This window comes from Stenella coeruleoalba, assembly GCF_951394435.1.
Source record: "Stenella coeruleoalba genome assembly, chromosome: 14".
NCBI lineage: Eukaryota > Metazoa > Chordata > Mammalia > Artiodactyla > Delphinidae > Stenella > Stenella coeruleoalba.
The window spans coordinates 65,692,611-65,814,506 of NC_137160.1; the positions used below are offsets into that span (position 1 = coordinate 65,692,611).

Consider the following 121,896-nt stretch of genomic DNA (forward strand, 5'->3'; position numbering starts at 1 on the left):
CACTCACTAGGTGATTCTTTATTACAAGTTGGGGTGTGTGGAGGAAGGCGAGAAGGGGTGACCCAGCCTGGCAGAACGGTCCAGGAGGAGAAATGCGGCTCCCTCACCCTCCCTCGAGCACCCTCCCCCACCCGCGGCTCCGAGCTGGGATGCCGCGACCCCCGCCCACCCCCGGGGTCCCCGCCGCGCCCCCTCCCTGGACACCCCCCAGGCCCGGCCGCAGGAAATGGCGGGGCGCGCGGCGGGCGCGGGAAAAGCAGGCTGAGAGCGGGCGGCCGCGCCCAGTGGGGCGGCGGGGTTGCCCCTGGCCCAGAGGGGGCCGCCGCCCGGCTGCCCACCCCTCCCCTGCGCCGGGCCCCCGGCCGGCCGCCCGGGCTCCCGGCGCGCTCACCGCCTTCATGGCGGAGGCCATGTCGTCGTAGCGCTCCGCCTGCTCGGCCAGCCGCGCCCGCTGAAGGAGCTGCTCGCGGTCCCCCATGTCGCTGAGCCCTGCCTCGCCTCGCGCCCCGCTCCGCTAGCTCGCCCGCTCGTCTTCTCCGGTCGCAGGGGAGGCCGCCGCCGCGCACGCGCACTGGCTCGCCGGCCGGCCCAGGCTGCAGGCAGCAGGTAGCGCCGCTCGCCCTCTCGCTGGCTCGCCCCGCGCGCTGTGGCTCGCGCCGCGGACGCCGCCTAGGGAGGACAGGCGGCCGCGCGGGGGGATGGGAGGACGAGAGGACGCCTGCGCAGTGGGAGCGGCCGGGCCGGGCGGCGCGGTGCTGCGCGAGTGGGGGGGGGGGAAGGGCGGGCCAGCCCTAACGGTCTATTTCAAGGTGACGTCACCTTCTATAAATAGCTGAGGCCACCGCCCCGCCCCAGAGCCGCGCAGGCGCCTAGCGAGTGCTGCATTTTACCGCCGCAGAGGTGGAGGTGGGAGAGGGGAGGGCTGGGGTTGGGACGGCGGAGCGGGGGTGGGGGTGGGGGTGGGGGCCTCGGTGATGGCAGCCGTGCAGTCTGCGCACTGTCACGACCCCACCCGGAAAGGCGTCTCTGAGTCCAGGTTAGAGGTCTGGCTTGAGAAGGGCCCCCAAAGCAAATAAACCTAGTGCTTGGGGAAGCCAGGAGGCCGCGTGCTGGAGGGACGGACGTGTCCCGGACCCGCCCCCGCCCAGCCTGGCCGATGGGTTTCTAGGGGCCACACCCTGAGCTTCGGTCAACACTGGCCGGGCAGGATCAGGTCCGGCCTTTGGGGACAGCCCCAGGTACTTTCACTCACTGCGTCCCCTTCCTGGGAAGTGGCCTTGTGCAGACTGTGCCCTCCACGGGAGGAGAGACTGAGTGGCCCCGCTGGGACGGGTAAGAGTCACCACACACTTGCTAGGAGATGGGCCGGTGCTAGGCCTTTCCAGGTATGATCCTATATAATGCTCACAGCCCTCCACCCCTGGTGGGCCCTGCTGGCCTCCCCGTCTGTCAAAACCAGACTAGTGACTTGCTCAACGTTACACAGCCTGTAAGTGGTGGCAGGTTCCTCCTGTGGCAAAGAGGAGAGTGGACTAGCTGGTCACTGAGCCCAGTCCTGGCGTTCCATGCTGAGGACCCCTGGTGCCAGGCGCTGGTCTGGGTCCCGGACAAGGGAGGAAAATCCCAATCACTAAAGCATGGCCAGACTTAGTACAACATGCCAAGGAGAGTGCAGGTGAAGGGGCCTTATGTTCTCTGAGCATTTTATTGAGCACCTACTGCATGCTCAGCACTAGGGGAAGGAGTAGCCACAGAATAACTAAGATACAGCCCCTGCCTCTGAGAAGTGGAGGTCTAAAAACCGAAGAGCAGGTAAGCTGGACCTTGAAGGAGGTGAGAGTCAGCGAAAAGGTATTAGGGAGGGGGTTCCAGCAAGGGTGAGGGCTTGGTAGTGAGGATAGAAACAAAATGGGGAGAAGAGAGGCCTGGCAGTGGGACATGAGGTGGGATAGAACAAGATCATGGAATGTTTTCAGTGCCAGGCTGAAGATTTAAGGCTTTATCCTTAAGTAATCAGGAGCCACCAGAGGCATGGAAGCCATATTTCAGGCCCAGAATCTTGCTCCACAGAGTTAGATGCATTAGAAGGGAGAGGGAGGGACTGGAGAATGGGCCTTTTCTGGACCTCAGTTTCACCGTCTGGAGCACTGGACTTGAAGGACTGTTTAAATCACTGTAGAATAGGAGAAATCCTGGAATGTCAGAGCTGGTAGGACCCTTAGACTCACCACGGTCCAACCCCTTATCCTACATAAGGGGAGAGTGAGGTATCAGGGGGAGGAGAGGCTGACCCCAGTTTGCACAGCCAGCAGAGCTGGGACCTTCATACTAGGTCTCCTGCTTCCTGGGCTGCCTTCTACCTGCTGTGATGCTACAGTGAGGACCTCAGTACCCATGACACAGCGTTTGGGAGGAAACCCCCACCCCAGGCTTCTCCATGCTTTGAGGATTCGCCTTTGCTAACTACAAATGCAATCGAGGTTAACAAACCAGGCTGATCTTTCCCCTAGTGAATATCGTTAAAGAGTGTGGTAGATAATAACTTATCATCCACCGTTGGCCTGATGAGGACAGATTCCCGTGAGAGGTGGAGGAGGGCCAGCACTGGGGGGACCTCCACAGTTCCTTCCAGCCCTTAGAGGGGTTAGAGCCCTTCTAACTTCTTATCATGTTGGACTGAGATTGATTTCAAAACAGTAAAAATCAGATAGACTGGAGCATTCTAAATAACTGATTTTGACATTCATAAATGTCAAATGGGGGACAACTTTGGTTCGCCCATAAAGCTTTGCTTTCTTTCTCACCAAACTTCACTGTCTCCACCTCCTCACCACCCACCCACCACCCCCACCTCAGCTCAGTGTACTCTGGCTCTACCCCCACTCCTCCATCTAGATGGCCCTTGCTGTGGCCACCAATCCAAGGTCACTGCACAGTCCTCACTTTCCTGGCCCTCTTGGCTGCACTTGGCACAACTGCTCGCCCCTCCTTGACAGGCTCTCCTCTTAGCTTTCATGACCTTGCACTCTCCTGGCTCCCCTCTGCTGCTCCAGCCACTCCTCTTCTGTCTCCTGTGTGAGCTTGTCTTCTCAGCCTACCCGGAAATTCGGGGGTTCCTCAGAGCTCTGCCCAGGCCCTCTGCCTTATCCTGAGCGACCTTATCCACACCCACTCTTGAACGGAAGGGGACATCTACCACGTTGCCAGCACTGGGCCAGGTGCTTTGCAGAGATGGGCATATTTTTTCCCTCAAGATACCCCTGTAAGGTAGGTAGGATTTCCATTCCCATCTTACAGATGAGGAAACTGGCTTGAAGATGTTCCATGTCTTGAGTAAAATCACACAGCTGGTAATCAGCAGAGCCAGGATTCAAGCTCAGTTCTGTCAGACTCCTAGGCCTGATGGCCCCACGATGTCGTGAGGTGTGAGCTGACAAGGGGTCAAGGTGTGACTCCCCTTTGGGGATCATTCAGATTGTAAAAAGCACACACAAGCCTCCCTCTTGTAGCTTATACACTTATCAGCATCCATCTCCTTCACCCTTGGGAGAGAGCTGCCCACTCCCCAAAGTCTTGTAAATAAAGCCAGGATGACCACCTTGGATAGGTCACCTACTCCCAGGGGTCTAAGTCCTATCAAGCAATGTAGCTTTTGAACAATTTCCAAGAGGGCCTCTGAACCAAGGCAAGGGGGCTGATGATCAAGGTCAGACACACTGTGTGGCCCCCAGAGCTCCGAGCAGGTACCCAGAGCAGGGGCCAAGTCCGCTGCATCTTTACCTGGCAGGGTCTCACTCAGGGAACAGAGCAACACTCTCCCCCCAGCTATCCAAGGACATGTGTGTGATGTGATGGGGAAGAGGATCTGAACTCAGGTCTAAATCCTGCTCTGCCGGTTACCAGCTGAGTACCCTTGGGGAAGCCCCTTTTATTTTTGAATTTAATTTATTTTTTTATACAGCAGGTTCTTCTTTTTTTTTTTTAATTTTATTTATTTATTTATTTTTGGCTGTGTTGGGTCTTTTTTGTGGTGCGCAGGCTGCTCATTGTGGTGGCTTCTCTTGTTGTGGAGCAGAGGCTCTAGGCACGCGGGCTCAGTAGTTGTGGCACACAGGCCTAGTTGCTCCGCAGCATGTGGGATCTTCCCTGACCAGGTCTCGAACCCGTGTCCCCTGCATTGGCAGGTGGATTCTTAACCACTGTGCCATCAGGGAAGTCCTTAGCAGGTTCTTATTAGTCATCAATTTTATACACATCAGTGTATACATGTCAGTCCCCATCGCCCAATTCATCGCACCCCACCCCCAGGAAACCCCTTTTAAATGGGACTGACCATCCTGTTTCTTAGGGTTGGGGTTCGGCAAGAGCACATTCACACCCTGCCTGCACCAGCCATCACAACTGTAGAAATTTCCTTGCTGCACCCCACCCTGAGCCAGTGGTAATGACTGCTTCTCACGCAGGACTGGATTTCCAAAGCATTGCCAGAGCCCTCTGCCAGAGCCCCGTGAATAGGTGACCCAGAAAAGGCACGTCCTGCTTTTTTCCTTGGGTGTCCTGGGACACTCTGAGCTCCCTGCGAAGTCTGGGTGCCAAGGGACGTGTTACAAAGAAGCCCTGGTATTGTTCTGGAGAGATGGCGTTCACACTGTCAGCATGGTTACCGGCTTGAGACGGAGGGGCCACCCACCCACAGGTTCGTGTCACCCAGATAGAATTTTCTTTCCCCTCCCCCCCCCCAAATGCAGACCTCCTGCTGCCCGGGTGAGCCAGCTGATCCCAAGCCAGTGATGATAGCACCACCACCAGGAGCAGCAGCTCTTGCTGTTAATTGCTGGCTGTCTGACTGGCTTGGGGGTAAACACTTGACCCGCCTGTACCAGCTCCCCAAATCCTCACAACTCTGGGAAAGAGGCTGTTAACCCCATCATATGGAAAGGGAGACCTAGAACAGTCAGGTGCTTACTCAGTGGTCAAGGCGGTCACCCGCGGCCTCCCACTCATGGCCACTCTCTGCCAACTGCCTGGGCCCCAGTGTCCTTTCACTGATACCAACTTCCACCCCCTGTGTCTAAGATCAGCCTGAGTGCACAGATTTTAGGATCAGCCAGAGCCTCCCGCCACTCTTTGAAAGCCCGCTTTGGGAGCAGATCGGCTTCCATGGCAGCTTTTGGCATTAAGAAGTGTGAAAATGTCCTGGCAGCTGCAATCTGTGAGCTGGCAGAGCTCAGAGCCCCGTTCTCAGCACCACCCCCCCACCACACACACACACAAGTTTGTTCAAAGGAGCTCAGCTCTGGGGGAGAAAGTGAAGCTGTTGCCTATGGAATCGCAGTTAAAATGAGGGTGAAAAAGGCTTTTGCTTCAGTTCGGTAGATGGTCAAGGAACTTGTGTTTCTTAGCCAGAATTTTCTAGATCCTTTGGCTGGAACCATCTGGATAATTGCCTCAAGCTTCTGTGTGGTTCTCACTAGGTCGCCCCAGGTGGGAGGGGCTGTGGTGGTCCAGGGAAAGCTGGAGGTCAGAGCCTGGAGTGCGGTGACTTCCAGTCTCTGAGCCTTGGATTTCCTGTCTGTGAAATGGGAGACTACACTGGCTTGGATGGCAGAGTTCTGTCTTTTTTCCAGCTCTGAAGTTCTAGGGTATGTCACCACTGGAAGTTCAGCAAATGACATGGCAGCTCAAGAGGGTGAAGCAGGGATGCCTCACAGGCCCAGTGTCTGGACCACATCCATACAAGGAGTGGAGGAAAGTAGCAGGACCTACTCCACAGCAGGCCACAGGCAGCGGGTGGCCAGCACACTCCCACTTGGTCAAGGAAATGTCGGTGTTATCGTTCCGACTTTACAGATGTGGAAGCTGAGGCCCAGGGAGGTTAAGTATCTTGCCCAACTGCAATGCAGAGAGCAGGGAGCAGGAACCCGGATCCAGACCCACTCCACCATCACCATTCTTTCCATGCCCACCCCGACCTTCTGAGCACCTGAAAACGTTCTTTCAGTCTTTGAGCTGCACACATCAACAGCTGTCATCAACTGCTGCTTAAATCATAACCTTGGAAGTGAGGGTGAGGTTTGCTGAGTTTCCACCAAGGTTCCCTGCCAGGCAACTATGCTACAAAACAGCTTTTCCTCCCCAGTATGTTAGTAGGAGGCAAGCAGATTTCTACAGCCTTCTGTCTTCTTCCAGACAACAGTGGTGGGCTGGCCCTGACTCAGGAGACAAAGGGATCTGGCAGCACCAAAGACAGAGGAGAAGGCTGACTCCAGGGGGCTGGTCTCTGCAGATAGCCCTGAGCTGCCGCTGGGGTCATAGGTAGGAAGGAAACGCTTTTCCCCTTAAAAGATACAAGCTCCTCCACCTGGCCCTTCATGGCCTGGCCCTGGCCCACCTTTCCAAGCTCAACACCTACTTGTTGGACATCCTAGGACCACCGGGCTCACAGAGCCTGCCCACAAGTTTCTACCAACCTTCCCATTCTTCTACCTCTTCCTCTAAGTCTTTAATACCCAGCTGAAATCTTACCTCCTCTAAGGAGCTTTCCCAGGTCTCCACCAAGAAGCACTCTCTCCTTCTGCTCACTCCCACTGTGACTCTGGAATCCACCACCTTCATGGACTTCTTTTGGTAGGATTGGTGTTTCCTGGCCAGCTACTAGGCATCAAGCCCTGTGCTATGCAATTTCATCTAATCCACGATCTCATTTAATCCTCATGACAATTGTGAGGTGGGGAATTCCTCTTGTACCCATTTAAGCAGATGGCGAAAAGGAAGCTCTCTTACCCAAGGTCTTGGAGCTAATAGGGGCAGAGTCACTCTTTGTCACTTATACCACCTGCTTCCCACTTCATAAGGAAGTTGGCATTTCCCTCGTAAAATGTAAACACTGGAGGACAGGGCCTGTGTTTCATTCATCATCTGAGGCCCTGGGGTGCCCCTCTTCATGAGTGCTGAATCGAATCTGATCACACCTTGTGCCTATTGCAGAAATGCCACCACAAGAGCCCTCTTTGTGAGTGGCCAAGGCCTTCCAGGAGGGAAACGCTTTAAATTGGCTGATAGCTAACTGACTGGCAGCCTCGTGGAAGATAAGACCGGGGAGAGAGCCAGGGGGAGGGAGGCAAGATTGCAGGGGCTAGGAGGGGGCTGAGAGGAGGAGGAGGAGGAAGTCTCCCGGATGAATTTGGCCACCTTGCAGTTACTTGGAGTATAAGATCTGGAGTTGCCAGACGCGGCCTCAAATCCCAGCTCTTCTGCAGTAGCTGGGATAGCCTGGGCAAGTCGCTGCACCTCTCTGAGCTTCAGTTTCCTCATCCGTAAAGTGGGCCTGTCGCTCACGTTGAACCTCCCACCCCTGGGGCTGATGCCAGGAGGAAAGAGGTTGTGGATGAGGGAGAGAGTGGGTGCTGCCTGCCAGAAGCCTGTGACAGTGCTGTTACTGCCTTTATTTAATTAATCAATTTATTCATTCATTCATTCATTCATTTTTGGCTGCGTTGGGTCTTCGTTGCTGCGCACGGGCTTTCTCTAGCTGCAGCGAGCGGGGGCTACTCTTCGTTGCGGTGTGCGGGCTTCTTATTGCAGTGGCTTGTCTTTGTTGTGGAGCACGAGCTCTAGGCGTGCAGGCTTCAGTAGTTGTGGCACGTGGGTTCAGTAGTTGTGGCTTGAGAGCGCAGGCTCAGTAGTTCTGGCGCACGGGCTTAGTTGCTCTGCGGCATGTGGGATCTTCCGGGACCAGGGCTCAAACCCATGTGTCCTGCATTGGCAGGCGGATTCTTAACCACTGCGCCACCAGGGAAGTCCCCTGTTACCTCCTTTATATGGGACAGTTGGAGAATCAGCCCAAGCTGAAATGCCCTCCCTGTGAAACCACTGGGCCCTGAAGGCCTGGGGGCAGCATGGAACTCACAGAATCACAGACTCACACTAAGGATCTTGGAGACAGCTCAGGCTGGCTTCCTTTCTCTGAGAGACAGCACTGCATGATGGGCCATTAGTCAGCTCTGCCAGCAGATGGGCCTGGCTTCAAATCCAGCCCCCACTTGTATGTGGCCTGGTTCCTCATCTTCAATATGGAATTAAAAATAATTCCTCTGCCACAGTTCTTTGGGAGGATCAGAGACCCAGGCAATGAGAGCTGGTTTTAGTGTTAACTATGGGGAACTGAGGCTCAGAGAAGGAAGAAAATTCACTCACAGTCACACAGTAGATTAGCAGCAGAACAAGGTCTATGCCCAGGCTCCACCCCAAAGCCAAGGCCTGGGCTTGTCCTTGGACAGCTGCAGCCTTACCTCAAAGAAGGCCGAGATGGGGAGTGTTGAAGGCCGAGGAATTCACACTGAGATCTCTTGTGATATTCTGTGTCTCGCTGAGCTGAGGCCACTGCTTGGGTTGCCTATGGCCAGAGAATGTCAAAAAGCCCGCGTCAGAGCCTGGGATTGTGTGTCCAGCCTGGGGTCTGATCCACAATATTACCCAGGGCTTTGTGATGTCACCCCTCTGAGCCTCAGTTTCTCATCTCGCCAAATCAGAGTAAGCCTCCATGGCACGGTGAGGAATTCTGTGAAGGCACAGAGCTATTTTCATAACAGCTACCGCTGAGCTCTTGTCCTGAATCAAGCCCTGTGCCATCACTCGCCATGGCTTCGTTTGGTCCTCATAACACCCCTGTACAGCGGAAACCCAGCTTGTAGATAAATGGCTGGGAAGGGGTAGAACCAGGGTCTGAGCTCCGATCCTGTTCCCTCTTCCTGAAACACTCACCCCTCCTCTTTCCAGACCTAACTCAGGCTCCTTCTTTGGGTTCAGCATAGTCGTAGCTTCCTCTGGAAGGATCCCTCGGCCACAAGCTGGGTCGGGCACCTGCTCTGGCGCACAGTGCTGGGTCTGCCCCTCTGCGTTGAGACTGTTTCTCCCTCTCCTCCACCAGACGGGGAATCCCATGATGCAGGGACCTTATCACGCTCATGACTGTATCCCCAGAGCCTAGAACTGTGCTTGGCATACAGCAGGTGCTCAATAAATATTTGCCGAATGACTAAAGGCATCGTGCCAGCATCGGGATGCCAGCCGGGCCCCGAGGGAGCAGGGGAGATGGAAGGAAAACTCCTGGACTCCTGCCACGCCTTACATTAGCGGCATCTTCTCTGAGTCCGGCAGCCAGCCCCCTGGGACGCCATTTGAGCCAGCTGAATTCCAGGCACTGCTTCACTTTGGAAAGGCAGCCACAGCCCTCATCAAGCAGCCCGGTAATTGACGTCACAGCGGTGCCAGGAGCTGCCCCGTTAATATTTAATGCAGACTCCACTGCGGCAGAGCGGCAGGCTAGAAGGGCTGAGGGGCCTGCAGAGTCCCCAAAGGGTCGTGAGGAGGGCACAGATGGGAAAGGGCTTCCTAAACCGGAAAGCCCCCAGCAGATGAGCATTACACCAATGCGTTTTAGCCCCTGGCTTAACTCAGAAAGAGCCAGGGCAGCACGTGCCTGCCATGGGACAAGGAGACTGCTGACTGAGCCCTGGTGATAACTATGTGGGGGATTAGGGACTCCCGGGGACGTTTCCTGGAGACAGTGGAGGACAGAGCCCTGGCGCCGGCCAGACCTGGACTCCACCCCAGGTTTGCACTACGCAGCTGTGTGACCTGGGCAGCAGCTGCACCACTGAGCTCTCAGTTCTCTGATCTGTGCAATGGGCATAATGATACCCTCCCTGAGACGCTTTTGTGAGAATTAACATGAACGAATGATGTAAAGGACCCAGCTCATCACACAGTAGAACCTCAGCAGATTCTGGAGTGCCTTCTCCCAAACCAGGTGTGTGGGTGTTTCTTGCATTCATCGGCTGAAGTGATGTTGGAAGGGAAGAAGGAGCAAGGTTTGGACTTGTCACCATGGTGGGGCACCACCCCAGAGAGGCATCAGACAGAGGATGGACAGAGAGCCCAAGATGGCAGGAACAGAAGGGCCCTTTTGGACCATCTCTTCTGATTGAACCCCTCATTTGACAGAGGAGGATGCTGAGGGCCCCAGAGGGAGCAGACCAGCCCAGAGGCTCATGCTGCAGAGCCGGGGTCTGACCTGGTCTGCAGTCACCGGCCTGAGACTGCATCCACTGAGGGATTTACCCAAGGCCGCCCTCTCAGTGGAGGAGGCAGGTGACATGATAAGATGCTCTGTTCCCTGGCCTCTGCTTCTCTGGCCTGGACAAGGCAGGAGCCTCATCCTCCCCACCCGCTTCCTGGTCTCCCTCCAGCGTGTTTCCCCACAAATCCCGGGAGCTTCACAAAATGTAAATCCGACCACGTCATTCCCTGCTTAAAACGCTTCTGTGGGCCCAAACTCAGGGTTGCCAGAGAAAATACAGGAGGCCCCATTAAAACTGAATTTCAGATAAACAATGGTTTTTTAGTATAAGAATGTTCCAAATACTGCATGCGCATAATTATACTTAAAAATTATTTGTTGTGGACTTCCCTGGTGGTGCAGTGGTTGAGAATCTGCCTGCAAATGCAGGGAACACGGGTTCGAGCCCTGGTCTTGGAAGATCCCACATGCCGCGGAGCAACTAGGCCCATAAGCCACAACTACTGAGCCTGCGCGTCTGGAGCCTGTGCTCTGCAACAAGAGAGGCCGCGACAGTGAGAGGCCCGCGCACTGCGATGAAGAGTGGCTCCCGCTTGCTGCAACTAGAGAAAGCCCTCGCACAGAAACGAAGACCCAAACGAAGCCAAAAATAAATAAATAAAATACTGAATACATAACTACTTTAAAAAAAAATACTTGTTGTTTATCTGAAATTCAGAGTTAACAGGACAACCTGTATTTTTATTTGCTAAACCTGGCAACCCTACGCAAACTGCATTCAGGAAAATGTTGGAGTGTTTAACTGGCCTCCGAGGCCCATTTGGGCCCCAAGCTCATCCTTTCCCTCTCTTCCACATGAACGCTCTGCTTCAGAAATGGCTCTTTGCCTTTATTTGAGAGTCCCGGGCTCTCCCTCTCCTCTGGTCTTTGCAGATGCTTCCTTCCGCTGGAACCATCTCAGTGCCTCCACGCCTCCTGCTGCCCCACCATGCTTGACCTGACATCCTTCAGGCCTCCGAAGGGTTGCTGCTTCCTCCTGGAAGCCTTCCTGGCTCTCCAGGCCTGGGCAGTACCTCTTCTGGGTTGCCACCGTGCCTTGGGCAGGTCCTCCGTCTGTTCTGGTCCCTTGATGGAGAGTAGGGATTCAGCAGACATTTGTTGCATTTGCTAAATTCCACAGCCCCTCGCACTTCCCCTAGCAAAAGTTTCCCCTCTTTCATCCAAGTCCTATGTGCTCAGATGTCACCTCTCCTCAGAGAGGCCTTTCCTGACCATCCTGGCTGAAACAGGACACACACACCTGCTGTCCCACCCCACCCTGCCCCGGCCCCACCAGTCACTCCCTGTCCCGTTACCCTGTCTCATCCTGTCCACGGCTTTTACTGCTCTCGGGAATCACGATTTATTCACTTATGGACCCACCGTCCCTCTCCTCCACTGGGCAGCAGCTTCCACAAGGGCAGGGGCCATAATGGCTCGTTCCTTGCTGTCTCCCTAGCATCTGTGGGGTGTCTAGCCCAGGCAAGATGCTGCAGACCATGGCTCGTGGTGAACTCGTGGGCCTGCCCCTTGCTGGTGTGGGCCTTAGGGGAGCAGAGTGGCGGGCATGAGCTCCCACCTTCCGTGTCCTCCAAAATCAGTACCCTTGGGAGGGCAGGAGGGCAGGCCAGGTGGCTGGCCTCTGTTTCAGGGGCAAGAGCTTCTGGGAGCACAAGCTGAGCAGGAAGGAAAGAAATCTGCCAAAACGTTCATTTTCGGCGGGGGCTCAAATTCAGAGCAAGGAAGTCATTGGGTTTTCTCTCCTCTGTGTTGATTGCCAAGTGCCAGCTGCCCAGCCACGTCCTCCTGAAGGGTCGCAAACCTGGGACACTAGGCAATGGGAGACAGTGTTGGGGGTACCGAGTCACTCCTTGGCAGCCAAGGATTTCTAAATCCCTAACACAAAGCAGATCCTCTGAGCTTGTCTTTTCCAGCAACAAAAAATAGGTCCAGCCACTGCCTCCACTGAGGGAAAAATGCACACCCAAGAGCAAAAGACTCTGCTCTGCAATGCCTCTTAGAGCTACTGTTCTGCATCAGAGAGCCCATCACACTGTTCAAGCCAGCCTGCTTTCGAGTCAGGGGGCCTCCTGTCTGAATTGTGGCCGCACTGTTGACTGTGTGACCTTGGCACGCAGCCTGACCTTCCTCAGCACCAACATCTGCATCTGTAAACAGTGGACAGTGACGACCCAAGGCTGCAATGAAGAGTCAGGCAGGCCCTCAGCACAGCTTCAAGCACAGAGCAATGTTGAACTGATTGTAGTTAACTTACTAGTGTTTCTTCTCCTGTCCATGTAGGGGAATGGACAGCGAGGTTTGCAATGAAACAAGGACCCTTCCTGGGGACTAGAGCCAAATTTAGGAGTTGCCTGGCAGGGACTGGGGTTATGATGTGAAACCCTTGGTCCATGTTGGAGACATTGGAATGCTTGATTCTATTCAGCCACTGTTCTCTAAACAGATGAGAGGACCCCTCAGAGCATCCCTCCAACCCTCCTGGAGGCCCCCTGGTATGGATAAGTCAATGGTTTGTGGGTAGAGCCCTGACAAGGATTCAGGAGGCCTGGGTTGGAGTCCCAGCTCTGGCACAAATATGCTGTGTGACATGCAACAAATCACTTGCCCTCTCTGGGCTCTGGTGTCCTCATCTATAAAATGGGTCATTCCTCCCTTACTTACCAAACTCACAGAATTGTTGGGAGGATCAGATAGGAGAGTGTTTTAGAAAGCATTAGCTGTTTGATGAATTAAAGGAAGATTGTTACTAAAACTGAAAGGACTACAGGAAATGTCTGTACCTTCAGCTCTGTGCCTTTGCTATGAACCTAAAAGTGCTCTAAAAAACAAAGTCCATTTAAAAAAAAAAAAGGAACCCTAGATTTTCCACCAAAGACCCTCTAAAGCCTTTAAGTCAGGCAACATAATGCGGGTTCAGGTTCTAGCTTGTAACTTGCGTGACTTTGGGCAAATGAGTTAACCGCTGGCACTGCCAGAGGTTTGGTTTTCCTTCTGCAGAGACAGTAGCCCTGGAGCAAGAGAAGGATTGGGAAGATGCTGCAAGATACAGGATAGATGAGATGAGGCAGAGAAGCCCAGCAGCCTCCCAACACCCTGGACAACCAGGGAGGAGGGTTCCCCACCTGAATTTGAGCTGAGGTGGGGGCTACCTGTTCCAGTTTGCATCCCCTGCAAGCAGCCCTCTGGATCTCAGCTCCACCCCAGGTAGATAGTGACTCAAGTTGTTCTGCAGAGACTGGTCCCTCTGCCCCTGTTGCTATGGCGCTGCAGCACAGCCTGGCCAATCAGGAAGGAGATGTGTATCTGAGCCTCTGTTGCTAAAGCCGGAGCAGGACGCCCAGCCAATGGGAAGGGCAGCAGAGTGGAGCCACCGTGGAAACCTCAGCCGCGAGATTCCAACTGGGTTTTTGTCTCCATGCCTTATTTGCAGGGGGTAGGCTGGGTTTTCTACATTCCTTTTTTGCAAAGAGCATCTTGCAGCCCTTGGAGGACACCCAGGGGTCACAGCAGGGGTGCATGACCAGAGGCATCTTCAATAAGTCAGAAAGGACCCCAGCTCAGCAGGACACAGCTTCAGATGTCCCTTCATCACTCTTCTCCCAGATGCTCAGCATCACCTGTGTCTATGATCTTAGCCCATCCCCACAGCTCTGCCTAGCCCCCATCTGTCCTAAGACATGGAGGTAGGCTGCAGAAAAATCCCCACCCCCAAAGTAAGCAGAGGACCATGGGGCTCACCCCAAAGGGTGCTCTTCTTCCCTGTAGCTTTGTGGCTCTACACAAACTGTTCCTTCTCTTCTGCTACGTGCAGGGTCGGGCAGGAAGAGAGAGAGGAGGATCAGACACAGGTGCTGCACCTCTGTAAAATCAGAGGATGGGGCAAGCGGGCTCTGTGAGTCCTTTCAGAGCTCACATTCTAGACTCAATGCTATTTTAACCTTCAGGCTCTGGATAAAGGGGATCTACAAGGAGTAACTTTCCAAGGGGAAGCCCTGTAAATAATGCCAGTGGACACGAATAAGACTCAGATTGCGTTATGCCCTTAAAATGCCTGACCAGCAGGGCTGTCAGTTGTAGAGCTGAAGCCCACAGGGGTGAAGCTGCCCCCTCAAGGTCACACAGCTACCTGGATGCAGAGCCAAGACTGGAAGGCTAGCTCCCCGGCCCAGCTCTTCAGCCTGCAACGTGCAGCCTCCTTAAACCAGCCTTCTCACCCCTGAGCAGGCGTTCAGGGAGCGGTGCACACCCACACTCCTGACACCGTTATTTTGCAAACACAGACTTAACAACAGCAAGGGAAAGTGTGTCCCACCCCTTCCCTGCACTCTCCTGGCTTTCACTCTGTTGCCTGGCAACAGTTCCATCCAGAAACCTGGGTATCATCCTAGGCAACTCCCTCACCCTCATTCTTCCCACCACACACATCTCCCCATCATGTCCATTTATCTATTAAATGGCCTCACGCACTCCTCCCCTCCCCAACCCCTTCCCAGTCCAAGGTTCCATCATGGATTTCCTGGACAACTACATTGGCTTCTCACAGGTCTCCTGTTTTACACCTGCCCGTCCCATCCCCCCACTTCCATTTTCTATAACCATAGCCAGACGGTCTTTAAAAAATACAAATCTGATCATGTCACCTGATGCTTGCTTAGAACCTCTAAGGATAAAAATCGAAATCCTGAACATGCCCAGGAGGTCCTGCATCATCGGGCTGACGCCCCCCAACTTCATCTTGCCATGGCATGTGCTCTGCCCTCTCTGCCTGAAACATTCCCCACCCCCAATACACTTCCAATTCTTCTAGTTACTCCAGCTTGCCCATGAGTTCTCAGTTCAGTGGTCACTTCCTTGGGGAGACTTTCCTGACCTCCCTGTATAGGTTGAATTGCTCTGTTTTGGACTCTCCTGGCACCATGAACCCCTTTGACCTGTAGCACTTACCACAGTTGCAGTTTTACACTTATTCATGTCATTATTTGATTCATATCTGTAAGCCCTGCCCCCCTTGATGTAAGCTTCAAGTGGCTTTGTCTTGTTCTCTGCCTGAAACATATGGATGGATGGATAGATGGGTGGATGGATGGATGTGTATGTATGTATGTGCGTGCTATTGGATGATGGACAGGTGTATGGCTATATGGAAGGATGCTCTTATTTTCCCCAGGTCACTTAGAATCTAATCATATCTCCCTCTATTCTGTGGCAGCCAGTCCTGCGCATACAACATGCACCAAGCATCTCTCATGAGCCAGGAATGTGCCCACAGAGCCATGGGAGCCCAAGGAAAGAGATTGCCATGCCCTTGAAATTTAGGTAATAATAATAGCTACTGAACTTCCCTGGAGGTGCAGTGGTTAAGAATCCGCCTGCCAATGCAGGGGACACGGGTTCAAGCCCTGGTCCGGGAAGGTCCCACATACCACGGAGGAACTAAGCCCGTTGAGCCACAACTACTGAAGGCCACGTGCCTAGAGCCCGTGCTCCGCAGCAAGAGAAGCCACCACAGTGAGAAGCCCGTGCACCACAACGAAGAGTAGCCCCCGCTCGCCGCAACTAGAGAAAGCCCGCACGCAGCAGCGAAGACCCAACGCAGCCAAAATTAAAAATAAATAAATTTATATTTTAATAAAATAGCTACTTACTAGACCCATACTTAATAGATCACTATATGCTCTCCTCCCTGGAAGCTCCCCACTCCTTCCTCTCTACTTATCCAGACCCAGGCAGCGTCTCAAGGTTCAGTTTAAGTGTTACCTACTTCCCTGATCGCCCATACTCAGAAACGCCCCAGCACAGCCGTCGGGGCCACTCTTGCCGGTCCTTTCTCGTAAGTTGCTTCACATTATCCTTTCTCTGTGATTCTGCTGCTCTCTACCAGACTCTAAGTAAGCTCCCTGGGGGCAGGATTCACAGCTCCTAAAGGCCTCACTCCCTTTTTTAATCCTCACAGGACCCTGAGGGTGGTAATACTTACCTCCATTTTAAATAAGAGGAAACAGAATTGCCCAAGGTCACACGGATAGTAAGTGGTGAAACCGGTGCTGAAAGCAGGTTGAATCTAAGACCAAGACCCTTAATTGGTACCCCCCCAGGCCCGAATATTTTCTCCACCAGGCCCCAATGGAGCTGCCCCACCTGTGCCTGAACACTGCCGGGTGGGGCAGCCTTATCTGTTGTTGAATACTTGCCTGTCAGAAACTATTCTAAGCCATGAACGTGCCCACCTGAAACTGCTCCCCAGAGACCCCAGGGGTGCAGGCAGAACAAGCGTGTCCCCTCTTCCACATGGCAGCCCTTTGGTAGTTTACAGCCAGCTCTCATGTCTCTCCTGCATCTTATCTTCTCCAGGGAGGGGCTGCAGAGTGGAGAGACAGTTAAACTGGAACCAGCAAACCTGGGTTCTCATCTCTGCTCAGCTGCTGTCCACGGACCAGGAAATTTCAAAAGAAATTAAGTAGGTGATTTGACAAGCCAGGACATTAAGAAGGAAGAAAGAGAGAGAGAAAGAAAGGAAGGAAGGGAGGGAGGGAGGGAGGAAGAAGGACGGAGGGAAGGAAGGAAGGAAGGAAGGGAAAGAAAAGAAAGAAAGAAAGAAAGAAAAAAGAAAAGCAGGGAGGGAGGAAGGGAGGAAGGAAAACCTATCACTGGGACTTCCCTGGTGGTCCAGTGGTTAGGACTCCATGCTTCCACTGCAGGGGGCACAGGTTTGATCCCTGGTCTGGGAACTAAGATCCCACATGCCGTGCAGGAAAAAAAAAAAGAGAGAGAGAGAGAGAATCTTATCACTACCTCCATCAACCTTATTTCATAAACGAAAGGGCATCCTGACACACAAAAAAGGAGGACAATCTGAGAATTAATTTAGCCTTATGAGAACACCCTATAGTGTCCCTATTTTTCTCATTTTGCCATGTCCTGTCTCAGACTCGAGGCAGGGGGATTGGCCCAGGACTGAAGCCTGCGGGGACCTCTGTTCCAAGCAATCAAAGGAAATACCGTCAGCCAGAAAAACCAGAGCAGAGCACTCGGCCTTCAGGACCCCAGAGTTACCCTGTTTTGAGAGGGAAGGAAGAGCTGGATGTCTGGCCATGAGCCAGCAGAGCTCAGGAAGCCAGACAGACTTCCCCATCGCGTCGCTGCTTCACATCCAGTTTCTATCTTGGCTTCACCGAGCAAAGGCTCTCCCAACTTCTGTAACTCTGTGGGCACTGTGTGAAAGAAGGCAGCACGCAAGCAGCGGCTGCCCCAGGCCACGTTGCAAGCAAGTGGACCCTACTGGAAGTCAGGAGGGCTGTTCCAGCTCTGTGGCCAGAGGCCGGTGAGAAAGGCTGGTTGGTTCTGCAAAGGCGGCAGATTTTCTCTTGGGGCGTTGTGTGCCCAGCCCAAAGGCTTTCTCCCCACTCCTTCACTTAATATTTACTGAACACTTACCATGTGCAAACACCGTGAGTAGAAAGGTGGGCAAAGGATGACTGGGTCTTTGCTCTCGTGGAGCTTAGGGTCTCGTAGGAAAGGCACGGATCGATCCAGGGAAGGAATGAGTGCCCGCTCACAGCTATGAAAAGGGCTGCAGCGCAGGTTCACAGTGCCTGGGGGCGTGCAGGGAGGCTGAGAGGCAATGGCCACACTGAGGAGGCATCAACCAGGGGCAAGAGGAGGGAAAGGTCATGCCAGGCAGAGTGCCTGGCATGGGACGAGCATAAATCACGCGAAGAACTGACATGAGGCCCATGTGACTGCAGGGAATGGAGCAAGGGGGAAAGTCATGCAAGGTGAGGCTGGAGAGGGAGGTGGGGCTGCCAGGCTGCTTCCAGGGGCTTGGTCTCTTCCCAAGTGGATTAGGAAGCCCCTGAAGGGTGCTGAGCAGGCAAAGTGGCCCGGTAAGTGTTATTACTTGAAGGCAGAGAGGAAACACCAGCCAAACTGGTGATGACGGTGGTGATCATGGCAGTAGAGCTAATGGTACTGAACGCTGGGTCCCATGCACTGCAATTAAGCCTCTTTCTGCATTAATGTAATTCTCACATTCGCCCTATGAGGCGGGCACTGTTACTATCCCCACTTTACAGCCGACAAAACCGAGGCACAGAGAGAATAAGTAATTTGCCCAAGGTCACGTAGTTTGTAGGGTAGAGCGGGCAGGTAAATGAGCAACCTCTGAGCACTTAAAGAAATTACTGTCTTCAAGAAGTCAAAGGACAGGGAACTGCTGTCCTACAAGAGAGTCCGGGGACAGCAACCCGGGATGCACCTGATTTGTAGCTTAGGCCCTTGTGGTTGGTTCTGTGAACAATCACTCACTGAGCGCCTACTGCATGCCAGGCACACTGTAGTAAGTACTGAGGACGTGGAGGGGATGAAAAACAGTCCTGGAACCTGCATTCCAGTGAGGAAAGAAGACAGTGCACAAGTGTGCCAGTGATGCAGGTGGTTTTGGGTGATGACAAGGGCTGTGCGGGGGAGATAACAAGGCAGTGTGATGGGCAGTGGCGGGCAGAGGGGTGGTGCTTCTCTAGACATGGGAGTCAGGCAGGGCGACAAGCAACACCAACAATGAGGAAGCAACAGAGCCATGATCTTGGGAGGAGGATTCCAAGAAGAGGGGAGAGTTATGCAAAGCCCCCGAGGCGGGGGCAACCTTGGGACTTCCACGGAACAGAAAGAGGAGACACTGCATGGTTCAGAATGAACAAGAGGAGGTGAAAACGGAGATGGAGGCTTCCAGAAGCCCAGGCCCCATAGGGCAAGGAGTTGGGGTTTCATCCCAAATTGTTGGGAAGTCACTGGAGAGTTTTCAAGCAGGGGAGGGATGCAACCTGTTATGTGTTTGAAAGACAGTATGTTGGTTGCTGTGAGGAGAATAAATTCTTCAAGGCAAAGGAGGATGCAGGAGGACCAGTTTGGTGGCTGCTGCATCAGATAAAGGTGGAGATGGGAAGAAGGGTCAGATTACAATATATTTTTGCTGATGGATTAGATCTGGGGGTTGAGAGAAGGAAATACAGAATAACTCCAAGGCTTTCAGCCTGAAAAACTGGGTAGATGATGGTACAGTGACTAAAACTGGGAAGACTGTAGGTAGAGCAGGTTTGGCTGGGAGCTGGGAGGACGCAGCTAAATCAAGAGCTGTGTCTGATTTTTTTTGCTGTTGTTCTTGCTTTTTTTTTTTTGGCCCTGTGGCACGGCTTGTGGGATCTTAGTTCCCTGATCAGGAATTGAACCCCGGGCCCTCGGCAGTGAAAGCATGGAGTCCTAACCACTAGACTGCCAGGGAATTCCCAAGAGCTGTGTTTTAGACACAACCAGTTTTTTATGCTCTCAGGTCTCTAGAGACCAGCCAAGAAGGCAGCTGGACAAATGGGTTGGAGTTCAGAGTTCAAGGCTAGAGGTCTACATGGAGACCCACAGGCATGTAGATGGTAATTAGAATTACAGGACCAGGTTGCCCAGGGAATGAGATGCAGAAAGGAGGTCCAGGGTCTCCGGGCTGGGATCCTCCAACGTGCGGAGACTGGACAGGGGCCCAGAGGCCAGCAAGGGAGGTCACGAAGGAGGCACAAGGAAAGCCCACCGGCTCTGCACCAACCAACCCTGTAACCTCAGGCAAGCTGCTCTCCCCCTCCAGACCTCAGCTTCCTCTCTGTAAACCAGAAGGGTGGCCCCACCCATCACTGAGGTGCCTCTAGCTTGTGTGACATTCCCGCAGCCCCTTGCCGGATGAAGAAACCAAAGCTCAGCCTTGCCCACCTCGTTTCCAGGCCTCCTACGATACCCTCACACCAGATGAAATACAAAAATACAGCAAAACCCAGCCCAAAGGGCCACTACCAAGGGGCAGGGGGCAGGGCAAGGTCACGGCGACCTGGAGTAGAATTCAGACTCTGCCACTTGTCAGCTGGGTGACCCCAATCCTCAGTTCCTTATCTGTAAAAGTGGCCAGTAATACCCAGCATGAGGGGTTGTTGCTAGAACAAAGCCAGGTAGCAAGCAGAGCACCTGCATGGCTCCAGGCACGTGTGCCCCGGGTCAGGTCCTTTCCCCTCTAGGGAGATTCCTTCCCTGAATGAGAAGAGAGGGATTCCAGGGTGGCTCTACTGTTGCAGAATAATGCAGTCCTGCTGCCGGTCAACCCCGGGGCTGCCAGCTCTGCGTCACCCCCGCCCCTCGCCTGCAGGCACGTGGCTGCCATCACAGAGACTAGCTGATCAGTCATCTGCCGGAACCTGGGGCGCCGCGGGGGCTGGGAGGTGGGAGAGGACATCGGCTCCTAGGCTGGCCATGGCTGTGGACCAGAGCCTCTTCCCAGGCTGCATTAGCGTGGCTGGCAAAGGGCAGTGAAATGACAGCAGGGAAATGCTTTATCAGAGAGCTAGTTGGAACTCGGGCCAATGTGTTCAGCCCTGATGACGGCTCCTGGCTCCGTGTCTCTTAGAAGCAGCCCTGGACGGGGGGTGGGGGTGGGGAGGCAGGAACTGCAGGCACAGCCATTGGAGGGGGAGTCGGGCTGGAGCCTGGATTCCTGGCCTGCCTCGGTCACAATTAGACTAATGGCTGCACTTACAGGGCACCTCCACCGTGCCAGACGCCGCGCCAGTGCTTTCCATAAAGGCTCATCAACACCCCTGCAAGGACTGCAAACATGTTCCTACTGAAAAGATGAGGAAACTGAGGCAGAGGGAGGAGGAGAAAGGCTTGCCCAAGGTCCCCCAGCCTTCAACACTCCTCTTGAGGATGCATCCAACAGGCGGAAACCCTTACATAGCTTGCAAGATCTTGCGTGATCCGGTCTCTGCAGTGACACCAGTCCCCCTGTCCCTCTCCCTCCTGCCCCCCAAGCTTCTTTCCATCACAGGGTCTCAGCCTCTTCCAGCCAGCTCTTCCCCCTCTCTGTCGTCTCTGCCGTTTGCAAGCCCTGCCATCCAACAGGCCTCCACAGAAATGCCCCAGAGCCTCCCCTGAGCCCCATATGTGGTCGGGGGCCCGTCAGACCTCCCACAGTGGCCTCTCCGTGGTCTTTGGAGCACTTTTCACAACTATTCTTGTTCCACAGCCATAACCATAGTTATTTGTGTGGTTTTTGTTCATGCCCTTCTCCCTCCTGTATCCACACAATGCCTGGCACACAGATGGTTCTTAATATATTGGTTGATGGGAGAGTGGAGGTTGAGTGTGTGAACAATGAATGAGTGAACAAACCACAAATGAACCTCCCTCGTGCAGCGATGGGCTGGCTGTGGCTCTGCCGGGAGACCGTCTCCCTTAGAGCCTAAATCATAAAAACTGGAAACAGTATCTTGCAATCACAGGGATGCTGCCCAGGGAGGCGTGCACGGTGGGAAGTAGACCCCAGCTCCCTGTGTGGTTCCCCAGACCAGGCCGGCTTCTCTTTGTCGTCCCCCAGTCTCAGATCCCAGCGGTGGCAGCCAGGCTCCTGCAGGAGGTGGTGGTGAGGGGGTGGTTGGACTTGCCTCCTCTCTTGCAAGGGGAAGTGTGCCCCATTTCACTTCTGCTTTGAGGTGAGACACATCCCGTGTGTCAGACCACCCTGGAGTGCTCCCATCCTCCGAGCGCCAACAACCAACGGTGGCTAGTGCGGTGGTCAGGCCCTGGGGAGGCCAGACACGGCCCTCATCACTGTGCAGGGAGTCTAGGCCACAAGCCCTGTCCTCCCTACTTCCAGGACGTGGCTGCCCCACCCTGAAAGCCACTGTTGGTAGGCTGCTTCCTCCCACATCCCCCCCTTCTCTCTCTAAGGGAAGAGCTGTGAGGTGGAGAATCCCTGAGCCCAATCCTTCCTCTGCCATGTGTGTGCTCAGTAACCCAGGGTAAGTCCCTCCACTTCCCTGAGAAGCGGGGGAACTGCCCTCAGGCTCCAGCACTAGGACAATGGATGCACACTAGCTTGGGATCCAATGTTACTTTTCTTCTGTTTTCTTTCCCTCCCTTCTCAAGCTTCCAACCAGCTGGTGGTGTACCAGGCTCTCAGTGGACCTCCAGACACATTCAAATCAGAACGTTTGGACGGCCTCAATGCCCCTTTCTCTAGTCTTCCCCAGCCCCCCTGTGCAGAATTAAGTCCCCTCCTCTATTTCTGTAGTGCTTTACATGTCTGCTGCCCTCCACCAAGAAAGCAGGGCCACCTTGGTTCGGCTTTGCATAAACGTTGGGCTGAAAAAATGAATTCAACCGATTCTAAATGAGCACCTTTGTGGGATGGAGACCCGCAGTGGAGGATACAAGATGAGCAAGATGTGCTCTCTGCTCTTGGGGAGCTTAGATACAGCTGGAGAGGCAAGCCACATGTACAAGGGAAGGGAAACACAAGAGCCGCATCATAGCACGTGGGCGCTAAATACAACCAGGATTCTGACCCTGGTTCTGTCGATAACCTGCTATGTGCCTCTAAGCAGGTCTCTTAGCCACTCTGGTCTTGGAACCCAGCAAGAGAAATTGCTACAGGACATTGGGGATGGGGATGCCATCAAGAAAGGATTCAGATCTCCACCATCAGGGGCAAGTGGCAGGCCCTCTTCCTCCAAAGTCACAGGAGGGAGGGGCCCCCCATCTGGACCGCTTTCCCCATCAGAATCTAGTTCAGGGCTTCTCAACATCAACACTACTGACATTTGGGACTGAATAATTCTTTGTGGCAGGAGCTGTCCCGTGCACCATACGGTGTCCAGAAGCAGCCACTGGATGCAGGTAGCACCTCCCGCAGTGTGACAACCAACTGTCCCCACATGCCCCTTGGGGGTCAAAATTGCCGCCAGCTGAGAGGCCATGGCTCTCCTGATTCTCCTCCAGCGCTGTAGCCAGGGGCTGGACAAATGTTTCTCGGGCTTGCCTCTGGCAGAGCCCTGCTCGCCCCCTTGAGCTTGTGTCAGCTCAGGTTCTGAGGACACAGGGCTTGAGGAAAGGCAGGACATGACACCTTGAAAAGGGGCCCCTTCCCCAAGACAGCAGCTGATCACGCCTCCCAGAGCTCTCATCCTGGGTAGGAGGAGGACCCAGGATGTGAACCACTAGGGTTGGATGAACATCAAAGGCACTAGGGAAACATTTCTCTCCTGGGATGCCACGGGCTTAAAAATAAAATTTTCTGCTGCTTAAGAGACATTTGAGGATGAACAGGGGTGGGGGCAGGGGGACGGGAATGGAACCTGGATAAACAACCTGGTACGTGAGACTCCATTCCAGTCACAGCCGCCACAAGCTGCTGAGGGATCGACAGGGACGCCAGCCCTCTGGGAACTCAGCTTCCCGTCAGTTGAGAAGGGGAGGTCTGGAATCTTGTGGGCCCCCAGGTTTCACCCAGACTCGCTGCCAAGGGAGACAGCACTCAGAGAGCAAGGGGCCTCCCCTCACCTTCGTGGGGGAAGAGGGCACCTTCTTGGAAGGACAGTGTCGTGATTCCCTGAGAAACAGATGGATCTTGCTGCAGCCAGAGAAGCAGGTGGAGGTCAAATTTAAAGGCTGGTGTGACTGAGTTCATGGTACCCACACATTCCAGGCCAGGCTTGGGGCCAGTGTGAAGGCCAGGAGCTGCCTGAAGCACTTGCAGGCTGAAGTCAGGGGCCAGAGGGGAGGAGCCTGGGGGGAGAGGAAAGACCCCGCCCCCTTCCTACCAGAGCCTTGAGGCCATGTCCACACCTGCACCCCAGCAGGGCCGCACCACACACGGAGCATAGTCAGCCAAAAGGGAGAGAGGGGCCCCCAGGACGGAGCAGAGGGCAACACCTCACTGTCCCAGCTGCAGCCGGAGGGGAGGGGGACAGCACAGCGGGCAGGGCTGGGTTCTGGGGCCCCACAGACCTGATTCCAGCCGCTGTCGGCTCTGTAGCCTGAGGCTCCGCCACCTGGGGCTCCTACCCCACATCTGGTGTGACTCCGCCAAAGATTACAAGATGGAAAGGCATGTAAAGTATGCTACACTGCCCAGAACGCAGGGAACCCTCGAGAAATGGGGCAACCATTTTTATTTCATGCATCTGAAACTATTCAGTCTTCTCTCCCACTCTTTCCACTTTAGCAAAACCTCGTGGTGTCTCAGGTGTGTATTGTGTACTTGTTCCTCGTAATACCTGAAGTTTCCATTTTGTTTTGATGGGTCTCTTCCTACAAATGGGAGACGGGCTTCCGTGCCTCTCCAACATAGAATTTGGCAGTGTTGGCCCATCGTTTGGGGGTCCCGTGCCTGTAGGGGTCCCGTGCCCTGGGAGGTTCTCTGTCCACCCCTGCTGCCATCGTGCTGTCACTTGTCGTTTCACCCTGCTCTTGAGTTCTCTGCCTTCCGGTGTGTGGCGACCTCTGTTCTGCTTTGGTCTGAGAACCAGATTTCCAGGCTGGTTAGGCCTGCGTGTAAAGTAAGAGGGAAGAATCCCAGAGAAGGGGTCTGCAGCAGGGTTTCTCAAATGGACCACCAAGACCGGAGTCACTCGAGCATCCGTTTACAGCGCAGAGTCCAGACCCCTTGAATCAGAATCTCTGGGGTAGGCTGTGCAATCTGTGATTTAAGCAGCTCTTAGGCACAGGAGCCTTGAGGAATCATGTGTGGGACTAACGCAGCTCCTTCTGCTTTGAAGCCCCTTTGGCTGATTTCTCGTTCCTTCGGTAAAGTGATGTGTTTCTTTCCCCATCATGTTTTCTGCAACCCACACCTGTGTGGTTCCTCACCCCAGACTCACTACTACGTCCAGGAGGCTGACTGGCACCGCCCCAGGTGTACAGGGGCCCATGTGCATCCACCTGCCCCCAGCACAACCACAGAACTGAGAAATGTCTCCAGAGCTGCCAGCCTCGGGCCACAACCCTGTTCCCAGTGGGCAGGAGCCAGGAGGCCCTTCTTCCTGCTCTTAGCAACGTGGCACCTCTGCCAACAGAGGAAACTTCCCAGCAGAAGTTCCTGGGACCCAGATAAGGCAGAACAGCCACAGCTGTTAGAGGAGTGCAGCCTCTTGACCACACCGACTCCTACACATCCTACAAGGCCCAAGGCTCCTTCCTCTTTAAAGACTGCCTCGTCCATTCCTGCCCTCTGTGGTCATTCCCATCTCTAATCCCCTGGGGTTCACAGAGTCCCAGGCAGTCATCATCATCGTCATAACAGCTCATGTTTAGGAAGGGCTCACAACCTTCCAGGCACCGTCTTAGCTCTTTATGCGAATTCTCTCGGGCAATTTTCACAACCCCATGAGGGTATTATTGTCTCATTTTTCAGATGAGAAAACCAGGGCTCTGAGAGGCACAGTAACTCACTCAGGATCACATGCTGGCAGGTGGCCCTGCTGGAATCTGGATCTGGTGCCTAGAAAGGTACTAGGCCAGGAGCCGGAGGTCCTGGTTCCTCCTGCTGGTCCCACCCTGAGCCTGGGGCAGGTCACTGTCTTATCTGGGAGAAAATGAAGAGGTTGGACCAGATGTCCAAGAACCTCCTGCTCTGGGGCTCTTGCCTTATGGGACCAGCCTCATCTCCACCCGCAGTGGGGTGACCCAAGGCATGTCACGCATGTGTTGGGGACTCAATGGCGTCAATTCTCAACACGAATGAGTGCCTTCCAGGAGTCAATTTAGGAAGCCAGACCGGGGATCCTTTCAAGGTGTTTCTCACAGTTCTTGTGTCCCTCCTACATGCTGGACCCCGTGAGGGGCCCTGCAGCATGCACCAGCTCCCTTGATCTCACCAACTCATTCTTCTCTCATTAGCTGAAGAATGTGCCAGAAGAAAGTCCCAGCAAGTGAGCTGAAACGGGTCAGCAAATAATGACAGTGTCGCAAGCACAGAAAAAGAGAAACACTCAGAGGCGTGCTCGCAGGTTTGTGTGTCTGGGTGGGGGCTGGGGAAGAAGCTGAGGCCACACCATTCCTATTTAATAGGGGAGGAAACAGGCTCAAGGGACAGAACCATCCCTGGTTCTCACAGCTAAGAGATGGCAGGGCTGGAATTTAAAGCCAGGTCCTTTGGGGCCCAAGCCCACTGCTTTTCTCTTTCCACCAACTAATGGCTATCACATCCTTACACCCGGTGGTGGCCTTGCGATCCGCACCTGTCCTCCGAGTCTAATCAAACCTTGCCCTCCGCAAAGGCCGGGCTCCGCACCTGGGCAGCAGGGAGGGAGGGAGGTGGTGGGCGGGCCTGAGGGACAGGTGGGAGTCTGATGGAGGAGGACTGAGTTTGACTCCCAGGTTCGGTCTTGGACAAGTGGGTGGAAGGAGGTGTGGAGCAGCGGGAGGAGGGATGTGGGGGGAGCAGTTCGAGGGCACGTGTTTCACGCCCAGCTCCCAAAGATGGGTGACTCGGGATTCTAACTTGTCAGCTGCCCCTTCTCCCACCAAATCATTCTCTGAGCCTTCTCCCGGGTCATCTTTGGAAGAGGGAAGAGGGCAGAAAGCAGGGGCGATTGCTGGCCTTACACGCAGGACACCAAGGATCACAGGTATGGCGGTGGGTGACCTGATCTGAATGGGCCAGCGGCTGCCATGTCCACACAATGACTCAGGAAGCTGGCTCGGAAGCACATGAAGACTCCCGGCCTGGGGACATGAGGGTGGGCAGCCTGCATTTGTGTACTGCCTGCTGGTAAGTCAGCTCTTTCATATACATCTGTCTTTAGATCCTCCAACCACCCTGGGAGACACCCTCCCATTTTATAAGTGAAGGACACTGATGCTTAGAAAGGAGCAAAGATTCAGCAGAGGGAAGGGAAGGCGAAAAAGGAAAAGAAAATGGGTTTTTATGGAGGACCTGCTACATGCCAGGAATCAGCAAGTGCGGTCTCACATATGTTAACAGACCTATTCTTTCAAAATCTCTACAGGCAGCATCAACACCTGCATTTGCAGAGGAGAAAACAGGCTCCATTAAATAAGCTGGAAGCCCAGGGAGTGAGGGAGAAATTCAGATGGGACACCCAGTGCCTGGCCCTCGAGCCCAGAGCTCATTCATTCACCCCATGCGCTGGGCCAACAACCACTTCTCCAGCATCTTCCATTAGGCCAAACATTTAGGAAAAAAGGATGAACAAAATAGTCAAGCCCCCTGCCACGTGCCGCGTGTGGTGGGAGGAGGGCAAGATGCCGTGGGAAGACATGACGGGGTCCCACGGAGCTTCTCTGGAGAAGGGACCTTTGAGCTGAGGGCGGATGGATGACGGCCAGGATGAGTGAGGAGTGTTCCAGGCAGATGAAACAGCGTGTGCCAAGGGTCTGAGCCCATAAAGAGTTTCTGACGTTCCTGGTGGCTGGAGAGGAAGCCTGGGACCAGATTGTGCAGCTATGTCTAAGAGCTTTGAAGTTCAAGTCACCAAAGAGGTCTAAATAGGTGGGAGGAACAATCAGAGTGGTGACTGCCGAGTGGAGAAGGGCCTGGAGGGAAAGCAGAGACCAGGTGGGAGGTGCTCCTAGCCATGCAGGAGGAGGAAGAGGTGAGGGCCAGGCTGAGAGCGGCTGCAGGGCTCCTGGGAGAGTGGTACGGACTTGCAGGCCATTGAGGTGGTAGATCAATAGGGCTTGTGATTAACTCGGGGTGGAGGGGAAGTGGCGGGAGGGGAAGTGGTGGGAGCTGTCAGGTCCCCCACCCTCTACCCCCTGGCCAGTGAGGGCGGGGCTGCGGTTGAGGACCATGCGGAGTCTTATCCCACGGAGCAGTGGGTCCTAACCTCAGCCAGAGTCAACAGAGGCTTCCTTGGATTTTTTTCAGAATGCCACATTTGTGCGTCATGCCAGGCTCACCTACTTAGCAAGACTCGCCTCCCACAACCAGGCCCGCGGGATCCCAGCACCTCGTCCTGTCTGCTCATGAGGCCTGCCCGGAACTCTCTTCTCCTGCCCGAGGGCCCGTGAAGAGAAACCTTTCAGTAAACTCACAGCCAGACCCCCAAGTGAATTCTGGAGTCCTCCCCAGCGTCTGTGGCCGCCTCATCGGCCTCCAGGGCCCCAGCGGCAGGGCACGACTGCCCAGCCGAAGACAGGATTGCTGCTGCCCGGTACCAGGCTGGGGACAGGGATGCCACACGGGCCAGTTTATTCCTGTTACTGCTCTGTACAGGTATATACAGTTGGTGTGAGCCTATGGTACATTATTTCACAAAGTTATCTTACATCCTGTGCACACTCCTCCTGGGCGAGAAGTACCTGCGGGCGGTGGAGGAAAGGACGCTCACGGGAGCCACTCTGTTGCTGAGGACGTGCACGGGGGCGCCCTCCCACCTGCTCCCGGGTGCCGGAGGCTTCCGCAGTCTTTCTCCTGGAGCGGATAGAGGCTGGCGGGGGCCAAGCAGCACCCACAGCCCCCACCACCCCAGCCTGCCTGACCCCACCGAGTACCATCAGCAGCAGGACAGTATCCCCCGGCCCCTCGCCCCCCACCCATCACGGGGCGCTGGCGTGCATCTTCTCCAGGCAGCTCGTCCAGAAGGTCACCAGCCGGTTGTCACGGTTGACGCAGAAGTCCGTGAAGTCCTTCAGCAGCCGGTCAGCAAACCTCTCGTCGCCGGTGGCGCTGGAGCGCCAGGTCTTGGTCAGCATGGTGTTGTAGGCCCAGCTGTAGCCCACCCTCTCCTCGCAGAACAGGCTCTGGCTGGCGGAGCTGGTGGAGTTGCGGCGCCGCCGTGGCTGCCCCGAGAACTTGCGCTTGGAGTAGGGCAGCTGCAGGAACACCGTGCCTGTGGGGACAGGGGCCAGGTCACAGCTCCGGGAAGGAGGGAGGGAGGGTGCCCGGGCCAGGCCCCCGCCCCCACTCTGGGGCTCCCGGTCCTACCTCGGCCGCCCCAGACCCCGCCCCGTCCACACTGCGCCTGGAGCGCCTCACCTGTGACGTGGATGTACTGAGGCTTGGTCTCAGCAGGGAAGTTGAAAGCAGAGGCAGAATATTTATCTTGAACAAACCCAAACCTAAGGGAAGGACAGGGAGACAGGCCGATGAGGGCCCCCTGGGCTACAGGGACATGGCGGGGGGGGGGGGCGGGGGGGCGTGCTGGGGGGAGCGAGAGTGTGGCGAACACGACTCTCCGACGGCCATGTGATCTGGAAAGTCTCTTTCAGGTGGAACATTCAGGCTGCTCCTCACTGTCCTCACCACTTCCCACCATCCCGGCCCCCTTTCCTCTCTGGTGCTGAGAGCCTCTCACCTGCCCAGCTCTCCCTCCTCCAGCCTTCATCTCCACCCAGCCACCCCCCACTCCATCGCATCAGCCCTCCCCCCTGCGCCCACCCCCAAGACTGTCAGCTCCCCCGGGGAAGGCCCTTATCTTAACTCTGCTGAGCCGGGCCCCTCTCCCCTTCCTCTCAGTTCTCCCACACTAAGCACACAGTAGTTCTCAATAAAGGTTTTGCATTGAGAAATATCATAACTGGAGTCCTTTCCTTAAGGCGAGGAAAGCTAGGGCCCTGCCTCGCCGTGTTCTGGAAACAGGCATCCATGGCTTGTTCTATTCCTGGTTTTTTAATTTCCACAAAGTGCATGTATTACACTTTACCTGCTAAGTGCTGTAAAGGATGCATTGGCAGATATGGCCCCTGCCCTGAGTCTGAGGGGTTTATGTAATGAAGCCTGTGATGAGGCAGAACTATAGCAGGGAAAACCCTGTCTCCCTTCCTGGACTGAGCTCCAGGGAGGTGCTGTGTTGCATCCTCTACAGAAGCTGCTGGCTTTACACGGGCACTTGATAATTATTTACTGAAGAACATGTGCAGTCAGACGCATAAACAGATCGGCTGATGGGCACTGCCAGCTCATCACTGTCAGCTGGTTCTAGCACATGCAGGAATGGCTCTGGAGTCTGCCCTTCTTCCTCTATACTTTCCGATCAAGGCTCTCTATTTACTCAGGACCTGCTGACAAACTCGTCTTCCTCATAATAACTACCATCTCCTGGGGCCCTACTAGGTGCTGGGAACGTCAGGGAACCCTCCCAACAAACCCGGTGAAGGGGGAGAACTCGAAGGCAAAGCACCTCACGGTTCCTCAGCCAGATGCCGGTGGAGGCCGAGGTGAACCAGGCCTGTCCGCTTCCCACATCAAAGTCCTTTCCCACCTACCTCTTCATTGACCGCCCCAAATCGCACCCCCTCCTACTGGACGGAGGAAGTCAGGTGCCCTGGCATTCATTTCACAGCCTTTACCAAGCATTGAAGAAAAGGGCTGAGTAAGGTCTAAGGCAGGCCTGGGCCGGCTTGGGTGGGGGAGGCTGAAGAGTCCGGACTTTATCCTGCGGTTGGTGGGGGGCTGTGCACGGAGAGGGGTGTGCCAGGTGGGGCGGGGACAGCTGAAGGTGCCTGAACAAGATGATATGACACTGAAGCAGGCACAGGAGGCTCTGATTTTCTATGAATAACACAAGGCAGCAACCGGACACTGAGTTAGTGATGTTCTAGAGACCCAGCTGGACCGGCCTGGGGGATACAGCTAAGCCTAGGAAAGGCTCTCCCTGGTATACATATTAGGTACCAGTAAATATCTACTGAACGTATCTATTGCTTTTTAACCATTCATTGTCTTCTCAACATGTGTCAAGAGGCTCCTGACAGATTCTACAGTTTTTCACCTCCTGGAGAGTTTGGCTCCAGGTCCTGTAGGAGGCTGAGGAGAGAGCTCTCTGCTCTCCTACAAACTGGAAGAAGAGGGAAGCAAGTCTGAAAAACTACAGCTCCAGGAACCGGACAGGTGGTGCTCATCTCTGAAACCAAGGCAGAGGGACTAGTCGGAGATAAGCAGTGAATCTGTCACTGGTGGACTGGGTCCATCTCCCCAGAAAGGGAATGAACTGGGCTTCGCTGTGGTAACTGCTATTTGAGACAAACACTGATGCCTCCCTATGCTTCCCTCTTGCTAAGGGACAAACCTGTGTGCAATGGCTTCCTGGAAAAGGTGCATTCGGTCCCAGTATGTTTCTGGTTCAAAGCCTAAAAGGAAAAAAGAGTAAATGCCGAGTTGTGATTCCAAGATTTGCAAATCTCCCTGGGTCCAGCCTTGGGTATCCTTCACTACTCTTGGCAATGCTCCCCCCTTGAGCCTGAGCTCTGCTTTTTCACACCACCTGCTTTCAGAAAGACCAGCCTCCACCCCAAGGAGGGATATCCTAAAGACAGTGACAGCCCTCAAGCTTCATCAGGGTCTAGAAAGGAGAGGAATATGAGTCCTCAGCGACCCGTGTGAGCTACTAGAACTTGGTATAAGACTCATTCTAATGACCGTCTGTGCCAAAAGCGGAAAGGAGTAGGATATTAAAATACAACCAAGAGATAAGCTTGAAATGAATGTCATTTGCTTCTAAGGAGAAAAAAAAAAATCCCAATCTTCCATTTTAGGGGTGGGGAAATTGAAGCAAATCAATATAAAATGATTTTTGGAAATGTGATCAGCTGGGGAGGGGAGGGGAGGGGAGGGGGCAGGGCAGGTGAGTGCCCGCCCCCACCGCCCACTTCGTGCTCCAGCCTGGCTGGTGTGAGGACAGGAGCAGGGTGAGGAGGTGGCAGGGCTGAGGCAGCTGTCACACAGCAGAGGCAACAGGCCGGGGCTGCTCTCGGGATCAAGGTGTGGAGGGCTGGGGCAGCAACCACATGAGACCTCGTCCCAGAGGCCAGGGGTGCCTGCAGGGGCTTTGTTGCTCTTTCTGTATTTGGAATTTTATATCTAGGTTAGATTTGAGGATTCTGGGTAACCAAAGAGCAGAAAAGAGAAAAGACTTTGGCTTTAACAGATAAAAACAGACAGTGTATTCTTGTCAGATTTTTAAGATTTTGAATTCCCTGTTATCAGAACGGGAGATAACAGGAAGAGAGGTGGCACAGAAGCAAGAAAATTGATTTTTAGATTCAAGTCCTTATTCCTTTCAACTAGGACTCCTTTCGTTCAGCTGTAACCATGGCAACCAACAGAGGATGCTGGTCTTGAAGACTGGGTTACGACTGGCAGGGAAAACCATCGGTTCACACAGAAATGTCCTCCAGTGCCAGCCCTGCGAGCACCCCTGCGCTGTTACAGCGAAGGTGGAAAACCCCAGAAGAGTCTTTGGGTGGTATGGGGGGAGATCTCATACCCCTCAACATGTTAAAAACAGCAGTAGGAGGCGGTGCCTGGCTTAAAGTCATCAGATGCAGACATAATCACCTGCCATTTCAGGACGGCAAAAAACAGTCCCCCCTCGGCCACACCGTGAGGGTAAATGAGAATGTGGGGGGGGGGTGGGGGGTGCTTTGTAAACCCTAAAGATCCCAGGATCTTCAGCCTCCAGGGGCCGGGGGGCTCACCTGGAACCCCAACTATCACTTAAAACACTGTGTCTATACACAAATGTCTTCCAAGATGTAAAGAATGTACAGGTGGGCCTTTGGAACAAAAGCTCTTTGCACCCCGGGGGTGGGGGGGCCGTTTCTCTGCCACCAAACACAGCACAGACTCATAAGAACTCAGGAAAAAGCATCTCCTTCACCTCAAAAGTTTTTTTCTCCACACTGATAATTTCTACGCCTGAGAGTCTACAGGGCTCTGACACACCAGCAGCAACTCTAGCTTTTCGTTATAAAAAGATCATCCATGAGCTCATGGGGTGCTTTGTAGGAGCTAATTACATGCTCACTGAAATGAGTGCTTGGTGATGAAAAGTCCATGCTGTGTGAAGTCAGCTCATCCCTCCATCTGTCTACACCTGCCCTCAGAGTCTGGTAGACGAGGGTGGAGCAGCGGGTGGGGTTGGCCCCATGGTCTCCATTCCGGGGAAGCACTCTGAGGGGGTCCCGCGTCCTCCAGGTGCTGACGCATCTCAGCTTTGCACAACAGCACACTGTGTCCTGTTTTTGCTTTCAGTGCCTCCCATTTCTGGCCTTTATTCGTGGAGCAGCAGATCCAAGCCTCCAGTGAGGATCAGATTCCTGCCGCCCAAACCAGTAAGGCTGGAGCAGAGAGAGGAGGGTGTAGGGAGAAGCCTGGTGCTGCTCGAGATTTACAGAGCACAGCGCCCTCTCCCACCCACCGTCCCCTCCAGGCCTTACGAGGGTCTTCTTGAGCTAGTGAGGCAGCTCTGGTCACCCCCATTTCAGGAATAAGGCATTTGAGGCTCAGAGACATTAAGTGACTTGCCCAGGGTTGCTCAGCCACTAAGTGAAGAATCAGGATTGAAACTCTGGCCCCAGCACTTCCCTGGTGGCGCAGTGGTTGGGAATCTGCCTTCCAGTGCATGGGACACGGGTTCGAGCCCTGGTCCAGGAGGATCCCACATGCCATGGAGAAACTAGGCCCGTGTGCCACAAATACTAAGCCCGTACTCTGGAGCCCACGAGCAACAACTACTGAGCCTGAGTGACACAACTACTGCAGCCTGCGTGCCTAGAGCCTGTGCTCCGCAACAAGGAGGGACCACCGCAATGAGAAGCCCGCACACTGCAACGAAGAGCAGCCCCCGCTCGCCACAACTGGAGAAAGCCCGCGCGCGGCAACGAAGACCCAACGTGGCCAATAAATAAATAAATTTATAAAAAACAAACAAACAAAACCCTCTAGCCCCCTGACTACAAGGCTCCTTCTTTTCACTGGCCCGTGAAAAGCTGGCCTCCATTTCACCAAATTGAAAAAAAAAAAAAAAAAAAAGCTGGCCTCCAGGCGCCTCGAGAGGCGACCCTGGGGGAAGGGTCTACGTGGGTAACAGGCCCTCAGGAGAGGGGTGTCTCTTACTGTCAAACAGGTGCTCGCTGCCCTCCTTGAGCAGGCAGCTGATGTTGAGTGGGATGAAGAGCTGGGCCCGGAGCGGGTCGCCGTACAGGTAACTGGGCAGCGCAAAGGGACCCTCCAAAACCGGCACCAACAGAAAGCCACAGGAGGTGGCCTTGCGATGCCAACCTTGGACCTGGTGGGAAGCACAGAAACACACAGCGTCACCTCCAAGTTCATTCTGACAAGAGAAGTAACTTCCTGAGGAGTGAAGCCACCCGAGTGATGGCCTGCGTATTGATCCACAGGTTCACTGATTAATGTCCACCGGCTCCAGACCCGCCCTGGGAGGAGGAGACACAGTTGAACCTCCTGTGAATCCTTGGAAGACCGGGAGGTAAGCGCATGGCTCCTCACAGCCTGAGTTTCTGCAACTTCAGGGGCTCTTTCGGGAGGAACAGGCTAGAGAGAGCTATGTCCTGCCTCTTCTTGCTCCATAGGATGTTGGAGGAAAGTCACAGGATATAGGTTAAGTCCTTCTAATTTTGTCCTTTATCAAAAATTTACTAAGTCCAAAGTATCAAATAGGAAAACAATCCACTCAGGCTGGCTGAGAGAGATAAGACGCCGGCTGCAAGATGATCATGGTGGCCTCTGGCCAAAAGTGACAAGCGCTGACCTCGCAGAATGAGAGCTGCTCTCTGCAAGCTCCCAAACGCCATCTGTCTGAAGACTGACCGAGAATAAAAGTTACTGGGGCTTAACGACAAACCTCCCCACTCTTAGCTTTTCTCCCAGGAACACCCCTAACCATGACCAAAACACCAAGGTCTCTGTTTGACCAAGTAATTTCTAAGGCTTATGTAATATTTATCTAAATAAAATGTGGTTTATAACAAATGTGGACATGGCCTTAAAATAATAATTAACCTACACTCGAGATTCTTAAAAACTTAATAAAATCATGATAAAAATGAGCAGCTTTCAGTGGGTTTTACATGAATTGATGTGCAAAGTGTACTTTTTAAAAGATAGATGCTAAACTCCTCTGAGGAAATAAATACTCTTCTTCCCGCCAAATTATAACTGTATCTCTGTGTGTGTGTGTGTGTGCGCGTGTGTGAGTGAGAGAGAACACTGCGGCTGTGTGGTTCTGAGACAGTGTCACCTGGTGGGGCTTCTGAGGAGGACGCTATCGCACTGGGCCAGAGGGTTAGTTCTGGCTGGAGGGAGTGGTCATCCCGGCGCTGACCCGCCGGGGAAGAGCTGGTGTCCCCTGCAAGCTGAGCGGAATGGGCAGCTGGGCGTCTTTTTTGATTTGGACCTTAACAATGTTCCCTGGATGGGAGTGTCTCCATGGGAGGGGTCCTCAAAGACAGTAATGCCATTTGGAGGCAGACAGGGGTTGGGCAGACAGAGACGTAGACCAATCTCTTCCACGTCTTATAGGGATAAAACTAGGCTTTTGAGCCCCGGACAAAAAAACCTGTACGTTGCCAGCCGACGCTGTGCTCCTTTCCCTTTGGTCATCTCCTAGGCTCTTCCAAACTCTTTTTAAACTTTCCAGCTGCTTTCAGCTGTGCAATGAGATGTTTGGACCAGTGTTGGAGGGGCGTGGGATTCAGTTGAAGCCACAGAGAAATACTCTTTGGGGCTGAAGGAGAGAGCATATAAAAAAGGGTAGGAGACCGTAAAGATGGCTCACGAAGGCTCCTGGAAGACACTGACAGCTCGGCTAAGGAGCATTTATTTTAGACACACAGCCTGGGATGGGGGGTGGCCAGGAGCAATGAGTGACCTGATGAGGCAGCTGGACCACGGTGGACGAGAAGCAGAAACAGTCAGGAGACCAACTGAAACAGGGCTTCTCAGCTTTGGCACTTGAGACACCGGGGCTGGGGGATTCTTTGCCGTAGAGGCTGTGTTGTGCTCTGTGCTATAGGATGATGGGCTACATCCCTGGTCTCCCCATCACCCGCTAGACCCCAGGGGCACCCCCACCATTTGGGGCAAGTAAAAATGTCTCCAGATATGCCAAATGCTCCTAACAGGTCACAACCACACACCTCCCCCACCCCTGTAGAGAACCAGTTAATAGCAGTGATATTCACGAACAGCGGATTGTGTAGATAAACTATGATACAAACAAGCAACAGAGTATTCTGCAGCCCTTAAAAATAATGAGGCAATGTCTTCCAAATTGAGCTGATGTAGTGTGTTCTTGGTTACCAAAATACTCAGGTAGCTTTGGAAATTTGAAATGGTAAATATTCATGATGTATAAAAAAAACATGATACAGGGACTTCCCTGGTGGTCCAGTGGTTAAGAGTCTGTGCTTCCACTGCAGGGGGCGCTGGTTCGATCCCTGGTTGGAGAAGTAAGATCTCGCATGACACACGGTGCAGCCCAACAAAAACAAAACACATGATACATAACTACAGAATCTTAATTACATAAAAATGGATGCTTAGTTGCATAGATACATAAACGGGACCTAGAAGGACGTGTCAGACTCTAAAATACTTGTGATTACGGATGACTTTGATTTTTTACTTCTTGTGTTTTTTAGTTTCCTATTACGCACATGTTAACTTTTAAGAAACAAATGTTATTTTAAAAACTTTCCCCCCAAATGAGGCAAAACAAATTAAAAAACAACTACAGCGAAGCCGACTTATTTATATTGATACAGAAGATATATAGGTGATAGGAAAAGCACAACATGAATAGTAAATATTCTGAGCTACTATGTCTGTTAAAAAAAAAAAAAAAAAGTAAAAGTAACAGGGCCTCTATATGCACAGAATCTCTCTCCAAGTACCAGCAAAGTGGCAGGGCAGTAGATGGAAGTCCCAGGGAACAGGGTGAGGGTGGGAGAGAGGGTTACATTCTGCTCTGCACCAGTGATTCTCAGCTGGGGGCAATGCCTTCCCTCCCTGGGGACATCAGCAATATCTGGAGACATTTTTGGTTGTCACAGGAGGGTATGCTACTGGTATTTGGTGGGTAGAGGCCAGGGATGTTGTTCAACATCCTACAATGCACAGGCCAGGCCCCCCCATGACAGGACCATCGGCCCTACGTGTCAGTAGCACACCAAGGGTCAGAAACCCTGATCTACACACCCTTTTCGACTGTTTGAATTTTTCACTATGCTTAATTTTTTGAAAGAGGCTAATCCAACGGTCCACGTGAAGGTAATAGGAGCCTGAAGTGAAAACCATTTTTTGAGTGACGTGAATCTCTACCGAGCACCCGCGCGCCCGTCTGCCAGGTGAGCCCAGGCCTGACCGCACATAAGGGGGTCTCACCATCTCAAAGAGCACAGCGGCGGTCACCGCCATCCAGTGCAGCTTGATCTCGAAGGCCGCGTTCAGTGAGAAGTTGCCGTGGTAGTAACAGCTGCACCACTCCAGTCGGTCTGTGCGGTTGTTCACATCCACGTCCAGGGTCACGGTCCTCTGCTCTGGGACAGTGGCAGCTACATGGCAGGGGGGGAGGTTGGTGGCCGGGGGGAGGGAAAGGAAGGCAGGGGGTGAGGAGGAAGAGAAAACAACTGAGCATCCAGATGTGAAACTGCAGATTCCAGATGCTTCCTGGAAATCAGCTAGTCCAGGGCTCGGCAAATGCTTTCCATAAATGTCCACGTAGTAAATATTTTAGGTTTTGCAGGCTACAAGGTCTCTGTTTCAACTATTCAATGCTGCCGTTACAGTGCAAAAGCAGCCTCAGGTATTACCTAAACGAGTGGGCGCAGCTGTGTTCCAGTAAAACTTTACAAAAACAAATGGATTTTTAGGGCAGTCAGGCTACTCTGTGTGATACAATAATGGTGAATACATGTCATTATACATTTGTCAAAACCCATAAAATGCACAGCACCCAGAGTGAACCCTAAGGGAAACCATGGGCTCTGGGTGATAATGATGTGTCAGTGTAGGGTTGTCGATTGTAACAAATATCCCACTCCAGTGGTGACGCTGATAGCAGGGGAGGCTGTGCATGTGTGCAGGTTGTGCGGGGCGGGGCAGGGAGTATATGGAAACTGTACTTTCTGCTCAGTTTTGCTGTGAACCTGAAAGTGCTCTAAAAATAAAGTTTATTATAAAACAAACAAATGAACAAACAGGTGACAGGCCAGATGTGGCTGGTTAAACCATAGTTCGCTTCCCCTAATCTAATCCAATTCCTGATTTACAGATGAGGAAACAGCAACCCATGGAGGAAAAACGTCTTGGCCAAGATCAGAGTCAGAACCTCAGCCAGGCTGAGCCCCAGATCTTCCAATTCCAGTGACCACGAAGGGACATGATGGGACACACAGCCCGGACCACAGTGAGGAGAAGGTCTTGCTTTTCTGGTTTCAACCCAGGAAGGCAATAGTTCTATAATCGTTTCTCAAGAAATGAAACCTCTTAATGAAGGCTAACGCTCTGTCCCAACAACCGTGTGCTGCCCAAGGATGTCAGGTCAGTGCCAAAGTGGCTCATGCAATCTGGGCTCCTGCTCAGAAATCCTTCTCAACCAAGACAGGGGTGTTTTAGAGACGGGTCAGACTGTCAAGTTCCTGACCAGACTAAAGGCCCAAAGCTGGCTCAGAAGTAAGATCAGGGCTCTGCTCCGCCTGGCTGGGCACTGCCACACGTGGGGCTTCCGCAGACTACGATCGGACCCTCTTTCTCCCCTGCCCCCTTGAACCCAGTGACATTTCTCTGCGGCAGTCAGCTTAGTTCTGGGTTCTGCAGGTAGAAGCCCCGAGTGGCTTTTATCACACACAAGTAACGGCTCTTGAGTCAGCAATTTGAATGAACTTGTGCTGGGGGGGTAGTGGAGCTGCCGCTCGGACGCTGAACGGGACCTGGGCAGACCAACACTCAGCTGCGAGGTACACAGCTTGTCATTCTCTCAAAACCAGAACGTGCAAAAAAAAAAAAAAAAAAAAAAAAACCAGAACGTGCAAAGTGGGAGACACTGTCGACTTGGACTGGGAAGACCTAAGCCCTGCCGTCCAAGCCCTGCACCCCTGAGAACATTGCTCCACCCCTCCTGGTTTGGCTCCTCGTCTGCAAACTGAGAGGGCGCCCGTCCAGCTGCTCTGCAGAGAAGAGGGGAGGGTCAAGTGAAACATGGATGAGAAGGGCTCTCGGACCCCCCTCCTGCCTTCTCCTCTGGCCACCCTCCCTTGTGACTCTCCTCCTTTCCTCCTCCTCCTGTTATTCCTTCCTCCCAGTTTAAGCCACGGGCTTATCACCACTGCTCCATCAGAGGTCTGCCTAAGACTCCCATGGACGCTGCTTAAGCCTAAAGAACTAGGTGGCTCTGGTGCTAATAGTCTCATCAAAACGAGTTTCTGTCTCTGCCTCGTGTTCCTGACTCCTGACACCACCAGAGGAACCCTTTACTGAACAGCCCAAACTCAAGGAAGGAAGTTTGCTCTCTGGGCTTGGACAGTGTGTTCTCTGTAGGTGAAAAGCCCCAGTCACAAAAGAAAGGGCACTCAGAAAACACCAGCAGTGACCTTGCACATGTCTCCTCTCCCATGTGGCACGTCAAGTTCAGAACAGGCTGGTCTGAGGAAGCCAGAGGAAGCGCACTGTTCAGCCTAGTGGTTACGGGCTCAAGATACCACTGGCTTCACCCCTCAGTAGGGGAGGTGACAGTGCAGACGCTGCGGGCTGAGGATGCTGACAGTGGTGTGAGCCCAGCTGAGGTGCAGCCCCTGGCCAATTCTCTGCATCTCTTCTCGACTTCCATGAGGACCGGCTTGTTCCCCTTGGGATAGGGAGATATAGCGAGGCCAGTGAATAAGGACAAACCAGGCTGAGCATCCTTCACCCGTGTGACAGAGACGGGTTGTCAAAGACCTGAGGAGGGGATCGGTGTCACAGGAGGAGAAAGAACAGCATCTCAGGGAGGGGAGTGAAGGTAAAGGTAACAACCAGCTCTGCCCATCGACAGAACGAGCGATCTCGGGAGTGAGTGCCACGTGGGTGGGAGTTTTCAAAGAGCAGCTGGCTCCCCACTCCTCAGGGCTGCTGTGGAAGACATTCAAACATCAGGGTTTGGACCGAGGTGCCCTACAGCCCCTTCTGAGCCTGAGATCCAGTGGGCTACAAGAGAAGGCTGAGAAGTAAAAGGCATGGGACTGGCTCAAGGGATGCAGCGCTGCCTCTTCCGGGGTCTCGGATCCCCTGAGCTTCACGGCTCAGCGACACAAGATGACAGGGGTGGGGAAGTGGAGCTACCACAGACCAAGCCAGACAGGACCATGTGCCACCGTCAGGCATTTCAAAACAGTTTTCTGCTGCTAACTTCCAACTGAGAATTAGGAATGTCTAAAAAGGAACACATCAAACTGAATGAACGAAAAAGGGAGCAGGTCATAAATGATACAAAGGCCTTCTTCCCCTTCTATGTCATTTTGATTTTTTTCTGAGAAAAAGACTCAACACTATAGATAGACCAATTTCACTTAAGTAAACAATACAGTAAAAGTCTATATTCTAACCTGAAAAAATGCTGGGAAGAAGGATCTCATGTCCTAACACAGAGGTGGGAGGGGTGTTACTGGAGAGAAGTAGCTGTAATAATGCCGTGTTGGGTTTAAAAGGAAAAGAAACCCACTTCCTGTGGGAGGGGTGGTGGGAAAGGAAGCTGATGGAGTAAAATTCCACTATAACAATCATGGGAGCCATTGAAAACCTAGTAAGTGGATGTTTTCCCAGAAAACATGCACATATGAAAGATTCTGCCTTGTTTCAGAACCACCGACCCTCCTGACACCCCGGCACAGGGTGAAGAATACCCCAGGTTGATAAACTACCTGCTGTAGACATAAGTCTCTTTGCCCCTACTCTTCCTCTTTTTTGGACATATTTTCCCATATGCTTTTCCTTTTTGACCACACTTTTTGAAGTAACTAAGAACCAAAGCTAAACCAAATGACACAAATCTCATCCTGAGCTTCAGATGATGGCAGTCACGAGAGGGTTGTACCAGCGGCAGCGGGAGAAGACTTTGGAAATGAGGATGTCCCTAGAGAGACTGTCAAGATAGCCTCCAGAACCAAAATGATGACGCATTTCCCAGAAGCAGTAACCCTAACCAAGGGGTAAGTGCAGCACACGGGCTGGGACCCTGCACACACCCCCGTGGAGAACTTGGTGAGAAGCGGTGGTCTGTCCCCTGCCTCTCGCACAAAGCACTGGCCACACTGGCCCTGAGCAACTCTGAGAATCTGGAAACTGTGACGACTTGTAACGTTTCCATTCCACCAGCTAGGCAAGCATTCCAATTAGCCGGGCACTTCTGGGCTAACCAAGTAGAATGGGGAATTTCCCTGGAGTTCGGCCTACGTTACGTTTGCTTCCCTCCATCCAGAGGGTTTTGAGGGTCTCTCCAACCTGCCTTTGAGGGAAATCTCACGACGCCCTGCCTAGAGCACGCATTTTCTAAAGACGCTCACATCTCGACCCATCAGTCCGGTCCTTGAGAGCAGAGGTCACCACTGTTCAATAAGCAGGTGCTCACCCCATCTTAGGGCTGCAGGAACCGAGGAAGGGAAAGAAGAATCCCGGTGTGCATCCCTTGATGGGGTAAGCACATTTGGGGAGGGAGGGCAGAGAGGAGGGTCACGCACAGGGTGAGTGCCTGGAGTGGACCACCTCTGAGGTCCCTTCTTCTTCTGAGGTCCTAGGATGTTGTAGTCATGGGACAGCCTCTGGCAAGAGCTAAACCAGCAGTGAGCACCAGCTCACGTCCCCTGTGTCCTGAGCATCTTGGGAAAAGTGGCCACACCGTCTGTCCCCTCCTATCCATGGAAGATTAGTGTCCTGCCCTGATCTGACAACTGCTGAGCCCTGTTGGTTGGTTGGGACAATGATGAGCTCGACCCACTAGGCTGGTGAAAGCCACACAGGAGCCGCGGTGCTAACAGTCACAGTGTGACAGCCACAGGGGCCCTAACCCTGGTTCCCGTGGCACCGCCCCTTTGGCTGCCCCTCTGCTCAGCCACCCGCCAGTGTGTCCCCGGGCTCCATCTGCTTGGGCACCTACCTAAAAGTGCAGCCGCCTGGCTCCGGCCCCCGAAGCTGCGGCTGAAGGAGCTGTGCCTGCTGGCGTAGGAGGCTGGCCGGCTGGGCAGCCAGGGCAACAGGAAGGCAGGGATCTCCGAGTGCAAGAGCTCCTCGGCCACGAAGGCCACCTCAAACCACTTGCGCTGGAAGCTGGCGAAGTCGTCCACCGCCGTCGTGTGCCAGGCAGTGGGCTGCTGCACGGCCACTGGGAAGGGCAGAGGGGAGGGGGAGCCCTCAGCACAAGCTCTCGTGTTCTCACCGGTTCACGCCCAACACGGGTGAACCTGAAAACACAACGCTAACGAGCCAGACACAAAAGACCACAGAGTGTGTGAGCCCGCTTGGGTGAAATGTCCAGAACAGGCCCGTCTTCAGAGACAGAAAGCTGACTGGTGGTGGCCAGGGCCTGGGGGAAGAGGAGTTTTGGAGGGAGCCCTAATGAGGACGGGGTTTCCTTTCAGGGCGATGGAAGAGGTCTGGAACCAGATAGAGGTGGTGGTTGCATGACACTTAGAATACTCCATGCCACTGCCTTTTAAAATGGTTAGTTTTGGGAACTCCTTGGTGGTCCAGTGGTTAGGACTCAGTGCTTTCACTGCAGTGGCCCAGCCAGATTCAACCAAGATCCCGCAAGCCGTGCCCCACGGCCAAAAACAAAAAAAAAAGGCAAATAAATAAATAACTAAAATGGTTAGTTTTATGTTATGCAACCTCTTCTTCAATTAAAAAAATATTTTATCCCCAGTTTCAGACCTCTAATTTCAGAGCATGTGACAGTAACTGGGGGTTTTTCACCTTGAAGGTAAGGTGGGTGTCTACTGGTCAAACTCAGAATTTAAGGGAAGAGGGGTGATGGACACACTTGGTGTCTACGAGGAAAAAACCTAGACGGATCCACTTCTAATACATGCTTGGATAAGAGCGCCAGTGAGTGGCACCAGCCGCTTCATCTGATGGAGTATTCCCGAAGCCCAGAGGCCGAGAAGCTGTCTGTCTGAAGGGTGGGAGTCACTCCCCTCCAAGGTCCCTGTGTGCTCGGGAGGGACTGGAGATGCTGGTCGGAACCCTGGGTGCCTGCAGCTCTGACCAGGCTGGAAATTGCTCCCCTTCCGGGAATTCCTTTTATTCATTAAAAAACAAAATACTTGAAATTTATCTTGGAAAGCTTGCTAGTCTTCCTGGAGGAAGAGATGGAGTCTGAAGGCCCAGCAAGTAAAAAGTGCTCTCAGATGAGAGCTGTCATGTTATACTCAGACCCACCTGCACTGGGTAGGGGTCGGGGGCGCCGTGAGTAAAAACAGTGACCAGCAAATGAGCCGCGGGCATTTCCTCATCATTTCCCTCGGCCTCTTTTAGGCTTATCTTCCATCCACACTGTGCTCACCAAGAATGTACTGTGGCTTTAAGAAACCCTTCGTCACTCTGGTGATGCTCAAAGTAAGTACAGATGCTCAAGGAGGCTGACGGATCCGTCAACTTAGGGGACAGCATCACACGAGGAGCTCGAGAAGCACCGTCATTTAACGGAGCATGTCACCAGGAAACACCTGCCCCACGGGCAACAGTTCGCCTCACCTCGCTCAGGCTCTCTGTCCATCACTATCTTGTAGAAATAGAAGCCATATATGAAGGTCCGCCAGACTTCACCAGAGGCGTGTGTGATGAGCTGCTCTTCCAGCATTTTCTAGAAGGAGAGACAACGAAGCTCTGAAATTCCTGCAGAGGAACATCTCAGAGGTGCAGCCCTCAAACCCCACTCCCCACCCCCATCAGTGGTGACGACTGCGCTGTGTTAAATGCTGTGCCTGGTGTAAATTATATTATAAAATGCAAATGCGTAATACAGTATCATCAGATATTTCAAACATACAGAAAAGTATAAAGAAAATCCAGGTCATGCCATCAGCTAAATTCAACTAATTTAACTTTTTGCTATACAGACTTCAGAGATTTTTGTTTAAAAAAAAAAAAATCTCGGGAATTCCCTGGCAGTCCAGTGGTTAGGACTTTCACTGCCGAGGGTGTGGGTTCGATCCCTGGTCGGGGAACTAAGATCCCGCAAGCTGTGCAGCGTGGCCAAATAAAATAAAATAAAAATTTAAAAATCTCTATGGAGTCTCCCATGTCTCACTCCCCTTCCTCTCTCTCCAGAAATAAATGGTTAGCGAAATGTAATTCTCATGCATGTTTTTAATAATTTTATTATATAGACAAGTATTGATCAAACAGCACTGATTCCCCATGGGGGCCTCTATGTGGACAGTACGGTGTGAACCGACCTCTCCCTTTCCCCTTCTCTCGAGTTTAATTCCAGTTCAGAACAGTGTCATTAAATTCAGCGAGTGCTTGCTCAGTGCCTACCATGTGCCAAGCAACACGGCGGGCACTGGTGATGTGGAAACGCACAGTAAGGGATGGCCTGCGCCCGGGGGGCCTGGTCAGGGCGGAGGACGAATGAGATGTGGACCCCACTCTGCTGTGCCCAGTGCTCGACAGAGAACGCGCGGGGTGCCAGGAAGATGCTGAGGCAGAGGGAGGGCACTGCCTGGGGATCCTTCACAGAGACTCCCCCAAGGTTCAAAAGCACAGATTCTGCCCAAAACATTTCAATTCCGGTGGCAGATTATGCCCGATGTTTAAGTCAAGGTAAAGTAGTGCCTTTCGAACCAAGACCTGCTCTATGATTTGTTGATCCCAGACAGGCCTCACATTGACTAAAAACAGACTCTTACTCCACCTGGTGACCTCGTTACTGGCGAGGGCCCCCGCTCTGTGGTCTTACCTGCATGATGTCAATGGCCATGGCCTGCGTCTGCACCCCATCCACGTTGTTCACCAGCCAGTGTACCACTTCCGCACTGATGAAGCAGCACGGTGAGAGGCCCTTCTGCTCAGGGAGCAGCTGGACTCCTGTCCTGAGTTCCAAGGCGGCAACAAGCAGAAAGAGAAGGTTAAAAAAGAAGGGACCCCTACTAAAACATTTGATATCTGAAGTGAGGATCCCCACAGCTCAATTTCTCCACATTAATCCTAGACTCAGAGAAATCCCTGTGACAGGACAAAAGAAGGTGTTACAGGGGAAAAGGAGAAGGGGAAGGAGAGAACCTGGCCTTCAGAGAACACCTATGCTTGTCGGGCGTTACACTGGGTAATTTACATGATTATTTCATTCAATCCTCACATCGATCCTGTGAATCAACCATTATAATCCCACTTTACAAACAAGGTAACAGAGGCTCAGAGAGGTCAAGTGACTCACCCAAGGTCTCACAGTTGCTGAGCAGTAGTCAGGTATAAATCCACCAAACCACGCTGCCTGAGCACCACCCCAGCTTGGGCCACGGGATCCTCCCACCCCTGCACTCATTCATGAGAGAAGCCACTTACGAGGGGTGCTTCATGGCCTCCAGGATCTCCACCAGGGTGGAGGAGGACGTCAAGGAGCTGGCCGCCAACTGCTGAGAGCTGTAACAGAGAAGCAGAGTGAAATTCCCGAGTCTTGACCCTCTTGCTTTGCTTCTTACAGAGCTGGAAACCAGGCTGATATGGACACTGAAGGCATTCAAGCAAATTCTGGACAGTTACATCCTGGAGATATCTCACAGGGGGGTTCCTGCTTCCAAAATGTATACATTTAAAAAAAAAAAGGATTCAAAGTGGTTTTCTGTCCAAACTTGCTTCCTTTAATAAGCATCTCCCCTCTGAATAATACGTCAGGCTTGACCCCTTCCAAGAAATCTCTCTAGAAGAATGCTCTGGGCCTTTCACACATCACATCATTTAATCTCACCAAAGAACGCTAGGTAACATGGTCAGAGCACAGGGGGCAGAATCCCAGGATCATCACCATCAGCTGGAGGGCCTCTGGTTTTTCTTGGCCTAAGTTTCCCCATCTGAAAACTGGGAATGATACTGTTCCTGTCTTCCAGGGTTGCTGTGGGGTTAGTGTGTGTAAAATACTGTGCATGGGACTGACACCCACAAAGTCCAAAATGGTAGACCATACTAAACACAGTAACAGTACCATCCACCCTTTGGAACTTGGAGATGTAAAAGGAGCTGGTGAAGGTCAGAGCTGGGAAGCGTCAGGGTCATCATTTGAATCCCATCTGTCTGCTCCAGCGCCCAGATCTTTCCGTCACCTGCTGCCCGAGTTCTTCCTCGATGGTACTATGGTCCCTTAAACATGCTTAATACTCAGCGACCGAGCCCAGATTACTGGGCATGGGACACACAGGGCCACCCATCACACCAAACCTGGGGCTTATCCGGAAGCTCCTTAAACCCCTCCCATTCCTCAGTCCCAGCCTCCTCTTCCTACTAGGCAGGTCCAGGACCCACTGGAGCATTTCAGAATCTCAGGGTTAAAGAAGACTTTAAAGACCCTGGAAGTGAACTAATGCCTGAGTCCTCGCGACAAGAGTCTGGACAGAGGCCGCTCCACTGTGTGAACATCTTCAGTGGCAGAACCAGCTGCTTGGGAGCTCTTTATCGTGAGATGGAGTGTGTTCTCTGTAATTCAGTCATTGGTCCTGATTCGTGTTGTTTTTGGCCTTCTCATCTCCAGCCTAAACATTCCCAGTTCCTCTTCCAAAAGCAGAAGAGAACCTGCCACGTGAGCAACAAGGAAGCAGAGAAGTGCACGCCTTTCCTGTGCCCTGGGCTGCCGGAGCCGAAGCGTCTGCCAGACTTGGCAGGGACGTGGGCCTGGGGAGACGACAGAGGCCAGACAAGGTCAGGCCTGCGGCCGCCTCCAAACTGACCACCTCTACCAGCCAGTATAGACGAGATGCAGGTAAATCCAGCACAGGATGTGTGACGTGCAAAGGAAACTGCGTGGCCGCTGACGGGGACCAGCCAGGTGAGCTGCCTCAGATGACCTTCTGCGCTCAGGTGAAAGGTCCAAAGTCATGTCTCTTAGACCATTTAGCTGAGGACCACTCAGTCAGTGCAGTGAGGGAACAAGAGCAGACTGGACAGAATTACGATAAACCAAACGCAGCTGGGAAGGATATAAAAAAGAAGTTTCTCAGATTTGACAACAGCATTAAAAGCTGGGCACTTCCTCCAGCAAATGAGCTCCAAGCAGCTTCTTTTCCCCCTGGTTATTCAGGAACAAGAAAAGAGTCACGGAGGGACTTCTCTGGCAGTCGAGTGGTTAGGACTCTGCGCTTCCACTGCAGGGAGCACGGTTTCCATACCTGGTTAGGGAACTAAAATCCCACATCCCACACAGCGCGGCCAAAATAAAAAAAAAAAGAAAGAAAAGAAAAGAGCCACATTGGGGCACGATAATCGACCCATTCACTGTTCGTCCATTTCCTCAGGTGGCGTGGACTGACTGCACCTGACGTAGGCAAGGCATTGGGCCATGGGCGCCCCGTGCAGCAGGACGGGTTCGCTCTGGGCCCCCTTCCCGAAGCCCACTCCTGCACAGTGCCTGCTGCTTCTCTGTGTCTCTGCGGCAACCTCTTAGCTGTCCTGTGAGGAAGGCAGGGCACTGACCACTAGCCCTGTCGAAAGGTGCTGGTGAGGACCGACTGTCTGGGCTCCCAGATATAACTTGTGGCCGAGTCAGACCTCGGGCCTGGGATCTGGACCCCTGGTCTCTGCAGCCTTTGAGGTCAGACCAGCCTCACTGCCCAGGAGCATGAGTTTGGCCTTTCTGGGTCTCACCTGCTGTCACTGGAGTTTGCAGAGGGGAAGCCCTGTTCCCCTGAGCTCTGCGAGTTCCCAAAGGTCTGGCTGTTGCCTCTGTCCACGGACTGGCCTGTGCTCACCCCCAGACTGGTGCTGTCCGACATCGGGGTGGCCGTCTGGTCCACAGACACCTGTAGGAGATTTAAAAGTTAACACCAAAGGGAAAAAAAAAAATCTTTCAGGCTATTCACACGCACGGTCCTACCCATTCCTCTCATTCCCAGTCCCCACTAGTCCCTGGTTGAGGAGCTAAAGGAGTCCAGGGACCACCCTGCTGGCGTGTGCCCCCTTCTATCGGAGCCAGTGGCGGGGGGGATTCCTGTGCCGCAAACTGAGGCCACGGGAGGCCAAGGTGCACAGTGAACCCCTGGGACCAGGACCTGACTCAAACCACAAGATTTACACTAAAGAAAACCCCCACCAAGGGAGTAAAGAAGTCAACATCATTCCTCAGGGCTGGGAGAAGGGAGAGAGCACAGTTAGAGACAAGCAGCTCTCCTGGCCCCCAGTCTTCCTCACTCGCGCCTGTCGCAGGTGCAATCAGTCTTCCCATTTGCCCAGGTTCACAGCTCAGGTGCATCTGAAGCTCCCTTCTCCAGCTTCACCTCTAGAGGCCTCGTCCTGTGGCCTCCCGTCTGCCGACTCCCACGACCCCTCAGGCGTGCCTGCCCCACCGCCTGGCTCCCACTGACCCCCCCACCTCACACACACCCTACCTGTGAGCACTCCAGCTTCATCTTCCTAAAGGATAGCTCCAATCTCATCACTCCGTTACTCTGAAATCTTTCAAGCCTCCCCACAAGCTACCGAACTGAGAACCGACTTGCGGCACCGGAGCTCTGGCTCAAACTGCCCCATCCACGCTCACCCACGGCTCTGTTTCCAGCCGAGTCAACCCTGTGTGTTTAAAACTGTCTGTGTGCCCCACCAACCTGGGACGCCCTTCCCCACCACCACAGGCTACAAACGCTGTGTTTCAAATGCTGCTCCCTTAGTGAAACATTCCCTGACTCACTCTGCCCCCATCCCCAAACAGAAACTGTCTCTCTACTTTGGGTCTCTGACCCCTGCCTGGGAGCTGCCAGGTTTTGCTTCATGTCATGGTTTTCTATCTGTCTCATTCCCTTTAAACGGCCTGGAGGGCAGGACTATGACCTGCCCACCTAGAGAGGCTGCACCCCACAGCAAACATCTGGAGAGAACAGCAACCCTTCCAGAGCACTTCTGGAAAAATCTAAGGCTCCTAGTCCCTCTTACATGGGGTTCTAGAGTACTTCCAGAATGGAACCTTATATTATCAGATACTCTATCGGATGATGGAAAAATCACTCCTTCTAAAACAGGGTATCTCGGGACTTCTCTGGTGGCGCAGTGGTTAAGACTCCACACTCCCAATGCAGCGGCCCCGGGTTTGATCCCTAGCCAGGGAACTAGATCCCACATGCATGCTGCAACTAAGAGTTCACATGCCACAACTAAGGACCTGGAGAACCACAAGTAAGGAACCCACCTACCTGCTGCAACTACGACACAGCTCAACCAAATAAATAAACAGTAAAAAATAATAATAATAAAATAAATAAAACAGGGCATCTCAACCACGGCATTATCGCCGTTAGGGGCCAGATAAGCCTTTGTTGTGGGGACCGTCCTGTGCATCCTCGGGTGCTGAGCAGCTCCCTGGCTCCTACTCACCAGATGCTAGTAATGACCCCCTTATCATCGCCCTCTGCTCCAGCTGTGACAAATAACAATGTTTCCAGGTATTATCAATCGTCCCCTAGGAGACAAAATCACCCCTGGTTCTAAAAGAACCAACTGGCTCTCCTACATCAGGTTCAATGAACTGCCAAAAAAAAAGGACCACTAAGTCTTTGCCAGCACCATAAATACTGAGAAATGCAGCAAGAAGCAGTTTGCAATTACCAGCCACCACCTGCCCCCAACCAGTAAGACTTAGGAATAGATGCTACACCGAAAAATTAAGTTAGAAGCTAAAGGAGGGGACTAGATTCAGTTCTCAGGCACAGAAGCCTCTAGGTGCTGCCTCTCTGGTGGGGTCATCTCTCGTCTACTGCCCCTGAGAATTGCCCCACCAGCCTGAGCCAGGAAGTGGTTAAGAATTATCCTCTAAATCAGAAATTGGCAAATATTTTCTGTCAAGGACCAGATGGTAATTATTTTAGGCTTTGTGGGCTATAAAGCCTGTTGAAACTTATACAGTTTCTGTATAAGTGAAAAAGCACAAAAGCAGCCATCAATGATGTAAATGAAGGGGGTGTGGCTTTGTCCTGATAAAACTTTATTGACAAAAGCAGATGGTGGGCCAGATTTGCCCCACCCCTGCTCCATATCACACAACATCCATGTTTCAAGAGGCTGCTCAGGTGGGACTCCTCTGGTGGTCCAGTGGGTAAGACTCTGCACTCCCAATGCAGGGGGCCCAGGTTCAATCCCTGGTCGGGGAACTAGATCCCACATGCATACCACAACTAAGACCCTGCATGCTGCAACTAAACATGCCTCAATGAAGATCCTGTGTGCCACAACTAAGACCCAGTGCAGCCTATATAAACAAATATTTAAAAAATAAAAAAGAGGCCACAGAGAAAGGCATTTTGCTCAGATCTTAATACCAGGAAAAGTTATGCTTCTCCCCAACAACTGGTTTGTCTTTATCTCATGACCACTCTGAATCCTGGAACAGATGTTTCCCACTTTTCTTTGGCTACCAGGAAGTGCAGAGCTGAATTTAGCAGGAAACTCTAAGTACGTTATAAGACCTCGTAGGATGTCCTGTCTTATTTTTTCTTTTCCTGAATTTCCCCATCTAGTCACATTTTTATTCTGGAGGTTGCATTTATTTCCATAATCCACCCGAAGAAACTTTTTAGAATAAGACCAGTGGGAAAAGACAGACAAAGAGATGGACAGAACCGCCGTTGTCTCACACGGAGAGCTGAAAAGAGCCAATCAGAGGGAGGTGCTTGGTCTGGGATGGGTTTTGTATTAGGAACCTCATTCAAAACCTTCCTTACAGAAGGACCCCATTAAACCTGTGCAGATGGGACCTTCCAGAGGTGAGTTTAATCTCCTGTCTCCTCTTTGGAGTGGGCTAGATTTAGTGACCTGCTTCCAGAGTATAGAAAGGGGAAACAGCAGCTTCACAGTGGAGACAGCTGGCAAGTACCACATCACCAAGCGATGACGGTTCACGTCACCAATGATGTTGTGTGGACCTTGTGGGCCTCGATGGGATGTGATGAGATGGGTACTTCACCTCTGAGGATTCTTTTCAAAAACCTATAACTCCCGTCTCGCCATGAGAAAAACATCAAACCAACCCAGATTTGGAGACTTTCTACAGGATATCTGGCCAGGACTCATCCAGACCATCAAGGTCATTTAAAAAAAAAAAAAAAAAAAAAAAAAACCAACCCAAATAACAAGAAAAGACTGACAAAATGTCACAGACCAGAGGAGACTGGGGAGACATGGCAGCTAAATGCAACATGGTGCCCCGGATTGGACCCTGGAACAGAGAGGACGTTCACAGAAAAACCAGTGAAATCCAAATAAAGTTTGGCATTTAGTTAATTAAACAAACCAACAACCCTCAGCAGCAACACCAACCCCTTCTCCTCCCACCTTCCCACACACCCAAAGCTGTGGGAGAAGCTGAGGGAGGGGGCTTTCCCAAGGACGCCTCTGAGATGAGCATCAACCACAACACGTGCCCGCATGGCCCCCAACCCCATGCCTGTCAGAGCCCTGCTTGCTCCTGCTGGAGGACAACCAGCCACCAGGACACAGCAGGACCCGCCAGCCCAGCCCTCAACTGTGCATTGAGGCCAGTGTCCCACCTGGAGACGAGGTGGGTTAAGCAGGGCTCCTGGCCTCCAGCCACCCAGCACCATCCGGGCACAGAGAGGCCTCGTAAAAGCACTCATGACGGAATCCCATATACCTTGCAGAGCTGGAGAATAACCCCAGCCCCACAGCCAGGATGTTTTCCAAGGTTTATATCATCAGAGAAGGAAGGAATATCACCCCTCATCAAAACCCTCCCCTGCAGTTTGCGATTGACATGTACACACTGTTATATTTAAAATAGATAACCAACAAGGACCTATTGTATAGCACAGGGAACTCTGCTCAATATTATGTAACAACCTAAATGGGAAAAGAATTTGAAAAAGAATAGATGCATGTATATGTATAACTGAATCACTTTGCTGTTCACCTGAAAGCAACACAACATTGTTAATCGGCTATACTTCAATATAAAATAAAATGTTAAATAAACAAACAAAAAAAAACCCCCAAAAAACAAACTTCCCCTGCCCTCACGGTGCTCACCCTCTGGGGGTGAGGAGGGGGGAACAGACATCAAACAAGCAACAACCACAGGGTGTCGTGTTCATCCCTGTATCTCCCACGGCACTCAGCACAGCTCAATTTAATTTCATATCAGTACAGAGCGCTCCCTTACTACATCTTACACGGGATCATTTTTTTTTTTAATGGTGGGTAACATAAACTCCTCATCTCTGTTTGCTGTTTCCAATTCCAGGAACTTATCCACTTCTGTTCTTCCGGTGAATTCCACCACGTGAACCTGTGTGGAGTATTATAGGATGTATAAAACAATTCTCTCCCGCTCTGTTGATTTATCTTAGGTTAAGTTCTAATCTAAGTCTGAAGCTTTTCACAAGAGGGTCTATTGTTAGAAAGTAAAAGGTTAAAAACTCCAACCGGAGTCTGTTTTAAACCACAAGGGCAGGTTGCCTCCTACGGATGGTGATTGCTGGATTAGGACTCAGAGGCCCCAACGGGGACCTGCCCAGGGTCGTGCTTTCACTGGGAAGAGCCCAGCACAGACCCAAGATGCCCTCTGGCCTCCCAAGAAAGGGAAGACACCAGTGTGAACTACAGAACAGTGGAGAGGCTCTGCCACTTGCTAGTTCCAGGCCCTTTGACCAGGCAACATACTTAAGCCTCAGTTTCTTCATCTGGAAAATGGGGTGATAGTATATGTACCTCATGGACTCACAGGCTGTTTGCAAAGCTCTTTGCACAGTAGCTGGCGGAGCAGGTCCTCAATCCATGTTGGTTTTCTCACTTCCATCAAATAAGGGTTCCTAAACCTTTGCCCCGAACCTCCCACGTCCGTCCTCCTGAGCCTGCCCTGCTCTGCACAAACCCTCTCCTCCCTTTCAAATCTCTGTGACCAGGTCAATCACATATACTCAGGGGCCTCAATAAAGGGCAGGGAGCCCAGGTTCTCTTCACCAAGATCTGTCAGCACAGCAATGACCGATGCTAATTATGGGGTGGGGGTAGTGAATCAAGCATCTTGGTCTTGATTTAAATCCCAGCTCAACCCTGTACTGTGTGAAGCACAGTTCTTTGGCCCTCAATTTCTCCATCTGTAGAACTGGGATAAAACTTCTGCTTAACTCATAGGCTACGCTGTGAGGATGAGATGAAATAATACTATGAGCCTGGCACATAGTAAGTGAAGAGTTTTAAGGCTTGGAAGCCCCTTGAGGTGGGTCCAAACCCTTTATGTGACACGTGAGTTCAGGACAGTCCAGAGGCAAGCTGCCCAGGGACGCACACCCTCAGTCTATGACAAAGCACATGCCTGGTAGTAATTGCTTGCTCTGTTCTTCCCCACTTCCTGCCGCACTGCTATAAATTTATCTGCTTGTACTAGGAAGAAAAAAATAAGAGTTCTGTCCTTAAGTCAGCATGTATCATGTTGCTTATGTCATATGGCCAAAAACACCTAAATAGGAAGATGCTGCCCCGTGGCCAAGAGTCAGTGGCAGCACATGACAAAGACGGGAACACATTAAGCCACACGTGCCAGCATGTTTTCTGACGTTAATCTCCTCATCCCCCTGTGTCACCACAAACACCAAGAAAGGAAATGCACCTCTGAGACTGAATTCAGTTTCAACTGCCCCTCAAACTCGGCTTCGGCCCAATTCCACGCGTTCAGAGCCGAGCTGAAGGCCAGGTCGCGGCTTCTGCGACGGACAGGCATGCACGGGCCTCGGGGCCCTGGGGTTGGACTGACCTGCGGGTAGAAGGTGGACGATGCTGTGCGTGGGCTGCGAACAAACTCCATAAAGAAGGCCCCGTCCTGAGGTCAGAGCGGCAGGAAGCGGCAGCAGGTGCGAGGGGGCGGAGGGACGGAACGTGGCCCAGCAGCGAACCATCGGGGAAGGAGGGGGGGACGAGAGCAAAAAACAAAAACAAGGAGGGAAGGAGAGAAAGAAGGGCACATGAGGGGAAAGGGAAAAAAAAAAGAGAGGGAGAGAGAGAGAGAAAGAGAGAGAGAGATCCACCCAGGAGGAAAATATCCAAATGCGAAGCATTAGCAGAAACTCACACCTTCCTGGGCAGAATATCCCAGTGGTGTGGGAGCCAGCACCTGGGGGAGAAGGTGTGTCCAAGCGCCTCAGATCTCATCAGAGCCTGGCTTGGCTGCTTGCGTCCTTCCACATAGCTCTGAACATCCTCAGACCTATGCCGAAGGGAGGAGAAGGCCGCAGGGCAGCTTGCAGAGGGGGGCATGGGGCAGGATTGGGGGCAGCGTCCTGGCCTCCCGCCTGGCTGGGTGACCAGCAGGCCTCTGGGAGACGCACGGAGGCCTGACGTTTGCGTTTCCGCCTGTAACATGGCAGCCAGATGGGTGAAGAGGATTCACTGCAGGAAAAGTTTTTTTTTTTTTTTTTAATTTTCTATATAGATCATATATTGAAAGTGATGATATTTTGGATACATTATGCAGGAAAAGTTCTTGTTTAATTTTCTGAGCAACCTGGGAACACAGGAGCAGCAATACCTTCTCCCCCACTGGTTGTGTAACAAAATCATATGCAGTCCCCGGGAGGGGCTCCTGAAGCAGCTTTCCCCTCCCCACCCTATTCTTGTGGGGTTCAAGCTGCCGTGTACTTGAAACATAAATGACAGAGAGAACTTTTCCAAAGACCCACTCCCTCCCTCTTTCTTAACGTCAAGAAGTGTCCTCTTGTCCCTTCAAAATCTTTTTACTTTTTATGCTTTATTATCACTGAAATTCGGAAATGCCACTTGATACACCTGAAGGTCCCTGCTTTCCTAAAACTTTTTAAATTCTAAAAGTAGAATCACTGAAGTATCTCGGTGTCCATTTTACCAGGACTGCTGCCACGCCCATCAGCCACTACGAGCTCAAGTAACAAGCTGAGGAAACACATGTCTGCGGAGATGCACACTCGGGTACCCTCTACACATCCTGACACAGCTGCTGCCTGGAGAGTGCTGGGCCATCTCCTAACACCTCTGCTTCTCCTGGACCACTTGGGAATCTACACCCAGCAGACCGATGGCTATCCACATGGATTTCAGTGTCCAGCTGGAAGATGAAGGGAGTGTTCTAGACCACGATCTCCTATTTGGCTGTTGGTGTATTTTAACCATAATGCTTGTGGTTCTGTAATTTCTGTACTTCTCAGTACTGTCCCCCGCACTGTTTCTAATCCTCAAAGACGGCAGTGGGTGGACGTAACAGCTAGTGAACAGCACACAGGCACTTGTGTGTTCTCACGTTCTATTTGCGTCCCTTCTCTGCCAGAACATACAGAAGCAGAGGTGCTCACGCTGCTGAGATGATGTACCCGTGAGTGAGGACAGGTGAAAAGACTTTCTTCACCAACAGGTCATTCTTGACGCACAGACTATCCTTGGGACTGTACCTAGAGTCACTGCCTTAGAGCTGGGTTTGCGGAAACGACAGCCTACAGCCTAATCCAGTCACCTGGTTATTCCAGCCTGTGAGCTGAGAACCATTAAGACTTTAAATGGTTACAGAAGAGCCCACACAATAGCCTTGATCTTCCCTCTCAGCCCACAAAGCCTAAAATATTTATTGAGGTTTGCTGTCTCTGGCCTATGGATGCTACACACTGCCTGCAGCCTCAGTGGCTACTTTTTCTCAGATTTTAATCCCTCCATCCTAGAAGTCTAATTCTAGGAACTTACCCTGTAGAAACAATCAGAGATGTGATCAAATAATTATGTGCAAGGATGTTTGCAGTATTACTTGTAATTGTGATACACTGCAGAATAATTATACAAACTTATGGAATAATTGCCAAAAACTATTTTTAAAAATCTGAAACCACCATTTTTTCAACAAAAAATGAAGTTATAAACAAAGGTCTAATCATACGATGAAATATTATATAGTTATTTTTTAAAATCAAACTTTGGAGAAATAATGACATGGGGAAATTTTCACGACGTGAAAGTAAAATAAATAAATATGCAGATGGATATACAAGCTGACCACAACGTTGAAAAATAAAATACATCTATTGAATCTCCTTCATTTCCGAGTGAGAGAGACCAGGTAAGAGAATGTGTGGCCAGCTCACTCTGCCACATCAGAACGATATCAGATTCTGAATTTCCAAGGAGAAGGAGTTGGCAGAGACACATCTATTGGTCTTAAAAGCTACAACAAGCCTGACCTGTGGAGCTTTCAGCTCCTCTACTGTACTTGCTATTCCGTATAGAGGCCAAAGCCTCAGGTTTTGGTTTCCGTCTCCCAGGATGCTCCCGTCTGACTACTTCTTAGGAGTCTAAGCAAACTTATGGGAATTTCATTCACCAAAGAGTGAGCTCTCCCAGAAGCTGCTTCAGTCATTTTCTACCTCCCTCCCGGCACCAGGAGGGCTGAAGATGGGGCTGAAGGAAAACCAGAGGCCAGTGTCACAGCTTGAGCCAGATCTCGGATAGATAGAGTTTAGCTTGACTGATTTACATCTGCTTTCATCTAGCAGTTAGCGTCCTTACAACCGTGAGCAGGCAAGTCCCTGCATCAAAATAGCAGTGCTGCAAAGGGTTCCTCCAAATCCTCAGCACACTTAGTCCTGGACTCATGGGCTGCGTGTTACCCTCCATACCGGGTCCCTGAGCGCACACGCCAGCCCCCCCACCGGAGGGGCTCCTTTACCTTTCGCGGGCTGTCCACGTAGGTGGGAGTCATGGCTACGCCGCTGCTCTCGGCTGGGGGGGCGGAGCTCTTGCCCCCATGCACCGCCACCTGCTGTTCTCCCAGGCACCTGAAAGGGGGGAAAACACAGGGCGGTCCTTGCTCAGAGCCCCCTGGGGAAGGACCCATGTTAACCACAACGAAGCGAAGGCAGCTCTGTTGCCAGCACCTTCGAAACACGCTCTTCCGCTTTGTTAATCCTCAGGCCCTACGTGGTGCCCTTAATTTCATTCATTGTCCTGAACAATCACCAGCTGCCACGGAAAATCAGAAAACAGCTCAATTTTAAAAGCCTCTTGGCAGCACCTGGGCTTATGTATTACTTTGAAAAGGCAAGTGACATGGTTTGAGTGACTCTGTCCATGAACATTTTTTTTAACTCTCTGGGAGAAACTTTATCTCAGTTTTTATTAAATATACCAGCAGAAGCACATTCTGAACGTTAGGGCTGGGTTACCATTCCGCATTAACTAAACAGGGTGAAATGTGTCGACTCTTTATACATTTTGAAGATCCGTTAATCTTGCAAATGCACACACTTGAGCCCTCCCCACCCCCCAAAAAAATGCCACACACTAATCTAACAGGCATTTATCTCAGACACAAGACAACTATGGTTTTCTTATGACATCTCCTCCCATCTCAGTTCTGGTATCCATAAATGCCTACTTTCACATATATTTTCCTAATTTTTTTTTCCGTACTAAGATAAGCCATGAACTATGGTAACTTAAATGCTACCCCCAAATTAGACTGTTTTAATATACCATTGAATTTTTATTTGGTAAGTTCCAGGAGGCTCACATTACAGTCTAAAGTGCTTCATTGTTACCATAACACACACTTCTCGTGGTGGGAACTTCGAGGCGCCACCCAGACCCTCTGCTGTGGCCCTGCTGACACGGGAACTGGGCATGTTGTCCCCCTCCAGAGACGGCCCAGCTGCAGAGCCCGAGCCCCTCCCTGGGCTGCCTGTGGACAGTGAACCATCACCAAGGGGTGTAAAGGCCTGGCCCTGTTGGTCCAACCCGGCTCATCTCCTAACGTGGCTCTAGCTCCAGGGCTTGAGGGAGTTGCCTGAGGCCGTCACTGGGCTTTCCTGCATCTCAGCGTCTCCCTCTGTCCCCTCCGCCTTCCGCCCCCTCCCTCCCACGGGGGCTGAGCCCACGACTAAATTCTGTCTCCATCCGTTTCCCCAGGAAGCCAATTTGTGACATTTCCCTCATCTTAAAGCCTGACACATCTCTTACTGATGGTGAAGTAACCTCATATCGGAGATTAAAAATCAGTTTCCATAGTAACCTGTTACACTCTCTCTTTTTGGTTTTTGTCATGGAAAATTTTCAAACCCATATGAAAATAAGGAGGATAATGTAATCGAACTCTTATCTACCTGGACCCCAGAATTATTTATTGATAGAGCCAATCTTGTTTCATCTATCCCTATCCACCCGATTATTTGGAAGCAAAACTCACACATGCTATTACTTCATCCACAAACACTTTAGTATATATTGTATCTTTAAAAGATTTTAGGACTTCCCTGGGGGCGCAGTGGTTAAGAATCCACCTGCCAATGCAGGGGACACGGGTTCAATCCCTGGTCCAGGAAGATCCCACATGCCAGAGAGCAACTAAGCCCGTGCGCCACAACTACAGAGCCTGCATTCTAGAGCCCGCGAGCCACAACTACTGAAGCCGGTGCACCTAGATCCCGTGCTCTACAACAAGAGAAGCCACCGCAATGAGAAGCCCACGCACTGCAACTAGAGAAAGCCCGCATGCAGCAACGAAGACCCAACGCAGCCAAATATAATAAATAAATTTTTTTAAAAAAAGATTTTACTGTGTGTTTATTCAAAACAGGATTCAGTTAAAATCCCTACATGCAGTCAGTTATGTCTCTCAAGTATTCTTTAAGCTAAAAGCTCCACTCATCCCTCCATCTCCCTGCAATTTATTTGTGGAAGAAAGTAGCTCACTCGTCCTGTAAATTTACAGTCTGGATATGCTGATCATATCCCTTTATTGTTTATCGTGTTCCTCTGCGCCCCATACTTCCTGAGCACTAGAAATTATATTTAGAGGTTTGAGCACATTTAGGTTTGATGGGGCAGTAATTCTTCCCCAGTGTGTTGTGTGCTTCTACATGGAGGCCCACAGCATCTGGCGATGTGAGCGGTCACTGGTGATCTCTGCTAGGTCCGTGAGCGCATCAGAGCCCACATGTGGTAATGTTCCAGCGCTCCTTCTGGACCCATTAGCTGGAATATTGGAGAGAGACACCTCCTGCACCAATCACTTGGGGACTCAGAGGTGTAATTCATATAAGAAAAGCAGACTAAAAGCCTGACTCTGCCTGGTCCACGTACAGTGCACTGTCTCTGCACCACATCGTGGTGTGCTCCTCTGGGCCTCATCCGCAAACACACACTGGGACGCTCTCCTGCGCCTCCTGGGGGCTGTGGCCTAGCCCGTGGCTGGGACAGTGGTGGCAGGAAGCCTCGGTTGCCCCCCAGGGTCCCCTCGTCTGATGCACATGACAACCCCCAGGTACTGAGCTGCCATCTACGTGCTGACCCGTGGACTAGGAGTCGGGGATTCAGAGACAAGTAGGACCCATCCTTGCCCTTGGAGGTTCCTTGTCTCACGGCTCAGGAGAGGGGATGTCACAAAAGGACTAGCTGTACTGTGCAAGTCCACACGTGAGAATACGCATGGGGCACGCTGCCTTCTTCCCAGAGGCCGCGACAATTGCCACATGGGCTCTCTCCCTGCTCTGACTCCCTGACATCAGTTTATCCCCATCTAACAGGAGCCGCAGAGCTGCGGACTGGCACCTGCAGCCCAGACTGCCCACAGCCACGCTCCTGGGGCCTCTGCCTCCCACGAGAGCCTGACAACAGGTGCACGCCTCCAGGTAAAGACCCAGGAGAAATGGAGGAAACAGACACGCGTGGTAAGATGACAGGACTACGGGTGAAACTTCTGAAACTCTTCTTCGTATGGCTATAACAGTTTTCCATAATAAAATTGGATCTGCTTGGTGTAGCAAAACAATAAAGAAAAACACAAAGTAAAAAATACCGTGTGAGCAAACGTCACGTAAAGGTCTCGCTCCCTCTGCTCGGCCTCCAGCTCTGAGAAATCACACCACATCACCCAGGAGCGGTCATCTGTCCTGCCTCCTGCTGTGGGGTCAGCTGAGCTCCCCACACACACCCAGGGACACTGCCACCCCAAAGTACCCGTGCTCTTCAAGTCTGAGCAGAAAGAGGCTCCTTGGGGTGCACTGAACGATGACTCACTGACACATTAAAATAAGATTCCCCTGCCCCCAAATTCGCACCCCTCCCAGCAACATATGTTCCTTGTTCTTTTTTCCAGCAGGAAAGGTCTGTGATTAGCTACAGGGACAACCTGCCAGGTGGAGTTCTGGGGTCTTTCCTTGGTCAGATAAAGGTATTTTCTGGAGGCCCCAGTGCCCTCAGTAATGAGCCCGACCTACCCCAGCTCTCCTCCTCTCATCTGCTCCCCTGTCACCATGGCCACGCTCTTCCCTTCTCTCCCCGCATCCCTTCCTCTCCATCCCATCCTCACCCTCTAGCCTCTTCTGCCTCTCGCCTGGACTAGTGAGGCCTCTGCCTCCTGGGCCCACCCACCAGGCCTTCCTGTACACAGGACCCATCTCTGCAAACACCACTTCTGCCAAAGATGCTGAATGAATATTACATGATATTAAGGAACTGCTGTGACTTTTTAGGTAAATTATGGTATTACAGTTTTGCTTTAGGAGTACTTATCTTTCAGAGATGCACACTGAAATATTATAGACAAAGGGGTGTGATGTCTGGGATTTCATAAGAAATAAAAAGGAAGATATGAGCAAGCAGGATATAAATGAAACAAGATTGGCCGTGAGTTGATAATCATTGAAGCTGGGTGATGGGTAAACAGGGATTTAATACACGAGTCTACTTTTTTTTAATCTGTTTGAAATTTTCCATTAAAATAAACTTTCAAAGGGTCGCTCTTGCTATGAGAATGTGTAAGAAGAGCCTGGAATCCGATTTCCCATGCTGTCTTTGCAACTGCATCTCCCACTGGGCCTCGGGCTCACTCATGTTACCTTCTGAAAGCTTAACATATTTGGGCTCCTGTGGGCATGGCACGGACCCCCTCACCAGACACACACCAGGAAGTACAGCAGGGATCTGATCTGGCTGGAAGGCTGGAGGGGGCAGGGAAGACCTCCCAGAGTAGGTCCCACCTGCTCGTGGCAATGTTTTCTCCTTTTCCCCAAGTCCTCCCCCTACCCCCCATATAAATGCATCCCTTTCTACAAGGACATCTTAAATCCTACCTCCTGTGACGCCGTCCCTGCCCTCCCAAAGCAAGATGTGGTCCCACGGGGGTCCTAAGAGCTGCAGCACCTACTGTTTACAAAGGGACCACACACTCAAATGCCTAGAGAAGCTGGTCAGGTGGCCCTTGTCTGAGGGGCCAAGACAAGTCCAAGAGCAGACGGCGTGCTGGTTCTACAGTAAACCAGGGGCACTAGTCCACCTAAAGTGCCAGCCCATCGTGGCTGGGCTTGAACGTGGACCCAGTGGTAACTGAGCCTCCACCACTTAGAGCAAAGTTGGATGTTACATATTACCCATAATATAATTTCGTATTACATTATCTATATTTTTTATACAATATAACCATGTTATATATTTTTTCATGTAAGAATTCATTAAGAAATCAAGATTTTTATATGAAATCTTCAAACGAAAAAATTTGGCTCAAATACTTAAAAAGTATTTTGTGTTTTTAGGGCAATGTTAACTACTCTATAACGGTGGCTACATGTCATTATAAGTTTGTCTAAACCCATAGAATGTGAAACACCAAGAGTGAACCCTGATGTAAATAAACTGTGCTCTTTGGGTGACTACGATGTGTTAATGCAGGTCCATCGATTGCAACAAATGTACCGTTCAGTGAGGGATGTGGATAATGTGCAGGGACAGGGTGTAGATGGGAACTCTCTGTACCTTCCATTCAGTTTTGCCTTGAACCTAAAACTGCCCTAAAAAAGAAAGTCTATTAAAAATACAAAACAAACAAAAGCCCAACCAACCAACAAAAAAACACCTTGTGGACCAAACCAACTGTATCTGTAGTTCAAATCAAGTCCCAGACTGCAAGTTTTTAACTTCTGACCTACTTCATGACATTCGACACTTACCAGGTATTAACCTAGCTTTCTTTTCACATATGTGTCTTTTTGTCAGTTACTGGCTCCTTGGTAGACAGAAGTCACATTTCACCGCACTGGGGCCTGGGGGATGGGAACGAGTCTCTGTCCACCAGGTACTTACTTCTGAGTGGCTTCCATTTCCAGCAGGGCAGACAGAGCTGAGGTTCCCTTCTTCCCAACCGGGGGGCCGGTCGACTCGAGGGAGTGGGTAGGGATGGGCCCAGCCATCTGCAAGCCTTTCATGGCGGCGCCTTTCTAAAGCATAGAGGAGGAGACAGGCCATCAGATGCTGCTGCGTCTGCTGTGCCTCAGGCTCTGGGAGCCCATCAGTGCAGTTGGGGAAGATGGGGTCTCAGGATCAGGAAATGCCAGGAAACGGCTTTTTGCTTGAACTGAAGGTCCCAAATAGCTGTGGACTCAAAACACACTGCCTCCTTGAGGCGGTTTACGTATAGCATCTCATTTTATTCTCAATCAACGGCTCAAGGATTTCCTTGTAAATAACATCACATCTAATTTATGGAAAAAGAAGCGAAGTCTCAGAGAAGTGAAGTAACTTATCCCAAATCGCACGGCAGCTGGAATTCAAACTCCAGTTAACTGACTTCAAAACCAAGGTCTGGGCTTCCTTGGTGGCGCAGGGGTTGAGAGTCCACCTGCCGATGCAGGGGACACGGGTTCGTGCCCCGGTCCGGGAGGATCCCACATGCCGCAGAGCGGCTGGGCCCGTGAGCCATGGCCACTGAGCCTGCGCGTCCGGAGCCTGTGCTCCGCAACGGGAGAGGTGACAACAGTGAGAGGCCCGCGTACCGCAAAAAAAAAAAAAAAACTAAGGTTCTTTCCACTACATAAGCTCTCCCAGAAATGATGCTGTGTACGAGAGGCAGCTGGCCTGGGTTAAAGAACACTGAACTTGAGGTTAAAAACAAAAAATAAAAACACGGCTGATGATGGAACACTACTCAGCAATGGAAAGGAATGAACCGTGGATTTCAGCGACAAGTTGGATGAACCCGAAAGGCATTATGCTGAGTGAAAGAAAGCAGCCTCGAAAGGTTACGTATCGTATGATTTCACTTATAGGACATTTGGAAAAGACAACAGTATAGTGATGGAGGACAGACCAGTGGCTGCCAGGGGTTAGAGATGGGGGACAGTGTGACTCTGAAGGGTAGTGTGAGAGTTTTTTTGCACTGATGGAACTATTCCATGTCCTGATTGTGGTGGTGGGGGTGGTTATGTGAATCTATACATTTGTAAAATTCACAGAGCGGTATGTGTACACACACACACACACACACTCTCTGAATCATCCCAGATCAGCCCTTTCTTAGCTCGGTGTCCTCAGACACATCCCATCACCCCCACGAGCCTCAGCGTCCTCACTGGGGAGTGAGTGGTTGAATGAAGGCCCAAGGGTGCAGGAAACACTACAAGTGACATTGCCGCTGTCACCCTCTTGAGCGAGTTTCTATCCAGCAATCCAGCACCAGCAATCCAGTCACATAAGCAGCTGTGCCTGACGCCGGGTCCCCAGTGGGGAGCTCACAAAGGGCTGTATCCTCGGGTCAGATGCGTGGCCCCAGCCCGGTGGCTGGCTGTGTACCCTGCTTCACCCTGCTCTGGAGGAGAACCCACTTCTTTGGACTGAAGATAAACGCTGGGCAGCTGTGGAGTAAAGAAACTGGCCGGCGAGAGGCCTCAGACACAGGAGGAGACGGTCCCTGCATCCCAGACCGGGCCCAGCCCCCAAGGGGTCCGTGGTGCCTCACCCGCATCATGCGATCGGAGCGGTGCCGCCGGCGGATCCGGTTTAGGCCCTCCACGAATCGGATGAAGCCATCCAGGAGCTGCCACTCCTCCTCGTCTGCCCGAGGCCTGTCCCCGTAGATGTCACAGTGGGCCTCCCCCTCTGTGATGCGCTTGGTGGCGGTGACACAGGCTGGCAGCAGCAGGAAGCGGGTCCTCCAGAACTTCAGAGACTCAATTAAGCTACAGAGGGCCAGAGGGGAAAAGGGGTGGTGGTGAGAAAAAGTAGATGATAAAAGCACCCCAGTAAGCATCCCATCTCAACACCCACGCCCCCGGGAGTGAGGGTGCAAGCGTCCATCTGCCCAGGAGCACGTGCTCATCTGATGCTGCATTTCACGCAGGCTGAGAGGTAAGAACTCCAAGGCTGCTTTTACTTTCTATCCCAGAGACGTCAGAATGCTTCTGTGCACCCAGGCCCAGTGCCGCTGTGGCCTTTTATCATCACAACCATAAATCATGCGTAAAAATGAAAAATTAAAAACAAGATGTCACAGGGAATTCCCTGGTGGTCCACTGGTTAGGATTCGGCACTTCCACTGCTGTGCGCCCAGGTTCAATCCCCGGTCAAGGAACTAAGATCCTGCATGCCTCGTAGCATGGCCAAAAAAATAAAATAAAATAAAATAAAAACAAGAGGTCACAAAGCTTTTATATATAGAATGGATAAACAACAAGGTCCTACTGTATAGCACAGAGAACTATATTCAATATCCTATAATAATAAAAAAACAGTGAAATAATGCTATTTGCAGGGATATGGATGGCCCTAGAGATAGTCATACTGAATGAAGTAAGTCAGAGAAAGACAAATATCATATGATATCACTTATATGTGGAATCTAAAAAAAAACATGGTACAAATGGACCTATTTATAAAATAGAAATTGAGTCACAGATGTAGAAAACAAACTTATGGTTACCAAGGGGGAAAGGGGCGGGGAGGGACAAATTGGGAGACTGGGATTGACATATACACACTACTATATATAAAACAGATAACTAATAAGAACCTATTATATAGCACAGGGAACTCTATTCAGTACTCTGTAATGACCTACATGGTAACAGAATCTAAAAAAGAGTGGGTATATGTATATGTATAACTGATTCACTTTGCTGTACAGAAGAAGCTAACACAACATTGTAAATCAACTATGCTCCAATAAAAAGAAAGAAAAAATCTATATTTATATGAAACCATCACATTGTACACCTTAAATATGTACAATTTTTGTCAGTTATACCTCAATAAAGCTGAAAAACGATTTTTAAAAAATCCTATGATAAACCATAATGGAAAAGAATACAAAAAAAAAAAGAATGTATATATGTGTATAACGGAACCACTTTGCTCGACAGCAGAAATTAACATAACATTGTAAATCAACTAGACTTCAATTAAAAAAAAAAAAGATGTCACAAGCAGTCAGGAAAATGTGAAGAGCACTGACATTCCACCAAAGAGCACATCTTGGGACTTCCCTTGTGGCACAGTGGTTAAAACTCCGCACTCCCATTGCAGGGGCCCAGGTTCGATCCCCGGTCAGGGAACTAGATCCCACATGCATGCCGCAACTAAGAGTTCACATGCCACAACTAAGGAGACTGTGTGTGGCAACTATGGACCCAGAGAGCCACAACTAAGGAGCTCATGTGCTTCAACTAAAGAAGCCCGTCTGCTGCAACTAAGGAGCCCATGAACCACAACTAAGGAGCCCACCTGCTGCAACTAAGAGCCGGTGCAACCAAATAAATAAATAAATATTTTTTAAAGAAAGAGCACATCTTCACCAGGTTTTTTGCTGTTGTTTGTTGTTTCACGCGGTAAAATATACATAACAAATTTACCACTTTAATGATCTCTAAGTGCACAATGCAGCAGCATTCAGTACATTCACACTGTTGCACAACCAGCCACGTCCATCTCAGCACTGAGTTTTTAACCCAATGCAGATGTGCTATTTCCCTCCATTTTCTTTTTCTTTTTTTTCTTCTAAAACAGGCATCATTTTGCAATCAGGAGAAAGGACAGAGACATTAAAATACGGACACACACAAGGCGGCGAGGATGGAAAGTGAAATCGGGGTCTCTGACCTGAAGTCCTCGGAGCCGGCAGAGCAGATGTACTGGTCTAAGTAATTCCACTTGTACTCCTCCAGCCGCTCGTGCGAGAATTCCACCCAACAGGAGACAAACTCCGAGTCTGAGTGGGAGGGGCAGAGGCTGTAGGTGTAGTGGATCTGGGCAGATTCGTAAGGGTACCTGGAAAACAAAGGGTGTGGCCTGAGGTCCAAACAAGGATCCCCCCCTCCCCCCAAGTCTCCTGTACCTTTTCTGTCTCAAGACACTTAGCAGTATCCTTGGCACTCAACCCTCGACCACAGTAACCAAAACTCATCCCAGGGAACTGGTAATGGAGATGTCTCAGTTCTTCTTAAACTTTCTCATTCTTCTAGCCTCATACTCTTTATTTTTAATTGGCATGTTAAGACTCATGCTAAACATTATAAGCTGGATCAAATCCCTTTTGGAAGTAGGTGAGCTACAACCATAAAATACAACCCTAGAGAGCAAAACAGTAACTCTGAAAGAAAAACCAATGACTCAACCTCCTTGGTTTGAATTACATGTTATACACATAATTCAGTACGTGGACAGTATGTGTTAGAAACATAACTTAGTAGTTTGACATAATTTAGGACAGAGCTGGAAACTTTAAATACCCAAGGACTCACTTGGGAAGGTATCGTGTCACTGTGATCATCTTATCCTTCAGTGTGACTTTGTGGAAAGTTCTGCCCATGCTCAGCCAGTACTGGTCTTCCTCCTCAGGGCGGTTTCGGGACACAAGGCCTAATAGGGAAAAAAATAAATAATTTCCTCCATCTGGTTGAGGGTCATTCCTTTAACAGGCAATTGCTTCTCTTCCATATAGATTTAGAAAAGGAGAAACAAAAGAGGCAACACTTTCTTTCCAGGGGCAGTTTCATGGAAAAGAAATATTCTTGGTTTAAAAAAAAAAAAAAAAAGTCCTGAAGTGGGCAGATTTTTCCGTTACTGAACCAGCCAGCAGGAGGTTAGAGCCTGGGGGTGCCTACAACAGCTGGCCGAACAGCCCAATGCCTCGTCCTCTGTGAAGGAAAGTTCCGGAGTAGATGTTAATTGGCTAAAATGGAACTCCACTCCCCTCAGGCACAAGCTGCCACCCGGCATCTGAGGCCCTCAACCGCGGGGGTGGCCAACCTAGCTTTCGGCCCTCAGCCCCCATGACGCCCACACTGCTGCACCACGTTTCAGACTTATTTGCTCGAATTTCCTTCTCCAAGCATTTCCTCCTGTTGCTTCTTCTGCCTTCTCTTCCTGGGCGACTGTCGAAATCCTAGGGATCATTTAAGGTCACCATCAAATGCCACTTCCTCCAGAAAGCTATCAGACCCTATCAGCGGTGAATTCTACCCTGGATGTAGCTCCTTGTGTGCCTCTGTCTCACACCCTGACAAACCAAAAGTTCCAGGAGGCCAGGACCCAAATCTTGTTCGTCTTTGTATTTTCAGTAGCACCTGATAAAGTGCTATTTCACAGAAAAGGAAGTAGGCAACCTGGATGGAGCCACTGACACGAAAAGCAGATTCATCCCACTGCTCTTGGGATAAGAACAAAATCCTTCACGTGGGCCTGTGCAGACTGGTTCTCCTGACATCTCCGGCCACATTGCTGGCTTATTCCCAGTGCTCTCCACGCCAGTCTTCTTTCGGGTGCCTAGAAAGTCTCATGAGGTCTTCCAGCCAACAGGGCCTTTGCACATACTAACCCTGCTGCCTGGCATGCTTGGCCCACCTGTTCCTGCCCTCCACTCCTCTCTCACTAAAAACTCCTGCATGTGTTTCAGGTACAGCAGCAGCTCAAACATCAACTCCTCAAAGAAGCCGCCCCTGACTCTCCAGACCAGATCAGGTCCTGTATTAAATATTCTCACAGCCCTCTGATTTTCCCCTCACAGTCTTTATTGCAACGTGGAATTGTATATCATAGTTTGACTAATGTTATTTTCCCCCACAGAGCAGGAGCTTCAAAAATATTAATGAGGGGCTTCCCTGGTGGCGCAGTGGTTGAGAGTCCACCTGCCAACGCAGGGGACACGGGTTCGTGCCCCGGTCCGGGAAGATCCCACATGCCACGGAGCGGCTGGGTCCATGAGCCATGGCCGCTGAGCCTGCGCGTCCGGAGCCTATGCTCCGCAACGGGAGAGGCCACAACAGTGAGAGGCCCGCGTACCGCAAAAAAAAAAACTAATGAGGACTTCCCTGGTGGCGCAGTGGTTAAGAATCTGCCTGCCAGTGCAGGGGACACGGGTTCGATCCCTGGACCAGGAAGATCCCACATGTGGCGGAGCAACTAAGCCCGTGTGCCACAACTACTGAGCCTGCGCTCTAGAGCTCACGTGCCACAACTACTGAAGCCCACTCACCCTAGGGCCCGTGCTCCACAACAAGAGAAGCCACCGCAATGAGAAGCCGGTGCACCGCAACAAAGAGTAGCCCCTGCTCGCCACAACTAGAGAAAGCCCGCACGCAGCAATGAAGACCCAACAGAGCCAAAAGAAAAAATACTAATGAACGAATGAATGAACACAGTCATATATTCATCAAGGCACACTGTCGTACACCAGGCACAGTGGTTTTCGTGGTGGAGGACAACAAGATGCAGCTGAAATCATCCTGGCACTCAGAAAGGTTACTATTCAGTACAGTCTATAATGTGTGAAAAAGGCATCACGTGATACATATCACAAGGGGCTTTTAGAGAAAATCCAGAGGGAATCCAAAGCTTTGTCGTGAACAACAGGACCTGGACCGGAGGACTGCTAAGCTCCCATTAACAGGTCCACGCTTCTTTGATCCTCTAACCAGAGGAGATTTTTTTTAAATTTTTGGTTGCTTTGGGTCTTCATTGCTGTGCACGGGCTTTTCTCTAGTTGCGGTGTGCGGGCTTCTCATTGCAGTGGCTTCTCTTGTTGCGGAGCACAGGCTCTAGGCAAGTGGGCTTCAGTAGTTTCATCACGCAGGCTCAGTAGTTGTGGCTCCGGGCTCTAGAGCGCAGGCTCAGTAGCTGTGGCACATAGGCCTAGCTGCTCCGTGGCATGTGGGATCTTCTCGGACCAGGCTCGAACACGTGTCCCCTGCATTGGCAGGCAGATTCCTAACTACTGCGCCACCAGGGGAGTCCCCAGAGGAACTTTAATGAAGCCAAAGATGGCCTGAGGTTTGGTGCTGGCTGGTTAGGGAGGAGGGGAGCTCATTATCTACAAGGAGGAAGCAGGGGACTATCAGATGCTCAGTGATGGTTCCAGGAAGTGACCGCCGCTGTGTGGTTCCAGGCCCCTGCATGTAATTCTCGCTGCCTGACTTGTTTCAGAGGAGCCCTCCAGAGCCCAGCTCTGACTCAGCCGGTGCCACTGAGTCTCCGCCACTCACTAGCCTCTGCCACTCAGGGACAAACCATCTCGGCTTCAAGTCACTGAGCTGCAGTGACAAACAAGAGAACATGAATCCAGAATAGGAAAAAAACCCAAAAAACAACAAGTATAAACTTGAGATTCAGGTGACATGAGAAGACCTACTGTGTCAGGCCCTGTGTGAGACATAAACCCAGGCTCCTGGGTCTGGAATATTCACCCTGTAGTTTGACAGCTCAGCCCCTGCTTGGCTGCCTGGGACCCCGAGGTACTGCTCAAGCCAGGCTGGAACTTCCTGAACTTGGTCATACCCTCTACCTTAAAAGGAGAGTTTTAACATAACTCCGAACCCAGTGGAGAGTTTAATTCTCATGTAAAGTTACATTTAGAGGGAAAAAAAGTGTGTGTTGAAAAACAATGACTCCTAAATGTATGTATTCCCTACTATCTTGAGAACCTGCTTGCACAAACTTAGTAGAGAAGAGAAACTACAATCCAAAGAGGACAGCTCACCACGGCCATAGAGCGGGCTGCTGCTGAGCGGGGGCGGGCCAGCGGGGCTGGGCTGCTGTGCCCTGGGCTGCACGATGATCTGGTAGCCCTGCATGAGCCGCTGGCAGACAAACTCCTCAAACACCTGCTGAGCCGTCATCTGCACACCTTCCTCGTCCCTCCTGAAAAGACAGACGGCTGTTCACAGGACGTGCCTGGCCCAGGGCCGTGTGACACTCATAGAGTCCCCCGGTCCTTGGCTTCATCCCCATGAGCCAGCCCTGATGACCCTTCTGTGGTGGTAAGTGAAACTAACGATTTGTAAACCAGTCTTGGGAGAAACAAAAGCTGCGCGCCTTTCCTCTGCCACCAACCTGTCGATGTCGGCCTCTGGGAGGAGATCGTAGCAGCCCTCTGTGTAGTCATTCTGCAGGCCCTGGCGGTCGGGGAAGTAGTCCGTGGTGAGGGGAAGGCACGCCGGAGTAGTGAGAGACTTCCAGTCCACGCCAACTGTGCAACAGAAGCCTGGCACTACAGGGGGAGCAGACAGCGTCAGAACTGCCTCGTGTGAACAGGGAGGAAGGTACGTGTAGTCACCAGGCAGGTGTAGGATGGCGGGGTGGGGGGTGGGGGACAGGGGGAGGGACGAAGGGAGGGGGAAGGAGAAAGTAGGTGGTGACAGGTGATAAAATTGCCAGGAAAGGGGTGGGGGGGGGAGAAAGAGAGAGAAACAGAGGCTGTTAGACAACGCAGTGCTTATCCAATCCCATCATGCAAATGGGATGCACAGCCGATACTTTTCATTTTCTGCTGATCATGAGCTACAGCCGCGATGCCAGTGAGGTTACCGCAGGGCAGGCCAGGCCAGGCAGTTACACATCGAAGCAAATCAACATTCCGAGACCGGAAGAGAGGCTCGAGCTGGAAGCCTCCCCTGGGCTGATGGAGAGGCTGGGTGGGGAGAGGAGGAGAGCGCAGCCGGATTTTGGAGCTGGATTTTGGAGCGAATAGCACACGGGAGCAGAATTCAGGAACGCTTTCAGGATGGCAAAAATAAGTCACAGATCCAAAAGGGTAGGAAGAGGAATCAAGGAAGGATGTCTGGGAGTTACAAGGCCGGAACTTTAGGAGACAGAGTTTAACAATCTAGAAATGAAAGCTGCCATCAGCAGAGTGGGCCCGACCACAGGGGTCTGTCCAAAACCTCCTGCTCTTTGGGTAAAGCAGGGTTTCTCTACCTCGGGGCATGAAGGCTATTCTAGACCAGATAACTCTTTGTTGTGGGGGCTGTCCTGGGCATTGTAGGATGTGAGCAGCATCCCTGGTCCCTACTCACTAGATGCCAGTGACATCTTCCGGTTGTGAAAACCAAAAATGTCTGTAGACATGACCAAATGTGCCCTGAAGTGCAAAATATTCCCCGGTTGACAATCAGAGTTAAAGTAATGGGGCGGTATTCTCTCTTAAGTCATTTAAGTGAAAATTATTTGTCAAATCTCCATGCGAGGGAGCAACGAGCAACAGAAACACTCCGCGCCTCTGCCTCTGCATTCCCAGTGAGACCCTCACGCACCTCACTTCTCGTGGTGCCCTGTGACTTACCGTGTGCTGTACCCCCTCACATCACCTCCTCCGAGCAGGTGTGGAGGCATCATCGGCCCCTTTAAACACCTGGCCGAGCCGAACCCACCACAGGTCACAGGGCCAGAAGTCACTCTGCTCAGGGATCTTTCCTCCATTCAGTGACCGACACACACCACCCAGGGCAACAGAGCCTCCCTGAGCCCGGAGTTAGGGACAAGAAGGGGATTGCACCCTGAGTCCCAGCAGGAAACATGCCCTGTGTGGCAGCCCTGCTTTGGGGAAGATGACTTGACCTGCAACAGGCCTAACTCCACCGTCTCCACTCCAGGTCCTGGGCTGACTTTTGGTTGGTTGGTTTGAATTTTATTTTATTGTGGTAAGAACACTTAGCGTGAGATCTACCATCTTAGCAAATTTTTAAGTGTAGTGGAGGGTAGGGTGAGGCAGGGTGGGATGAATTGGGAGAATGGGATTGACATATATACACTAATATGTATAAAATAGATAACTAATAAGAACCTGCTGTATAATAAATAAAAATAAATAAAATTTAAAAAAACAAACAACAACAACAAAATTTGTAAGTGTCCAATTCAGTATTGTTAACTGAGGACGGTGCCGAGCAGCAGGTCTCCAGAACTTACTCATCTCCCAGGACTGAAGCTTTACGCCCACCAATCAGCAACACCCCCCCTACTGCCCGCCTCCCCACAGGCCCCAGGCAATCACCACTCCACTCTCTGAGTCTATGCGTTTGACTCTATACAGGTCTTGTTAACTCCTTAATACTTCAAGAACTCAAAACACAGCCAAGGGGGAAGGGGGGAGGGAGAGGGATGGACTGGGAGTTTGGGGTTGGTAGATGCAAACTATTACATTTAGGACGGATAAACGACAAGGTCCTAATGTATAGCACAGGGAACTATACTCAGTCTCCTGTGATAAACCATAATGCAAAAGAATACGGAAAAAAAAAAGTCTATATGTGTATAACCGAGTCACTTTGCTGTACAGCAGAGATTGGCACAATGTTGTAAATCAACTAGACTTCAATTAAAAAATAAATAAATGGGGCTTCCCTGGTGGCGCAGTGGTTGGGAGTCCGCCTGCCGATGCAGGGGACACGGGTTCGTGCCCCGGTCCGGGAAGATCCCACATGCCGCGGAGCGGCTGGGCCCGTGAGCCATGGCCGCTGAGCCTGCGCATCCGGAGCCTGTGCTCCGCAACGGGAGAGGCCACAACAGTGAGAGGCCCATGTACCACAAAAAAAAAAAAAAAAAAAATTAAAAAAAATAAATTTTTTTAAAAAACGACACAGCCCACGATAACCTAGTTAACACCCCAATTCCCCATAGGGCAGACGAGGGATGAATTTGTTCACATTTCTTGGTTAGAACCAGCAGCAGAAGGTGGGCACACAATGCAGCCCCCGTGGGGAGGCCAGAAACAGAAGACACTCTATCACTGTGCCTTCTTACATCGTTCTGGCCGTCACCAGCTTCCTGACCCTCAAGATCATAAAAACCTTTTAGAAATGGTGTCTGCGGGCACACACTGAGATACGGAGAATTCAAACCCCGTGGTGAGAAAAGCTCCCGATTCTTAGCTTGATGATGTTCTTTTCATGGGTAAAAGGTCTGTGTGGCCTCTTTTCTACCTCCAGTATCTTCAGGCCCTGCAGAGGCCTCTGAGGAGGTCCCACCTCAGAATCATTCAGTTAACAGTAATAAACACAGATGACAAAATCCAGTGCTGGGGTTGTAGAGAAGAAACAGGCTCATCTATTCAGGGCTGGCAGCTTTCTAGAAAACAATCAATCTGCCAACTATTCTTTGGAATACATTCCGAGGATCTGAACCAAGAGAAAAAAACACACCCACTGCACCATGCATTATATGCTAAAAAACTAGAAATCACCCAAATGGCCACCATTAAGACACGATTATCCAAAGCACGATTTAATAATGTGTTTGATATTGCCATGAAAAATGACCCGTATGCCGGACCTGGAGAAGTAGTGAAATGATTGTTAAGTTCCTTAAAAGTGGGGATAAAAAGACTTGGTGATGTACATATATCCACTGGTCACAGTGAAGTAAAGCAAAATCGACCAAGCAGTAGAATTTTTTTTTTCTGCTCTTTTGCTGTTGTTGATATTTAGATGTTCAGCTATTTCAATAGACGAGGATGATCAAAGCAAATGCAACCCAGACAAACACTTCCAACTACAGGGATGTAAACAGTTTCAGGTCTTATTCCTTCCGACTTCTCCCCAGAGCCATCATTAAGCATTTGAGAGCCAAGGCCAGCTCTGGGAATTCCGCTACCCTTCCTGTGTGGCCCCGAATCACATTCCAGAACAGGTCATTTGGCCTCCCTGCCACTCATGTTCCATCGGAGAGGCTGCAGAGTCTCCCCTCTCCCCTCACCACCCAGAGACATGTGAACTTCCAGACCATTCTCTTCCCAAAGGGCTCCCTCTTGCTCCCCCAGTGCCTTGACCATCCACCCCCACGCCCCCACCTCCCTGCCACCTTCCCCCGTCAGCAGGCCCCTCTTACTTGGGTCTGGAGAGGTAGAAACACTGTCCTCTAAAGAATCCTTATTCTGGGTCCTAGGATTCATACCTGTGGAAAGATGAAAAGAATCTGTGTCAGTGAGACTCATTCTGCAATAAAAGTTCTGACCAGTTATGGTTTTTAAAAAAAGCCCCAAACTGTAGCTAAAAATAAAAAACCAAGTACAAATTCTGTGCTGAGTATCTCCAACAGCACAAAAGAATCCATCAAAGAAAAACGAGCAATCTAAAGTTCGGGAAGGAGCCAGAACTTTACTCTGAGGTTATCAATACCGTTCGCCTAATGGGACCTTTAGGGCACATGCACAAAAGCAAACAGCAACCCACCACTTAGAATAAGAAACGGGACGGGGCTTCCCTGGTGGTGCAGTGGTTGAGAGTCTGCCTGCCGACACGGGACACGGGTTCGTGCCCCGGTCCGGGAAGATCCCACATGCCGCGGAGCGGCTGGGCCTGTGAGCCATGGCCGCTGAGCCTGCGCGTCTGGAGCCTGTGCTCCTCAACGGGAGAGGCCACAACAGTGAGAGGCCCGTGTACCGCAAAAAAAAAAAAAAAAAAGAAAAAAAAACAGAAACAGGATGAATTTCAAAGTAATTTCAACTAATTAGAGCAACCTTTAGCAAACACAGGATGACCTATTTAAATTTAGTCCACTTAACAGTCATCCTCTGAAATTTTCTTTCCTGAATCATGGCTTCCTGGAATATGACTTATGCATTGAAATGCAATGCATTTCAATGCAACTTATTGACTGAAAAGTAATAGAACTAATTTCAAAACACACATTTCAATATTTAAATGTTCCTTTCAGGGCTTCCCTGGTAGCGCAGCCGTTAAGAATCCGCCTGCCAGTGCAGGGGACACAGGTTCGAGCCCTGGTCCGGGAAGGTCCCACATGCCACGGAGCAACTAAGCCCGTGCGCCACAACTACTGAGCCTGCGCTCTGGAGCCCGTGCTCCGCAACAAGAGAAGCCACCGCAATGAAGAGTAGCCCCCTCTCGCCGCAACTAGAGAAAGCCCGCCTGCAGCAACAAAGACCCAACGCAGCCAAAAATAAATAAAAATTAAAAAATTAAATGTCCCTTTCAAAACACATTTACTAGGGAATTCCCTGTCAGTCCAGTGGTGAGGACACCGCGTTTTCACTGCCAAGGGCAGGGGTTCAATCCCTGGTTGGGGAACTAAGATCCCGAAAGCCGCGCGTTTACATTTACTAGAAAATTAGGATAGGACTGGAAAGATCCTCACAAAACTGTCAACAGTGGCTATCTCCTGGAAGAAAGCTGGAGGAAGTGGTGGGAGGGAAGGGAGATCTTTGGCTTTTTACTGTAAATACTTTCGTGTCAGCTGAATCTTTTCTAACAAGAACAAATACTTACAAATCCCTTGTGAAATTTTTGAAAGGACAAGCTACGACCTGTGAGAAAGTATTTGCAAATCGCACCTCTGGCAGAGGACATGTATCCAGAACACATAAAGAACTCTAAAAACTCCAGAGCAGGAGAACAACCTGATGAGGAAATGGGCAAAAGATATGGACACACATACAGAAGGCACGTGAAAAGATGCTCAATGTCATTAGTCATTAGAGAAATGGCAAATCAGAAGTTCGGTGGGATACCGCTGCACCCGGGTCTCTGGGGATGGCTAGAAGGACTGCTCAAGCCAAGTGCTGACCAGGATGTGCAGCAACAGAAACCCTTATCCACTGACTGTAGGAATACAAAATGGCACACCACTTTGGAAAACGGTTTTGCACTTTCTTTAAAGGTTAAACATATATTGACCATTTGACCCAGCAATCCCACTCCTAGAAATTCACCTAAGAGAAATGAAGATTGATGCTTACACAAAAACCTGTTATGTAAGTTATGTAAGTGTGGCTTTATTCACAACCCAAATGTCTTCCACCTGGTGAAGGGATAAACTAATACATCTATACAATGGAATAAGATACGGCAATAAAAAGTACTGAACACAACTGGGGATGCCGGCAACAACTTGGATGAATCTCGAATTATGCTCAGTGAAAGAAGCCAGACTCAGAAGGCTTCAAGTTGTATGATTCCATGTGCAAGACTTGCTGGGAGAGACTAAAGGGACAGAGAACAGATCGGTGGTTGCCAGGGGAGGAGGGAGGGATTGAGTACAAAGAAGCAGCACAAAGAATCTGAGGGGTAATGGAAATGTTCTGTATCTTGATGTTTTTGTTGGTGCTTATGACTCTATGCATTTGTCAAAACTCATAGAACTGTACACTAAACAGAGTGAATTTTACTGTATGTAAATTTAAAAGTAAATATATATTTTTTTAATTCAGAAAGATGATGTCACTTGGCCAAAACAATTTTAGAACTTCTTTTTTGGAGCTGCCTTCAGTAGATTTTTAAAAATTACTAGCCATCATAATAAGAAGATACAATCTATTAAGTCAGAAAAATAACAGTGCTTCATTTTATTCAAACCCACACTGAGGCAAATGTGAGGTAGGTGTTATCCCTTTTCCACAGATAAAGAAACTGAGGCACAGAGAAGTTAAGTAAGTAACTGAAGATCACACAGTAAGGAAGTGACACCTGCATTTAGACTCTTTCTGTGCAACTCCACAGATGCTTTATTTCCTGACTATCCAAATGGGTCACCAGTTTTCATCTACTGAAAACGTTATCTGTTCTCTGCCAACAGCCAAAAGCCATTTGTAGCTAAATTTTCTGAAAAAGCTAGCCTGACTGACAGCATCCATTTTCACACAAACACAAAGCATAACAAGGAAGCAATGGGGTGGTTTTTCTTGTCTGGCCTGAGAACTGGTATGAAGGCAATTATAAAACCGGCATTCTCCGAGCGATGCGAGCAATAGGAGAATTACTAATACATCGCCTCATGGGTTTGGATTCTAAATTTCATCATCAGAGCACCTTTTTTTTTTTTTTTTAACCCAATCCAGACTTCGTCTACAAGAACTGAAATTCTTACCCTCATAAAGAAACAGTTCAACTTAAGAATTGTGTGAGCAATTGTTTGAGTTCAAAGAGGCAACCCATCAAAGGGTTCTCGGAGCACCTCTGGCTTCTAGGCCCAGAGCAGACCTGCCCATCTCTAAGGGATAAAGCATGTTCAGCCTTTTGTGCCTCCCCTGTCTTCCATCCCCAAACACATTTTATTTGAAAGAAATGAAAAGAATTTAATGAAAAGAATTAGAAGAAATAAATATTTTAAAGGCTTCTTCGAAGCTACTTTCACAGTTTCCTTGCAGCTCAAGCCCAGCACACAGCCTCTCCCTGCAGCTCTGCCTCTGAGGCTCAGCTTTAGGCCCGCAGACTCACCACTGGCATGTGAAGAACCCAACGACCTGGGAGGGCTGCGGGGGGGAGACCTCCTGGGCGGGCGGCTCTGCTCCAACCCAACATTTGGGAATGAACCTCACTCTCAAAGTTGAAAGCCAGACGCACCGCTCGGGGAGCCAATGCTCAGAAGAGCCAACTCAGCTCTGTCTCTTTTCACAGCTGTTCGGAGTCAAGCAGTGTGAATGTGTTCTCTGGTTGCTAACGTTTGGCCAAAAAAGGTAATCCGTGTGGGGCCTTTGGGGCTGCTTCCAGGGGACACCTGTGCCTGGGGCGAGTCACTTCTTCTCTCTGGGCTACAGAGATGGTACTTCCCCACAAACACCCAGCCTGGCCTGGGTGAGTAACTGTGCGCTCTGATTTACTTTGCCTGGTAGCTCTCGGTCCAAATCTGCTGCACGTATCTAAAACTCAACACAAACACCAAGTTGCAGATTCAGAGTCCCGGCAGTAAAGAGAAAGAAAACTTGGCGTCCACTGATTTTCTTTATCAAAATTCTCTAGCACAGTTACCCCCATCAGGGGGATGACACTGACAAGTCTTATAAACGGGTGCCCAGTTAAAGAAACAGAGGGATAAACGCTGCCTGCCCAGACCAACCAACAACCTGGTTCCTGCTGGGCAGCACAGGGCCAGGAGGGAAACCCGCAGAGATGCCAGCCCTGTGAATCACAACTCACCTATGAGTCAGGTCCAAATGCAGGCGAAATCGGAGTCACGCCTGCATGCCTGCTCATGGTGCAAACCGCCAAGGCCAGAAGGCAGAGGTGGGTCACAGATGAGGTTTTCCCGTTTCTCTTCCATTTTTTAATGAGGGAAATGTTCACTAGTTTTGTTTCGGCCCCCACTTTGTCCCCAGACAAGGACCCAGTGTGATAATTTTGCCCTGAAGGAACCCGATCTACTTCTGGTCCTTCAACAACTCTGTGAGGCAGGCAGGCAGGTGAAGATCTTTATGTCCATTTCATGATCTAACTTCTATTTTCCAAGGGTCACTCTGAACCACTGTGCTGAAAATAAACTCTACGGCAGGGCAAAGGGAGGGGGCTGAGAGACCAGTTAGCAGGCCACTGCAACAATCCAGGTGAAAGATGAAGGCCTCTTGGGTTGGGCTATGACTGGTGGAGTGATGAGACATGCTAAGATTCCGGATATACCTGAAGGTAGATCTGACAGTAACTGGTCATTGCACACGGTAATACAAATCAGAATGATTTTCCCTAATTTCTCTCTGTGGCTAGCTGACATAATTGATCAAGAAGTGCAAGAGCAGGCTTCCCTGGTGGCGCAGTGGTTGAGATTCTGCCTGCCGATACAGGGGACACAGGTTCGTGCCCCGGTCCGGGAAGATCCCACATGCCGCAGAGCGGCTGGGCCCGTGAGCCATGGCCGCTAAGCCTGTGCGTCCAGAGCCTGTGCTCCGCAACGGGAGAGGACACAACAGTGGGAGGCCCGCATACCGCAAAAAAAAAAAAAAAAAAAAAAAGTACAGGAGCAAAGACTAGAGTCAGTTCCCACGCGAGGCCAGTGCTAGACCACCTCCTCACGAGCCCCAGCCCCTTAATTTTTTAAATTAATTATTAATTTATTTTTCTTTGGCTGCGTTGGGTCTTCGTTGCTGCACACGGGCTTTCTCCAGTTGTGGCGAGTGGGGGCTACTCTTTGTTGCGGTGTGCAGGCTTCTCGTTGCGGTGTGCAGGCTTCTCATTGCGGTGGATTCTCTTGCTGAGGAGCATGGGCTCTAGAGCACAGGCTCAGTAGTTGTGGCGCACGGGCTTAGTTGCTCCGTGGCATGTGGGATCTTCCCAGACCAGGGCTCGAACCCGTGTCCCCTGCATTGGCAGGTGGATTCTTAACCACTGTGCCACCAGGGAAGTCCCAACCCTGGCCCCTTAGAAAACACATGCTCCTGGTCACAAAGGGACTGGGCAAGGGTAAGGATGACCCTATTTAACTATATCACCCTGACTGGAGAAAGAACCCAAGGAGCCGACACCTGCTCTAAGAAGCTAAACACTGTAGGACATATTTACGAATTGATAGCTCGTATACCAATTAAACAGAATAATTATGTGGGTTGTTCAAATGCTGTCATTCTGGCAGCTTGGTTTTAGAAGTATAAATGTCTTTGTCAATAAACACACTAAACACTGTGAGGAGAAGATAAATAAAGATAAGCTCTTTCAGTCTAGTGGAGAAGCAGACGCAGAAACAAACAGTGGGCCCAGGATATGCCAAGTGTACAACTGCGTCTGGAGTTACGTGGAAATGTGCCTCACACCTCCTGGGAGGAAGCAAAACCACCAGGGAGGGCTCCAAGGAGGAGGTGTTGTTGGAGCTGATCCATAAAGACCAAGTGGATGTTTACAAGGCAGAATCAGGGGTTGAAGATAAAGGAAAAAGCATATTCTGTAGACGGACTAGTCTATGCACAGAAACATCAGGACAAAGATCTTCTGAGAAGGCACAACAGCTGGAATATAAACTGTGTTCATCTAATAAGAGTAATGACAACAACAGCTCTCGTTTGCTGAGTGCTCACCATGCGTGCCAGGCACTGTCCTTAGCGCTTTGCGTGGATTATTATCACACTTAATACTCAACCCTCCTCACAGATGAAGAAACCGAGGTACAGAGCAGTTAAGTACCTGGCCCAAGGGCCTCGCCGCTCTTTAGAGGTGGAGTCAGGACTCATGTCCTAAGATTCCAGAGCCTGTGATCTTCCCACATGCAGGGCTACGTGGGAGTAGAGGGAGGTGAAGGTGTAAAGGCAGGTGGGGCCCAGGTGACGACAGGCGTTACAAGCTGTGAAGAACCAATAAACGGTTCATATGTGGGACAGAGAGGGTGATCAGACCAGACCCGCATTTGGAAATGGCCCATTGGTGACAGTACAGGAGATGGATCGGAGGGGACACGAACAGAGCAGGAGGATGATTTGAAGGCTACGGTGACAATCGTGGCCAGAAATGACACGGGTCTGAAACAAAGCAACGGTGGTGAGAATGGAGAATGTGGCCCAGAGTCAGAAAAGGAGGGGCAGGTGGGCAGGCGGGGGGGACAGCAAGACGTGAGCTCAGCTGCCGGTAATTAAGGATGAGGTAGCCGGGGGTCATCCAGGTGGGGAGGCCCGTCAGGTAGATGGATCTATGACTCAGGAGCCCAACAGGGAGAAGGTGAGCCCGAGGTGCAGGGGGCAGCAACCGCTTTCCCAATGCATGTGCACCAGGGAACTCTTAGCTCAGAGGCCTCTAGGATGGTGTCATTTGAGGATCTTCCACACCAATCGCTGAATAAGGATTCTTTGCAACTTCCTGCTTTTCCCCAGACTAGATTGTAAAGTTCCAAGACTCGTCTTCTGAGGAATCATCTGGTCTACGTGAGCTACCCACCCCAGGCCCGGAAGCACTCCACGACCACTGTGGGCAAATCCTGGTGCTGTTACCACCTGAGCCCATGGTTCCCCAGCTTCAGGTCACCAGGAAACTCGCTCAAAGTGTGGTCCCATGAGCCCCAGAGCAGCCCTCCTTGGTACAACCTGACCCCAAACAGCCAGGAAGGTCAAACTCTGGGTTCCTATAAAATGGTTCCTTCTTTTAGCAAAACAATAGAAACGTTGCCTTTAGCGTATTCTGAAGGTACTTTAAAAGAGTCTGGTAGACAAGTAACATTTTTAGTCCCCTGAGTACAGGGATAAAAAGTATCTTACTCACCCCCAAATTTTTATTCAATTTGTTTTCTCATTCAAAATAATGACAGAAAAGATGCACTAGAAATAGGAAGGAAATAAGTATAATCCTTTAGTAATTCTCTCACTGCCAGTCCAGTTTCCGAGCCTTAGCTATAGGCCTCTAGAAACGTCGCTGGCTGAATCCACCCGTGAATGGAGGAAAACTTCATTCACCAACTTAACACAACTTCACTTTCATTACGCCTTCCTTAAGCCAAGTTCCACAAATGCAGGTTAAGTGATAGAAAACTAAGACACAAAGTAGCAGCACCATTTTTTCTTTCAGTTTTAATGTTTTTCATATTCATTTTGTATAATTATCTGCCCTTTGAGGCTTTCCAAAATCTGCCCCCCACCCATCCAAATTCATGTTCCCCTACCCCTGTAAAGGCTCTCTGAACACTGCTGCTGAAATCACAAACAGCAGGACACCTGGCTACTGGCTTGAGCGATTAGTATAACATCTCCACACCTCTGGGTGCTATGCTGCCGTACATGTAAAATATACTTAATAACCTACTCCCTACTGGGATGATCGCGTAAGATAACAGATATACAAGTGCTTCCAAAAAGCATAAACCCTGTATTAATACAAGTTCCTACTCTCCCTCCACTTAGAATCCCTTACCTTCTCACTCTCCTCCTGACCAAATTCTACCCCTTCGCGTCTGAGATGCGTGCCCACTTCTGTAGGCAACAACGTCACCCTTCTCTTCTCTGAACTCGTAGGTGGAACCACACTGCTCCCTCTGGGTCTCTCCTGATTGTTTTTATGGGGGTGGGTTTGCCCACACACACACACATGTAATTTAAAGCTCTCAGGCCTGGTGTTGCCCACTACAGTGATCTCATAAGCAGCCCTCAATCATGACTCACTGACAGTCCAATGATAAATGTGTTCTTGACCAACACGTTCTCGGCTAAAAACGTAAAGTGCAGCCCATTTATAATTCCATGCATTATACAGCACTGCTTCTAAATAGGTCACCCGAAATTGTGGCTGAAATGATCCGGAAATAGACATGGCCCTGCTTTTCTGGTTCCCACCTCGCTTCTAGGTGTGGGCCTGCTCTGAGCATCCCCACTCTGTTACCTCTTGGGTTGCTTACCTGCACCACTGCTGCTGAGCAGGCTGACAGGAAGCTCTTCTGTTCCAGTGAAGTTCAAGAAGGATGTGCCATCGCCAGGCTGGTGGGAAGCGCTGTGCCTGCAGAGAACAGAGCCCAGCCGCCTGGCTTAATGTGGATCATCACCTCTTTTATCCTGCTCACCCTGTCTCCAGGGGGTTTTCATCAAAACCAGGTCTGAACATTTGGCCACACAGGCTGGCAAACACTAAGACCCATACCATGGCCGCCAGGCTGCGGGGCTTGGAGTGTGTGCCAGCTCTGGTCTCCTGCCCTGGCACCCCAGCTGCTTCCCCACTGCCACGTCAGATGCCTGCCCCCTCCGTCCTAAGCCTCCCCTTGCTGATACCCACAGGACAACGTGAGGTGCTTGAATAGAGGTACCAAGTTAACCTGGGAAAGAGGTTATGCCCTGCCTGTATCCCTCATCCATCCCATGGGATGTTGGGATGACTGAAAAGGGATCAAAGATGGCTCTTTGCAAAGGTAACAGATCACAGCAACAGCGGGTAGTGTAGCATGGACTCGAGCATGTCAAGGCTTAAATGACTTTCTTCCTAGGCTGACTCTCCTCGGATGCCTTGTAACACATTCAGGATCCTGGTTTGAAAAGACTTGTTTTTATAAACACAGGCCTTGGTTTCCATTGCTTTTAGCATCAACTTCCTCTAAACCCAACAGTGGAATTCCTCAATGACCAAAATGACAAAAGTCATAGACTGACTGCCCAAAACACACAGCGGGAACCACCTGCCTTGGAACTCGTTTTCTCCCATGACTGAGGATTAGGAGAAACTCATGTCTGAGGTTGACAAAGCGTGTTTTGACTTAAAGCAGAAGCTAAAGCAGGGCCTGGGGAACATCTCTGGCAAAAGCATCTCAGGCTATTTGCTGTGCACTGGCCTGGTGGCAGGGACGACGCTGACAAAGGAAAGGCCCGCACGCGTGCACACGGTGTCTCCAAGTCTCACGAACGTGACGTTTCGCGAGCAGTCTATTCTGCTGTTGCCCTGGGTGCCCGAGCGCGTTCTCGCAGTACCTCCCACCCAGTACCCCGTGCCCGGCCTCACCTTCCAGTGGCTTCATGGTATGCCAACTCCAGCAGCTCTGCAGAGGAGTGGGTCGGGTCCCTCTGCCCGCTGCCCTGCAGCTCTGCCATGTTCTGTCGGGTCTGGTGATGGATCTGGATGGCCTCTCCTGATGGTCCTGCCCAGACAAAGATCCACTGAGCATCATTCCCCCGACAGCCAGTGCTGTGTACTTCACCTCAACCTTCCTTCCTTCCCGCTGCTGGGACGCGGGTGATTGAAAGGCGACCACACCACAGAGGCATGTCCTGTCTGTGACCCTCTGGCTCCCAGATGGGACATCGCCTCTTCCAAGCAAGGCTCATCCTCCTGTGAGGCTTCAGTCTAAAAATATTTTGGGGTCCTCTGTCTCGCACATGTCAACTGAGACACAGTAAAGAAAGATAACAGTATGGGAGACAAGGGTCCCTCCCAGGAGGGTCAACATGGGCGAAACGAGAAGGGACACACGAGAGAAACACCGATGACTCTGTTAGTACCTGAGATGATAACAGCTCCTACTTCAAGAGCAGAGGACGCACAAGGGCAAAACGGACATCGAGCAGGAGCTAAGTGAGAATTAGTTGCGTCTACGGAAACATGCTTCCTGGAGAATGATAGGTTTCAGAGCTGACTGTCCAACCAGGTTAGCGGGGATTGAAGAAGAGGGTATTTGGGCAAACCCCAAACGTGGAAGAGGCAAAACACAAGCTGGAGGCCACAAACTCGCTTAGGAAAGAGAAAAACCTCTGAGGATGGGGGTGAGGAGGCGGGAGGTGGGGAGCCTGGCAGAGGAGGGCCTCGGCTCTTAGAGGGCCAGGTGGGCAGAGTATTTAGTAAACACATTTAGCTTTAGCAAAGCATGGGTGATGGGGGTGGGGGGAAGCACAGAAGCAGGAAGAGCTGACGGTCATGGAAGAAACATCAATAGTTCTCGTAAGAGAACTTGAAGGGAGCCGGTGGGGATGATGATGGGGAGGAAGGGACACCAGAAAGAAACAGGTAAGGTGACAGATTAGGATAGAGATAAGAGGGGCAAAAAGGGGGTTGGGAATGACCCCCAATTACAGCCAAAAGAACCAGATTCATTGCTCACTTATTTAACTTGTAACTCCGAAAGCAAATACCAAAGAAAATAACTAGACACTTGCAAGCATTCAGCAGGATGGCTTCATGAAAACACCCAGGAGGTTAATGTACCTGTTCCTCCCCAGCCCAGTAACAGCCCATCAAGCTGAAGTTTAATTTTAGCCACAGCTTTATAAAACCTTACTGTCATCTTCTTTAGGACAGAACACAGATCAAAAAGGATGAGCTCGGAGAAACAGTGAATTTGAAAAAAAAAATTTATTTTTTAGTTTTGATTGGTTTTGAACTTTATTTAAATGGTATCATACAGAAAGTACACTTTTATGGCAGGCTTCTTTCATTATGTTTGTAAATTTAAACATGGTTTGGAATATGGCTGTAGTTTGTTTTTATTTCAGCTTCCCATTATAAAAAATAGAACTCGTTTATTTTAAGCTTTTTTTCCCCCAATTTATTTAAACTAAAAAAGAGAAAAAGAAAAAAAAGAAATTGTTCACCCATTTCTCAAAAAAAAAAAAATTTTTTTTTTCTGCTGTCAGAGACCCTGAGAGGAAACAAAGTAACATAACTCCGTGTAACCAAGACTGTAACACTGACATCCAGAGAGTAAGGAAAGGAAGGAGTGAACAAGAAGAGGGACATTCGTCTCAGGAAAGAAAGCAGGTGGCAAAGCACAGTCCCTGTCAAACAGAAAAAGGAGCCCTTGGGTCTACACAGCTGGCTAGCTACAAAGTCCTCAAGGATCCTCACAAGAGCCCTGGGACAGACAAAGTGGGCGTGGCCACCCCATCTTCCAGGTGGGGCACCACAGGTGCAGAGAAGATGACACCCTTGACCAAGGCCACTCAGGGGACGCCAGGACTAGGAGTTCCCAGTCAGGGCTCTTTCCCGAGCGCCCAACTTACCCACAGGAAAAGTGTGCATCCAGCGCCTCCTGTTGGACGTAAGCTTCATGGGCATCCGCGAGGGTGCAAAGGGGTTGATCAGTGCCCGCTGGGGCATGTATCCCCCAGGTCGAAAGTGCAGCATGGACTCTGCGCTGCCCACGTGGAACCTCCCCGGCGCACTGGAGTCCCGCTGTGGTGGCTCCATCATGTTCTCCAGGACATCTGCCAGTTACCGTGGGGTGGGGGAGGCACAGAGAGAAAGCACAGGGTCACGGTGAAAGCAGAACTAGGAGGACAATCTGCGGAGGCTGACAAGGACCTTGGAGAGCGTACATGTTAGGGAACGAGGGAAATGAGTGAAATCGCCAAACTATAAAGGAATGAAATAATGGGTTTACTTTTTAAATACCTGGGAGAAGGGGGTTCTGGTTCCTAAATTACTGGCCCAGTGAAGCCACACCCAAACCTGATGGGGAGGACCACACATTGCCTGGAGACCTTAGATGTTGAGCTGGATGCAATGACTCAATAGTGGGTCTTGAGTTGTCTCCCTTTGGGGATGGGGCGGGTGCATTCTGCATGTGGGAGGAACAATACATGTAGATATTTGGTGACCAGAAGGGCAGACCCTAGCAGAGATAGCCAATGTGTTCACTAGACCTGTTTGATTTTCCTCTGAGACACACAAGGAGACTGTAGTTTCCAGTCCCTTTGCACTGGGGCCAAATAACTGAGTTCCAGCCAAGAGAACACAGGCAGAAGTGACATGCTCCACCCGAAGGCCTGGACCACAAACCTCTCCACGCATGATCTCCATTCTCCTCTGCCCTGCTGTGGAAACTTTGGAGACCAGTGTTGATGACCATGGCATCCCGGGATGGAAGGACCATGGGGCCCTGAGTGACTGGGTGGATCAGAACCCCCTCCCATTAATGCAGTGGCCTGGAACATGAGTAAGCAATCAAACATTACTGTGTTAAAAAAACTAAATTCTTGGGAGAAAAGAATGAAGAAATGGATGCATCCAGCCTTGACCAGGTAAGGAGATGGCATGATATTTAGACTCAACCTGTCCCATTCAATGGCAGACAGGTCCCTAACCTGAGTGGATCAAAGAGCTGAAACCTACAACCAACTCTGTTGGTGAGCATCCCATGTTTACTAAGCAAACACCCAGGTTAGAAAGTGGGTCCAGCAGATACAAATTCCATGGCATCAAGGAATGTCTTGTCCACCATTATCTACCCAATTCCTACCAAAGAACATGGTACATAGTAATATTTAATTCCTCAAGCCATTGTGCATGCAAGAAGAGAACATTCAGTTCTCCATGAAAACTGTATTTTTCACTGTAAATTAATGAAATTGATGGTCCAATTTATCAAATAAGAAAGAATACAGTCTAGTTAGTTATCATGGAAATAAAAGGAGAGAACTCAACTTTAAAAAATGTGAGTACACACTTTGAAAAGGATAAGAAATAGGACTAAGGGCTAAAATGGGTCAAAAATATGGGTAGAGGAAAGGGGAAATGTTTCCTATGCTACACTGGGTAGGTGGATGGGTGAGAAGCCCTAAATATAACAGAGAAACTGGAAACAAAGGCCATGTGGATGGCATTGCCTGACACCGTTCCAGTGAATTGCTTTTTGGCTTTTCCAATAAACTCTCACATATCATTAAGGATGTTGAAATCAATTCTACCATTCAGATAACTTTTAAGAAAACTTGTTTTCAGGGGCTTCCCTGGTGGCGCAGTGGTTGAGAGTCCGCCTGCCGATGCAAGGGACATGGGTTCGTGCCCCGGTCCGGGAAGATGCCACATGCCACGGAGCGGCTGGGCCAGTAAGCCATGGCCACTGAGCCTGCACATCCGGAGCCTGTGCTCCGCAGCGGGAGAGGCCACAGCAGTGAGGGGCCCTTGCACCGCAAAAAAAGAAATACTTGTTTTCAAAGCTACTTGGATTGGGACTTCCCTGGTGGCGCAGTGGTTAAGAATCCGCCTGCCAATGCAGAGGACACGGGTTTGAACCCTGGTCCGGGAAGATCCCACATGCCGCCAAGCAACTAAGCCTGTGCGCCACAACTACTGAGCCTGCACTCTAGAGCCCATGAGCCACAACTACTGAAGCCCACGTGCCACAACTACTGAAGCTCGCACACCTAGAGACCATGCTCCACAACAAGAGAAGCCAACGCAATAAGAAGCCCGCGCATCACAACGAAGAGTAGCCCCCGCTCACCGCAACTAGAGAAAGCACACATGCAGCAACGAAGACCCAATGCAGCCATAAATAAATAAATATATATATATATAATTTAAAAAAATAAAAAGCTACTTGGATTAAGAGCAAATTTATCTCCTCAGAGGAGAACTGGCTTTTAGAATAACAAAGGTTTTTAAAGGATTAATGTGTAGTTTAACTTTTACTACAGACCCTTCTAAGAATATGTTTAACAGAATGGGAATATAACTGTCATGCAAACTCAGAAATTTCCAGAAGGTGGGAAAAAGCTAACCTAGAATTTTTTTTTTTTTTGGCCGCAGAGTTTGTGGGATCTTAGTTCACCAACCAGGGTTTGAACACGAGCCCTTAGCAGTGAAAGCGTGGAGTCGGGGAATTCCTAGAAATCTTCAAATGTATTAAAATTCTTTTGAATACTAACCCTAATTAATGTAGGTGACATAGGTTATATTCTATAGTTGTGTAATTAAATATCTCCTTTCTCTTTCAGAATTTCCTTTTTATACTTTGAACCAGTTTAAAAAAAAAAACCTTTTTTCAGCAGTCAAAAGATTTCTGGCTGTTGGCTCAGTGTCTATGGTGCCTAATGAATGAAAGATGAAAGCGCCCTGCTCCTCGGTCCTCAGGCCCCAGGAGTCACCAGCTTCCCCTTCAAAGTGCTGGGAAACACCCCTCACCCTTTGGGAATCCTTCCAGGGCAACAGGAGGCAGCTGTGTGCACACAACAGTCCTAAATCAGTGATTAAAAGTCAGGAGGGCTACTCCTCCATTTAGAAAACATTCTTGAAATATCAAAATTATGGAGGAGAATGATTAGTGGGAGGGTATGGCTCTAGAGGGGTAGCAGAAGAGAGGCCGTGAGGATGGAATATCTTAATTGTGGTGTGGTTACATATGTCTACACATGTGCTAAAACTTCACAGACACACACACACCCACAAATGCATGTACGACCAGTGAGCTCCGAATAAGCTCTGTGGATTGTACAAAGGTCATGTTCCTGGTTTTAATACTGTACTAGTTATGCGAGATGTTATCACTGGGGAAAATGAGTGAAAGCTACACAAGACCTCCCTGGATTTTTTTTTTTGGGCATTTCCTATAAATCCATAATTATTTCACAACAGAAAGTTTTCCAAACAGGCAGGAGGGGGCTGTATACTTGAGTTGCAGATGCCACTGGATGGGTAAGATAAGATATAGGAAAAGCAGCACCTGTGCTCCCTGGGCCATGCCAAGTTAACAGGTCACTTGAAGTGGAATAGAGGAAAGAGGCTGTTTTAAGTGTGGCTCGAATGGAAATGCTAAGGAAATAAGTAAACACTTTAACCTTAGGCCTAAGAAAAGCTCTACCTTAACATATGGAAAGGTAGACATTTATAGGGAAGAGAGAAGAAAGGGCAAAGATGAAAATAGTATAACACACACACACACACAAACAGCTAAGGCCATTCGTACTCACTGCACCTGCATGGAAATAATTAACACATGGGACTTACAGCCCACACCTATCCATAGTCCCGCCCATCCCCGCTACAGGAAGGCGGCTATCCCCACCCTGCCCAGCCCTGCCCTCTGACCTCGAGTGCTGGTGTAGCCCAAGGAGCTGCTGACTTCATACTGGTGCAGGTGGGGGTGAGGGATCATCAGGATGTTGGCGCTCCTGCCCAGGGAACTGTCGTCAGAAGCCTGGCTCCTCACCTCCTCTGTGGGCAGCGGCTGGCCAGGCAGGGAAGGGCTGGATGAGACATCACAGGAGCTGGCGCTCTTCCGACTGTGACTCTCCCGCTCTCGCACGGACCTGGTGGGTAGAGACCAAGTCACACCAAGCGGCGGGTGCTGTCCGACCTAGAGTTACAACTCCCAAATGGATCCCCAGCCTGGGCTACATGGGAGGCCAATAACGAAAACCCCCAATGGGATCTCCGAGGAGGTAATGTAGGAGGGACTCTGCCCTGAGCAGCTGGAGACGTCGTGGAAGAAACAGGGGAGATGACTGACAGTCATCCAATGGCCGGAGTCCCAGGATCAGAGTTGTAAAGAAGCAATTGCTCAGCCTGACCCCACCTCATCCCACCATCAAGCTCGTGTCACTGAGAATGGGGTTGTGAACCGATGTCACCCAAGAGGAAACACACAGCACAGCCTGAGATGTCTTCCGGCATCAAAAATTGAATCTAAATCTAACCAAGCCTCTAGAGATAATTGCCAGTTTACAGCAGATTCAGAGACAACAGGAAAAGTTAAATGTCATATGGAAATAAACAAAGGAAGAAAGCAAGACACTCTGCAGTCACAGAAAATGACATAAGAGAAAATGCAACATGTGCATCTTCTTCAGATCCCAACTCAAACTAAGTAACTGTAAAAATCACAGTTTTGAGACCATTGGGAAATCTACAGAGGGACTGGCTATCAGGGATATTACGGAATTAGTGTGAATTTTGTTACCAGTGACAAGGGTACTATGATCAGATTTTTTTTGTTTTATTTCTTATTTGTTAGAGAGACACATGCTGAAATACTTACAGGTTTAAAAAAAAAGAAAAGGGGGCTTCCCTGGTGGCGCAGTGGTTGAGAGTCCGCCTGCCGATGCAAGGGACACGGGTTCGTGCCCCGGTCCGGGAAGATCCCACATGCTGCGGAGCGGCTGGGCCCGTGAGCCATGGCCGCTGAGCCCGCGCATCTGGAGCCTGTGCTCCGCAACGGGAGAGGCCACAACAGTGAGAGGCCCGTGTACCGCAAAAAAAAGAAAAGGATACCTGATATCTGTTTTAGAATACTCAAGCGAAATTTCAAATGTGGGAGAAGTGATAAAACAAGATTGACAACACACTGATAACTGTTCATTTCACTGGTCTGTTTGAACGTTTCCTTAATAAAAATTTTAAAAAACGTATGCCCTTATTAAAACATGAAACTCCCTGAGGGGAAAACCTCTGGAAACAGCAGGAAGAAGGATCAGCAGGAGAGGAGCCCAATGGGGTACAAAATTTCAGAATGGAAGAGTCAGCAACCGCCGATAGGGCCACCGCTCTGGCATCAGAGCTGTTCTCTTTCCACCTGGAAGGATTTTAAGGGAGAGCTTAAATGGAACATGAAAATAGATCCCATGGGCTGACTACACTTTTCATTATTTCAACAGTAAATATTTAAGCGCCAGCATATGCTCAGCCCAGCGTGGGGATACAGCACAGATTAGGGCACAGTCTGTGCCCTCAAGGAACACAGCCTGAGTCTCTGAGACACCAGGTCTTGCCGTCTTTGATCAGAAGAAAGAAAACCAAGGATCTTGGACCATGAAAGGGTTCTTAGACACTCAGAAGAAAAGCACCGCCGAGGCCCTAGGCAGCATCTATGTGCAGGGGAGCTGCTGTTAACAGCACTCACTGTGAGCTCTAAGCATTCTCGGGACCAGACATCAGGATGGGATGAGGGGAAAGGACAGAAGAAGAGCACGTGGCCACTCTAAGCCCATTTGTCACAATGTGAAGAGACGGAATATTCCTCCAATCAGTGATTCTTCCAATCAAAGCACACTTTCCATGTCTAAGAAATGTGGAAAATGGACTCGCGGTACTTGGTCAACTAGGGAAAAAAATAAGCTAGAGCTCTGTTTCACATTTCATTAAAAAAAAAAAATTCTATATAAAGAACTAAGTATAAAAACCAAGACCGAAAAAGTATTGGAAGAAAATACAAAAGACACGTTTCTAACCTTGGAGTGGGGATGGCTTTCTTACACAAGACCCAGAAATGAGTATGTTGGTAAATCTGACTATATCACAATGAAAAACTACTACATGACCAAAATACCATGGAGCAAATTTTAAAAACAGGAATAAAGAAAGAAAAGTCTCTCGCCCTCTGGGAATAATAAACCTAAAAGAAACTCTGGGCCTTGGGATCGATCGGTTGATCAATCTATCTATTTACCTATCTATCTATTATTTATTAGTGGCTGCCTATCTATCTATCTATCTATCTATCATTAGTGACCTCCCAGTGAAATGAAAATTCCAGAATTCACGAATTGCTTCTCTTGGCTAGAAAAAGCAGAATGCTCTCCTTATGAGGGGACAATACTTCATAGCAAACATAGCTAACAAAATGGCTGGGCCAGAGAACCAGAAAACAGACTCCCTAATGATCCACATACTATGGCTTCCACTTGGCTAATTTTAATTTAAGATGTTTTCAAGGTTGCTCTCATGCAGGTCCCTACTGGGCCTCAGGTTTTCCTAATCAGCTTCTACATCCACCCCAAAGTGCATCTGGCAGAAAACCTGCAGGTGGCGAGGCGCTGAGCCCGGGATGGGCCTGGCAGCCTGAAGACTTGCGCGTCATAAGCATCGTAATCCACTTGGATGGGAAGGGTGTTCTCAGATTCTTTGGGAGTCCCCAGAGCTGAAACACACAAATAATACAAACTGTCCTCAAAACACATTTCAACAAGAGGCCTTCGGATGGTCTTCATGAAAATCTGCAAGATATAGGTCATCATCACCATCTCCCCCTGAAAAAAATGGGATAATAACCCATTCGTCAGGTTACTAAGATTAAATGATTTATATGTCAAAGCGATATAGAGATTACTATTTACTAGCATTAAGTAAAGGCAAGATGATGGCAGCATTTCCTTCTGTGATCCCACTTTAAAAATATCATCTTGGGCTTCCCTGGTGGCGCAGTGGTTAAGAACCCACCTGCCAATGCAGGGGACACGGGTTTGAGCCCTGGTCCGGGAAGATCCCACATGCCACGGAGCAACGAAGCCCGTGCGCCACAACTACTGAGCCTGCGCTCTACAGCCTGTGAGCCACAACTGCTGAAGCCTGCACACCTTGAGCCCGTGCTCCGCAACAAGAGAAACCACCGCGTTAAGAAGCTCGCGCACCACAACAGAGTAGCCCCCGCTCACTGCAACTAGAGAAAGCCCGCGAACAGCAACAAAGACCCAACGCAGCCAAAAATAAATTAATTAATTTAAAAAAAATAAAAATATCATCTTAATGTGTATATTTAGTCCTTTAAAACTTTCCACCCGATCCCTACAATTGACCTATGGAAAAGAAAAATAAGGTTTTGTTATCACCCATTTTGCAGCTGACAGGACAAAAATATACAGGATCACTAAGGGACCTTCCAAAGATCACACAAGGGGAACTCTGGTCTCCCAAACTTGGCTGTGAATTTTTTAGGCAACCTCACAAAATCTTGTTGCCATGGGTTAGGTGACTCTTTCTAAAAGTGATGAAAGGAGAAAAAAATACTCACACGTATCACGGCCATTTTTTGCTTTCTCAGAGGCAGGCTGCAAAATTAAATAGAGTTTATCACTCCTGGGATTTGCTTTGTTGTTTATTTATTTAATGCAGAAAACTATAAAGTACTAAGACAAATTTCTCAAATGCTATTCATGACCACTGGAGGATAGGAGGTTTCTTAGGCCCAAAATAACAACATCAGTGACAGTCCCTAAAGGCTCTGCTGGTGGGTGAAACCTACCTTCTTTCCGGCCAGTTTTATTCGTGGGGTGAAACTATTACAAAAGAGCTGGCTTTTGGATGTGTAGAAACTGCAAAAGAAACAGACAGGGTCATTCATCTAAACCCCTTTCTTTCTTTTTTTTTTTAATTAATTTTTTTTTTTGGTCATGCCACACGGCATGCGGGATCTTAGTTCCCCGACCAGGGATCGAACCTGTGTCCCCTGCAGCGGAAGCGTGCAGTCTTAACCACTGGACCGCTGAGGAAGTCCCTAAACCCCTTTCATTTTAAACCTCAAGACACAGCTGGAATCCCAGCCATGGATCAGCCCTCCCAGGAACACCTTTGTCTCAGGCCTCACTGATCTTCCCAATTCTTTCTTTTGTAATTACTACAAAACATTAATTATGTTTTAAAATATTGTTCTATTCCTTTTTTTCCTATAAATTGTCTCATGTGTGCTAGTCCTGATTCCTAACTGGATTAGAACCTCCTCCTTGAGCTGAAATTAGCAGGAACACTGAGGCCTGGTCTCATGCGAAGAGGAGGCATGGGGATTTTTCTACAAATGGAGAGGCCCAGGCCCTGTGCTGGTCCACTATGGTCTGCGTGAGTTGGGAACAGGGGGAATTGGGAATAGTTGTGGAAATAAGTCCTTCAAACTTGTTTTTATGTTTTTCGCCATAGACTGTTCTTATGTCACAGCCATGGCTTTGCATATAGAGATGCTTTAAACAAATGTTAGAACTTTGGTTTCCACATTCTCGTCACAAAAGATTTTGTAGTAAGAACTTAACAGGTTTGAACAAAAAAATGGCAAGGAAGCTAATGGAATCCCTGATCCTCTACGGCGAATCCAGATCTCACCCACCTGTGGTTTATCCAGTGAGGGATATTGTAGTCGTCACCCAGGCGAGAGTCGCGAGGGCCGCTCCGATTGTGCAGCTGAAAGGGAACAAGGCAGGGCCCAGGTCAGCTGGAAAGCAGGTAGGGCCCGGAACTGTTCCAGCTTCTCTGATTCTAACTATTCTCAAGATCACCCTGCACTGGAACCTGGCTTTTAGTGAGCACTGCAAAATCAATCACCTTGAACAACGGGACAGCATGCAGTGGCTGCTCCCCCATGCACACCAAGTCCACACCGATTCCTAAAAAAGGAAAGACAGAAAGAGTTGGTGGGGCGGGGGGGCAGGCAGTGTAGAGATACGTATCCCAATCTATTAGCCGTGTGATTTAAGTGGGTCAGGGTACAAGGCACAGCTGACTTATTCTCCTCACCAGCTCTGCCCACGTGGTTAAGAAGTAAATAGGTGCATTTTGTCTGTGTCCTCTTTACCAAGTCCCACCGCATCTGCCACTAATCAGTGCTTGACAGCTTTTGACGGCCTTGCAGATCGTGATTTGTCAAACAGACCGCCAGGCCTCCATGACTACAGTTTCAAGGCCCGAAAGGAAAGGGAACCTTGTCATCTCAGTAAAAAGCAAAATAATCCACATCATTCAACAGAGTTTCTTTACTGGCCACCGGGATTTACGTTCCCAACTCCATCTTGTTGTTAGAACACAAATCAAATAGGGGGAGGGGGTGCAAGTCGGAGACGCACGGCACATCACAGAGGGAGGACTGGATGATCCTGTGGCGCTTCCCAGGATGGGCTGATGGACGCTGGATCCCGGAAACAATCCCCCAAAGGGGTTCTCCAGCGTCAAGTATGTTTGGGAAAGTCAGAGTGCCAGTTATGTCCTCTAGAGATAAACAAGATACACTAACATATTCAAACTGGCAATTAGGAACTGTGCCAAACTGTGCATGACCCAGCATGTCCCAAGCCGACTGACCATGGAACTCTTTTTTGTCACCTGACATTACTCATGTCCCCAGATCCCGATGGGTAAGGGTAAATCAGGCTATAAACACAGCAGCGCCCTGGAAGCATTACCGTTATCTATCATCCGCTGCTTGGTCAGGATCATGAGTAGCCGGTCCACTTCGAACACACCCACCCCGGGCGTGATCACCACAGACATCTGCCCAGTTCGGTCAAAGTTGCGGTTGATGTAGTGCTTGTCAAACACTTGAAACAAAGTAAAAAGTCCTCCTGTGAAGATGCTACAGCTTATCAGAAACCAGCCAGTGGCAAGCGTCTCCATGCTCTCGGACCATTTCGTCCATGTTTCTGTTAGAGCAGTTGTCACCTCCCGGCCTGAATTCACTTCTGTCCTTCCCCTTCTACAGTAAGAACTGCTTGAATACAGGTCTATGTCCCTGTTGCCTTTGTTAATACCCTTCTTCAAGGCTGAATACTTGCCTTGTGTAGCCTTAAATATCCAAATTTCATGTCGCTAATTTAAACCATCCATAAATGGATCTGTATTGAAACTGAGAAGAATCAAATATTGATTTAAGACAATATTTGAGAGAGTTGACCAGAATCTTGTGATGACTTTTTAAATTTGGCAAGTTAATTCTTACTTCTTGTTTTTTTTTTTGGCCGTGCCATGCCACGCAGTTTGTAGAATCTCAGTTCCCTGACCAGGGATTGAACTTGTGCCCTCAGCAATGAAAGCAGAGAGTCCTAACCACTGGACCGCCAGGGAATTCCCTAATTCTTATTCCTGAGCTGTGCGGTTTTTACTATGGAAATTTAGTGCCATTCAAATGTGACAAAAAGGCTTACTAATAAAAGACCCCATGCTCTAGAATCCCTAGCACCTGAGTACAGACACAGGGGCAGGCGATACACACAGTAAAGTGACCACACACCATCTCTTCTGTCAGTTGCCAGTGATGGACAGACACCTAACCAGAGCTGGGAATGTGGAATTCTAACCAGAGAGCAGAGACAGGGTCACTGGGAGCTGAACTCGTGTCTAGGAATTCCTGCTGCTGCGGTTCCCAGAGCCACCCTCATTCCCACCTTCCTCAACAAGGTGTTCAAGCCTTTTCTGGCTGCCCCAAGAGCCCCTGTATCCTTAGAGTAAACTTCCTTTTTTGTTTGAATTCAGTAGGTTTCTGTTATCTGCAAACAAAGTATCTCAGCTAACACATAAATGCAGGGAGAAACGTTTGGAAGAAATCACATCACGCTGTTAACAATGGTCCCTCTTGGAAGGGTCTGACAGTGGAGGGAAGGGGGAGATTTTCATTGTACTTGATATACTTCTCTAGTATTTGAATTCTAGGAACAATGGGCTCCTTCTGTAATTTAAAAAAAAAAAAAAGTAAATTAAAAAAAATTACCTGGAAGCAACTGAAGGATGGAGTGGAAAATAATAAGAACGCAGTTTTTAGGAAAACAAAGGGCCCAAGGAGGACTTTCTCCAGCTCTTTACTCTTGGATCACCATGAGAAGCAGATGAGAAGAGGAAGTTGATTCCCAACAGAAAACCCAAGAGCTACATGGTGGCCATTAAAACCATCCAAACAGAAGTTACTGCTTTCAGTTAATCTGGGGGGTAGGTAGGTGGGGGCATCACCAGCTAGGTCTAGGTCTCTGCACATTAGTAAAAAGAAGGTCACAGCCATGTGGTCAGCAAGACATCCGCTCACTGTGGCTGGCGCCCTTACTCACCATTGAATGACAGATTGATGGCCTCTAGGTAGTTTCCTTGTGCTGAGGTAGAATTGTCTCCTTGAGGAAAGCCCTCTGAAGCAAAAGACACAAGAGAAGGAACAACATCTCATGAAAGATGGACTCGTAAGAAGCAAGTGGGGGGATTTCTCTGGTGGCGCAGTGGTTAAGAATCTGCCTGCCGGTGCAGGGGAAACAGGTTCGATCCCTGGACCAGGAAGATCCCACATGCCGCAGATCAACTAAGCCCGTGCGCCACATTACTGAGCCTGCACTCTAGAGCCCACGAGTCACAACTATTGAGCCCATGCGCCACAACTTCTGAAGCTCACGCACCTAGAGCCCGTGCTCCACAACAAGAGAAGCCTCCGCCATGAGAAGCCCGCACACCACAACGAAGAGTAGCCCCTGCTCGCCTCAACTAGAGAAAGCCCAAGCACAGCAACGAAGACCCAACGCAGCCAAAAATAAAATAAATAAATTTATATATAAAAAAAAAAGAAACAAGTGGAAGGTGCCTTGATCCACAGGCCCCTCCCCCTGCAGAAGGGACGTGACTGAACTTACTGCACATGCAATGACCAGCGGGACCCAACCAGACATAGAAACCCGGCCAGAAGCAGAAGCCATACTCAACACTGGAAGGGAAGCAAGCAGGAACCTCTTGGTCCCCCAGCCTCCATCTGACACCTCCTCCCCTGCCGCACCTTCCAGCACATAAATGCAGTACCTGCCTGTTCCAGTCGCACCAGCACTGGATACTGGATGAAGAGCTTTTTAATGGTCACGAGGAGGGAGGTCCACTCTTCTCTCCTCTCATTCTGCACCACCACCCTGAAAGGAGCACGATCACAAAATAGGTATCGAGCAGTGATGACACACAGGACATAGGGTCCCTTACTGGGTTCAAGGAAAGGAGAAGAGGGGATGCCTGGAGCTGGGGTCATTTATCATATAGCAATATGTAGTAAAGTCGAATGCCTTTAACAAACGTTAACAAAGAAATGTAATTGCATCAAGAGAGTGAAAATTAAAAATTGAAAACAAAAAATATAAAAACATTTCAAAATTGCCTAGAGATTATATAAATGCCCAGTGCTGTGCAGGCAAATGAACATTCTTACAGACTGAATTACAATTAGATAGCATATACGAAAAGCCTTAAATGAAAACATCCATATATGTGTTTTTACACAGACAGCCAATAAACATATCTAGGTCAGGGAACTAGATCAGTGGAAAAGGATGGGTGGGAATCTGCTTACTGTATACCTCTGAACCTTTAAAATTTTGAACCATGTGAATGTATTCCAAAAAATAAGTAAAATTTAAATTGAAGAAGAGAAAGATACAGTTCCATTTAATGTTAGGAATTTATCCTAAAGAAACACACAGGATCCAGAATAGCCAACACAGTACTGAAGAAGAACAAAGTTGGAGGACGGACACTATCCAACTTCAAGACTTATATGAAGTTACAGTAATCAAGACAATGTGATATTGTGAATGAACAAATAGATCAATGGAACAGAATGGAGCCAGAAATAGACCCACACAAATATAGTCAACTGATCTTTGCCAAATGAGAAAGACAATACAATGGAGCAAAGATAGTCTTTTCAACTGGTGCTGGAACAACTGGCCGTCCACTTAAAAAAAAAAAAAAAGGAAGGAAGGAAGGAACAAGGAAGGCAGGAAGGAAGAAAGAAAAAAAGAAAGGGGAAGAAAGAAAAAAATCTACTTGCAGTCTACCGATCAACAGCATTGGGATCATCAAACTCTCAGGATCCATCCCAGAACTTACTGAATCAGAACCTACATTTTAACAAATTCCCAGGGATTCATTTGTACACAGCGGTTTTAGAAGCACTAGTACAGTGGACCACAAACACTAAAAAGGTGCTTTATAAATAACTCTACTGAGCTGATATTTAACATACTCTCTACAAAAAAAAAAAAAAATCTAGACACAGACCTTACAGCCTGCATAAAAATTAACTCAAAATGGATCACAAACCTAAATACAAAACATAAAACTGTAAGACTCTGGAAGATAACACAGGAGAAAACCTAGATGACCCTGGGTATGGTGATGACTTTTTAGATTCAATACCAAACGCACAATCCATGAAAGAAAAATTGATAAGCTGCACTTCATTAAAATTAAGAAATTTCTGCTCTGCAAAAGACAGTGTCAAGAGAATGAGAAGACAAGCCACAGACTGGGAGAAAAGACTTGCAAAAGACACATCTGAATAAATGACTATCATCCAAAATATACAATGGACCCTTAAAACTTTACAATAAGAAAACAAACAATACAATTAAAAAGTGGGCAACAGGGCTTCCCTGGTGGCGCAGTGGTTGAGAGTCCGCCTGCCGATGCAGGGGACACGGGTTCGTGCCCCGGAGCGGCTGGGCCTGTGAGCCATGGCCACTGAGCCTGTGCGTCCAGAGCCCACGCTCCACAACAGGAGAGGCCACAACAGTGAGAGGCCCGTGTACCGCAAAAAAAAAAAAAAAAAAAAAAAAAAAAAAGTGGGCAACAGACCTGAACAGACACCTCTCCAAAGAAGATAGACGGATGGCAAATAAGCAGATGAAATGATGCTCCACCTCATACGCCATCAGGGAAATACAAATTAAAACAACGAGACAACACTATATACCTATTAGAAAGGCCAAAATCCAGAACACTGACAACACCAAATGCTGACAAGGATGTGGAGCAACAGGAACTTTCATCTGTTGCTGGTGGGAATGCAAACTGGTGCAGCCATTTTGGAAGACAGTTTGGTGGTTTCTTACAGAATTCTTATCATATAATCCAGCAATTGTGCTCCTTGTTATTTATGCAAATGAGGTGAAAACTTATGTCTACACAAAAACGTGCACATGGATGTTTACAGAAGTCTTATTTATAACTGCCAAAATTTGGAAGCAACCAAGACTCCTTCAAGGGGTGGATAGTACAGCCAGACAAAGGTCCATTATTGAACGCTAAAGAGAAATGAGCTATCGAGCCATGAAAAGACATGAAGGAACCTTAAATGCATACTACTAAGTGAAAGAAGCCAATAGGAAAAAATTACATATTATATGATTCCAACCATATGACACTCTGGAAAAGGCAAAATTATGGAGACTGTAAAAAGATCAATAGTTCCAGGGGTTGCGGGTGGAGGAAGGAATGAGTAAGTGGAGAACAGAGGATTTTTAGGGCAGTGGAAATACCCTGTAAGATACTATAACGATGGAGACCTGTCATTATTCATTTGTCCAAACACAGTGAATATACACCACCAAGAAGCCCATTTTTTCATCTTGTTTGTTTTGGGTCTTACCCCTGGTCTGACTTTGCAATCCAAAGGGAAGTACTTTTAACACTATGATATGTGTTTCTCCAGACCCTTTTCAGTTTAGCCTGTTTTAAAATTGGACGTTCCTCTTTTTAAATTTTTGTTTTTAATAAAATCAAATATACTTTGGTAGAGAAAATAGCACTGTGAGCCTGCATGTACCTACCACTCATATCCAACAATTATCAAAGAGGATTACATCATTTTTAATGGGATGGCTGTATAATATTTTGTCAGTCTGAAATTCTACCATAATTTAATTCTTTATTGTTTGATATTTAATTTTTTTCTAATTTTTAAAATTATATGTCACTGTGAGAGACAGATACACAGTTATGCATCCCTGAGTGTTTCCTGCTTTTTTTTTTTAATTCAGACTTTTTTTAGAGCAGTTTTAATTTCACAGCAAAATTGAGAGGAAGGTACAGAGATTTCCCATATACTCCCTCCCTTAACACATGTTTCATGCCCCCCTCACCCAATTATCCACATTCCTCACCAGAGTGGTACATTTGTTGAAATTAATAAACCTACAGTGACACACCATAATCACTGAAAGTCCATGGTTGCCCTTATTCTTTAGGAACAAAATGTTTTAATATCTATAGTTTGCTCTTAAGTAAAATATAGCCAAAAACCAAATGAAGCGGGGCTTCCCTGGTGGCGCAGTGGTTAAGAATCCGCCTGCCAATGCAGGGGACACGGGCTCGAGCCCTGGTCTGGGAAGATCCCACATGCCACAGAGCATCTAAGCCCGTGTGCCACAACTACTGAGCCTGCACTCTAGAGCCTGCGAGCCACAACTACTGAGCCTGCGTGCTGCAACTACTGAAGCCAGCGCTCCTAGAGCCTGTGCTCCACAACAAGAGGAGCCACCGCAATGAGAAGTCCGCGCACTGCAACGAATAGCCTCCGCTCTCTGCAACTAGAGAGAGCCCGCGCATAGCAACGAAGACCCAATGTAGCCAAAAATAAATAAATAATTTTTTTAAAAAAATGAAACAAATATGCCATGATAATAACTGTTTAATCCAGGAATTGGGTATATGGGTTCATTATATTAATTCATTATTCTTTTCTGTGAGTTTGAAACTTTTCACAATAAAAAGTTTGGAAAGTCTAATTGCAATGTGGTATCCTGCATTGGATCCTGGAACAAAAAAGGTACATAAGCGGAAAAACTGATGAATCTGAGAAAAGTCTGATATTTAGTTCATAGCAATGTACCAGTCCTCATCTCGTAGTTTTGATAGATGTACCTTGGTTAGGAAATATTCACAGAGGAAACTGGGTGAAGGGTATATGGGAACTCTCTGTACTATCTTTGCTACTTCTCTGTAAACCTAAAATTATTCCAAAGTAAAAAGGTTAATTTTTTTTTTCTAAGTTAGGGAAGAAACAACCAAGGGAAAACAAAAGGCAAAAGCAACCCAAACATACTTATAGAAGTCTTCATAGAATCGCCCCTTGTGATCCTGCCTAATTGAGGCTCGGTTTATTTCAGGAAATTCATCTGAAATAGAGAAAACAACATATACAGATCAGATTAAAAAGAGAAAGAGAAATTCAGTTTCTCCGCTTCCCCCTTCTGGGTTGAAGAGTCGCATCACACACACACACACACACACACACACACACACACACACACACACACAATTATGTATCTGTTAAGTTGGTTTTAAGATGAATCACAGCCCACAGACTCCTTGAATCTGCTAATGGACTGTGTCATTTTCCACTCTACCTTACCCTCTAACAGAAAAGATGGGACAGATGGAGCAGTGCCAAAGGAAAGAAAATGATAAGGAATGAATTGGGATGGGCGTGTGGAAAGCTTAACAAAAAAATAAGTGTAGGAGACTTACGCACCAAGAGATTTTGCATCATAGAAAGTCCTAGAAAATAGGACCACTGTCACTTCATGACTACAGTTCTTCTCCTAGGGATGAGTAGAGAAAAAGAGGACTCAAGTTTATTCCATTTACTTCAATTCTGGGAGGCTGGGGGCTCAGGCATTGGGTAGCATCATGTAATTGTAGACTGCGTAATGCAGTAGACACAGCTCTGCCAGAGTCAGAAGGCTGGGACTGACTCCTGCCTCTGAAACTACCACTACATGACCTTGGGCAAGTTATCTAAAGTCCTAGGAATGTGGAAGGTGTTTTGAAAACTGCAAATCACGGGACTTCCCTGGCGGTCCAGTGGTTAAGACTCCATGCTTCCACTGCTGGGGGCGTGGGTTCCATCCCTGGTCAGGGAACTAAGATCCTGAATGTCGCACAGCAGGGCCATTAAAACAAACAAAACCCTGCAAATCACCAATAAGTTGGGGGTGCTGTCTCCCAGCTCTTGATTTGGCATAAAATAGATCAGCCCATTGTCAGAGGATCATGGTATTTGTACCTGCTTCATGGTGTTTTTTAATTTCTTCAGGACTGTGGTTTAGGGAAGAATGGAACCCATGGTGGTGGATGTAAGCACCAGACACTCCCACCTACTGCCAGGGCCATAGGACGAGGACTGGGTGCTGCTCAAGATGCACAGGTTGAAACCAAGGTAATTACCTTTGGACTGCGATGGGGACGAGTGAGAATACACATTTCCATGCAGTCTGGAGTTCAACATTCTACAAGTAGGGTGTTTACAGACGGCATAAAATTTGGCTTGCACCAGTGAGCCAGAAAGCTCAGTTTCAGTTCCTCCTGGGTCTTTGAAGACAACAGCCTATACTGACCAACCCCATCTCGAACTGAACTTACTAACCACACAATTCAGCATTCACCGTATAAAACAACATAATGAACATAACATGTCACCTTATATTCTTCCACCGATATCTCTCAAGTAGACAGAAATTCCTAAATACAAGCCACAGTACCAAGAGCAGACCTTCACTAGCCACCAACTAATTTATTGGACGCCTAGTGCTCCAAACACAGCTCCAAACTCATCTGATTTTGGTGTAAGTTTTACACAGGAAAAGTGCCTGACAGTGGGCTGGTGTGGGCATGAGAGCCTCTCAACTCATGTTTAATGGAGGAGGTAACATACAACAGTGGTGACGTGACTCAGGATTACAGAAACAAACAGGACGGCCCAGGAGTTACGACCTCAGGTGAGCACTGGATGAATGGATGGAACTGGATTAGAATCCTCGCTCTGCTTTTTCGGGCTATCGATCACAGGCAAGTTACCTAACCTCTTTCAGCTGTACTTTCCCTACCTGTGTAAGAGTGACAAGAGGATGAAGTGAGATAAGGAGGGTAAAACACTTCCCACAATACCTGGTATGTGCTCTTATATTTAGGTCTCTGATTCACTTTGAGTTAATTTTTGTATATCATGTGAGGTAAGACTCAAAATTCATTCTTTGGCATATGGATATTCAATTGTCTTGAATCCATTTGTGGAAGAAGCTATTATTTCCCTCATTGAGTGGACTGCACATTCTCATCTAAAATCAACTGACCATAGATGTATGGGTTGATTTTTGTACTCTCAATTCTATTCCATTGATTTACATAGATACCTTTATGCCAGTACCACACTGTTTTGACTACTTTGGCTTTGTAATAAGCTTTGAAATTAGAAAGTGAGAGTCCTCCAACTTTCTTCTTCTTTTTCAAGATTGTTTTGGCTCTTTAGGATCCCTTGCAATTCCACATAAATTTTAGAATATTTTAACAATATTAAGTCTTCTAATCCATGAACACGAGTTATTTTTCATTTATTTAGGTCTTCATTCATTTCTTTCAGCTATGTTTTATAGATTTTAGTGCATAAACCTTGCCCTTCCTTGGGTAAATTATTCCAAAGTATTTTATTCTCTCTGATGTTCTTGTAAATGGAATTGTTTTTAATTTAATTCCCTTTAAAATTTTTTATTCCTTGTTTTAATTTCCTGATCAGATTGTTCACTGCTGATGAAACACAAATGATCTTATGTGTTGATTTTGTATCCTGCAACTCTGCTGAATTTATTAGCTCTAATAGTTTTTGTTTTTGTTTTTTTATGGATATTTGGGGTTTTCTACATACAGGATATCATCTGTGAAGAAAGATAGTTTTGCTTTTGCTCTTCCAATCAATATGGATGTTATTTCTTTTCTCTTTTCTTTCTTCCTTTCCTCCTTTCCTTCTTTCCTCTTTCCCTCCTTCCTCCCTCCCTCCCTCCCTTCCTTCCTTTCTTTCTTTTTTCTTCCTTTTTTCTTTCCTACTTGCTTTGGCTAGAATTTTCAGTAAAAGGATGAATACCAGTGGTGAAAGCAAACATCCTTATCTTGTTCCTGATATTCTTAAGGTGGAACATTTTCGGTCTTTCACCATTGAGTATGATGTTAGCTGTGTGTTCTTCATAAATATACTTGACCATGTTGAGGTGATGAAGGTAATTTAAATCTAGAGTCTTATCAATTTAGACTTTAGCTAAGGTACCTCAATTAAATTCAGCTTAATAGAAAGAGTAAGTTTTTAAAATCTGAATTGAATAATGTTTACGCAATGAGATTTAGTGCATGAGAAGAAACGTACCTTCCATTTGGTAAAGAGATCAGCAAGGAAACCATTCACAGCTTTCTCAAAATACAGATCCCCTGAAAAGAAACAATAGAAAGAAGGTGGGAATTATCTTTATTTCTTGCTTACATTTTCTTCTCTCAGTAAATTAACAGGAATAGGACTAGTCAAAGAGAAGGTGGTACTGCTACATCCTAAAAGCATTTTCAACCTAGACTTTCTATGGAGCCAAATTTAATATTTACCTCACTCAGTAAGAGGTCATAGCTTCAAGGTAAAATACAAGATTGAAAAGCTTTGATGATTGAAAAAGACAGTGTATCTTCAAAATGAGAGAACCGTCTAACTTTTAAATATAATTATTCTCACAGTGACGCTTCCAGTTTGTTTGAAGGTGATCTGGTAGCCCCTGGGCCTTCACTAAATTACCATTTGCAGTTTCTGCTGTTCTTGAGTATCCAAGATGCCCTACGTCAAAATTTAATTTGTAATTTTGCTAAACACAAATTAGAACTGCATGCACCATGAGGCTGGTGTGTCGGGCACAGTGTCCACACCTCATAGCAGCTTTACTGTACTCCACTTATTGTGTAGTAATTCTAATAAAATGAGACAAACTTGGTGATTTCTGTGAGTGATAGGACATAAGATGAAAGATATCAAAGAAGTGCTGGTTCCTGGCCATAGAGTCACTCCCTCTATGACTTTTGATCTATGCTTATAGAATAATTGAAGATCTGAGAATTCAGATTTTTCATTAATGCTTTACTACATTTCATGCAATTCACTAGATATATAAAATATTTATCTATTTTAGCATTTGAGGATTTGTTAAGATCTCAGGACATATCTTCAGAGAATGCTAAGAGATTGCTGTAAATGATACCAACTTGGGGGAAACCAGAAACTTCTCCCCATTAGCAGTTATGACCCGCACTTAGGAACAGTACCATAAATATCAAAATCCCACATTTCACAGCTCATCTGAATAAATATGTAAACCATAGCTGACGTAGAACGGAATACCACCTGAAAGAAACAAAGACATAATTGCATTAAAAAGCAATGATGGATAGAATTTCAGTTCTGCAAAATGAAAAAGTTCTGCAGATCTGTTTCACAATGATGTAAATATACTTAAAACTGCTGAACTGTATATTTAAAAATGGATAAGATGCTATATTTTAGGACTTCCCTGGCAGTCCAGTGGTTAGGACAAGGTGCTTTCACTGCTGGGGCCCGGGTTCAATCCCTGGTCAGGGAACTAAGATGCTGTAAGCTGCGTAGCACAGCCCAGGAAAAAAAAAAAAAAAGCTAAATTGTACATGTTTTTTACAAAAAAAAAAAAAAAAAGCAATGCTGGAAGATTTCTCTTAATTGTGAGACATGGAACTTCTAAAAGCAAGCTCCATCCCTGGCATCACAGGCCATGAGGGGAAGATTCTGTCCCTACCCTCTAGGAGCTCACGGCAGAAGATAAAGACATGCAAAACATTGCAACTATATACAAACATTCCTTGAAGCTTCCCACAAGAAACGTTGGAGAAGGGGCAGTGAATCTACTGGGAAAGTCGATGAGACCTCATTACAGAAGGAGAACTTGGGCTAAGATGCACCAGTTGATGAGTTGTTGATCTAATAACTAATCCACATCATACCCCTCTCCATACCCAGAATGCCTCCAGGAAAAGCCCTAGTGGTTTCCCTGGCCTGTGTGCTTTACCACAAAGCCCTTTCTTTACCCAGCCCTTCCCTCCTCCAGCAGACTTTAAAGAGCTTTGGTGGGAAAGCAAAATGTATAAAATGTGTAAGTTGCAGGCATCAATACTCCCTTTCCTTTTACATTTGCTCCTTCGAATCTTTTGTGTGCCAGGTAATTGAACTGATTATAAAGATTATCTCAAGTAAAAGAGCCTTGGGACATTAAGTGCCAGGAGGTATGCCAGACAACTTTGGGATATAAAGGTAAAAGACACAGTCCTTGCCCTCAAAGCGCTTGCAGTCTGGTGGCAAGGCAGGTAAGAAACGCATTCACCGGAGTGTGACAAGTGCTGATATAGATATATGTCCCAGGTGCCACGGGGGCACTTCCAGCCTGGTGCATCCAGGGAGGCTTTCCAGGAGCAGGGAAGCCTGAGACTAGTGCTGAGGGATGGATGAGAGGCTTGGGAAAGGGGGAAGGCGAGGAGCAAGCACCGCAGGCGGGAGAGAGCAGCACGCAAAAAGACACGGAGGCAAGAGAGCACGCTGCCATGTTGGAGGGATGGTGAGCGGTTCCCGTGGCTGGATGGGATGGGGGGCTACATGGGAGAAGTGACAGATTAGCTCCAGACTCAACTGCCTCCCCTGATTTTTCCACTCGGCTGTCCAGACATCTCACAAACTGAAGTTCCCCTGAACGACTCCTCCCTGGCCTTCTCCATATGATAAATGGCACCGCCATCTCTCCACCAGCTGCTCAATTATTCCTTTCTTCACTCTTCACACCCAACACATTAGCAAGTTCTATGGACTCGACCCCAGAATGTTTCACCAATCTGCCCATCTCTCCCCTGCTCCAGTGCCCAGCCTAGCCCACGCCACCACCTTCTAACTTCCTAACTCATCTCTCTGCTTCCACTCTTGCCCCGACAATCAACTCTCTGCTCCAGAGCCAGAGGGGCTGCAGCGGGTACTGTGGACGCCTAGCCAACATCCTTCCTTTCTAAGTCAGAGGAAGCTGATTCTATTCTGGGAGGCAAGGGACCCGCCAAGAGACCAGACCTCCAGGCATGCTGAGCAGTTCCACATGACTCAACCCTGGTCAGTAAGGTATAAATGGAAGTGTGTCCTGAAAGGAAGCTGACTCGGCTGGAGCGTGCCCCGTTGTTGTCTTTCTTCCCTTCTTCCCTCCTCTGCCTGGCATATGGATGTGGTCACAGCAGCTCCAGCCAGACCACGGAAGCCCAATCCTGATAGGCGGAAAAGGAAGGCAGAAGGGGCCTTAGACCACCAGTAACTGTGACGCTCTCACACCAGCCATAATTTGCCTACCCATGGACTTCTTTTATATGAGAGAATAAAGCTGACCTTTAAGTATCAATTTGCCACCGTAACTCTGGGAGTTTATTTTTTTTATACAGTATTATTTTTTTAAATAAATTTATTTATTTTTGGCTGCATTGGGTCTTCGTTGCTGCATGCGGGCTTCCTCTAGTTGTGGCGAGTGAGGGCTACTCTTCGTTGCGGTGCTCGGGCTTCTCATTGCGGTGGCTTTTCTTGTTGCAGAGCGCGGGCTTAGTAGTTGTGGCTTGCGGGCTCCAGAGTGCAGGCTCAGTACTTGTGGTACACGGGCTTAGTTGCTTCGCAGCATGTGGGATCTTCCCGGACCAGGGCTCAAACCCGTGTCCCCTGCATTGGCAGGATTCTTTAACCACTGCGCCACCAGGGAAGCCCACTTTGGGAGTTTTGTTCAACAAAATCCAACTGAATGAATAAGTGATCTCTTAAAAGCGTAATTCAGGTATCATTCCCCCACTTAAAATCCTTCAATGGGGAATTCCCTGGCGGTCCAGTGGCTAGGACTTGGCGCTCTCACCGCCATGGCCCCGGGGTTCAATCCCTGGTCAGGGGACTAAGATCCCACAAGCCGCTCAGTGGGTAAGCATGTGCCAACTTATCATGGTCTTTATAAGCCATACTTAAGAGTCAATTCCCAGAAAACTGGGGGAAAGATCACTGTAAAATACCAATGTATGCCCAGTAGAGTGGCAAAAACTTTCAAAATCTAAGACCTGGTGTTGTAAAAAGTGAAAAACAAGATTTTATATATGGCTACTAGGAGTTTAAAATGGTCCAAAGAGTTTGAAAAATAATTTGGCATTACCTTACAGAGTAGAACCTATGACCCAACAAATATACTCCTAATCAATGATGAAAAATATAGTGAGTACAAACGAGATAGCTAAAGTGGGGGGGGGGGGAAGAGAATACATTTTAATCCACTTTAATAAAACTTAAACGTGAGCAAAACAAATAATATACTGTGTAGGGTAAAATACATATGTATTATCACTATGTAAACAAGGGAATTACAAAAATAAAATTCAGATAGTGGTTACCTCTAAAAATGGCCCCAAGTTCTCAACTATTTTGCTTGCCCAGGGGACATCTGGTAATGTCTGGCGACATTTCTGGTGGTTATGACTTGCAGGGGGTGGGGATGGGCGCTACTAGCACTTAGTGAGTAGAAGCCAGGGATGCTGAACACCCCACAATGCACAGGACAGTTCCGCACAATGTTACTGCCCTTGGGGCCCAGGTGACCCTTTGCTCTGGAGGGCTGTCCTTTACACTGTAGTGCGTTCAGCAGCATCCTCCACATAACCCCAGTTGTGACGACCAAAGATGTCTCCAGACTTTGTCAAAAGACCCCTGGGGAGGCAGGATCACCCCTGGGTTGAGAACCAAAGGGAGGCTGGGGGATAGGAACACGGAAGAGAAGACAGGTGCTTTCACCAGCGTGGGTAACATTCACAGCTGTTCAGTTTGGATTTTTCCAACTGGAACAGAGTCACAGGAGGAGATTCCTTGGCAAAGGTCTTTCTTCGTGTTTACCAACACAATCTTTTACTGAATTTAACTTTCGCTATGTATTAGTGGGCACAGAAACCTGCAAGCTAGATGTTCCATCTCTACATCTGATATTAAACGGAAGAAAATGAAGATCAACCCCAAACTGGAGAGATCCAACTATAAAACACTAGAATTTCAGGAGTCCCCAACTATATTACAATATTATCCAGCTGAGCAGATAGTAGCTGGTCACCAGCTTGATCATGAGATCAAGTTTTTGCTGGTTTCTGTTTTGTTTTTTGATTTCACAACTTATAGACATAATACCACGGGGAAACAAACCGAAAAAAGCACTTTATCACCCTTACCCTGGTATCTTCGCTTATATAACCACACATGACCTTCTCATTCTTGACCCACAACTCCCCGGCCTGCGCCCTGAAAGGAGAGGCACACGCGTTATTACGAGTCCTACATAAACCGAGAAGAAACAGGGGTGCCTTTGGGGTGTCTCTCTCTACTCTATCATTTACACCCAAATGACCTGGCCAGTTACAGATTTCCAGAGGGCCATGAACAGATTACACAACATAAAGAATTCTCAGAGTACGCTGAATCTGTACAACAGGAGCTCTTAATTTGGGGGTCTGCAGACAACATGTGGGTCTAAGGAAGGGCTTCGGGGAACCCACGAACCTTCTGAAATGATGCAAACTTGCCTGAGCACAGAATTGTACCTTCTGGCAAACCTCAAAAGGGCACACGTCACAAAAACAGTTAAGAGGCACTGATGAACAAATTTGCTAACCCCAGCTTTGAGTCAATGAGTTTCAAAAAAAACAAGATCCACTGCAGTATCAAATTAGAAGATAAGAAAGAAGTCAGGGGGCACAAAGGGACAGGGTCCCTATTCAATGAAGGCCATTTTGCTGAAAAATTTTTATGTCAATATTCAGTAATGTAATATTATGTCTTTTCCCCCTGCTTCTTTATTCTGTTTTTCATATTGTCTACAATGAGCAAGCACTGTATGTAAAAATACTTAGCATAGGCCTGACACATAGCATGTGCTGAACAAGTGGTACTTGACAGTATTAATTCTATAATCAGGACAGGTGTGTTGAGACTTGACACCATAGAATCAGAGCTCAAGTCAGAGAAGATCCCAGAAGATCCTCTGCAGTGGAGCAGATCTAGCAGGAAAACACCCAAACTGGATGTTCCAATGGGCTTTAAGTATGACTCTCAAACAGATCTGTCTGCCCCAGGACAGCTGGGAAGTCAGGGCCAGAAATTATTCAGTGTTGCTCCCTCTGGCGTGTGAGTTAGAAAAAAACAACAAAAAAAAATTTTTTTAAGTTAAAAAAAGTAGGCAGCTAGTCAGTAATCTCCAAAATTATATCTGGGAAAATGGTATCTCTTCACAATAAGATCAAATAGACTAGGTTTCTAAGTTCAATTTTTAAAAGATATTTATTTTTTTACTGAAGTATAGTTGCTGTACAATACTATATGTTACAGGTATATAGTATACTGATTCACAATTTTTAAAGGTTATACTCCATTTATAGTTATTATAAAATATTGGCTATATTCCCCCCGTTGTATGATATATCCTTGTAGCTTATTTTACACCTAATAGTTTGTACCTCCCACTCCCCCCCAGCCTATAATGCCCTTCCCCACTTCCCTCTCCTCACTGGTAACCACTAGTTTGTTCTCTATACCTGTGAGTCTGCTTCCTTTTTGTTATATTCACTAGTTTGTTGTATTTTTTAGATTCCTCATATAAGTGATATCACACAGTATTTGTCTTTCTCTGTCTGACTTATTTCATCTAAGTTCAATATTTTAAAAAAGCAGAGTGCTGTTAGGAGATAGATTTTAGTGCAATATTTTTCTTTAAAATTTTTCTTCAATTTTTTAAAATACTGATTTTGAAGTTTTTTTGTTTTTTTTTTAAAGAATACATTGTGAATTTACTGAGAGCAAAACAAAATGTTTACCTTTAAGGAAAAATAACATTTCAAAGGTAGGGTCTCAAGGTAATAAAACTACGTCCTTAACTGTTGACTAAATTACCAGATTAAAAGGCTAAATTACAGGGAAATTCTCTAATAATTTATTATGATTTGATTTTATTTTCTCATATGAGGCCCAGAACACTTTTTTTTTTTTTGGAAAAGAAAGTGACTTTTGATTCAATGTAGAAAGACTATAAATTTTTTGGAAAAATGATAGAAGATTTTGTGGTTTACATTTAACCATGAATGAGCAAAATATTAGGACAGATCTTGAAAAGTCTAAAACTGACATTATGTCAGGGTGTATGAAGGCACTTACATGGAGAAACAAGGAATTTAATTATGAAAGGGATTCTGAGAGGGTTTCTAAACCAGGACTCATCAAACTGTAGCCTGCAGACCAAATCCAGCCCATCTCCTGTTTTCGTATGGCCCACAGCTAAGAGTAGATTTTACATTTTTAAATGTTAAAAAAAAAAAAAAAATTGCAACAGAGACCTGAGACTCACGTGGCCCAAAGTCTAAAATATTTACTATCTGGTCCTTTACAGAAAAAGATCCTAAACCTACCACTTCATTTTGCAGAGGAACAGATGCAGAGACTCCCTGAGCTGTACAGCATCACCCTGCTAACCACTGGTGCTGCAGGATGGAATACAGGTTTCCTGACTCCTGGCCCACCACCTGGGAGAGACCAGCTTGTATTTGATGGCATAAATAGGTTGCATTTCTTGTTCTGCTTGAGACTTCATCACTTCTTGAACTGTGCTTTAGTTGCTAAAATTTTTTCAAAGAATTTTTGACCTTATAACAACTTCTAAAACATCCCCTTTCGGAAAGAAAAAAATGAATCTTTTATCCTTTCTTTCTTTCAGGATCAGTAATTCAGACTAACCAAATAGCCCTCATTGCTGGTGAAAGGTCTTTACAAAAGGATTCTGGACAATAAAGGTAGGAGGAATGGCTGAATTAGAAAATCAACATCTTGCAATAATCATCAACAGATGAAACCATTCTGTGAAAACCTGATGGGGAATTTCGTAACAGGGGACCAGGCTGCATCACCAGAATCCAGTGGTCAATCTCACATTAAAAGTGAGTCAACCAGATGTAAATATGCTTGAGTATATACAGTAAATTTCAAGAAAGACACAGTTTCCTCTAGGGAAAAGGACATATTTCTAACACACTTTTTTGGTGCTGTTAAGCCTTCACTATGTGGATATTTTGATTTTTGAATTTAGAGGGGGTTTCAAAAAGTCCCCTTTTCTCTCTTCTTCACAAACTGAAATACAGAAATCATTTTAATAAATCAAGAGCAGTGTGATATCTCTAAAAAGGCAGCAAGTCAGGAACTATTGTGCTAGTCATTTTATGTCTCCAAACCTGTTTCTTAAACTGTAAAACAAGAAAGTTTGATGAAATATGTTCATCTAAGGCTTTTTCCAGTTCTAAACTTGTGAGTCTATCCCTCCTTTGTTCAGAATACAAGGCGGCTTCAGCAACATCCACCCATCTTAAAACTACTATAGTGCATTTCAGGGTCTTTTGGATTGTTTTAGCTACCACAATCTAACGTTTTAAGCTATTGTGTATTTTATTATAAGGATGTCCTCATGCCTCAAAGGTTGTATGTAGCAGTTACTGCACTACATGCTATTCCCAGTTACAAGCTAATAAATCAAGAGTGACATAGTATCTACCTGATGCCAGCAAATTCCACCTTCTGAGTGATATAGGCACATGTGCTGACCTAAGGGAAAAGAGAGAGAGAGAGATTCAACAATACATCAAGGCCATGAAAGGTCACAAAGAACACCTCCTGGCTTTCGAATCTCTTCTATTAACCCAAAGTTCAATTAACATGGGAGTAACAGATTTATCCCATAGGAAAACGTGTTGGGGCAGGTATAACAGTAGGTTCTCACGGGTTTGGCAAGTATAGACAATAGTAAAGACCAAGTGGATAATAAGTGGCCAGCTTCAGTAATATACTTATGTTCACACACACTTGCATACATATGTACATTTACATATGGAACATTTATTTCTCAGTTTAGAAAATGGAACCTTCTCCCACCAAATAAAACATGAGCAAAGATATCTCTTTCTGAAAATATACACTGTATGGACATTCTACCTATGATTTGTTGTTTCATAATAGCCAAAAAGTCCAAAAGGAGAATTTTCAGCAGCAGCTCACAATTCTGATGAACTGATCATGTTCAGCGGAAAATGTCCATTAAAAATAAATAAACAAGGGCTTCCCTGGTGGCGCAGTGGTTGAGAGTCCGCCTGCCGATGCAGGGGACACGGGTTTGTGCCCCGGTCCGGGAAGATCCCACATGCGCGGAGTGGCTAGGCCCGTGAGCCATGGCCGCTGAAGCCTGTGCTCCACAACGGGAGAGGCCACAACAGTGAGAGGCCCGCGTACCGCAAATAAATAAATAAATAAATAAATACACAAGGAAAATGGAAGGAGGGTAAAGCAAAAAAGCAGTCTAACCTGGAAGGAACAAGATCTGGGTTCCAGGGACTTCCCTGGTGGCGCAGTGGTTAAGAATCCGCCTGCCAATGCAGGGGACACGGATTCGAGCCCTGGTACGGGAAGAGCCTGTGCACCACAACTACTGAACCTGCGCTCTAGAGCCCGCAAGCCACAACTACTGAGCCTGTGTGCCACAACTACTGAAGCCCACACGCTTCGAGCCCATGCTCCACAACAAAAGAAGCCACCGCAATGAGAAGCCCGCGCACCGCAATGAAAAGTAGCCCCTGCTTGCCGCGACTAGAGAAAGCCCGCGTGCAGCAACGAAGACCCAATGCAGCCAAAGATAAATAAACAAAATAAATAAATTAATTTTTAAAAATGTTAAAAAAAATTAAAAAGATCTGGGTTCCAGCCCAGAGTCAATTGCTTACTAGCTTTCTCATCTTAACTCCTCAATCTCAGTTTTCACATCTATAAATTCAGGATAATAAATGCCTGTCCACAAGAGGAGATGCGAGGAGCAAAAGAGATCAAGTGAAAACCTGAAAACCAAAGTTCAAATGTAAAATAATATTACACTCTCCCCATTCAAACCAAAAATGCAGAGTTAAAACTCTCTGATAACAAACAAGCAAAACAAAGCTTATAAAAACCATGAAAAGAGAATGGGAGGAGACATACAACATGTTTACAGTAATTGTCTGTGATGCTGGAATCAGAAAGGATTTTATACTCTTCTCCATACCAGATCTACATCTCCCTGGTGACATGGATTATTAACATAATGGAAAAAGTAACACACTTTTTAAAAAATAATATCTTACCAAACTTTTCTTCAGTCGCCACATATCCCCACGGCCAATATATTGATCCTTAAAGGTTAATTCCACTAGGTCAAGGGTCACATCCTAAAAGGGATAATCAAATATATGTCTCTGCTTTTCTCTGCCATACTTTATAGTCTAAGATAACACTCACTCACCATGGAGAAACCTTTTGACAAAAGGACAACTACTGGAAGACCATTCAGTAGTAGAACCCTGACAAACAGAATTTTACCCTGCCCAAGAAGGCTTTGGAGGACAGGTAAGTCTCCAACAGATACTATAGCTGCTGTATCATGTGTGGTTAAGTGCAAAGGGCACCAGAGTAGTGATTCTGTGTTTTAGTCTTGATTCTGGCACACAAACACGACATTGAACTGTGGGCTTTATTTCCCTAGATAATGTCAACAATATCTTTTGGACAATGATTTTTACCTCTTAATTTTATAGCATCATTTCTCAAAGAAAAAAAAGAACACATAAAGAAATGTTAGTATTTTTATAGAAAATTTTACATTTAGCTTCACAAACACACATATACATACAGAATCTTTTTAGGACAAGATTATTAGAAAGGGGTGAGGATTTTAAATGCAACCTACATTCTACCTATAATCTAAATGACCTATGTATGACCACATATTTAATAGCCTAACATTATACTTAAGTAACTCATTATTTCCTTAGAGACCTAATCTTGAGGAAGGGTGTTAATCATTCCTCAAAAGATATTCAAATCCAGAACAAAGACACACCTTAGGGTCTACGACATTCACATACACATCTTGATAAGGTCTTAGCCGAAACACTTGAGTCACCGTCTGGTCCACACTGATAGTTTCTGAAACGGGAGAAGGAACCTGGATCAGGTAAATATATTTGAATCCATAACTACTCAGACATTCAACAAACAACATCCTTTGCCAAGGGCAAGACATGTTGTCAGCCTTCAACAGCTTAAAACTTAGAGAGTTCTCTGCTTTTCAGGTGAAATAAGACCTGAACCCAAGCAATTAAAAAATGAGAGAGACAAACAAATAATACAAAGAGACAGAGATAGAGACAGACAGAGAGAGAGAAAGGAAAGAAATTAAGAAGCAACATAAGAAAGTTCGAAGGGTTGTGAAAATTCAGAAGAGGAAATCATTCTTTTGGAATGAAAGTAGCAGGGGTAGTTAAGGAAGAAATAAACTTTTCAATGAGCCCTTAAGTCTGGTAAGTAGGAAACTTAACAGGTGGCAGGAGATGAGGTAAGAGTAAGAAGGACACTCAGGGTCTAGATTTTACTGACTGTTTTCCCAACAAGTTAAAAAATAACAAAAGAAGTGGTTGACACCAAAATCCTTTAGAGCAAATTAAAAGTTTTTCCTTTTCTTTTAAGTGTCAGTTAAGGAAATACTTTATTAGCTATCAATAAACATTTTAGTTCCTTGATCAGTACGGTATAGTCATTAGAGGAAAAAAGAAAGGATTTGGATCCAGAATGAATAAGTAGAATCACTGCTCTGGCTCCTTCACTTACTGACTCCAGGCAAGCCCACTCATACCGGTAAGACAAAGCTTCCTCACTCTCTCAAGAGTTGGTGGGAAAATCAAGAAAGATAAATGACAAACAGGGTTTCCCTTGTGGCGCAGTGCTTGAGAATCTGCCTGCTAATGCAGGGGACACGGGTTCGAGCCCTGATCTGGGAGGATCCCACATGCCGCGGAGCAACTAGGCCCGTGAGCCACAACTACTGAGCCTGCGCGTCTGGAGCCTGTGCTCCGCAACAAGAGAGGCCGCAATAGTGAGAGGCCCGCGCACCGCGATGAGGAGTGGCCCCCGCTTGCCACAACTAGAGAAAGCCCTCGCACAGAAACGATGACCCAACACAGCAAAAAAAAAAAAATTAATTTTTTAAAAAAAATGACAAACAGCTCCCAGCACAGTGCCTTGCACAAGTGGCAGGTAATCAACAATATATGTTCCTCCCCTGCCCCAACCCAAAGTAGGTACTTAAATATTTTGTGAAGAAAATATAATATTGAGAAAAGCATGCTTTGCCAACAATCTTTAAGTGTAAAGCTTCACCTATTCAGATTAACCGTCCTCTTGACTCTAAATATAGTTTTTTCAGTGCCCTCAAGATGCTAAGAAATGAGATTCCTTGGCAATTTTGATATCTGACAATATTTTTTTTTAGCAGGAACACAATTTGATAAGGAGAGAAGTACTGTGCCCTCATTCCCAGAGATTGTGAAGAGGGGTTTCTTACAGTTTCTCAAACAGTAAAGTGTAAAAATCTTAGAGAAGCGAGATGGAATTTTTACCTTTCTGCAAATCCTCCTTAAGTGACTTGACCTGCAAAAGCAGAGGGCTGGGGAAAAAAAGAAAAGCAACAGAGAGAAGGGATGTTGTCAGCAGTAACTAACCAGCTTTCTTCACCACCCACAAAACACAAACAGATCACTCTGGACATATTCTAACCGGCAGCACAACAATTGGAGAAAGTTCCCTTAGAAAACAAACCCTGCACTTGCATTAAAGGAAATGGATAAATGCTACAGAATTGTTCAGCGTTGTCATCTCAGCTTTAAAAACAAAAAGAATGGACCACTTTTTAAAAGATGATTGGTTTATCAAATCCTGGAGGGCAGGAGCATTTTTATCCAAAGGCAAAGAGCCATCTTCCCCTTCAATCCCCTTAGACACAATATCACCTGGAAAGAGAGGGCTGCCCAGTTAGTTCCCTGCTCCTGTCGGAAGCTCACCTGTACTCATCGTTGGGGTGAGCAATCTCCACAATGTCTCCAAGCTTGATGTAAGGAAACACTTTGGGGTTCACGACTAGCTCATCATCTGAAAGACAATTCAGCCATCTCAGGCAGCAAAGAACTCACTTGGGCAGCAGGTTGCTGTGTATGTTTTCACGCGGGGTCCTTACAACCCCATCATTTGGTATTATGACCCCATCTCGCAAGATGAAGTTCCATTTAAAATTGAGATTTAGCTCAACTGAAGGATTTGCACAGGAATCCAGAGCTAGTGAGTAGTTGAGGGGGCCGGTGTTCAGGGACCTTTGTCTCCAGAGCTTTTCCTACTAGCCCACTGCTCCCAAGGAGAGGGTAACTCTTCTTCTTTGGGAATTAGGTCTCTGCGGCAATCCTTGACTCCCTCAAATAGCATGTATCTGGCATATGCCAGGAACAAAACAGCCGGGGTCCCACATACAGCAAAATCCTTTCTATTTACAGTGTTCGCAGAACTTCTAAAAATACTGTCTGAATGTGACCCTCACAATAAATATTTGGATCTAGCAGAAGCAAGGAAATGACCTAGGAGATAAAGCAACTTGCCAAAGGGTAGATAGCTAGTAACAGTACACCAGGACTGGTTACTAGTCCAGGGTTCCTAAACAAACCACCTCTCACACATGAAAATCAAGCCAGAGAAAACACCCTGGACTTTGGAGGGCAGCACCTGATCAGGGGAAAACTTCATATATCAGTTCACATTAGAGTCCAATGAGACCCTTAAAATATAAGGAGAATGTGATTTCATATGTTTATCTACCCCTGCCCCCCACTGGGGGTGGGGGAGAATTCTTTCAAATATAACAAACTCAGGATCATAAAGATAGGGTGATTTTTTTTTTTTTTCTGTTTTAGCTTTTAGGGAAAGACATGGCCTTCAGTTATGCTAAAACCATGACAAATAAGTATGTCCAGATTTCAAATATAATCAGACCCAACAAAAATTCAGCCTAGGAAAGCGAAGTACTGGGTTAATCCCACAGTTGCTTTTTTTGTATATTGTTTCCATTGACAGATGTATACCAAATCCTCTATGAAGTCTTCCCCTAACTTCCACAGTCTGAATTAAGCTCCCTGAACACATATTCCTTCCTGCTCCATTTTATCATTTCCTTTTTGCATGTCTGTCTCATCAAGCTGAAAGCTCCGTAGGGAGAAGGGACCTTGTCATATTCAAAATCTTTATGTTTGGTACAGGTATGTACTTAATAAATACTTGTTGGATGTATTTTTTTTTTGGATGTATTTTTTAAATTTGATTTTTACTTTACTCATAGAAATACAGTTGATTTACAATATTGTGTTAGTTTTCAGTTGTTCAGCCTAGTGATTCAGTATTTTTGCAGAATATATTCCATTATAGGTTATTACAAGATAACAAGTGTATTCCCTGTGCTATGTAGTATATCCTTGTTGCTTATCTATATATAGTAGTTTATATCTGTTAATCCCATACACCTAATTGTCCCTCCCCACTTCAGTAACCACAGGTTTGTTTTCTATGTCTGTGAGTCTGTTTCTGTTTGTTTTTTTTAATAAATTTATTTATTTATTTATTTATGGCTGCATTGGGTCTTTGTTGCTGAGTGCAAGCTTTCTCTAGTTGTGGTGAGTGGGGGCTACTCTTCCTTGCAGGCGTGGGCTTCTCATCACGTTGGCTTCTCTTGTTGCGGAGCACAGGCTCTAGGTGTGCAGGCTTCAGTAGTTGTGGCACGCGGGCTCAGCAGTTGTGGCTCTCGGGCTCAGTAGTTGTGGCTCTTGGGGTCTAGAGCACAGGCTCAGTAGTTGTAGCGCATGGGCTTAGTTGCACCGCAGCATGTGGGATCTTCCCGGACCAGGGGTCAAAGCCCTGTTCCCTGCATTGGCAGGTGGATCCTTAACGACTGCGCCACCAGGGAAGCCCTGTTTCTGTTTTACATGTACATTCATTTGTATTATTTTTTAGATTTCACACATAAGTGATATAATATAGTATTTGTCTTTGTCTAACTTATTTCACTAAGCATAATATTCTCTACTTCCATCCATGTTGCTACAAATGGCAGTATTTCATTCTTTTTTATGACTGAGTAATATTGCTGGATGTATTTTATTTATTTATTTTTCTTTATAGTCCTGCAGCAGACTGGGTACAGCACAGAGCTACCTTTGTCTTGTACACGTGAAAAAGAAGACTCGCATACATTGTATATACACTGTATATACTGTAGCCTTGTATCTTTCCCTCCTCTGTCAAAAGTTATTTCTGTTGTGCGTTCAATTCTGCTCCACAAACGTTTAGGCAGCTTCAGCTGCATACAAAGTACAGTGTTAACAACAGACTGTGGTTTTAGCAGAAATAGTGTTTTAAATATAGCAATGCTTAGTATATCCTTCCTGGTAATTACAATGGTTACATTTATTAAGCAGGTAGAAGGAGCCTGGTACTCTACTAAATACTATACATACATCATTTTACTTTATTCCCGTAAGACCTTATGATATAGAAACTATTATTTTCCCTTTTTGGCAGTCCTGGCCTTTGGGTGGCTTATACATATATAACACAGGAGCAAATACATACTAAAATACAATTTTAAAAACACTCACTGTGTTGTTAATTCTAATTTCTGAAGTAAATAAGGTTGTTAGGACAGAGGGAAATTTATTCCTTTACGAAAGAAAAAAAAATCATATGAGTAGGTGCTTTCCTATTCTACAGGTTTATAGACTCAAGGTGCTAAGAGAAATGGAGAAATTATTCTAAAGAGCTGGAATTTGTAGTTAAGGTAAACTAGGGGCTTGCCTGAGGTCACAGGGAAAGTTAGAGGCAGAGCTGATACCCGGATTCATGTTTAACACAGGACAAGATGCTGTGTCCTGCCCCATCTCACCGTGCTTCAGAGCCAGGCAAAGGTTCATGCTTTGATCATACCTGTCTTATGCACATCCACTACTTCTTTCATTAAACATAAGTTTCTCTTATCTGCCAAACCAGTGCATACTGGAATTTTGCAGAACATACACAGTAAATAAGTAATAAAAAGATACAAACAAATCAACAAGGACCTAGCACAGAGAACTATATTCAATATCTTGTAATAACCTGTAATGGAAAAGAATATCTAAAAAAAAAATCTATATATAGGTATATATATCTATATATCTGAATCACTTTGCTATATATCTGAAACACAACACTGTAAATTAACTATACATTAATAAAAACATTTAAAAAACAAAAACAAATGAAGAGTAGTAAGCTGGCAATATTCACAAAGTTTGTTAAAATGCAGGATGCAAATGCTTCTAGAAGGGGCCTGCTACTCTCCCCACTACAGTATCACTTGCTGCTTCACTCAGTTAAGCTACCTGCTTAGCCTCGATTGTCACGAGTCAGTTTGAAAATTTCAAGGCACCGGACACATCAGAACCTCGGCCAACTTACGCAACCCCCTAAGACCAATCAATACTGACCACTGCCCCCAAAGCCCTTCTTGTGGATGACAAGTTTGTAGACCTTTGTTGTTCTCATCTTGTACTGTTGTTTCCTTCAGCTGTTCCAAGCTTGGGGGAGAGAAATCATCTTGCCTCCCTGCCAGTGAAACACAAACAAAAAGGCTGGAATGTCAGACTTTTCTTTGCAACTGCTCTTTGATTTCAGGGCAGTGAAAATACTGCCCTTACTCAGCTGAGAGGTGGCACCAACCCTCCGATGAAATCACTCCTCCAATTACCAGGAGGGACGTTGAACAAACAGAACCAGTGAATCTGGAAACGAAAGGGAATTCGGGCCAGGGTCTAGTCCAACCTCCAAGAAGATATTTTATCACACCCTAAAGGGAAAACTTGGAGTGAATGAGGCATTCATTACCTTGCCTCTATATAAACCAATAACACCCACATATTAAAGAGATCTTAAAAGAGATTAGGCACACAATCTGTAGATGAGGAAAGTGAGAGCCAGCGCAAGGGACTTGCCCAAGGTCTCTGAGACAGAGAGGCATTCCCACTGCTCACGTTTCGCCATCGATGTCCTGGGCAAGAAGAGTGTAAACAGAGGAAGGCTCATTACCCAAACCTCCATCTGCACAAACTCTCAGTGGTTCCTCCCCGCACCCTCCACCCCCCATTTCATAGCTGAAGCCACGGAGGCTCAGAGACGGAGAGAGACTTGCCTAAGGTCACACAGGGGGTTGGGGGTGGGGCCAGGTTTCGAACCTGGGCCCCGGCCCCTTTCCTCCTGCTCCCCAAACCCGGGCCCCGGGCGGGCAGCTCCACTCACCCGCAGCTCCGGAGCCCCTTCCCGCTTGAGGCCGGGGTTCCGGGGTCCGGACCCTGGCCAGGGCCCCCGCGCCTCCTCGGGACGCCCCGCCTACGCCCGCAGAGCCTGTGCAGATCCCGAGCCAGAGCTGCAGGCGCCAGCCGCCCCGCCCCGGCCACCAAGCGCTCACCTGAGAAGCCGCGCGGCTCCGGTGGCTCCGCCCCGGGGCACCGCCCCCTTCCCGCCCACCCGCCCTGGGCCGCTCTGGCCGGGCCTCCGCCTCGTCTCGGTGTCCGCGCCACTTCCCCATCCGGGGCTCGTGCCGGGGGCGGGGCCTCGCGTGAGGCCTGTAGGTCGGGCTGCCCACCTGCGTTTCCCGCTCCCGAGCCTGAGGGCCGTCGTCCCGGGAAAGGAAGTCCTTTTCCTCCAGACGTTCCGAAATAGATCCCAGCACAAGCGGTTCTCTTCCGACCTAGTGATTTCCTCAACAGGGCAAACTCGGGCGAATGTCCCCGGATCTGTAAACGATGTTATGGACCCCCACCAGGCCTCTCAGGGCTACTGAGAGGCACAAAATAGAGTTTCTGGGAGAACTTTTGTAAAATGCAAAGGGCTAAGCACGTGCGATGGCCCCTGCTGGGAAGTATCCACTTGAGGGGCTTTTCAAATCCTTCCAAACCCCAAGTGGTGTTCCGTGCTTCTCTGATTGTTAACAATAGCTACCAGAGCTGTCACAGACATTCTTATGTAATCGTCACAT

At 48.5% G+C, this 121,896-nt stretch overlaps 2 protein-coding genes across 7 annotated transcripts in view; both read right to left on the bottom strand.

Moving 5' to 3' along the window:
* The window catches only part of YWHAH (tyrosine 3-monooxygenase/tryptophan 5-monooxygenase activation protein eta), an 11,501-nt gene extending 10,763 nt beyond the window's left edge, over positions 1 to 738 (bottom strand). Inside the window, exon 1 of the mRNA XM_079942577.1 lies at positions 392 to 738. Coding sequence (XP_079798703.1) covers positions 392 to 478 — 87 coding nt within the window. The 5' untranslated portion in view covers positions 479 to 738. The remainder of the gene's footprint in view (positions 1 to 391) is intronic.
* Positions 739 to 28,123: 27,385 nt separating this feature from the next.
* DEPDC5 (DEP domain containing 5, GATOR1 subcomplex subunit) lies at positions 28,124 to 121,301 on the bottom strand. 6 transcript variants are annotated; one of them, XM_079941888.1, is made up of 43 exons: positions 121,158 to 121,301; positions 120,350 to 120,467; positions 116,852 to 116,939; positions 116,411 to 116,457; positions 114,856 to 114,941; positions 114,101 to 114,184; positions 112,489 to 112,538; positions 109,130 to 109,199; positions 105,158 to 105,236; positions 104,223 to 104,284; positions 101,562 to 101,631; positions 101,133 to 101,205; positions 97,064 to 97,167; positions 96,334 to 96,408; positions 94,702 to 94,836; positions 93,848 to 93,909; positions 93,633 to 93,706; positions 92,781 to 92,850; positions 92,550 to 92,586; positions 91,559 to 91,679; positions 88,853 to 89,073; positions 85,045 to 85,248; positions 83,054 to 83,189; positions 81,966 to 82,063; positions 73,764 to 73,829; positions 69,993 to 70,149; positions 69,640 to 69,800; positions 66,407 to 66,524; positions 65,766 to 65,933; positions 63,631 to 63,850; positions 61,980 to 62,113; positions 56,572 to 56,680; positions 53,503 to 53,646; positions 47,538 to 47,692; positions 45,249 to 45,326; positions 44,644 to 44,776; positions 43,437 to 43,545; positions 41,842 to 42,066; positions 37,098 to 37,267; positions 33,810 to 33,981; positions 30,982 to 31,042; positions 28,950 to 29,032; positions 28,124 to 28,803 (listed from the first exon to the last, which is right to left on the bottom strand). In XM_079941888.1, the coding sequence occupies exons 2-43, from the start codon at positions 120,405 to 120,407 to the stop codon at positions 28,511 to 28,513; spliced, it is 4,860 nt and encodes a 1,619-aa protein (XP_079798014.1). In that variant the 5' UTR covers positions 120,408 to 120,467; positions 121,158 to 121,301; the 3' UTR covers positions 28,124 to 28,510. The 6 variants fall into 6 exon arrangements, with proteins under 6 accessions (XP_079798014.1, XP_079798016.1, XP_079798013.1 ...); XM_079941890.1 differs by lacking the exon at positions 53,503 to 53,646 and adding an exon at positions 53,647 to 53,712; XM_079941887.1 differs by having other exon boundaries at positions 53,503 to 53,712.
* Positions 121,302 to 121,896: the final 595 nt, after the last annotated feature.

Excerpts from the sequence above, each read along its gene's own strand:
- DEPDC5 (XM_079941887.1), bottom strand. The coding sequence starts at position 120,407 with ATGAGAACAACAAAGGTCTACAAACTTGTCATCCACAAGAAGGGCTTT. Across the intron at positions 112,539-114,100 it reads GGCGACTGAAGAAAAGTTTG|GTCAGCACATGTGCCTATAT; the intron begins GTAAGATATTAT and ends CTTTTCCCTTAG. Across the intron at positions 104,285-105,157 it reads GTGGGATTTTGATATTTATG|GGGATCTGTATTTTGAGAAA; the intron begins GTACTGTTCCTA and ends GTTTCTTTTCAG.